Source organism: Rhipicephalus sanguineus, chromosome 6 (assembly GCF_013339695.2).
Source record: "Rhipicephalus sanguineus isolate Rsan-2018 chromosome 6, BIME_Rsan_1.4, whole genome shotgun sequence".
Classification (NCBI taxonomy): domain Eukaryota; kingdom Metazoa; phylum Arthropoda; class Arachnida; order Ixodida; family Ixodidae; genus Rhipicephalus; species Rhipicephalus sanguineus.
This window is the reverse complement of record NC_051181.1, coordinates 118,216,221-118,360,399: the sequence shown is the minus strand read 5'-3', so window position 1 is coordinate 118,360,399 and position 144,179 is coordinate 118,216,221. Positions and strand designations below refer to the sequence as shown.

General features: G+C 45.2%; 3 protein-coding genes across 5 annotated transcripts; 1 reads left to right on the top strand and 2 right to left on the bottom strand.

The window, feature by feature from the left end:
* Window positions 1–36,793: 36,793 nt before the first annotated feature.
* LOC119396256 (uncharacterized) lies at window positions 36,794–70,152 on the bottom strand. The gene is made up of 11 exons (XM_037663390.2): window positions 70,096–70,152; window positions 66,722–66,810; window positions 58,733–58,781; window positions 54,085–54,182; window positions 52,311–52,391; window positions 46,728–46,857; window positions 45,228–45,403; window positions 43,378–43,503; window positions 41,608–41,853; window positions 40,831–41,004; window positions 36,794–36,905 (listed from the first exon to the last, which is right to left on the bottom strand). The coding sequence occupies exons 2-11, from the start codon at window positions 66,806–66,808 to the stop codon at window positions 36,795–36,797; spliced, it is 1,278 nt and encodes a 425-aa protein (XP_037519318.1). The 5' UTR covers window positions 66,809–66,810; window positions 70,096–70,152; the 3' UTR covers window position 36,794.
* Window positions 70,153–70,509: 357 nt separating this feature from the next.
* On the top strand, window positions 70,510–115,225 carry LOC119396255 (uncharacterized). 3 transcript variants are annotated; one of them, XM_037663379.2, is made up of 28 exons: window positions 70,510–70,745; window positions 71,188–71,423; window positions 72,335–72,432; window positions 73,184–73,336; window positions 73,573–73,618; window positions 73,732–73,819; window positions 74,356–74,507; window positions 75,305–75,433; window positions 81,059–81,175; window positions 84,137–84,191; window positions 84,278–84,326; window positions 85,458–85,536; window positions 88,176–88,291; window positions 88,809–88,885; window positions 89,665–89,703; window positions 89,791–89,838; window positions 91,538–91,582; window positions 94,032–94,076; window positions 94,735–94,791; window positions 95,011–95,040; window positions 98,676–98,733; window positions 100,522–100,583; window positions 101,684–101,846; window positions 107,037–107,163; window positions 107,597–107,653; window positions 108,426–108,502; window positions 108,896–109,022; window positions 113,681–115,225. In XM_037663379.2, exons 2-28 carry the CDS (start codon window positions 71,196–71,198, stop codon window positions 113,720–113,722), a joined length of 2,364 nt encoding a protein of 787 aa, XP_037519307.1. In that variant the 5' UTR covers window positions 70,510–70,745; window positions 71,188–71,195; the 3' UTR covers window positions 113,723–115,225. The 3 variants fall into 3 exon arrangements, with proteins under 3 accessions (XP_037519307.1, XP_049272977.1, XP_049272978.1); XM_049417020.1 differs by lacking the exons at window positions 94,032–94,076; window positions 94,735–94,791; window positions 95,011–95,040 and having other exon boundaries at window positions 74,356–74,514; window positions 75,312–75,433; XM_049417021.1 differs by lacking the exons at window positions 91,538–91,582; window positions 94,032–94,076; window positions 94,735–94,791; window positions 95,011–95,040 and having other exon boundaries at window positions 74,356–74,514; window positions 75,312–75,433.
* A 9,567-nt stretch (window positions 115,226–124,792) lies between these two features.
* LOC119396254 (elongation of very long chain fatty acids protein 5) lies at window positions 124,793–125,679 on the bottom strand. Its single transcript, XM_037663378.2, has one exon. It carries the CDS (start codon window positions 125,627–125,629, stop codon window positions 124,796–124,798), a length of 834 nt encoding a protein of 277 aa, XP_037519306.1. The 5' UTR covers window positions 125,630–125,679; the 3' UTR covers window positions 124,793–124,795.
* Between the last annotated feature and the right edge of the window lie 18,500 nt (window positions 125,680–144,179).

Sequence of the window (144,179 nt, the reverse complement as noted above, 5' to 3'; positions counted from 1 at the left end):
AAATGTCTATTTCATCAATGCACTTTCATTTTCTTGAGCAATACGTAAATCCAGTCATTATTTTGCATACGAGCAGTGCAAAAACCGCAATTTACGTCATTTGCGACTTCGTCCACAATGTGAACGCGGCCCAAGACCCCGTGTCTTAAGCCGAAACATGATCTGAACCCACACCTTATTACGTACCAACAACGTGATTGTGGGTGGCGACCACGCCTTTCTGAAAGCCCGCGGACGTTTCGGCTGGCCTCGAACGCCGGTTTCGCTGCTTTGCGCGCATATTTGCGGCGCTTCGCGCTTGGCGCGCTCAGGATCGTCCTAATAACCGGGTTGCGGCCAAATATGACCGAAATAACACGAGTGTCAAACTTGTTTGTGCAAGGGATGTCTCTTGAGCCAACGTTCTGAAAAAGCAAGTTGTTTTCAACCTGACAAAAAGAAGTTCTCTTGCCTAAACATTGGTTCGAAAGGCATTCCTTGTCAGCACATCATTGAAAAGTATCTTCGAGGCCCATTAACGTAGAGGCGCTGCACACGCTATTGTACAGACTCGGCGTCATGATAGGCACAGGACTGGCACAGGACAAACACTGGACGTCCAGAATGGCGGTGTACCAGACGCTCTTGAAGTAATGAAAACTTCGCCTTCGGTGGGTAACGCTTTGCTAAGCGATTTCAAGGCGTTGTGTCGATGTGGGTAAGCTGACACGGCATCTCGGTCTTCGTGGCTAACATCTTGGAAGAACTACAGTTGATCACGTAGATGAACTCTGGCGATAGTGCCTGTGTGAGTTGCGAGCACGGTGGTTGATTAAAAAATGTGAATGATAGTGGAGCACCCAATAAATTTACTATACTTCTATAGATAAAACTCTGGTTAATGATGAGTAATATACGGACTTATCTAACTGTCGTTCGTGAGTCTTAGACACCTCTGTGGATTGATCACGCCACCTCATCTGCCTTTATTGGGCTGAATTTGAAAGCAACCTTGTACTTTCTATATGCTCACCGAGATAAGACTATCGGTCCCCTTGTTTGATTGTCTGTTGGGCTTATATGATTCCGCCTTCAAAAATTACACAAAAAATTGAGATCTTCAGTACAAAGATGACATTTCAAACTGTCCAGTGCACTCATATACTCCCATTCTTGCGAAACTGAGGTTTTCCTTTGAGTCTATTTTTTTCTCCATACTTTTTTCCCCATGGCCGTACGTACAATTATTTCTGTAGTTCACGGCTTTTAAAGAACTTTACACACTAAAAAGTATTACATTCTTAGCTGCGGTAAAAGGGTGTTCCGTCGTTCCGCAGCTATAATTGAATGTTTACGCAAGACGGAAGAATTAAATGCCGCATGTTTCTGTAACGACGGACTCGGTATACTGAAAGCATGGATTCAAAATCAAATTGTAAGTTTTCCTGATTAGGCTTTATAGCTGGGCGCGGATGCTATAGCAGTTGCACGATAAATCTCCGATAGGTTCTTTCGTTAATTATTAAAATTTAGTATTGTTAACTATCATTAATGCCCTTAGAGAATACGTTATAAGCCGGTACCGTAAGCTAGAAAACTTGTGTGGACCACTTTCGAGAAACGTGGATTCGGGATTTAAAAAAAGCAATTCTTCTGCAAGTTCTCGGAGTTGAATTGGCTACAGGACGAAACACATTAACTTAAATGGCTTCGCACCTGGCTGGAGATTTGGAGTTATATTTCGAAAGTGGCGCAATGGTCAAAGCTCCTATCAGAAACACTTATGATTAAAGTAACGGCTGATTTTAATTCTCGAATTAGATGTCCCATAAAAATGGTTCAAACATTAATTGTTGAAAACGCTGGTAATTAACTACAGTGTTAACAATAATCATCCAATTCGTGACGTATGTCTCCGCTATATGACTCTTGGTCTGCCAAAATGACCATATTGTTCTGAATAAGAAATTTCTCTAGCAGAACTCTACGACATGAAATCGCGTCGATAATTACAATGATTTGTTCGAACACGCACTCGTAGATAGTGCCTCTTGTATTTTTGCTTGCCGGCCTAAGTTGTCAAGGACAAGTAACTTATAATGGTAAGGGTGATCCCGATGCATGGTCGCCAAATTTTCTCATATGCATAGTCGTGAGCATTATGAGCTTTAACACTGAAATTACCCTTTAAAGATCATAGCAGCTAAACGCAGTTGGCAAGTGCAAAAGTTTTCACGACACTAAATGTTCAACCGGAAGGTACCTCTGACAGTTCAAAACGTCACATTCATATCAATACATTACAAGTAATCGTTTAATAAACACGAATTCGGTGTTCCAGCTCATATTGCTTCCGATAGTACAGCTCTGACTTCAAAGTGAACCTTTATTCGACGATTGGAATTTCATAGGACAATAACTAGGCACTCTGATCACCCATTATAACGGTCTGTTAAGATTCCAAAAACATAGGCTGCCAACGCAGCCAATTTCACATCGTACAACTTCAGAAGGTCCTTGCGACTCCATGCTTATTGTTGTGCGTGTACCCTTGCAATAAGCACTGTTCATGCTTAACACATTCAACATGACTGTAACAAGAGCATTGCAGAAGTGCGCTTTAAAAGCATTCAATTTTTTTCTTGAAGACAGCAACATTCTTGGAAATTATTAAGGCATTTATTATTAAGGTAAGTTATTATATGTATGTTCTAGTTACTACGACTTGCTGTCTTTTATGTTGCCCACATGTGAGGATTCATCTCCATGATGACTGGAGACATCATTAGGAACATTATTAATTGCATTTCGGGCATTTTCTTTTACATTGCCCTGGTTTCCTTAAGTTGTCTATTGTTTGTGCAACGCATCACTTATGTTACTGTGGAAACGTTGTTTGACATGTGTGTAAATGTGGTTTTAGAGCGCAGCACTTAGGCGGCCGTTCCTGCGTTGAGCGGTGTCGCCGTCGGTGGCGTAGCCAATAGACATGAAAAAAAAATGAGAAAGAAATACCCAAGATCGAATGGAATTTGAACCCGGGCCTTATGCGTGGCAGACGAGTATTCTACCGCAGAGCCACGCTGGTGCTTGGAACTCATTTGCAAAAAGACCCTATAAACGCGTCATGTCGGGCAAGAAATCGCGTTAAGCTATGTAATATAGCGTGGCAGAAGAGTAAAGTAACAACCAGTCATCGCACAATGCTAATGGGCAACGAGTACGGGGTTTAATGCTTCCCAGGCACTGCAAAGTGCTGATACATAATTATTCATCGTCATCAGCTACATGCAGCATCAACAAAGTGCACATAATACCTTGCAGATGTGTAGCGGGTACCTCGCTTATCCGCAGAAAGACGAATAATGGTGTAGTTTGTGCCGGCCTACTTCACAAGAATTATGATTTATGGCGTAGTCGATACCTTGCGGAAAGCCAGAGCTTAAAACACAGTTGACCTTGCCCCAACACGAAGCTGCACTCAGAGTTCGCATTAGGCAGTGCCGTATTCGTCCATGAATTTTTTGTCTTTCTTTTTTTCACGTCCTGGTTTTACTGTGAAAACTGGCAGTTTTCAATCGCCATATTCGGCATGTGTCAGTCTGAGAAAGTCGCCAGTTTTATATGCTCGATATCTGTAAGAGCTAAGGAGTAGCCGGCGCCTTGATTGTGACTCTAACATATCCTCATATCATATAAATAATAATAATAATAAAGATTGCCAGGATATAGTAAACCGAAGCGAACGCCAAAATACATTCTAAGAAAGAAACTTTATTTTCCCCGGTATCTTCGTACCTGCCTCACGACCACTGCTTTTGTTTTCCTCCGTCCGTTCAGCGCTCGCTGAACACAGTCAGCCGTGAATGGACCACGCCTGCAGCCTTCATATATGTATATACCTCGAGGCACGCACGTATACAATGCAGACAAGCACAGCGCATGCAAGGCACGGCGAGTCAGCTCGAAATGCCGACTCGAAATTGCGGCAAACTGGGTTTCGGGGACGCCTCGGCGTTTTCTTCGTAATACTATCCTTAACCCACTCGCTTCGAAATCGCCTCCCACATCTGTGGTAGCCTTGCTCTCCATAGTCAGCCAGCGTGCATTCGTTATTGGCCTCTCCGGCACTCTGCGGGAAAAACAAAACAAACAAACGCGTATTCTGAGAATGCAAAGCGCCTGTGCTTGCCGACGCGTGAATTAACTGTACAGTGTATATGCATAGACGGCAATGTTGTAGCACAGTTGCGTGCTTTTACTTCTACCCCGCAGGTTACGTGTAAATGGACACTGCTAAGAACTGCATTAAGTTAAGCTCTTTTAGTAAATTACGCTTCAGAAATAGTAAAATTGTCGTTGTTGCCATCCCCTGCAGGCATTGGTGAGCTCCGCTTGCCCGTTTTTATTGTCATCCTCATCCTTGTCGTGCTTTCACTATTACTAGACTATGCAGTACCAACTTAGTCCAACCAAGCACTTTTTTGAGCCTGGAAAGGCATCAAAACGAAGGATTAGTTGCCCTAATATTCATGCATTACCTCCAAGTGACGTCACCAATTGTGGTAGCATCTGTTATTTGGTCTACTCTATTGTTAAGTATTTGTCGGCAAATAAAAAACTACGCTGCATTCTGGAGGAGCCAAAGACAAAGCCTGACACGTGTTTACACTTCTTTCCTGCGTCAAAATCGACTGAAACCAAACAAGTTACCATCACAACATTCCATGGCATCACACCGTCACACTGCCTTAGGTTTCCGCACGAATTTAAAGGGCCCCTAAGCAACCACTGAAAAAAATACGAAGAACGAGCGCGTTATTCTCTTCTGGCGTTTCCCCGTCTATTCGGCACAATTCGTGACGCCACTAGTCGGTTCACTTGACGTCATCAAGAAATAAGCTCTCGATTGGTCCATATACGGTATAGCTATCAGTGGTCACTTGCCTCCTACCGTGCTTTGCCATGGAGTAGCACGCCCGTTCTGCCTCCTCTCGCATGACTATCGTGCGCGATCAACTGATTTCACTTCGTTTTGTGCATTTACGACTGCGCAAGCGGAGATAACAGCGTGATGCCGAAAAGCGCGAAGTCCTGATAGGTTCAACCCTTATTGCTGACATTGTCCACATGTTTTTAAATGCGAATGCATTTCTTAGTCGGGCTATGTAAGACATCCGGCGTTGTCCGCGCGCCGGCAGGTGTTATCTCTCCGCTCTCACACCCTCTCCCATAGCAACAGCTGCGGGCCCGCGCGCTTATCCTCGCCCCTAGCAACCGGAGCATGTGGTGCGAGAGAGTGTAGGAGAGGGTAGGTGCAGTGCTTCGCCGCTCCTTCTCTCGCCGTTCGCTCTCTCTCCTCCCTGCGCCCCACTCTCCCGTCCGCTCGCGCCTCACTCTCGACCGTTCGCTGGCTGGGCGCCTCTCAAGAACATCCGGAAATGTGTGCTCGAGACGCCGCTGTGAAACGCCAACGGCGACCACAAGGCTGAGATTATGGCCGTCAGGTACAATGACAACACAAACAGCTGCTGATGAATGTGTAAATAAATGGTTACGGTAGAAATCCTCGTCTCGTCGTTAATTTACGTCATTAAAATTACTACGCCGTGTATTCTCGGCGCAAGAAATGCATTCACATTTCCTCACGATTCCCTTCAGGGAGGTGGGGGCATTTTTTTTTTTTTTTGATGAAATGAGTGGCGAGGAGGAGATAGCACCTGTAGGAAGGGTAGGGAAGGAGTGAAAGAAACCACTTACTCGTCTTTGAACTCGGACTGGTTTAGGGGACCTTTAAATAAAAAAGGAAGTGAATGAAGAAGAGGCGGCAAAGCTCTGGAGTCTACTGATTACCTAGTTGGGAACACAAATGAACACAGAGAGCGGGAACAAACAAAAGGGTTGAACTCATTAAGTAAATCTTAAGCGAACTTTTGATTTGCCTTCATAAACACGAAACTTGACGACAGCTCGCCTACATGTGACGGACTGTCGGGCAGAAGCTATCTGTCCTTACAAAATATATGACTCAGCGAGGAATGCTGGGAACAGTTTAAGCATGTTGTATTGGTATTTGACCAGGTCTTTGGGTATACGAATAGTGGGAGCGTTTGCACGAGACATCGCGTTTTCCAAGTGGGTAACTTCAGCTTTTCAAAACAACTGCAATACGTGCATGTACTACGCTTCGTGCCTCTCTCATATTATAATGGTCTTTGGTTTATGTGTAGGTAAGTGAGTAAATTATAATAATTAATTAATGAGGAGAAGCAGTACGCGTGCGTCATCATGAAATAACAATGCCACGGAGGGAATCCTCTTGATCATACACCACCCACGTTTACCACTTACTACACATGACACCAGCGATCACTTCCGTTTCTAAATATGGCCAAAACTGTAACTTTCCCGATATCTCCGACATCAACAAGTGTTTGTATCGCTCACCGATCGTTACCTCGCTGAGCACGACTGTCAAGTAAGCCGTAACATTCCGACAAACAACGTAAATTCATTACGCGCCTTTCGTGAGAGTCTTAACAGCAGAGCGCTCGGCGCAGAGTGCTGAGGTTTTAAACTCCGTCTACACATACTTCTATTTTCTTTCTTTTAGGTTTAGAACTGTAGTAACAACTCCAAACATACAGTAAAGTGGAAAGTTGGGCTAGCCGGGGACAGATCATCTCAACGTATGAATCAATGCACAGAAGCACAGCATTAAAGGAAGAATACGATTCGACAGGACGACCGTAGTAGTTGTCCTGTCGAATCGCCTTCTTCCTGTTGTGTCGTATTTCTGTGCATTGCTTCGCACGCTATGACCCAAACACCCACTCTTGCAAAATCAAGGACGCATTTCTCGCCGTTATCCTGCAGACATTTCTTGCAGGACTCAAACTCCCTCTGCAAGGATATCTCCTAAAACCTCCAAGCTCTCAGCCACTCACTTTCCCAGAGGCTTGGCCTATATAGGAGCTGTTTCGGACGCAGCATCATAATGAGGCGATACCTCAAACTTCATGTTACATATGAATTAGCAAGCGTTATTTGCAGCTCGTTCATTTTCTTTCCCTCGCTTCTAGAAGAACAGAGCCCACAGACTCACCTCGTGGTTAACTCCCACGTGATGTTTAGTACATTGCGTGATTTCCTTATCATCAGTGACATGGGCTCGCTTCACTGAAACGATTATGACATAAATATTGCGTAAAGGAAGTTGTGCCATTTGTAGTTTTCTGTGATTTGCTCGTTTGCGCTACGTCGACAATGGGCATCGAAGGAATGATGCACTACTGACGTATACACAGATGTGACATGTAGCCCTTTGTTGTTGTACCTGCAGCGTCTGATAACATTAAGCGCACATAGTAGTCGGCAGCAGTCCTTGGTTGTGGAGCAATTGTTTAGTGATTTCCTTTGTGCCCATTATGGACATACATGTCGTCGCGCTGCAGTACACTTGCGCACTTGCCGAGGAAGCTTCATGTGTAAAGGATCGAACGGCGAGTGATTTAGGACGATGCGTCATTCCTTCTTCACCTGTCATGTTCTACTTTCTGCTGCTTATCTTTTATAACAAGTCACCCGCCACGGTGGTCTAGCGGTAATGGTGCTCAACTGCTGACCCGAAGGTTGCGGGATCAAATTCCGGCCGCGGCGACCGCACTTTCGATGGAGGCGAAAATGCTTCAGGCCCTGTGCTTAGATTTAGGTGCACGTTAACCCCAGGCAATTGAAATTACCGGAGCCCTCCACTACGGCGTCCCTCATAATCATATCGTGGTTTTGCGACTTTAAACCCCAGCAGTTTTTATTATTATTTTATACCCATTCAGGGAAAACAAGCGAGTGGAGCACTTCACCCGCATAGCTTTTTAACAGTTGCTATTTTATAACTCTTTTCTCTCTGCTGTCTTCATCGTCATTCCAAAGTTGGTTTCACTAGAAAGCTGTTTTTTTTTTTCTTCAGTTCACCTAGGATCTAGCAGTTGTAGTCTGAGCATCGGACCTGCAGAGGCAGCCTGACCTCCACTAAAGGCACGGAGTCAAATTTTAACTTATAGAAAGTCATTGTAGCATGAAGGTCGGCTAAGGCGTCTATCACAACATTCGCACGTATATATCTGGCAGTTGACGTCATAAATTAAATCTAATTGTGTTAAAATGCACTGGCGTACATCTTCTTGTAGAATCAGGCTAAAAGCTTGCAAAGTCAACGGGAACGAGTAAACCACGTAGCAGCTGATATAAGAAATCGCAGAGAGACACGCAATCATCTGTAAATTGTACGTTTATCGCATGGCGACTGCTATGTATTCCGGTAATACCACGAACATAAAGCTATGTGATTTATATGGAAGACCGCAATATCATCCTGGACGGCCTCAGCCCCTCACAACATATCTGGCTACACGGCCGCACTCCCGAAGCACGTACGTATCTGGAGAACTCGCCGCATGGTTGCCGTGCGCGCCTTCAACCGTCGGCTATATTAGATCTCTCGGACCCTGGCTAGCCAGCCGCGGCGTCGGTGGCATAGCGTGACTGCGCCTTCCGAAAGTCTTCCCCCGTCTCGCGCGCCAACTCTGCAGCGGATGTACGTGTCTCTGCAGTCCCCGCTGCCGAGAACGAAAGTTTCGCCAACTCAGCCCTCCCAACACCCTCCCATCCACAGTCCTGTCGCCACCTCTCCTCCACTCCTGGTAGTCCTCCTTTCTCGTTCCAGCACCATGCACGCTTTCCTCGGCGTTGGCCCGTCGGGACCTACGAAGACGACGTTCACCGAGGAGGAAAAACATCGCGTGATGGTTAATAACGATCTCCTAACTCTGCCCGCTGTGGGCAGTTCTGCAGAGTTTCCTGGGAGAACGGCGGCTGTGGCCGGCAGGTAGGCAGGATGTCCGTTCGGCCGAGTTTTCTTCTAAAGGAGCCAGCATGGCTATCGTTTTGTAGGTGGAAGTAAGACTCAACTATAAATGTATACGCGAGAGCGAAATCCGCACTGAGAAACTTTGTTTCCAAGTAGGCTGGCGCAGACTCGCCAAGGGCTGTGGGTAGCGCCACCCGAAACCCTCGCCTCGTCTACGCCGTTATAAGACAAAAAGAAGGCCTCGGCGCGCGCGCGATGTGCACCTGCAGCGACGTGGCTGGTGTTGAGAGTATACATATGATAGTACCAAAGAGAAAATGCAATCATAGAAAGTGGACACGCTAGTGAATTTTTTCTCCTTCGACACCTACATATCTCGGGCAGCTTATGTTTCAGTCACTGCCCCCGATACAGCGATATTAACCACATGTTGCGGGAGTGCTTCTCTTTACAGCACCACACGGATCAAGAGATCTCGCAAAGCACTCTTTATTCACTGACGAAGAGTCAACACTGGTTTTATCAAAACCAGGCAGTCCAGAAGGCCCATGATGCGACGGTGAGGCTTCGCCTTCCCGTTCCGAGATGATTTCTTTCAGGACCTTACCTTCTGTGTGGACCATCTATACATAGGCGTAAGAAATCGTGTGGATCTCATGTTCTGTGGGATTTCAGCTTTACAAGTGGAACGCTCTCTTTAGTGTTTGCAGGAAACGTTGTTCTCATTTAACGGTCATTTACGAGCGAGTATACAAGCATAGACCACAAAACGACGTTCAGTTAGCGTTTTTTCTTTCTTTTATTAGGAAACGTCTCGCTTACGGTAAACTTGTGGTCCTAGAACACCGAAGACACGGCCAACCGATATCAGCCTGTCACACGCACATATACGATATACAGGGTGCCCCAGCTATATTTAGCCAGAGTGTAAAAATATGCCGACACACTCAATGACGACGCGACCAAATGCATGTTGCTGACTGTCGCCTGGAGTATACGTCAGACTATTTTTTTGTTCTGATTAATTGCTTAATTAGGCCACTTTAATTAACTAACTTTCGAAGCAACGAAGTTGGGCAAAAAATACCGAAGAGAAATTTGTAGATCTGTTTGGAGAACGTCCGATTAGAAAGTTTCTCACTTTCTATCTATTAAGTATTAGCGTTTTTCTGATTACTGCATATGCCCGCGAAACACACACACAAAAAAAAGAATACCACGTGACGTGCCCGCTTGCCCGTCAATGTGCGCCGTGATGCTAGTGCTCAGCAACGTTTCGCGTACAAACGATATGCTTCCCTCGCGCCGATTCATGACAGCGATAAGCAGGCGCAGCGGTTATCGCTTGTGCTGCCGCTAGCAAAATGTGTTCGTTGCACAGCCACCACCGTCATCGCCGCCCTGTCGAGGCAGTACAACCGGGCAAATGCCATGATCGTTTGCATGCGGAACGTTAGGGAGCATTAGAATGGTCGCGCGCACTGGCGCGCAAACGGGCATGTCACGTGTTTTTTTTTTTTTTTTTGTATTTCGCGGGCATCTGTAGTAATCGGAAAAAACACTAATACTTAATAGATAGAAAGTCAGAAACTTTCTAATTGGACGTTTTGGAAATCGATCTACAACTTTCTCTTCGGAATTTTTCGCCCAGCTTTGTTGGTTCAAAAGTTAGTTAATGAAATTGGCATATTCAAGCAATTAATCAGAATACAAAAAATAGTCGGACTTACTCCAGGCAATAGTCAGCATCATGCATTTGGTCTCGTCGTCATTGAATGCATTGGCATATTTTTAGACTCTGGCTAAAGATAGCTGGAGCACCCTGTATACACATCCAGCTGAACTCGCCCTCTGTAATGTTTCTCTCAAGTACTTGTATTCATACGTAATAGACGCGATTCATTTCCACTGATGCTTCGTTACTCTGTATCCACGCCGACCTGCTTCGCGTTGAAGAGCATGTATGCAGTCGGATTTTAAGCCGCTCTTTCCGTTCTCCAGGCCCCGCAGGTGCGGCCATACATTGTGTGTCGACGCTGCTCATTTTCTCGTTTCTGGGCGATTGATTGTTCGACTGACTTTTCGGGTCCTATCGCCTCTGCCCGCAGCTCCTCTGCTTCGCGACGACGGGCCAGCGAGAATTCACATTCCAAACCCCGCTTATTTGCCTATACGTATTTCTAAAGCCTTTTTGCTCATCTTGATGTCTATTCCAAATTTGTCTCCTGCACATTCAGTGCACGCTCCGACCTGTTTACTTGTTAGCGTTTGAAGTCGCTTCTACTCGGCGGAAAATAATGCCCCAGATTGTCCTCGGTTCGCATTATGTTCGAAACAGGTTTGCACTCAGGGACAACAGGTTTGCACAGCAAGCAGGTTTGCACTCGAGAACGTCGGAGAACAGCAGGTTATATCGCAGGTTGCGTTATGTATTCAAGGTTTCCGCATGCGCACCCTTTCGTTGTTAAGAATAGGCTGTACGACAGGTGAGTCAGCATTTCTGAGGTAGCTGTTCTTAGCCAGGGGGCTTATTCCACGAATATCCATTCGCATATTCTCCATAACAACCGCAAGAAAAGGCGGGCCTTTCTCCTCGGTATTCGAGGCACAGCTCTGAAGAAACACAAGAGGGCAGTACGTTCGTATGTACTGCGACAGCACCAAATTATAATGTTGTTCTTTTGGCTTGTTATTTTATGGGGTGATGTACACAGACGTCTGGGGCGAAACCCTCGGCTTGATTTTACCGTCGACAGGAACATTGAGAAAGCTTCGTGATGTCGGCATTGAGTAATAAATTTTAGCTACAGTGTTTACACAGTGGCTAAGAGTTATGATCTGCTGTTGCACACAAGTGGGTATTTCGCTGAAAGATTCGGGTAAGGTAAAACTGTTTCCCTTGTCTAGTTCAGTGAAAATGGGCGGTTTCTTGGTTTTCTCAACAAGATTAACTGTTTGTGCAACTCGGAGAAAGAAAGGCTGCTTAATAGAAAAAACAGAGGTCAGACAGATTTCGTAATTAGTAGCGTTCGCAAAACACTCGCACATACCGAGAAATTGAGATGAAACCAGCTCCCTGTTTCCGCAATAACATGTTGTCATACAGTAATGACACGGTTCGTCGGTGATATGAATGAAGTACGTATTTTCGTGTGGTAACTTGTCTGGAGCGGCTTCGTTACCACGTTCATGGACATCTAATGTAGGCTACTGCTTACATCGACAAAACGTAACCTCCCCATTATAACGACGTGTTATGAGTGGGGAAAGTCGTCTCTGCGCATTCTGTGAAAAGTGCTCTACCCGTACAGGCCCGAAATTCGCGTTACAACTGCTGCATGTTCAGTTGGTCACATGAATTATAACCATTTCGTAAGGTTCCGCGTACTTCACAGTTCAACAACCAACAGAGTACAACAACTAACAACTATGATTAACGCACAGTTGTGATAGGACACACCAGATAGAGATAAACTGTCGCTTTTGTCTGGTAGGCTATCTTGTTTGCAGTAAACTGCTCAGCACATTAGAAGATAAACATAAAAAATAATATAACGTAGCGTGCCTTATGCTATTTCTTTCGTTCAAACAAAACTGAAAACTTGCAGGACGCTTGAGTTTCGCCTTCAAGAGTAGAACGCGATAGAGTAGTGAGTAGCTTGGTCCCGTTCGCATCCCCTTCTCAATAGCTAGCCTGGCTTCGCTATTCCATCTTAGCATGCCTACTGGAAGCACAGTTGTGAAGTGCCCACTGCGCCATAATTCTTCCTTCTGCGAATGGGAGGAAAGGGAAGAAAGACAGAGAAACAAATTGACGTGGCGTGAGAAAGAGATAGAAAGACACAGACTCAAAAAAAAAAAAAAAGGGGGACTTCAGTTGTCACGATGCGTTGCTTGTGGTGGCTTGAGGAATCTAAGAAACTTCCTGTGAAATTTTGTGAACATTTACTGCTATATAAGTGAGAGAAGCGAAGTTCAAGCGAGAAAAATGCGAGTGAGCATGCGCTAAGCGCTAAAATTGTGGCATGCGCAGCCGTGCCTCAGCGAGTGTTATAATCCAGCATAAAAGAAGAACGCAACGTGTACAGTGGCTTCAGAATGTCCCTTGACCAGCGTTCGAACGTAGCTCGCTATATGCCGTCCAATTGCGAAGCAATTCGTCATACTCCCGCTCTGTCTGACATGTCTCGGCTCCCGAACGACGCCTTTTGTTGTGGTCACTGAACTTTCCGTTCAGTCCACTTTCGCCACTTGCCTATTTCTATTCTTTCTTTCACTCTATATGACTTCGTTCCTTCTTTTTCTTATTTTTTTACAACGACACCATTGCAGTGCTTCTGTGCAATGCGGTAAAGCAGTGCATATAGCTTCCATTACTCTGGTGCTCAATCACTAAAGTCTGTCTCGCAATCACATCTCTCGAGATATAATACGTGTGCGTGCACGTCTATCTTGACAAGCAGGCTTCCCTGACAAACAGGTCTCCAATAGCGATGCCGTGACGACACGCGCTGAGCAGGCAGTGGCAAAAGCGTTAACTCTACTACAGGCACTGGTTTCTTGCGGGCTTCCAACTTTGAGTGTGTGCAATTACAGTTTCTATGCAATCATTACAAAGCTCCATTGTTTGTTTATTCTGGATCGTCTCTATCACTTTTGGCATTCTTATTGCGAAATGTGAGTCTTCAAGGTGCCTTCGCTTTCGATTTTTTTTTTTAAACAGAGCGACGAGGCTGCAGGAGCAGAGTTCCTCTAGAGCCTCATCGAGAGGATGTTATTTATTTGATCGTTTCCGCTTAATGCCTTCCCAAACCTGCATATTGCCTATACTATACCGCGAATTTTGAGTCACTCAGAGACAATCGTTCGCGGCCAAAAGTGATCGAAGAAGAAAGGCCTCAACCAGATGCCAACATTTCAACAAGAGGGCTTGTCTTTGTCAAGTTCGCGACGAAGGACCAAAGCGTTGTCTCCAGTCTGGGGATTCTCATGTACACGCCCACTGTTGCTCACGTCAGCTCACGAGTTCCCTGTGATTTCATTGTCTTGACTGCATATGCCAAACTCAGACCAATATGCATGGGCGTCGGCAGTGGGGGGGGGGGGGGGGGGGGGAGTTTCAAGAACTGCGATACAACGCGAACTTGCACCCCCCAAGGCATCCTGCCGACTTCCATGCCAAGATGTCACGTTGTTTTTTTTTTTTTATTAAATGTATTTAAGGGCAGGTTGGTGTCTCAGTGTGGCGCCTGCTACTCATTGCTCTCGCATGATAGTTGTCGTAAAGTGGTGGACAATCACAAAACGATACAAATAGGCGCACTGTAGCATCAGCATCTGCTTCCTCCCTCACACAACCTCGTTATTTTCTTCTGTCACTGACAACAGAACATTTTTCGTGCCTGCACAGCTATCTATCTCTGCTTTAAAAAAATAGCTTGTGCAGGCATTGTAGGTGCGACTTAGTAAAACTTTTTATTGGACGAGTTGATTCTTGACTTTTGAAGCACCAGTCCTGCGTTCTCGTGTCGTCCTTGCTCCTTTTGCGCTACGGTTTTTTTTTTCTCAAGAGTGCACGTGTCTTGACATCAGAGCAAAGAACGAGGTGAAGGGTCAAAAATTTGTGTACTGATGCAAGCATCAATACAAGCGCGCGATCAAATCGGGCAAACAAAATTAAAATGCCTCGGTTTTCAGTGTTCTGTAAATCGAGTGAACTTAATTTGTTAGCCATGGGTGAGCCGAGGCCACGCGAACATTTGCACACAGATACTGGTTTCGTACGTACTGCGCAAGCCGCACAAAATCCGAATTCTAGCTACTTAACACGACAATATTCTAAAGGGCGCTCTGTTTTGCGTGGGCGTGCGCATGTTTGCCAATCTCTTTTCCCGTCTTTTCCGATGTTGCCATACACAACAAATAGCTAGGATACTGATTTTACATAGCTTGTACAGCTTAGGTGAAAACAGCTGATACATAATGATTCACGTGATGTGCGGTCGCCCATGACTGCAAAAATAAGTTCGCTCAATTAACGAAACGCCGAAAGATGTTCACGTGAAACCTGCTAGTGTTATTCCTGCGTTAGATTCGGTTTCCCTGTTATATTGATGTCTGCTTGCATATGGCTATCGCTATATGTGTAGACACAATGTGCTGAACGAAGCTGTCTCCAGGTGCGATACTATGTATTAAAAGCGAAGCGGTTTAAGCTGTCGGTAACCTGTGCTCCGTCGTAAAAAACTATCATCGTCATGAACCGGCACGCGCTCTCTTCATTCTCGTCACAGTGAAGCTCACATGTGTGAAGGACATCATAATTGTGTCTTCCCAAAGACTGCAAGCGCCTTCCTTTACGAACAAGGCCGGCTAACTTACCGCGATGCAACATTCCCCTTTCTGTCCGTCGCGGTGGTACAGTGGTTACGGTGCTCGGCTGCTGACCCGAAGGTGGCGGGTTCGATCCCGGCCGCGGCGCTCACATTTCGATAGAGGCCAAATGCTACGGGCTCGCGTACTGTTCAGTGCGAGTGCACGTTATAGAACACCGTCGGAGATGGCCGTAATTTCCGGAGCCCTCCAGTACGGCACCCCTCATACTCATATCGTGGCTTTGGCGCGCAAGACCCCATGCAAACCTTATTATATTAACGTTTCCCTTTGTGGCTATATGAGCGAATGCTTGCCTTGAGCTGCACACATGAAAAATTAATGACCGTGGAAGCAGGCGCACTCCGACACCCCCGAGCGGTCTAACACCGCGCGCTCTCCGTATAGCCTCTGAAGTATAACGTAGAACCAGCTGCCGGGGGCGAGGCAGATCACGCGTTCGGGCATTCGGAACACTGCTAATGGCTGCGTCGCTTGCTTTTAATGAGCTCGCAAAACTGATTCACAAGGTACGGTCGTAGTAGATCAAGGCATAGACGCTCCTATGAATGTTCTCCGGACCAACCCCTCCTCTAAACCACATGCTAAACAAAATAAAAGTTCATAGCACTTGTACGACGTTCCGCTTCAGCTCCGTCTCCTTCGGATAGATAGATAGATAGATAGATAGATAGATAGATAGATAGATAGATAGATAGATAGATACTGTGTCTATGTATGTGCGTGTGTGTGTGGTATATAATATAATGTCAACAGTAAACATTTAACAACGACATAACTGCTACCGAAAATGTCTGGCCTGGCATTATAATTACCATATCCTCCTCTACATGCGCAAGCACCCGGTCAGTTTGTCTCATGCAGTAGCAGAACCATATGGTGTTGATTGCCTGAAGCGTGAGCTTATAAGCTATAGTATTCTCGCGCAAATTCTTAAGATGGTAAGCTGGTGACTCTTTCTCAAAGAGTCAAAGACATCACTTATGACGCTTGAGGATAATTTACCGATTCATGACAACAACGACAATCGGCAATGACCGTGCGGCTGCCGCAGATAACTGAGCTTTCTGCGTCAGCTGCGACGCTGCTGTGAGGATACCACGACGTACGACAGTGGTGCATGTATATATATATATATATATAGACTGCTTCTCCAACAGACACACCCTGCATCATGACATGGAACAAACAACCTGCAGTTTATTCGTGGTCTCTGCAAGCGCCTTGGAAATACAGCAAACTTATCCTGAGCAGTGCGCCACACCATTGATATGGTACGATGAAGAATCTTTTTTTTATTTATATATGAAAAAACATGGGAAGCTAGGCTACGTTAGGGCCGGCTTTTCCATCATCGTGTCTGCGCCTAGATCTATCGACAAAGTTCAGCTTGCGTTTTTTTTTATATATAAATAATAAATGCGCGATAAACAACATCGCTGCTTTGCGCTAGAAGTCTGCTGCATTCGGATTCTGTTATAGGTTGACAAAAGAGGCCAAGGAATTCGTTTTTCGTTTCATTCTTCCCATGACATCAAGCGTTAATGTTTACAGCAGCCTTAATCTACATTCAAACTCGGGAACCGCGAATTGCCGTAGGCGGGGCAAGGACGAGAAGGATACGCTAATGCTGGACGTATTTGTACACGTTATGTAAAAAAAGTAACCGACAACAAGTGTGATTAAAACGGGAAGCTGGGCGTGTTGATAGTATAGCGTGCTTAAATATACAGTGCAAAGCAAATCAGGAACAGCTATTCATACAACATGACCACGCAGCGACAATACGGCGCTCACGCTATCCGAATCGGTGCGCCTTGTTTGCTTTCGCGCTATTAATTCAAAGAACAACTTGAATTAGTTGGTTGAAAATTTTATGTAGTTACAGTTGCTAAGTACTGTCCCTCGAGAGTAATTGAGCGATTACTAGAGCGTATTAGATGCAGAAATTTAGCGCAAATACAGTGAAGATATTAAGCTGGACTTTTCATTTCAGTGCGTCGTCTGTAGTGGTTCACAAGTCGTTCAACTTCGCTAAAACTTGCGTTTTCTTTCCCTCTTATCGGTCACCGTCCCTCATTTTGTCGTGAAGGCGTCGGCAACGACAGAGAAAGATCGCTCGATGGTTGCGCTGGCGGTGAAGGATTATATATGATCACTAGACGGTACGATTAGCGAAGGTCGGGAACTATGTGATTATAATTGAAAAAAAAAATGTCTATGCTCATTGAACATCTTCTCTACGTAATCACAAATAATGGTGAGATGTAATATGCGATTTTTGACCATGCTGGTAGCGCGAGCGACCGCTAAGAAGAGCGAACAGTGGCTGCCGGCTCCGCCTGTCTGTATATGTGTGTTCGCGAGGCTGCTGCGGGGACCCGAGTTCTCTAAGCCACCTCTATGCACGATTATACGCTTTCTGCCGTATTTCTCACCAAATTCAAGCGTTCCAAATCACGTCACTTGTTACAGCTGTTCCCTTCCGTGTTCATGTTGCGTGTGTTGACACCAACTGTTCATTTCTTCTTACTCTTATTTTTTTTGTTCATGTCTTCTCTATCTTTTCTGTTATTCTCCCTTTCCCCCACCCCACGTGTAGGGTAGACGACCGAGCCAAAGCTGGGTTAACCTCCCCGTATTTTTCATTCACTTCTCTCTATCTTTCTCTTCCACAAACTGATAAATTACATTAATTGGTAACATAAAAAGTAATTAATTTACAGTGAGCGTCACCGAGCGAGAGCGAGTCATGACGAGTAACCAATTACCTGTTATTTGTTCGTATATGCGATGCTCGTCTGATGCATCTGATGCTCCAATGCGAATAGGATGATTGGTCCACTCCACCCTGAAGTCAAGGGACTTCGGAAGGCTGGTGACGTTCGACACATTCCGAAGCTAAGCATCTTGCCCCTCTTACCACTGGATATTGAGTAACACGCGACTGCAGGTTTCTGTCGCTTAGTAATGTGACGCCGCGGGAATGTTACGTTAGATGAACGTGGGTGATAAGAACGGGAACGTAAATCCCAAAGTTATCAAGGAGAAATGTCTCCTGGCATGCAGGCTGCAGCGCCACGTGGCTCTCGTATCATAATTTTGTGTAGCGGGAAGCTATTTGCCGCGGCTTGCGTGCGTTTTAACCAATTGTTCATCCTGGATCTGTAGCCAATAACGTCCATTCGCATGTCTCAAATCATGGGGTAATTAATTGTTGGGCTAGTTCGTATTGCATTATAGTAGAGGTAAATTAGCGTAAAATTAGAAACGACAAAAAGAAAGGGAGCAAGCACTTGTCTTTGTCTCATTTCTTGTGTCGTTGTTTATTTTTTGCGCTAATTTGCCTGTATACTGTTATCTCTTATCCTGGTTTGAATCTTTGTCGTTCCCTTAATTAAAAAAAAAATTCACCGACGATTACGATACTGCCTAATGCGATTTCTGAGCGCAGTTTCGTGTTGGGGCAACGCCAACTGTGTTTGAAGTTTTGGCTTTCCGCAGTCGTAGCAATGTAACGTTCGTTACATATTGCCACAAGAACTGCCAGCGCTCGAGTTCTACACGTTCGCTCTTTTTCGTCCTCGTTCGCTCTAGTGGTTGCGCCGACGCCTCTCTCTCTCTTTTTTTTTCTTTTCTTGCTCTCCTTTTTTTGTAACATCTCTCTTCTATCATCTTTTATCCCCCTTCCCCCAACACAGGGTAGCCAGCCAGTCCGAGAACTGGCTAAACTCCATGTCTTTCCGCTTGTTTCTGCGTTCCTTCCGACGCCAACGGCGACACCGCTCGACGCAGGAACGGGTGCCTAAGGGCTGTGTTTTAAAACACCAGGCCTGCGCGGAACGCGCAGCACATGTCCCATCGAAAGCTGGAAGAGCGGCCTTTCTAGAGCCCGTTCTAAACTCTCTTGGAGCAACTAATACAAGTACACATGCAAGGTATGCACTACACCATAAATCACAATTTTTGTGGAGTAGGAGCGCACCCACTACGCCATTATTCGTCTTTCTGTGGATAAGCGAGGTACCCGCTACACATCTGTAAGGTATTATGAGCACTTTGTCGATCGTGCATGTGGCTGATGACGATGAAGTATGGCTGAGCACCTTGCAGTGGGTGGAAAGCATTAAACCACGCACTCGTTGCGCAATTAGCATTGTGTGATGACTGCATGGTTGTTATTTTACTCTTCTGCCACGCTATATTACACAGGTTAACGTGATTCATTGCCCAACATGACGCCTGTATTGGGTCTTTTTGCAAATGAGCTTCAAGCACCAGCATGGCTCTGTAGTAGAACACTTCACTGCCACGCAGAGGGCCCGGATTGAAATCCTATTCGATCCTGGGTATTTTTTTCTCATTTTATTTTTTCACGTCTATCGGTTACGCCACCGACGGCGACGCCGCTCAACGCAGAAACGGACGCCTAAGAGCTACGCTCTAAAACTAATTATGTATAAAATCTCCACATATAGGCGACTTGCGGCTAGAACACCTTTTATGGCTCGGCCACAGGTCGTGTATCATCGAGTCCACATCTACTATAGCGGGTGCTTTGCGATACGTCCACGCAAGATATGCCCCCAAGATCTCCAGCTTGGAGCAACACATAGCATCTGAAATTTAGGAGGCAAGTAATGCTGAAGCTAACCATACCGATTTCCTTGCGGCGTTACAGATTACCATACAGTAGCTTCAAAACAGGATACCCATACGGCGGATCTAAGTTAGAGACCCGGCCAGCGAGGTATTAACGCGAAAGCGTTAAAGGGACAGTTAAGGCAAGTAACAATTTATGTCAGAGTGAAAGCTCAATGTATGACAACGTCTAAAACGGCAGTATTATCAACAGCAGTTCCCTACTTACCGAGAAATTAAGCTAAATGTATCACACGATGAGCGCCACGAGTGGGACACTTTGGAAGTGATTCCGATGACCTGGGAGAATCTGAATACAATTAATCACTAGTAATCAAACTAGCTGCAATAAGAAAAGAACCTTCATTGCATCAAGAGACGTAGTAAAATGCTGCTTGTTCGTTTCTGTTTGATACATGGAAAAAAGAAGCTCTTTGGCGTTGCCATGAGGAACGGCGCGCGTGGTTCAAAAGTTCCGTTTTCGCCGAACTGCGCTTCGTCCGGCGCCCTGCTTTGCTCACGCGGTCGCGTCTCAGTGGTAGTTTCGGTATCGCGTACTGCCGCGTGTGTTTTGCACGCTCGTGAAAGTCGTGAAAGTCACTCTGACAGAAAGTTCGACAAAATACCGCATGCATGTGATGTCGCCGGATGCCCGAATGGTACACGCCGCCAGTGCACGCCGCCGCGCAGTAAAGGCGGGCAACGTTGGGCACGGCAACAGTGACGTGCGAAATACCGCTTTGAGGCGGGCGATTTGAAGTGCGTTAACGCGATGCGGACCACTAAAACGTGATTTTATTTCAAAATAAGCACTTCCATGGCACAAAAGTAGCACTACGAGGTTTCTGGAGCGTTATTTCAACAATCAACGTCGACTTAATATTTGCCTTTAGTGTCCCTTTAAAGAGCTCGTTTCGTAGAAATGCCGGCGTCGGCATCTTTGGTCGTGAGCGAAAAATCAGCGTTTTCTGTGAGCGAAAATTCGAAATAGATGCAAATGAAGGAAAAAATCTTCGGTTGGAATGGGAATCGAACTCAGGACTTCTGCGCGGCAAGCAGTTGTTCTACCACAGAGCCACGCCGGTGCTCGGATTTGCTTCATGAGAAAACATTATATGAATGTTACATAGTGCGAGGAGTGTCATTAGCACATGTAATATTGCGGGGTAGAAGCGTAGAAACACACCAGACGTCAATACAAGTGAATTGCGCAACGAGTGGTTGGTTTAAAGGCCCACCAATTACAAAGCACAGAGTCATAAATAATTATCGTTATCAACAACAGCATCAACAACGTGTGCAGCTGCGCAGGTTCGCGTGCTGCCTTTCGGACGCATAGCGTGTAACTGACCAACTCGCGCAAGAAAGAATTATGTCGTAGTGGGCACTTCGAAACTGTCCTTGGACTAGACATTCCAGGATAGTTTGAAAGGGCCATTTTACAGGCGCAAAGACGTTCCTTTCCTAGTGGCACGGTTTAAGTGTCCACCGAAAAGCGAAGGTAGGCTAGCGATTGAGAAGGCGACGCCAACAGGGTCCGATTACGCTATCGCGTTCTACTCTTGAAGGCGAAGTTCAAGCGTCCTACAAGTTGTTGTTTTTTTTTTCTTTAATCTTGGCATTCTGTCACTATAGTTCCCGATATCCGAAGTGTGGCCATGCGCCCGAATTTTCATGCCCTATACATGACGTGCCGCAAGCCGTTTGCTGCAAAACAAAACTGTGGAGAAATGCGATTTTCGCATACATGAGCCTTATTACCTGGAACTTTCACGACAGCGCGTCAGGTCAGTGAAGTGTTGTTTAGGGCTCATCACAGCAATAAACCGCCTATGAATGCACGGTGAGATACAGGAGTACTGTTGTGATGAGACGTGAAAGATGGGCACTAGATATTAGAATCAAATCTAAATAAAGAAGAATCGAATGATCCTGAAGAGGTGAATCTACGTCGAATAGTCCGAGGCAGTTAGTGCTTCCGTCATGACGGTTTAAGTTCTAATTAGATCAGTCATAAAACTTCAACTGGAGAAGTAGCATAAACTTTGTGACCGATACAACCAGCACCATACTAGTCTTATCAAAATCGCACTCACGCTTATAATAAACTGACTGTGCTACGAGACACCAAACTGAGGGCTTCATATATCATGAATATGCCGATCCAGCCGATAACTTCTGAATTGGTAGTTATCGGAATATGTTAGCAGAACGTGACTGATGTTCGTCCGACAAAAAAAAAAAAAAATACCGACAGAGAATAATTCGACAAGCGAAACTCCACGACACCGTACTTGTCTGAACGGATGTCTACAAATTTATGTGCTGATTTTCAGTTCGCTAACGTTCTCCACGTTAACGAAAACTGTGCTCTTGTGCCTCATAGATTGCCTTGTTTTACCAAGTGCGTACTGACGACGAGCACACCGTAGAATCAAATCGTTGCAGCTAGGTTTTAGGTCATATGACGGGTAGAGGCGACCTTATGCGGCTACTGAATCCAGTCAATTCCAACGCAGAAAATAAAATGAAAGCATTTCCGAAGACTACAATAATAAAGGCAACATAACTTATTACACGAAACATTCGTAATACACCTCCTGAGCTATCCAACGCGGATCACGCCAGCATTGGATGCGGTATTGGTGAACACCACATTGTGCTTGAAGCTGACCACACAGTGTTTTTATATCTGGTGTTTACGCTTTCCATATCATCACGTAGGGCACTTTTCCACTGGCGTATCCGCCTTCGGCCAAGGCCCGTACTTGCATCCATCCACTCGTGCCGTTCTACTGGACCAAACGGCCACTGGCGCGGAACGCATTCACCGGAACGACCTTGTCGAACACGGATGTGGGGGGTACAAAGGAGTAATCCACAAGGCATAGCGTTCTTGCACGACATCCAGGGTAGACAAACAACGGTTTCGGCAGCTCCCCACGTGCGGTCAGCGTGTCTTTGCCGACGATGATGGACTGCAGTCCATCCATTCCATTCCGTGGAAGTCCTGGTGCACCGAGATGAGCGATGTTAGGAAACCGTTGCGGAGAGACGCGGCACGTATCTCGACATGCGTTGCAGTAGTAGATGCTGTTGTGTGGCTGCTGCCTCGAGCGCACGGACGATTCACGTTGCTTGTGAACCGCGGTCGAAGAGGGGACATCGAGGTGAAAAATTTTGTCGACGTCCACATTTCTGCACCTAAGATCTCCCGAAGTGAAAGGTGCTGCGTCTTCAACGATGTCTTTCCGGAGAATCGGAACACGCGCCTCGTATCCATCATCTGAGGACCGGACCGCAGTCGTCGGTGGCGGGATAGAGGCAGTCCGAGTCCCGGGAAGACCGTAGCCACGCAGCGACGTGGGCTGGCACGTCCTGTTCAGTCGGTCGACGCAGCCAGCTCTGGCTGACGACTGAGGGTGACCCGTCCGTGGCCACGTACCACTCGGATGCGTGAGTTATATTGACGCCGCTGCTCACAACGGCAACGGCTCACGTGTCCTCACGCAGAGGACGGCCCGCAGGTTCGCATGCCTGGCGCTATTCCTTTTATTTCTCCCCTCCATAATTTTTTTTTCGAACCTCTTCCTTTGCTCTTCCTCGCCCCTCTCTTTCTCATCATCTTGACTACCATGGCGGGCATCACGCACATGCACGAGTCCAAAGGCGTGCGCCGGCATAAACCAGCGGCGGCCGCGGATCACGCGACGACGGAGCCGGCCACGTTAGCTAGCATGTCCCCGGGCCGCCAGCACAGCAGCCTCGTGCACGCCACAGCCACACACGCGCGCGCGAGAGGACCTCACGGCGTGCCAAAAAGCTGCCGAGGAATTGTCCACGGCAACAGCGCAGACCCAACCCCCTCCTCCCTTCCACCACAGCCTGCTTCTGCCACTCTGCAAATCGCACCGTGTGGTGATGGTGTGCCCCTGCCATCTCCCACATATGCGCGCGCGTGCCTATACAGCGGTGTTCGCTCGCGCGCGTGTTGGCGACGCGAGTCGTGCGTGCTTCCTCGCAGGACCCTTCCGTGAGCCACGCGGACGAGAGCGTGCCAACGGGGACTCGCACGGCATGCGCCTGCCGGACGTGGAAGACCTGCCCGCTCGCACGTCGTTCGTGTGTATACGAGTCGCACATGCGAGCTGACGTTCAAAGTGTGCATAAAGCATGCGATGACAGCGGCAGCATGCAACCATCCTTCGCAAACCCGTCGACAGCTCCGATAAAATCATCCCCCCCCCTTCTCGCCTCTCGTGCGTTCTCGGTATTGCACGTCGTATAACTGGATGCATTAAACCAAAGTACAGTGTGATGTCACAGTCAATCTTAGAATACCTTAGGCACGCGAAGTAGCGCTAATAAAACGGCCTGCCTCACATTGAAATCGAAAAATTATTGCTGCGTGAAAAAGAGCGAGTAACTACAGGGTCCTCTGCAACGAAACCTTCCGAAGAGGACAAGCGGAAGGGCTTGGCTGTATTAGAGAGTGTGAGCGAAAGAACATGCGTGATCGTGTGCTATCTGTATTCGAGGATCGCATGATCTCGAGAAGTCCTCGGCGCACGCGCCATAATGTTTACAGTTTTGTTTTCCGCTCATTGAAATCTGAAATTCTATTTTCTTTTTCCTCCTTCCTCACGCTGCCGTGCGTGGGTGTAATTTTGGAATGCCCGCGCCCCCGCCGCAGAGAGAATTTTAGCGCGAGAGCAGTCAGTGTAACTGACTTACGCCCCCAACTTCTGCACTCACGTCATTCACCTCGATTTTTGGAGCCGCGCGCGTGAAGTTGCCAGTTCGCGTGAGTACCTGTCGACACGAGCGCAGCGGCACGCCTGCGTTCAAAGACATGCGTGTGTTCCTACAGGCACGAAAAACACTTGGTGCGCTCTGCGTTGGGTGTTGCGGAAACAAATGGACTGCTCGTGCCGTGGAAAGGAAGGGCTGTCAACTGCGTGGCGCGGGGGCGATCGTTCTTCGATAAAAATTGAACTCGGCACGCGATTTGCGAGAAATTGCACGTGTATTGACCAGCCTACACAGGCGCGCCCGTAATGAAGGGTACGCGGAAGCCGGCAATCCTGGTTGGTAGAGCTACAGCTTACGTATACGAAGCTGAAATCTCGTACCAGGAACTGGAGCTAAGACTTTCCGGTACTTGGGCGCGTACACTCGAGAAGCTAGCTATTCATTACGTATGTCGTACTTTATTGTTTCAAGGAAACGGCATGTAAATTGTAATGCATGTTTTCTTCTATTGCAGGCGGCCTCCAAGTGTTTCTTTCGGCAGAGCTCGGCGTCGCTCCAAGGAACGGTACATAAAAGTTTCACCCTATAACCAGCTGTATGTATTTATGCTTTCTTTCTTTCTTTCTTTCTTTCTTTCTTTCTTTCTTTCTTTCTTTCTTTCTTTCTTTCTTTCTTTCTTTCTTTCTTTCTTTCTTTCTTTCTTTCTTTCTTTCTTTCTTTCTTTCTTTCTTTCTTTCTTTCTTTCTTTATTTACTTTCTTTTTTCTTCCTTTATTTATTTATTTATTTATTTATTTATTTATTTTGTTTTTCTTTCTTTCTTTCTTTCTTTCTTTCTTTCTTTCTTTCTTTCTTTCTTTCTTTCTTTCTTTCTTTCTTTCTTTCTTTCTTTCTTTAGTGGGTGGTGTATCACACTTTGCAGATACAAATGAAACAAACAATCCAAGTTGGGCGCTTCACTAAAGTCAACAATCCACATCTATTTGACGTTGCATTTCATCTCCTTGAATGATGGCTATAGTTATTACAAGGTTGTCCAACGTATATCGGTGTAGCAGTGCCTGCGAGTCTCCTGGTAAATCTTTCGAAGCAGTCAGAATATATCAGAATCTCGCGCGGTAACCCGAAAGCTGGGCCCTGCGTATGTGCAAAGATCTTTCGTAGAAGCTGGCTCCGTCGCAATAAGACAATCGAAAAGGTGAAACAAACTTCTCAGGCTTTTCTTTCCGCTGTTAACTCTCTGTAGGACAGGAACCCTCCCGTGGGACTGGAACCGAGACAAGCTTTACCAGTTATGGTAAGCACACCATAAACGCAATATTCCCGCGCTGAACACGGTAAATTGGCGGCTACAGCATCCACTTGCGAAGTAGCTCCGGTGACAAATGCTGCATGTCAACATTCGGAACACATGTGAGAACTAATGCGGCTGTCGCCAGGAAGGCTTCTTCTGCAGCTTACAGCAAAGGGCTCAGCGGCTGATCTAAGGTAGCCTCTGCAACGGTGTTTTCAGGCTGCACATTCTCTTCAAATATATGAAACACTGTCCACAGAAACGAAGTCATTGTGAAATCTTTGTGGTAATCGATTGTTCGCTACAGTGAGAGGCATTCATAATTAAAAAAAAAAATGTCACACGTTCTCTTATTCATTCGCCTAAGACTACTCGAAGGCGAAAGCCATCTTCTTTTTCTTCTCGGTAGATTGTATTGGTTAGAATAAGATCAGGTGCAGTTTTATGTTATTTTGACTAGAAGATCATATGCAGTGGTTAGGTTAGGATGACTATGATGTTGATGATAATAATCGTCTTAATCCGAGTGTTATCTTGAATGAGCAATAATGACACTAATGAATAAAGAAAATGAATATACCTATAAAACTATGAGAGAATCGGCTTGCTTTATAACATTGAGTCAAACCATTCGTTTCTTGTTTCTTCGTTTCGTTTACCGCCACCTTATCTTGTGGTGCGCCTTGAATGAAGCGAGCGCAAGACGGAACGTAGAGAAGAAAAAAAAAACAAAGAAACCATAACTGTTGCTGTGCTTCGACAGGCAACGTTTCCAGGAGGAGGTCGCCGGGCATGCTACCGGCCAACCCGGCTTCTGCGGCCAGGCGATTCGATTGGCCGCTGCGGATATGCACGATTTGCGAATAGAGGTGTGGCAGGTCACCACCGGCGGGTGAAATAGCTTTCTTTTTCTCCCTCTCTCTCTCTTTCTTCAGCCGGGCTGTTTGCGAAGTCGCGAAAGCAAAACAAAACTCGGGCGCCAGAAAAGTCAGTTTGAGGTCGAACTCTTGTTTTCACGCGTTCATTCCCGGCTGCACCGCCGCCGGTCATTCGACGTCGATACTGCAAGGTCCTGCCGCTTGCTGTCACAATACGCGGCGTTCCTCTAAGCGAACTCGGAAATGCTAGGCGGTGATGTACGATGCTGTGTTGGAAGCTGCAGCATTCAAACCTTAGAGCCGCTTCATTCGCGTATTATAACAAAGTTATTCATAATAATAATAATATCTGGGCTTTAACGTCCCAAAACCACGATATGATTATGAGAGGCGCCGTAGTGGAGGGCTCCGGAAATTTCGACCACGTGGGGTTCTTAAATCTAAGTACACGGGCCTCAAATATTTTCGCCTCCATCGAAAATGTAGCCGCCGCGGCCGGGATTCGATACCGCGACCTTCGAGTCAGCAGTCGAGCGCCATAACCACTAGACCACCGTGGCGGGGCAACAAAGTTATTCAGGTCGCTCAACTTGTGTTTGTTTGAAACAGGGCATACGCCCTCCAGTAAAGATTTTCGGCCTGTAGCGTGAATATTTAAGACACATCGAGCCAGTTGTCACGATTAATAGTAATTGCTGCGACTTCACGTGCCAAAACAACGATATGATTATGAGGCTTGCCATATTGGAACACTACAGGCTAATTTCAACCACATGAACTTCTTTAAGGTGCACCCGAATCTAAACACGCAGGTGTTGTTTGCATTTCGCCCCCGCCGAAATGTGGCCGCCGTGAGCGGGAATCGAACCCGCGCCCTCGAGCTTAGCAACGCCACGCCTTACGTGCTAAGCTACACGGTGGCTATAGTCGTCATGATTGCTATACTAAAATGATTACGGATATTGAGCTTGTATATGTGATTGATTATATCATCAAATAAATAAAATAGTTGACGCAAGTGGAATGCTTTAGTTATATTTAGCTTAGGTCACTATGAGCCCAGGAAGAACGATAATTAGCAGCACTGATTGATGGACGCAAGTGAAGCTTCTCTTAATCTGTTAGTGCATCCATTGAAACAGCAAGTTTTCACAATGTTCTCCTTGCTAAGAAAAAAAAAATGCGATATTCTTTGCTGTTAGCCGGTGTTTACGTTTGCATTCATGCTATGTTCGAGATTCTTGCCTTATCATCACCAGTCGCAATACTCAAAAGTGTCGTGCGTCTCCTTATGGAGACATATTTACTTAAAAGAGACGTACGACGCAAACGACAGTTCGCGTGATCAAAAGAATACTGCCTTCCGAAAGCTAACCTGGAATGCAACGTAATGTATACGATGCAGGCGCACTTATAATGACCACGAATGGGAAAAATCACATCAACGTACAAGGTGATGCAGTCAATCCACAAAACGAGAACACACTATATTTCTATGCTTCAGAGTCACGGAACACCACCATCATCACTGACGTTCGTTAGGCCAGTTGAACAATAAAGGGAGAGGTGAATGCTATCTGCATATATATTGTCCACATGAAATGCATCTCACTGGCGTTCTCACCTATATTTCTATGCTTCACAGTCATGGAACACCGCCATCGTAACTGACGCTCATTGGGCTGAACAATAAAGCAATAAGAGCTGAATGTTATCTGCCTATATATTGTCCACATGGAATGTATCTCACTGACGTTCTCATCTATATTTCTATGCTTCACAGTCATGGAACAGCGCCGTCGTAGCTGACGCTCACTGAGCTGAACAATGAAGCAAGAGGTGAATGTTGTCTGCTTATGTATTGTCCACATGAAATGCATCTCACTGGCGTTCTCACCTATATTTCTGTGCTTCACAGTCATGGAACACCGCCATCGTAACTGACGCTCATTGGGCTGAACAATAAAGCAATAAGAGGTGAATGTTATCTGCCTATATATTGTCCATATGAAATGCATCTCACTGGCATTCTCACCTATATTTCTATGCTTCACAGTCATGGAACAGCGCCATCGTAGCTGACGCTCACTGGGCTGAACAGTGAAGCAAGATGTGAATGTTGTCTGCCTATATATTGTCCATATGAAATGTATCTCACTGGCGTTCTCATCTATATATTTCTGTGCTTCACAGTCATGGAACAGCGCCATCGTAGCTGACGCTCATTGGGCTGAACAGTGAAGCAAGAGGTAAATGTTGTCTGCTTATATATTGTCCATATGAAATGTAACTCACTGACGTTCTCATCTATATTTCAATGCTTCACAGTCATGGAACAGCGCCATTGTAGCTGACGCTCATTGGGCTGAACAGTGAAGCAAGAGGTGAATGTTGTCTGCGTATATATTGTCCATATGAAATGTATCTCACTGACGTTCTCATCTATATTTCAATGCTTCACAGTCATGGAACAGCGCCATCGTAGCTGACGCTCACTGGGCTGAACAGTGAAGCAAGAGGTGAATGTTGTCTGCTTATATATTGTCCATATGAAATGTATCTCACTGACGTTCTCATCTATATTTCAGTGCTTCACATTCACGGAACAGCGCCATTGTAGCTGACGCTCATTGGGCTGAACAATGAAGCAAGAGGAGAATGTTATCTGCATATATATTGTCCATATGAAATGTGTCTCACTGGCTTTCTCATATACTCATGATGTCACCCGGTATCGTCAGCCACTCTGTGGCACATAACTTTGGCTTGCATTTATCTTGAATATTATTGTAGTTTTGTTATTTCGTCTTGCACTTACGAAACGAGATTGTAGTACCGAATTGGCCATTGTATAGCGCTTTTGAAGCTACAGAATTAAAATGAAATACCGAGTTCCATACGATTTTGTTTTCAGAGAGATCTTTTACGACGTATCAGGTCAAACATATACGGACGCAACACATAGAGCGACGCGTCGCAAAAGAATTATACAACACATCTTTTCTCACTAATATAATCTGCGTTTAAACTTCCCTCTCCGCTGTTTTGTGTCTCACACACGAGACACAAAAGTTTGTGAATAAGAAGTTTAATTTCGAGATATTTTTGTTTATTTTTTCTTTCTTTCTTTTTTCCCTTCCGCGTCGTCGCCGCCGCCAAGTCGACAGGGTTGCGTGTGCGCACGACGCGCGACGCCGCAGTGTGACCGATGTGTCACGCAACTGTTATCAGGTGTTCGCACGCACCGCCAGTCACCCCTGTCTCTCTCACTTGTCTACCCCCCCCCCCCCCACCTCTTTTCTCATTGCTTTTAACCGAGTCCGCATATTCCGCCCTCTTTTGTTTCTCAGTCGTCGTCACAGTTTCGGGCGACGCCGAGCGAAGCTCGTCTGTCTTGTGGCTTTAAGGCTTTTGACAGTTTCTGTTCAACTTTAAAAAAAAAAAAAGCGAAACACCGACTCCCTCAACTCTGCCACCCACATTGAAACGTCCCCCTTTCTCTCATGCCGTCACCCTCCGAGGAGGCGAAGCCGCGCGAGAAAAGACAAAACTAGTGAAATCGAGCCACACCCTATACCTGTATGTCGCGTGGGTTTCGCTTTCGTGACCGCTGTTGGTTTAATACGACAGCACGCGCGCGGATCTGGCGAGCTTGTGCGTGCGACGTTTGTGTAATCGAGAGTGCATAACGGTGGCTGCCAGTCAACCCGCGGGAAAGTTGACATATGGTTTGAGAGTGGGAGAATGATGTATTTGCCGAGGCAGCTCGGATGAAAGAGAGAGAGAAAAAAAGCCGACTTTTGAAACAAGCATAAAATCGACGAAGCGCAGTAAAAGGCTGGCAGGGAAAGAGAAATAAATATTATAAGCTTGGTAGTGAAGTATATGAAGGGGCCAGCGTTTTATAATCAAAGGGAAAAGGCTTTTGCGGAGATTGCAGACCTGACAGGGCGTAGTTTGAAGCGCGATATTTATATCTGGACGAGGAAAACTTTTTGGGAAGTGAAAGAATGGGTAAGGAGGGCGCGTTATACGCATGGTCGAATTTTTTTTTTTTTTTTTAGGCAGTTCCTTTATCCAGTGTCGAAGGACGAGCGAACATTAGAACAGCGAGGCCACCTAGTCTGCGTCTCTGAATTTCGATGTTGTCGGTGGTTCGAATGCGCATCACACGCATGGATGGCCAACATAAATATGATTTTAATTTTTTTTTACATATTCGTTCGTGTGCAACATTAGAACTTCAGAAAGAGGCCAACATATTGGCTAGCCTAATCGCAATCTGCCCTAGACTTTCATGATTGACATGGCCAAAATTATAGTCCCGCTAGCTCCACCGAAGTTCTCGGTATGTAACTGTGTTAAAAGGATAGTTTTGTGTAAGTGAGTTATGAAACAACTCGTGTCAGTTAAAAAAAAAAAACTTTGTATCCATGTGTGCGCATGTGTGTGCATGTATGCGCATGCTGGTTCGGCTTTATAGCACTCCCTAGAACATCGGCATTCAGATTCTTAACGTCGGCTGTCCTCCTTCAACGCAGACATTTTGCCCTTGAATCGACGTAAATTATCTTGCAGCTGGCCCTCCTTGGTGCATGAGGTGAAGGAACACTCGAACCCTGCACTCTCTCATCTCCATATTACAGCGACCGTTAAGTACGTCCGCCCCGCGTTTGTCAATCCAAAACGTGACCCACCGCCCATCTCACAAATCGCGGAGCCGAATCTCGTATATCCGATCTATGAGGTCCGGCAGATGCGTGCATTGCAATCTCCGAAAAACCGTGAGCGTTGTTCGCATATACGCATAAAACGCATTTACATGCGCGGCCAACCGACAAATCTGCTCGCGTACATAAACTGAAACGCCGCACATGTATACTACCTGCCTCTCCTCCTCGCACTCCTGATCGCTATCGGCGTTTCCCTTTCTCCTCTACTACGCGCACACCCTCACTCTCTCCCCCTCACCTTCACCTCTCTTCTTTCGACGCAGCGTCATGTCGTGTGTATCGCGGCATGACAAATGGTCTTCTTTTCCCGGAGAAAACGGACCTCGGCGCGGCGGTACCACCTTTTGACCCGGCGACAGTTGGCATCCGCAGACGCATGCGCGAGAGCCGCGTAATACGTGGCGAGAGAAAGACAAAAGGGGGCCTTGTGGGAATGAATGGACTTGTCTTCGTTTCTTACTGTTCTTTTCTTTCGTTCGAATCAACGCTGCCCCAACTTTCTTCTCCTTTATCCGAAAGAACTGTGTTTTACAGTCAGCCCTTCGCCCCTCCGGTTTCGTTTGTTTTTTTGTTTCTTTCTTTCTCTCGTACCTGGACGATGCCTCCATCGTCGCTCCTTCTGCAGCGACAATCTACCGTCGCCATCGCCGTAATTGCGGTACGGTGTTTCTGCGTCTGTAGCCCGCGCGGTACATTGCCCCCAGTTTGCCCATTGTTCGCCAAGCGCCCTAGCTCGTTGCATAACTTTAATTTGGCTGTCCCGCTCGTAGATTCTAGATTCCCGCGGACAGTGAATTAGTCAGCCCTGATAACCAGAAAGCAAGAACAACGACTACAAAAACAACACAGTCTTCGGTGTTTTTTTTTTTTTTTCGCATGTAGTTCAGGCTTTGGAGGCACTTTCAAGTTCGAACACGCGTGAACCGCAAGATGATTATATAAGCAGCTTCATGGAAATCTTCTGTGACCAAGCACTGTGCTAACCTATGTACCAAGCGCTAAGTGACACACGAAGGGGTGTACAGAATTTAAGATAAGCTGAGGTGGCACTGAATGTGCACCTTAAGTTGCTCTATTGGTAGGAACGAATGAGACGACTTACATATATTTGAATAGATGAAAGGTCATGAAATGTAGCAATCATGTGAAGCCGTTAACTAAACTCCAACAGCCCCAAGACATGATGCAGCTAAATATTAGCTATATAGAATCGACTGACGCAAGCATTTTTAAATTATTTTTGTACTTATTTTCATTGACTTACGACTACGCCAAATGCAGAATACATTTTTTATGCTGCGTAGAACATGCTGACGGCGGAGTGGTCGCACGTTCCTAGGCCTGAAACAATGAAAGTGTCACCTATAGAACAGACGTTTCATCGCTTGTAGGGGGCAGTCATGTTTAACCGGAGTCTGCTCCGCCCAAACATGGTTGTGATAGCATCCTGCCTGTCCTGAACGCACGATTGCAGCCAGTTTTCCATAACGGTGGCTGTGACATAAGAAAACCCACAGTCTCTGCGCTCACAGCGCCGGCAGGGGATGACTGGGGTCAGGGTTAATTAATAATCAAGTATGCGAGTTCTAAACGTGGGTCCGAGGCTAAAATAATCTGCTCTATGTCGGCCAGCTTCCTTAGATGATCGACGAGTTTTTTTCAAGCAAACATGGTATGGTCGACATAACGCTTGGAACATTAGACATGGAATGACCGTATACCGGTGGATTTCCCATGGGGTGATGGTTCTTGGACCCGGTCCGCATCCATCGATGACCTCTACGGGTGCAGCCTTCTGCGTCCTATATATACCTTATGCGCGAAATTCTCACCCCCTCCCTAGTTCTTTCTATTCCGCAATCCCTTTCACCCAGTGTAGGTTAACAAATCGTACGCTCGTCTAGTTGACCTCCTTGCCGTTCCCTTCTCTCCGTTTCAGTCTCTTCCTCTTACGATATCAGGAGCAGCTATGGAGAGAACTTTGATATATCGTCATTCGTTTCTGTGTTCTTTCTGACCAATCAAGAATCCACAGAAAAAAGCTGGAACTCTCGTTATCCGAGAAGGGTAACTCACCAACAGAGCTTAACTTCGCAACCTTCTTTAGCGATCCTTTGAATTCACAAAGGAACAACTTATCTCTGTCTTTCCGACCATTAGTGCAACTCGCTCGGCCTGGCTCGTCCTGCGCCGTATGGGTAGATGAAACCTTTAGGCTTGCGCTGCGTGCGCCCCCTCACATTATTTCTCTCCATGCTTTTGTGCCCACGCGGAGATGTATCATCGCCCCGTGGCTCTGTATAGCATGACAGGACGGCGCTTATGCGCGCTATATTGGGAAAAAGCGTGCGATGCCGAGTAGCTGGCCACGTGGGGAAGAAGCCAGCGTGCGTGGGACGGTAAAGGCCCGATCGGCCATGGCCGCCGCTGAGTCAATTCATTACCTGCGAGCCACGGACTGCGGTCAGCTATAGCTGCGTCGCGTGACCGAGCCGACCGCCCCCCTCTGCCTAATGGACCGGCGAGCTACGCCGCCTCACTTCTATACACAGCTCTTCCCATGCACCCAGCGGGGCGCTCAGGTTCACGGCTATATTCTACACTATATGACGCTGCGGTTCCACGAGAGACACGGTTAGCGCTATGGTCCAGAGCCTCATGCAGACCGAGTCATACGTGGGCAGATGTGTAGTAAGCATAGAGCAATCGCTGGCTGTGTGGGAAAGAACAACTCGTGGTGTGGGATACATTTTAAGTGAACATAAAGTAATGAAAAGCTTTCTTTGTTCTTACAAAACTTTTGCCCCGGTGGAGTGCGCGTGCTCATTAATCTCGTGAAAATTCTCTTTTGCCTCAACTCTGGCCAAGCAAGCTCCCTCTTCTCAACTGCGTTCGTATACATTGAGTCATAAGAAGCCAACATGCAAGGAACGCAATGGAAGACTAGAACAAGGTAGCCGTACAATTATGTAAAGATGAAAGTTAATATTAAGCAACCGCTGGAGGACGCTCAAGCTTTGCTTCAAGAGTAGAAGGCGATAGTGTAATCGGGCCCAGTTCGCATCGCCTTCTCAATCGGCGGTCTCGCTTCGCTCCTCAGTGGACACCTCAACCGTGGCACACGGAAAGGAACGCCTGTACGAGTAACATTGGCCGTTTTAAACTATCCCAGAATGCCTACTGCAAGTATAGCTGCGAAGTGCCCACTACGCCATAATTCTTCCTTTTGCGAATCAGCGAGGTATACCACTACGCGTCCGTAAGGCAACACGCGAACCTACGCGGCTGCTCACTTTGGAGATACTTTTGCTGATCATGATGACTAAATATGTGTGATCGCTTTGTAATGGTTTGGCCTTTCAGCCACTCACTCGTTGTGCAATTCACAAGTCTTGACGCCAGCCACGATTCTACGCTTCTGCCACGCAACATTACATGCGCTAAGGAGACTGCTCGCATTACATGACATTCGTATAGGGTTATTTTTTTTCTTTCGGAAGCAGCTTCAAGCAACATCGTGGCGCTGTGATAGAACACCTGCTTGACACGCAGAATGCCTGGGTTCGTTTCCCACTCGAACCTAAGTTTTGTATTGTCTCTTTATTCGCATCTATCTCGAGTTTTCGCTCGCAACCAACGACGCCGACACCTATACACCGGAATTTCTGCGAAGCAAGCTCGTTAACGCTATCGCGTTAAAACTTAGCATTCCTAGTAAATAACGAGGGGTAACGGGTATGGACCCTATGCAGGAGCACATCTTTTTTCTTTCTTCTACTATATAAAATTTCATTCATTCATTCATTCATTCATTCATTCATTCATTCATTCATTCATTCATTCATTCATTCATTCATTCATTCATTCACAAAACTTTATTAGGAGTCCCGAAGCCCGGTCTTTTCAAACCGAGGCGGGCCGCGTCCACGTCGGCTCCGTTAGGCCGAGCCTTAAGGCGCCATCGTGAACCCTCTGGACAGCCCGTAGTTGATCCTGATACGAACAGCCGGAGATCACCTTCTGCCAGTGAAGCCATTTTTCTTCGGGGTTGGTGGTAGTCGCGGGACAGCCCGCCAGCATGTCTCTAAGTTTACGAAGTTTATCGCAAATCTAACCCTCTTCTATTACATTACACGTTAAATTTTACCCATGATTTCATGAGCTTTATTGTATTCTAGAGTTGCACGGATGTTATTAAAGAAATAGCATTTCTGCACGCTGTGCTCCTGTGCACCTTGCATTGTGGTGAAAACCGTCGTGGTAGCTTGGCTGCAAAGGTGTTGCCTTGCACTGCTAACGTTGGTTTGAGGAATACTTTGGTGCCGACTTTAAATAGACAATCTATACTGCCCATTCGCATGATCGCGTTTCGCATTAACTTGGTGAAATGCTTAGCTTACATTACGAATCCAATTAGTTTTAATTAGCGCATAACTTGCAAGGCGAATTAGTAGCTGTGGTCTTACGCCGGCTACGTCGCCTACCGCTGATGAGCGAGTATCCCACCTCGCTCATCATAAAGAAAAGATTTAATGATAAGTTGTGCAGAAAAAAAAAGTATCTTCAAGGTAGAACTTTGTGTGATACAGTGACAGAAGGGTGGCTTTTACATGCGTTTGCCCACCACTTCCTTTTCTTTTTACGTGATGTATGTAAGTCGACGCTTAGCTTAAGATGCGCAGCAACATGAAAAACACAAACCCAACCTCACGCGTCGGTTAAAATATTAGGAGCAGGGGCATGGTCAGAAGTTTTTCTCGGAGGGGAGGGGGGGGGGGAGTTTCAACCACCCATTATGTGTGTTCGTGAGTGTTTGTATTCCGTGCGTGTATGCAAAATTGAAAATTTCCGGCGGGGGGGGGGGGGGGTAGGAGCCCCTCCCCCTTCTACACTCCCCTTCCTGACTACGCCAGTGGATCACACGAAGCGGTCGGGACATGAGGTCCGTGCGTTCCTATAGAGCGCAGCTGTAGCCTGTGTGTCAAATTACTCAAACCATAGTATAACCTGCAGCTTTCAATTTTACGCATCCCGGTTCAATGCTCGCTGAAAAGAACCGGTTTCGACCATATGGATATGCATAAAGAGGCGAATCAATTTTCGTACGTAATCCCAATTTATTTTCTGACTTCATAACAAAAAAACGCATAAATGTAAAGAGGAAGCCAAGGGGGGCTTGCTCCTCGGTTCTGTTCGCATGTAGTACGATCGCTATCAAATTCAATTGAGTAGCGGGAGCGTACAACGTCTTGGGATTCAGAGTGCCGAATCCGTCGACACCACGTTGACCTTGTGGCACTCGAAGGCGACCACGCCGCACAGGGTAATCACGAGGCACGATAACAGGGCCACCACCACGATCAGTGCCTGGGGGTCGTTCATCATCTTAGTCAAGGAAATACGGTGTCTTGCTTTTTTGCGTGAGGAGTTTACGTAGGTGTATACGTGCAGGCGCTGCTGAATATGAATTCTTACAATGGTTAGATGCATAGACTAAAAGATTAAGACATATACAATAAGAGGAACATGAGGCCTCGAGTAACTTATCGCTTGATGCTACCTCACATGAGTAAGCGCCTCCTCTACGAGTGAGTCTTCATTTATACATACGGAAATAAAATACAGTTGTACATACAAAAACTATATAGCACCATATATGTACGATGACGTTTTAGGCAATCGCTCAGAATGAATGAATGAATGAAGCTGGCCCACCGCTGCTACACCGAAAATCAAGACAACATAATGACACATCATCTAAAAAAAAGCATAATATCACCAAAAAAGAAACAAAGAAATGTTCAGATTGACAGGCCAAAGATGAATGACATTAAGCAAGCGAACAATAAGGACACATATAAATTTTGTTAACAACGTACATTTTTAACATGCGTAAAACGTAACGCGGCGTCTGAGAATTGAATAGGAATGTGACATTAAAGAAAAATAAAAGGTTACGAAAAGGTGACCGAAAATCGTTCCGCATTATCTATGTGTCTTGCCGTAGTTTACTGGGCCCGTTATTTTATCCAACATTAACCCTTGGAGGGGCAAAGGAACGCGTTTCCACAGCGTCAAGTAACCTGCTTCAACCTCACGAACAACCGCCGCAGGTCACACAGGACGATCATTACCGAAAGTCTGTCTCTTAACGAATTCGAAAGGTAACATTGGTGATGCGAACGATATGGGCCTACGCTTAATTATAGGCCTCTACCCTCGGAGCCAGAACCACACCGTTCGTTTCTCCATTACCCCACAGGGGGGCGCAGCTCTACGGCACAGCAGCGCCAGCTGCTTCGTTGCGATCATTTTCCGGAACCATATGTCAAATCTGGACCCGCGGCCCCCATAACGAACTGCGTGAAATCACAGGTTCATTAAACCCTCCTCGCACCGAACCTTCTCTCTCGGTAGCCTCTTCTCTCATTTTTTTTTTTCTTTGTCTGGTTTCCACGCTTGTTGTCTTTCCATGTGCACAATTTGGCACCCAGATGGATGAGGAGGAAAGCAGGTCGTCTTGCCTGAACCCTCTTCCCTCTCCCACCAGGGACCCAAATATTGACGGAAGGATTAGAAAAATTAAAGAGAAATGAGCCACGGTTAACAGCAAGAATAACCGAAAGCGATAGAGCGAAACCTGCATGAGAACAAACACTGGTAGACAACTGAATCATTCCGTCAACAATGAACGAAGACGACTTTGCTCGTATAACAGAGGATGATGTCCTCTGTTAGGTGAATGATGTCCAGGAAAGTTCGCATTGCATTCAAAGACGTTGAGCGTCAAGGGATCGGCGGTTAATATACCGTCACCATTGTGAAGTGTGGTCAGCACTGTCATTGACTTATGTAGAACTTTGGTTGATTGCTGTAGGCGAAATGTCCGAAGTCCAAAGAAACTAAGAAATAAGTACGAACTATCTCGACAGCCATGACAAAAAAATGAGCGTAAGAACCACGAACGCTGCGCTCAATGATCAGAAAGTATGTGGAACAAGCTCGCCTGAAAAGAAAAATGGGAAACAAACGTAAAATTAAGTACTCCAGAGGATTGTACCAGCCACGAGTGCCCTAGGTTCCAAGTTAGGTCATAACTTGCCATTAGCGAATAGCAGAGCGTGTGAGGCAGAAAGAGAGAGAGAGAGTGAGAGAGGAAGCCGGAAATGTGGTTTGGAAGCAGACAGGACGATCGGAACACGACAGAGTGACCACGGCACTGACGGTGGCAGCACGGGCACAAAACGAGGATGACGGCGACGGTGCGACAACTCCTAGAAAGAGATTTCGGGGTGTGGATCGTTGTCTCCGGCTCGCGGTAAAAGTGACTGCGAAGCAAAAACGCACATAACGAGCAGGAACGAAGAGCGAGCGGGCAGGTAAAGGCCGGAACAATGGGACCGAGAAAAACATAATAAAGTAGGCTGACCCGCTCTCTCGCCATGCTGGTTGGGACCCCGTCCGCATGACTCACGTAATCGTTTTCAATTACGGCGCTACGCCCATTGGGGACCGTTGGAGAAGGACTAAATTATGCATTCCTGCAATCGCGGCGCGAGTGCGTCTGCGCTCGACCGCGTGCAGAGCGGAGCAGTGATCTACGCGGAGCAAGACAGCCCGAGGTATACGGAGGAGTGAAATGGCGCGGCTAGCTGGGGGAAGGCAGACGACCGCTGGAAACTTATATAAGAGGGAGGATGGTGGAGGAGAGGGAGGGACAAGAGGCGCCGCGGACCTCCATGCAGTTCGCGAAACTCCGATCGCCATTGGGTGCATCGTACATGCAGGAAATTCGCGTTATAACAAAATCGCTTTACTCGAAGTTCCGCGAGTTGCCTATACCGAAGTGCGAAGCGGGAAATCTACGCAAGACAGCTCGGTCTAGCAGTCCGCCTTTTTTTTTTCACGATGCCACGGCGCATGCGCCCTTCCCCTAGCGGAAAGGTCGCGGAACACCTCTTTATCTCGGAGGCTTTCTTTCTGGCGATACCCGCTTTCCTGGTCCCTACAAGAACCCTACCATAACGGCATAGGTCAGCACAGGAAAATGAAAAAAGGAGGATTCGATGAATCTCTTACTTTCTTCGTGTCAATCTGGACAGCCCAGTAGTGCCGCGAACTTGATTTCCTAACGTGACGGCAGTCCTCGGGATTCTGGCTGCACTGTACGATCGTTACTGACTGAACAGACGGTGTCTGGCATGGAAGGAAGGAGACGGGAAGGCGGAAAGCAGGGAACTTAACTAAAAACATCTCCAGTTACCTACCCTACGCTGGGGAAATGGGAAAGGGGAATATAAAGATGAGAAAGAGGGAAACATGATCGGGCCTGTGCGAACTCCTTTAACTTTGGTAGTGCAACTCACACGTATGCGTCAGCACATTTATCGTTGATTTCCTTCATTCCTTCTGACATGCGTCCTCGGAATCCTGCTGGGATCGCGGGCCTCTGGCATATTGTAGTGCATTTCATGTGTTACTACGGCTCCTTCGGCTCCACTTTTTAACGAAATTTTGCTTATAACGAACTTTCCATTCCCGATAATTTCGTTATATGGAGAAAGTTTGCTACGTGTATCTTCTAGCGTGTCAGTACGTTTCAATAACGTTTTCTGTGTGACCGCCTGGGTGCGTCTTCAGGTTGCTGTGGCGCGCCAACCATCTTTGCTTCTCGAGCAAGCTAACGACGCATTTAATCAAATGCACACACGCGAAGAGCAATTAACTCGCAGAACATGTATGTGCAAGACTAAACGGTGCTGTCGTTCGGATGACTCGAGCCATGCCGCGTTAGGCTGGATTCCAAAGTAGCCAAAAATGTGGAGCCCTCCCCCTGTCGGGAAAATGGGAGCAAGCGCAGCTTGGTGTCTGCGTTCCTGACTTACTGTTTATTTTTTTCTATCGCATTGCGTAATGCTCCCTCCTAACTACTTCCTTCCTCTATGACGGGAATCGGAACTACGCCCACATGCTTAGCAGCGGTACATTTGTGTTGCTACAGGCAACAACGACGGTAATGCGTGAAACAATGGAATGTAACAATGAAATGCAACAATGAAATGTGGCAACGTCAAATGACAAGTGACGTCGATAAAAGGTCACATTTTTATACGAGCCCACCTTCGAGAGAGCATCAGCTCTTTCAAAACGGCGCGTACGAATACGCATGTCACAGGCGCACCTTCGAAGGCCTGTTTGTGTACACCCGTGAACTATGCCGCCGGCGGCATAGTCCACAGATTATGCCGCCACCGAAATCTGTAACTCATAGAAGCTTCGCTTAAAAGGATACAGGTAGTACTACGTTCTTCATCTGCGCGTCGCTGACGTACGAGCTGTACCACGACGGGCCGCCTCCATCAGCTCCGGCGTCGCCAGATGCGGCGTCGTCATCGGCAGGCGAGTCAGCTGTCCCGCCGGTCACTCCGGACTTCCCTCGCAACATCAGCTTTGCTCCGCGTTCGAGCTGTGACGCCAACATTCGTGTAACTACATGATTATCACTGTAAACAGTGTAAAGCTAGGCGCTGTAAAATATGAGGATTAAAATTCAGGCACCTTGTTTACACGAGAGTACAGGGAACGCTTGGTGCGGTTGAAGTGTGGAAAAATATTTACGCCGCAGGAAATAATTTATGAAGAAAAGTTATATACGATGCACAGTGCAAGGCACAGAACTATAGTTGTTTGACATAAAATACGTTTCTAAGGCAATTTTTATATCTACGCAAACTTTTCTTCCTTCTGTTCGTGCAAAAGTTCCCAGGCTGAAGCGCAAGTATATTTGAAGTTTTACAGGCTATATAAAGGCTGCGCAGTGACCTGCGCATATACCTCTACATATACCTACATTCATTCCACATATACCTCTATACACTAGAATAGCTTTTCACACAAACTTCTATTGGAGCCATCGCATTAGAGACAACACACCCTGGCACGTACGTTCTGTTTGTATAGGAACAAGTTGCAGGGGGCATATGCATCAGGCTATGAAGCAGGCACGCGGCTGCCCAAGTCTATACATGCATAAAAAGCAGTGGACTCAACGGTTCGAACACCGCGTTACCTCTCCTCGGCGACGCTTCTTGGGGATGTAGGCGATGTGACCTTTCTTTCGGTGCCGGTGACGGTGGGCCGGTGAAGAGGAGTTGCCGGTAGCTGCCGTGGTGATGCCGACGTAGACGGTGCACATGTGGTACACCATCAAGTCCGGGTTGAAGCCTTGGTGCTCCAGCGGGTCGCTCTCCCAACCTGGGTCGCACAGGCACCAGCCGTTCCCGGGATCCGGACGCCCCTTGTGGCAGTTCACCTTCTGTGGTTTTGTTTTACATGCCATTATCCATCACCGGTAACTCTAAACAGCGGCAACATGCGTACGACGTATGTAGATTTCCTTTGCAGCGCATCGCAGCGGCGGCGGTGCGCTGCAAGCCTGGCGCTACGCAAATCTCGGCGTGCACAGCTTAGCCACTTTGGTCAGCATATAAAATCGTGCCAGGCTTGCACTGCACCGCTGGCGCTGCGGCGTACCATGGATCGGCTCAATGTCGAACGGAAGCACTAATCATGCTTCAAAACGCTCTCACCCTCACGCTATACCGCAAAGCAACCGCTTGCTTTCACTAGTGACCACGAGCAGCGCTGCTTTTATCAGCGGCCATACGCTTTCATTGTCGCGTTTCAATCCATCAGTACTGTACATGTGGCTTAGTGTGTTCGCATTACGTTGAGCAATAACAACGTTGTATAGTTCATATTGAAGTGGCCTTGCTATTAGGCAGTGAATGCTTGAAGCAAGTGTCCATTACACGCGCGTCGGCTATAGCTGTTGATGTGACAAGGATTTGCTGTGGCAAGTAACTAAGCACTTTCCGCGATGCAAAGATAAAATAATAATAATAGTAACCTAACGGGGGGAAAAATGGGGCAGGAGAGAGCGCTAGCACTACGTTCAGTGTTCTGTCTTATCTAAATTTTTCTTTTTCGTTATATCTTACAGCGAATGCGTCAGAACCTGCTGGTCCAACTCTTTTCTTTCATAAATAAGTGCATCGTGATGCAGTGTCAGGACATCGACACCCGTCAACGCTTGTATGCCTTTTGAAAATACGTAACATACGAAACCGAACATGCCGCCTGAACTGTTAGAATAAGTGATAGGTTTGAAGGCGGATACGTGTCCGTATCGCGTGGTGCATACTGCAAGTGCAACAAGGTGTTCTTAAGAGGGTTTGTTAAGTCAACGATGACGGTGTACTGGAGTTTGCGACCATTGGAAACGTGTTTATGTATCATCCCAGGAGGCATGGGTCTTCAAAGAGGGGTAGTGTACGTGGACGTTGTGAAGGAGCTAGAGAGGCTCTTAAGGAGGACGAGGAAGATGAGGCCGCTGGGAATAAAGAAGATGGCTGCCACCACAGCCTAGCCCGACTGTATATTATTGCATTTAACACTTTCAATCGGAGGTAATCCGGCCTTTTTCCGCTGTTTGCCCTATACGGTTACTTTTCTTGCTTCAGTCATGAAATGATGTTTTGGTTTGCATGCCTTTCAGATTGATCACCGTTAAAGTATCAGCTTCTATAGAGCTAGACAGTTACAGTGCATCCATCTGTGCAAATTTTCGTTTTCCTTCCCTCCGCTTACACCTTTTTCCCGAAATAAAGCATCACTTACTACTACTATACATGCGTCTGCTCCTTCCCGTCTTTATATTACTGCTCTTATTTGGTCACTTATTTTGTATTCCACTTATCTACTCTACCACAATTGTTGAGTCGTATACTTTTGCGAGTATTGAAGAGAAACTCGTCAGTGTAGAATGCGGATGTCTTACAATGGGGTACCCGTGCATGGATCGAAGCGGTGACTTTTTGTCCTGGAAGCTGTCAAAGTAGTCCAACTCTTCTTCCGACAACACCTCGCCCACGCGTCGGCACGTGTTGCTGCCAGCCAGGTACACCTGCGCCCGTGGTACTTCAATGTGTATTGCCGTCAAAAGAGCTACCGAGTCGCACCTCCAAATGAGTGTATAGCTATGCAACGGGACTGAGTATGAAGTAATGTTCTATACAGTGTATATTCAACTCAAACGTCGCTGCGGCCATTCACATAACTCGAATTCTTACCTTGTTACCACCTGTTTTATACTGCTCTCAAAGTGCAAACGACCTTTATTATATAGCTTCTAATTTCATAATATGATTTATCATATCGTGGTTGTGGGACGTTAAGCCCTAACAATTATTAAATTCATAATATGATAACGCAACGAGATTACCTGATACACCCGACTACCTTTGTGTACTAGATGGCCCAGTTGTTGCAACGATTACTATAAAGAGCAAATATTTGTCGACCCGTATCAATATCTGGGAAGCAGAGATGGAAAAGTTACGCCGAAGAAGTAATGAACTTAAGTTGCTGATTACTTTTCTGGAATATCTTTAAATTTAACCAAATTACATTGCAAACTAGAGCTGGCCGAAAGTAATGGCGTTACATTAATATTACTTTTGAAAATTAATTTGAAATTACTTTAACAAAAGTTCATCGTTCATACGCTAGCTCATGTGGCTTTATTCATAGTATATAGATAGAAATCTTTTCTGTGAACCTGCCTCAGTCCGAAGCTTGAAGTTTGGCAGGCACTAACTTGTCCGTTTCTACCCCCCCCCCCCAATTTTTTGGGCCATTTTTTTTATACCATAAGGCAAGCAAACATGCTATATTTTTTGTAATTTGGAAAGTAATGAGTAATTTTCTCGAAACTTACTCATTTGAAGCGGTTGACTACATTACTAAATCACCATTCCACGAAGTAATCCATTACATTACAATTTCAAAAAAAGTTGTACAAGTTCTCTACTTTTGTTATTGTAATTACATTACGGCCAAGTCTGCTGGGAAGTGCCAATGGGAAGTTAGATATATATAGTCCAAATTTGCTTGACTTCTAAGGTTGCTGCGGCAAATTTTGATAAATTACGTGAGCCAGTGCAATACGTCCTCTTTCAGTTTCTTTCTCTAAACAGCGAAGCTGCTCTAGCTCGGCACGAAATGTCTGTCGTGACCCAAAACTATCATCATCATGAACCGGCGCGCGCTCTCTTCATCCTCTTCTTCATCTAAGACGTGCGCCGATTTCTCCGGCGTGGCCTGCAATAACCCTGATGGTTGAGAGAGCGAGTACAGAGAGAGAGAAAAACAAAGAGAGGAAGAAGCATAGAGAAAGAAAGAAATATATAATGAAAGAGAAGGACAGAAATCCTTGCCGAACAAAACTGCCTCAAGAGCCGGGATTCGAAACCGCGTACCCTCGATTCGAAGGCGGATGTCCTAACCACTCGGCTATCCAGGCACGCTAGCGGAATGTAGCATAGTCTTGTATAGTATAGTGTAGAGAGACGGTGGGAAAGGGAAGTGAGCGTGGGGAGGAGAGACGTGATGGTGAGGAGTGAAAGTAGGAGGGGAGAGAGTAAAGCATAGCATAGAAAGAATGAGAAAGAGAGAAATGCAAACTTCCCGCATTTTTCTGGAGGTAAATGATGCATTCTTTCCTTCATTTGAAACAGTTCATTCTGACCGGGCTGAGTGTGTGAGCACGTGACCGAGCTCACCACGTGACAGGATTGAGCGTGCGAGCAATGGAAGTGATGTTTTCGAGGCAGTCAACGCTGTCCTCACCATCTCCTCTTCGGCATTGTCCCAGCAGTTGGCCGTGGGCTCGCAACGCTGGCTCGTCTCGTTGAAGAAGTTCCGCACGCCGCTGTACTTGATGTCGCACAGCACGGGCTGGCACGACCGCGTCGGGTCCATGTCGGGGCTGCGGCACGTCTTCAGCTCAGCCGGAGTGAAGAAGTCTGGTCGGAGAGCGCGAGTCAGACGTAGGAGCGCAGCAGTTAGAAATGTGCTTTGCGCTAAACGCTATGTTCAACCTCATATCCTCACTTATTTCCCAATAGGATGGTGTTATTAAAATTGTTGACGTACTTTCGACGTGTCGCTGCGTTTAATTTTTTTCCATGATACAGCAAGATCGTGCCGCAGTGACTTATATGAGCGTCCTGGATGCACGTCTGAGTTTGGTCATTACTTTTGTGTGCTAATTTGTGTTCATTATATTCATTATATTGCACAATTTGTGTGTGTAAGATTGTGTGTAAAATGCTTGCGCGTAAAATTTTTCTGGAAGAAACCACAGGTTGCCCGTGTTCCGAAAGAGATTCTGCAGTGTTAACGCAGTTGAACTGACCATATTGTTGAATTCTGCGTCAACAAAAAGAAATCACTGCATTTTAGGAGTACCTTGCAACTAACTACGTTTGAAATGCATAGTTTTGAAGTCATTCGGTGATGGTTTTACAGGGACAACTTTGCGGAATGGTTTCGCCAGGGTCCACGGAAACGCTGTATACGTTTAAGTCACAAAATAGCAATCTAAAAGTTCACTATTTAAGGCAACGCTAATTTTTGTTAGCTTGGGCTCAGAGTAGCAAAGGTAACCGCAAAGCCACACGGGACGCAGAAGGAGACAACACGAAGCGATACTGACTAGTGCTCGTTTAATGAAACAACGTCGAGCTCATGTAGATCAGAAACACTTGTGCGCCGTAAAACTACAACAAAACAAGGCGATAAAAAACACAGGAAAACCATCAACAAGAGTGTACAACAGGTGTTAGGCCTGTATTTTTTATCGCCTTATTTTGTTGTTGTTTTAAGGTGCACACGTGTTTCTGATCTATATAAGCTCGGCATTGTTTCATTAAACGAGTAGTTGTCGGTACCGCTTCGTGTTCTCTTTCTGTGTCCCGTGTGGCTTTGCAGTTACCTTTGCTATAGTCATGAATAGCCAACTGGCCTACACCCACGCTCTTCTATGTTAGGTTCCGAATTGATACGGTTCATTGGTATGCACATTTCGCTAGAGTACAGCTGTCTTGTGTTCAGTTGGACAGCAAGACGCTTGCGTGATCAGCACAGACTTAGGGGCGAAACCATAGATTTCATTCCTAAGAGCCGTTCTTCACTGACCTACTGCGCTTGGTAACGTGCGCATGACAGCTGACACAGCTGAACGCCGCTTGTTCTAACTACTTGAAGTGGGGACTTCAAGGTTTTTGCTGAGAAAGCTTGCTCATGCATCCCATAAAGCGCGCTCAATGTAAGTTCGTATTCACATACCACGAAGGAAAGGGGGCGCACTGGATCCTGCCCTGGGCACTGTCGTGTTGAAGGCAACCGTGTGAAGCAGCTTCTCGCCATCAGGTACTGCGATCTCTAACTCGCAGTAACCCACCCGGTCCACGAGGTACTGAAACGAAACAGCTTGCATGCGACTCACCGCTTAAAATTGTAGTTATTTTGACAAACGTCTTCTTACACTAAAGGCGTCCAGTTCACTGTGGATGCCTTGTAAAGCACTACGCGATACAGCCATGAAACTTAACGATAGCTAAACTTCTTACTTCGTGACCAGCGACCGCATTTCTAGATAGACACCATAATTGGGGTAACGCGGAGCCGCCTTGGTTGGCCGAGTACACCTCATACGTACGAGAAGCTTTGCGAGACGTGTTCCATTTCTTCAAAACTCGCCTTAATATATCTTTGCACCTTCGCACAGCTCACTGCGTAAGTACAGTCACGAGCAAAAGTTTGGGGACCATGGCGCCAGCAGAAAAAAAAAAGAAAGAAAGAAAGTTCCTGTATCACAGCTCTACAGCTTATAGAGTTGCTTCAGTACATTGCATTAGTCGAACGTGTGCACTTAGTCTGGATCACTCAGTTTCAACCAATAAAAGAAGAAAAAGACAGCGGCGCAAATTGGTCCCCAAACTTTTGCGCGTGACTGTACACACAGGGGTGACCGGTATTGGGGTGAGCATGGACGCCCAGTCCGTTAAAATGATGACTGCTTCCGCATATGCCGAGCAATCGCAAACGCAAACAGCGGTGTCCGATGATTAGAAAGATAAGGAGAGACGAATGCATCGGCATAGGCGCTTGAGCGTCACGGAAAGAGAGAGAAGAGAGACAGGTTCGTTAGAGTCGCGGTAAGCAACTGTCAAAATGGGTGTCAGAGTTCAGTTACACAAGGTACGTAATTACTGGCTACCGGCGCCCGCCCAGGTAGTTTTCCGGCAACCAACGTGCACGAGAAGGCGCTCCCGCGATCGGAGACCGCCGGGTGGTCTTCGCACCAATTGCGACGTAAATGTATAGACACTCAACGGAGACCGTTTAATTTCAGGGGCACCCATGTCAATTTCGGGGGCACCCTTCTTCAATTGAAGCGGGGCACCACAGCTTATTCGAACATCTCAACGGTTACAATAATCAGTGGGGCTGGCTGTGCCAGTTCTGTGCAACTGGGACCGAAGTTGGGTGCAGTGCAGGCCGTCGGATTTAAGAGTATATAGATCTATTACGCTGCTCTATTTAGACGACAAGACTTGAGCATCTCAGAGTGATATATTGCAGTGAGGTTCTCAGATCTGTGCGGTGAAAAACAAACCAATCATTATTTTACTGTTTTTCTCCTTGTGTAGCAGTTGTGTTTTTTTTTTCTTTTATGCATGACCACACAGTGTGGCCACCGAATTCCCGCACACAGGGCATACTCATTCACGAACAAGTCAATCTTTCTTTTTACAAATCGACGCACTTCTAATCCATCGAGTTCAGATCAGCCTTCGATACGTAACATCCATACAAGTGCACGGTAGCACATACCATGCTACCTAACTTCGATGCAGTGCCCCTCTAAGTTACACCAATGACTGGTCTGGTGCCACTACGGATATGAGGAATATTAAATGTGTGCATTATGCCTCTCTCTCGCAAATGTCTGCTCCAATGTTCATTTCTATATAGAGAAAACGTCACAAGTAGCGTGACGTGGTTTCGGGCAGTGGATAGCCACAGAACGCTTCTAAACGCTGTGTGTGCCCCCCCTCAAACATACACAGAAGGTCAACAGTTGTATAGCAATAGTAGAGAACAGCTGCACACCGCAGATCACTTTGCGGCGGCGGCTACTGCATGCTCAGCGAAAGACCTGGCGTAATTTATTGCGCCATGTTCAACAGAGCTTCGCCACGGCCCACCCGCCCAACTCCACTTACTTCTATGGTCTCGATTCCGGTGGTCGACACCACGCCACCTTGCGCCAACTCCAGGCCGCACCCTTGAGTACATTGTATAAAACAGCACCTTGCGGGTGCTGCCCCCGTAATTGAAGAATGAAATGCCCGAGCTACAGTAGCAACAGCGCACTGTGTAATTTCAACCGGGAGCAATTTGTTCAGTTATCGCCTTCCCCGTGCTGACTCCATACAAAGGAGCGAAGGACGCTTGAGCTGCGCTCCGGTAGCATACGCATCTCTTGAGTGTACAGCAGGCACGTACGACAGCGTTTCTTCATTTGTTCAAAGACCCTCGCAACTGGGTCCTTGTCCTTGATTTGCCATTTCCGGCTTCGGGATTGTTAGCCTTCTCTTCAAGCGAAATTGGGCCTCTGCCCGAAGGCTTGTTTCTCGAGGATTCGTTCCGCTTATAACTGCAGCGATTTGGGTCCTTCGTGTATGCGTAATTAGCGGGAAATTAGCCGCAATTACGGGGGTCTCGCACGTTAGTAAAGCAAGCAAACTTGCCGAAGCCTTCTCCAGTTCGTTGGATAAAAAGAAAATGAACAACGCAGGCTTGTTTTATTATAACAGATATTTTTGCACCGTTATACAGAGGTGCAGCCAATACAAGCCATTCTTGATCTTTTGCACGGACATCCGATTTTGCGTCTGGTGCTCGGCTCGCCAGACATAAATGTGGAATAAAAAAATAACTCTAGAGCATACGAATGCTTCTGCCCCAGGGGCGTTGCCAAAATTTTTTTGGGTGGAGGTTAGCAAAGTGGGGAGGGGGGGAGGGGGGGGGGGGTCAACCAGCCTTTATGTTTGTTCATGAGTGTGTTTGTATGTGTGCGTGTACGCATAGCATACAAAATTGAAAATTTTTGGTGAGGGGGGGTGGACTTTTCAACCCACTACCCCAATGGCTACGCCAATGCTCTGTGCATCACAGCAGGAAGCAGGCCTGCATGTTTAAATCATGCTAAACGTGCAGTAAGGAAGTCGTTACTGATGTGGCAGAAAAATAAAGTCACAAACAAGTTAGAATTGACGAAAGGACTATATGCCCAAGTTCTTGGTTTACTGTTTTTTGGTACACGGTTCCGCAAAAATTATACAGCCCGCATATCATTTATGCCGTGTTAGGCATCGTCATGATGCGCCATAGGTCACAACAAAGAGTTTTGTCACTTTTTTTTCTTTCTCTCTTTTTTTCTTAAGTTGGCTCCATAGATTGGCGTACGAGCTGCCTGTCCCTGTCCTTCGAAAGGATTACATCAACCCGGTACTATGCGCTTACCTACCGTGACGTCAGCAGGGCAGCAGCAGCGCTGGTGCCGACGTATGGCAAAGCTGACTTAAACTCTGCAGGGTGTACATTGAACGCATTTGCGATGAGCAACTGCGTTCAACGTACGCTACCTATAGCGTATAGGTTCCGGGAAGCGGCGTCTCTGTTAGAGTTCCGTGGAACGCACGAGGTCGCGAGTTCGAGTCCCTACCGCCGCGACCTCGTTTCTTTGAAGAGAAATGCCGAAATACTCGCGTATACCGTGTTTATTACGAGTTATAAAGAATCCCGAGTGGTCAAAATTATTTAGAAGCCCCCAAGCACGTGGTCTCTAACTACAGGCCTTGGTGACGTGAATTAAACCTCAAAGTGATATTTTCTTCGTTTCGCCAGCAATAACAATCTAACATTTATCACGTTATATGTTTGTTTTAAATTTGGGGCCAAAAAATTCGGCAGATCCCACGCGTTGTGGGAATCGGTTTCATTCGAAGCAGTCAGCGAGTACTTTTATGTTGTGTTAGTATGGCTTTGAGCCAAGAGTTATGAGGTGGATCGACGTGTTTTTGTAAGTGTAGTAGCTGTGTGCACATCGTGGGCTTACCAGGCACGTCGACAACACTGGCGTTTAAAGGGTAGCTTATATTGCGACGTTACGTCAGCCCTCACGTTAGACTACATACGTTAGTATTATTGAAACTAAGTGCACTTTATGGTGCATTCATGTAAATATCAGATGTAACTTTCGTTAATGTATTCCTCCGGGGTCGAGCAATGCTGCAATATAGCCTGCTGAATCATAGGAATACAAATATAATGTTTATTAGACTGCTATAAAAGCAGAGCCAACATTGGAACCGCAGACGTCAATATGATATGACGCGTTTATCGTAGGAGCACATATGCAGTGTTTATTGCTGTCGTGCAAAATTAGATAGCCAGCACCACAACCACAATTGACGTTGTACCGACATTACGCCTGCATAGGCTGTTTTTTCAAATCACTTTATATACCTAGCTGGCGTGGCTCTGTGGCAGAATACCTGATTGCCACGCAGAATGCTTGGGCTCGATTCCTGCTGGGATCCTCATTTTTATTCTTTCCATTCGTCGGGTCAACGCTGCCGATGTCGGTTTTTCTTAACGCTGTCGCATTTAAATTACCAGTTTCTGTTCTTGCCGTTCCTGGGTAGATATAAACTGTCATTCACCTGCGGCGCATACCCGTACACCGCAGCCCCTGGGAAACGGGTATGTGCCACAGGTGTCTGGAGGAAATGTTTTGACGAAGCACGACGTTATTTATCTCATGACCAGACAGTCATATTCGTCAACTCCTCTTACCTTCCCATGTCAATTTTGGTCTACACCAAGTTAAGGAGGCGATCATGAGAGCACCCAGGCGTAAGCGGCTAGACAGATAGATACGTAGATAGAAATGCTCAAAGTGCCAAAGGTTCGCTAAGAAATGCTTCGCATTTAAAAAAAAAAAAGCAGTGAGACGCGAGTACACCTTCAGAACTGGTGCGGTCGAAAACGTGGTCTATAAGTATATCGCTATATACATATATATACTACAGCCTTTGAAAGCGGTGCTTGTTCTATCGTTGCCATCATACTTCGCAAAGACTCAGGACTTCCAGATTCAGTTTCGCATTGACCAATTGACTCTGTCGATTTAAAAAAAAAGTCTGCATTTTATTCAAACAGAACTCTATGTACGACAGGGGTGCAGAGGAAACTTCAAAACGACCTCTCGACACAACATGAAAACTTACGCAGTTCGCATAGAACAACGCACAAAAGCAGCGATTCTTCTTCCTTTTTTTTTTTTTTAGCGATAGATAAGTTCCTAATGCGCATAAGAAAGAGATCGAGTACAAATAATTTCTCCGTCCGCAACTACAACTACGTAAGTACAGCTTCACCGCTAGGTAGTCACAACGCCAAATGCGACATGGTGTCAAAAACCAAGCCTATGGTGTGACTGCGATAACAGCTATTAATGAGAACTAACAGACAATAATTCCAAGGACAGTATAGGGGGTGTTATTTGTAGTAATTATGATATAAATGTGAAGAAAGTAAAGTGGATGAAAAGATAACCGATACGTCCCTGCCGGCGGCAAGTTATCTTTTCATCCACTTTACTTTCTTCATATTTATGTCCTAATTACTACAAATAACACCCCCTAAGCTGTCCTTGGAATTACTGTCTGTTAGTTCTCATTAATATTGTGTCTCACAAAGAAAAATGAGCCCTTAAAAGTAATCTTCTTTGCGATAACAGCTATACGATAAACGGTGTCAGTTGAAAAAAAGACCGTCCTTTGTGTGCTGACTCACCAAATTTGGGTAGTAGGCCGTAAGATTCTGGCTGTCGCCCGGATAAATGTCTCCCATGTCGCCCCCGATCAGCAACATAGACTGCAGCAAAGAGACGAGCCGAAAAGACAATCGCACCGTTAGTCCACACATGCGAGTAGCTTGTTGTTCTGCGTACACTATCAAAGAGAAGCGTTGTGCGTCGAGTGTTGCACGCTTCTACGAGCACTCGTGTGTTCATTTATATAAGAAGCAAAGCTGTAACTGGCTTATCTCGATGTCAGCAGCATCCTATACATGGTACCGCCACAAGAGTCACACATACTCTCGTACCGATACGTCAGCTCTAATAAATCGGAACATTTTTTTTAGGGGCGAAGCTCCTTAAGGCGGCACCCGTTCGTCCCTCGTAGTCGTAGTCGTAGTGCGTAACCAGTCTTACGCTTTGACCTCCAAGGTGGTGCCGGTGGGAGATTATTCCTGTGCGTTGTTGAACAATAAAAAATTCGCAGCGGTAGCTAAAAGCCGACTTCTTCTGTCTCTCATTCCCATTAGCAGCCATTCTTTACCTCCAAGTGCCTGGTGAGATTTCTCCTGTGCGTGATTAAACAATAAAAATTTTGTTCAAAACGCCGTTGATTGATGAAATAAACCAACGAAAGACGCCAGATGTTTTGTAAAAGCAAAACGGAAGAACGCCAGATGTTTCTAAAGCAAAACGAAAAGACGCCAGCTGCTTAACGAAAGACGCCATATGTTTTCTAAAGCAATGATTTTTTTAAACAATGAAAATTCACAGCGTACATGTAAAATTAAAGTGAGCTGCAAGTCGTCATAACTCATCGAACCTTTAGTATAAACGCGCCCGATCTCACGTCGGTGATGATGTACCGGGCAGAATTCACGGAAGATTCACGGAAGATTCACGGAAGATTCACGGTTTACCGATGAACCTCCGCAGCTTCGCCCACTCATCATCATTCACTCCGTGGATATGTTTCTTTTTATTTACGTTATGTCTATGCCTCTAAATCTGAGGACAAACGTCGATGCTACGTATAAAGAAACATTACATCATCCTGTTTATTGTCCATGATGCTCTCCCCAACACACACGTGCACTTTGAAAATTCAATTCACACTGACCGTAAGCATGGGAGATGCTTCCATCTGCCGTTATTCGGCTACAGATAAGCTGTCATCACCCCTTTATGTCCCTAACCCGATTATCGAACATCGTGCCAAGGTGTCTAATGGCATAATCGTAACTGTTCTAACGCATTGAGGAGGTGAATGAACTTACTGATATGCTCGTGCTGCACATAATCTAGACGGTTTATTACTTTCATACATGAGACCATCTTTCGCGATGCCTTTAACAGACGCCTGTGGTATATTTATTTTAAGGATATTATCTGTAGTGCTGAAACATTTTCTTTTTTCTTAACGCAATATTTCTTGCGAACATATGGCAGTTATATATGTGACATACCAGTGATGCTACGACATTTAATAAACTTATGCGATGAAGAAAATTTTGAGCATGATATCGTTACAAGGCGCATAAAGTACACATGGCTGTTACCCCGCTCAAGTGAGTGTGGGCATACCTTCGTATTTTCTTAGGTTCTCACAGGCTGCCGCGATTACTGCCAATCGCGGGAATCGCGGGAATCAAGTGTTTATAAGGTTAGGTTAGGTTAGGTTAGGTTAGGTTAGGTTAGCAACACGCATGATATTGATACAGAGTTTACAGTAAAGCGGTAGTATGCCCGCATAATGGCTGTTTCGCTTACGTCACAGTCGACGTCGCCGGGTGCTACTTGCTGGCAACACAAGCGGCTCACGAGTGACAGGGAGAGGGGGTCGTGGCCTAGGTTGGTCACCGTCACGTCTGCGCAAGCGCGCAATTGGGTGCAGTTACAAAGCTCGCTTTAAGTTAGTTCGGACATTCCAAAGCAAACGATAACCAAAGCGTGTCAAGCATTACTTCTAAAGGCAGTGTTTACGAGACATCGAGAAAGCTACTTCGTTCTTATGGCACCCTTATTCACTGAAGCACCTATAGGCACTGCCGTCATCGCAGAAATCAGCCACAGAGCTAACCGGATATTAAAATTAATTTAATTATGGCGTGTTACGTTCCAAAATCACGATATTATTGTGAGGCACACCATATATTCGGAGACTCCGGCTTAATTTCTAACCATCTGTGGTTCTTTGAAGCGCACGTAAAGCTAAATGCAAAGGTGTTTTCGCATTTCGCCCCTCCCCGAAATGCGGCTGCTGCATCCTGGAATCGAACCCGCGTCCCCTACCTTAGCAGCGAAACACCATAGCCGCTAAGCTGGTGCATCGCGTATATTAAGCGTATGCAGTTAATATTTGCTATCGAAGGCAAGGACATTTGCAGCAATATCACTTGAGAAAATACGTAGTCACATTTAGATGAACACAAGAACAGCAATAAATTTATTTCTTTAACATCGTATGGCGATGTTAACAGACTCGTGCGTCTGTTCAAACAATGTGCACCGCATCAATCCTCCGAATGTGCTATGTATGAAATTTAGGAGTCAATACTATAAATATGCTTGAATAAAAACAGGTCAGTGTGTTACCGCACCCATGGTTAGTTCGCTTCATGGAACCGCTAGGGAGGACGACTGATATTCCAAATTATCCGCCTTTCCTTCCCAGGGTTGAGCGCGGAGTAGATAAGCATTAGTTCATAAAATGGACTAAACGACACGAATGCAATGTCTAGATGCCCAGAAGTTATATTCAAAGCCATAATGCTAGTTTTGTCAATAAACGCTGCATTCATTCATTCATTCATTCATTCATTCATTCATTCATTCATTCATTCATTCATTCATTCATTCATTCATTCACTCACTCGCTCGCTCGTCGGTTTCCACATTAAAGTAATTAATTCAAGACTACGTATACAGCTCTCATATACTTCGCCCGAATCAAGATGTATTTTTCTTTTTCTTGGGATTGTGTCCCCTTCTCGAAACGAAAAACAAACGGTAATGTATATAGAAAATGATAAACGAATCATAAACTTTGAATAAAACTTCCGAATCTTGGTCTCTTTTTTCTTTTTTCTTTGTGTGTGTGTGTGTGCGTGTGTGTGTGTGTGCGTGTGTGTGTGTGTATGTGTGTGTGTGTGTGTGTGTGTGTGTGTTTTCATCTCTAAGCAAAGTGCGAAACGTCATGCATGGTAGCACGAGGTTGTACACGGAAGTGCAGATATGCTCCACCAATTTATACGGCTCATCACAGGAACCGGCTGCGTGTGTTAAAAAATAGTGGCTTATGCTGAACGTGCTTTAACAGAATCTTACAGAAGTGAAAACCAGGCTAGTTTGAGTTCATTGACGGTTAGACGCATTGAGTTTACAACAACCACAAAGCAGGCCCGTAGCCAAGGGGGGGGGGGGGCTAGGGGCCCGGGCAGCCCCCCCCCCCCGCAATTTTGGTGAAGTAGGGGTTTTTACCAAAAAAATAAAAATAAAAATAGGCGTTTTTCTCAAATAGTCAAGGTTTTCAGCAAGTGGGCCCCCCCTCCCGCACGAAAAAAATTCCTGGCTACGGGCCTGCCACAAAGAAAGAAAGAAAGAAAGAAAGAAAGAAAGAAAGAAAGAAAGAAAGAAAGAAAGAAAGAAAGAAAGAAAGAAAGAAAGAAAGAAAGAAAGAAAGAAAGAAAGAAAGAAAGAAAGAAAGAAAGAAAGGAAGAAAGAAAGAGCCCGCCTTTTGAGAAATTACTGAGCGGTCTGAGAGTCGGGCTCTTTGCTATCGGTTTGCAATTAGCTTGCATTGCGTAGTTGGAGGGAACGTTCGCGTGCCGGGAAAGGAGAAGGAGAAGGGAAGAGCGAACATGGCTGGTATCCGTCCGTCTACTTTGTTCATTTCAGTTTCATTCATTTGAGAGACATGAGACTGTGCATTCACTTCTCTGTCAACTGTCGCCCTGTCACGCTGCTTTAATTATGACGTATGTAACAGAACCGTCATAGTCGTGCGCAGGGTTTCCCATCACGGGGGAGGCGGGTGGCGTAGGTTCATCATAGCGCCACCCTTCCTTATCCCCCCCCCCCCCCCCCCCATTCCCTTCGTGCGCACGCCTATGAGAATCGTGCAAGAGCCTTGAAGTCTGAAACTCGGCCTACACTTCTGTCTACCTAAGCAATACTGATGTCAAATTGGGTGGTAGTTGTTGTTGATGATGGTGATGGTGGTAGTGCCGGTGGTGGGAGCAAAATCCTCGAGACATAACTTAGAAACGTTGCTTGTTGGGCGAGTTGGAACGAGTCAGTCATAATGTAGTTCAGCGCAAAAAACAGGCAACAGACGAGCGAGAGGACAAGGACACCTCGAGACGGATCCTCGTGGATCCTCGAGAAGGATCCTCGAGACGGACGGAGTGGAAGCAAAGGCCCCCAATTTCCTTCTTTTAACCTCTGCTGCATTCTAATATTCAAAAACGTCTTTACATCGCGGTCGAAAGGAAGTTTTGCTTCAGTACAAGTCATGATGTCATTGTCCACCCATACCTCCGCCGATGCCGATCATTGTTTCCCTTACTGTGCGTTGAAGCGGCTGTGTGGTGCTATCTACCGGCAAGCAATCACAACAGCAGAGGTACGACATGCAGCAGTACGGTTTTAGGCGGGATATTTAAAAGGGAAGGCAAGTTAAAGACTCGGAAGCTGTCTTACGGCAGGCTCATCGTGATAGAATTATTGATTTATCTGTAGGGTCACCGCGGGTGTGCTTCAGTGGAATCATCTGTATGGCTATGTTATTGCAAGTTTAAGTTTGAGTTATATTTCTGTTTATTCAGACGCTATTATATTTTGTTACCGTTTGGCTCCCACGCAATAATATCAGACTGGTCGATGTAAGTGTCCACCTCGGTGGTTTAGTGGTTACGATGCCGGGCTGCTGACCCGAAGGTCACGGGTTCGATCCCGGCCACGGCGGCCGCATTTCGATGGAGGCAAAATGCTAGAGGCCCGTGTACTGTGCGATGTCAGTGCACGTTAAAGAACACCAGGTGGTAGAAATTTCTGGAGCGCTCCACTACGGCGTGCCTCATAATCATATCGTGGTTTTGGCTCGTAAAACCCCAGATATTATTATTATCGATGTAGGTTTGCAATAAATAACTAAATAAACATTGCTCGGAAATTTTCTCTTATATTTCTACATTTTCAATTCATTCTTTTTTTGTGTGTTTTTATTTTATGCTCAGTTAAGAGAAACGCTATTCTAACCCGTCTTGGGAAAGGTTTTACTAGAGTCTACAAAAGTCATAACAGAGAATTTTAAAGGGACCGACAACCAACTTTTGTGGTACCCGTTTTCTTGAGTGCAATGGGAAGCTTACCGGTCAGAGCTTCTAATCACGGAGTGGTAACGCGGAGAACGCCGTAAAACATTTGTAATCAGAGTTTTTGGATCTGCAGCGTTTATGCAGTCTTAATATCACATGCTGCAAACAGTGAGAGGTGAGCGCGATAGCGATTATACGCCAGCAGTGGTGACAAGATATGCCCTAAGTATGGAAAGGCAATGTTATGTTTGCAAAGCCTGCGGTGCCGCGACTACTACTTTCTAGCCTATTAAATTATTTTACGATAGTTATAGCGTTTTTCTGGGGCTTCTTATAGAAGTACTTTGGCCGTACACAGGTCGCTTTATCACATTTTAGTCAAGCCAAGCCAAGCTAAGCCTTCGAAAACAAAACAAGCGGTAGGATACACCAGCAGTGCTGTTCATGAAGTGGTAGTAATCGTCCACAGGACAGTAAGTCGATGGCATTTTGCGAGCAGCAGCGCAAACTCGCGTGCTACTCTTCAAAAGTCCGATACGACGAGAGCAGACGAGAGTCGAGCTACGCGGGAAACGCCGCCGGACGCCGCGCGCATGCGCCGCAGCCTCCGTTTCACTGGAAGCCACGAAAGCAGCGCCGCATCTCATGCTTTACTTTTTTTACCTTATAAACAAACGGGAATTGACAATAACATACATATTCAAATTTTCAGCCCTCGTTTTGGTGCGTGTAAAAGCATTAGACTACGTACAACAAAGTGCTTAAGACTCATACGTCTGGTTCATGGCGCTCGCGCTAGGCGGCGCGACATACCGGTTTTTGTTACTTTTAAACGCGATTTAAAAATATAAATCCTATTCAGATCGCGAAAAGTATTCCGGAGTCTGTCACTATAATTCACGGCCTTTTCATTTCCACCAGGATCTAATCACCCGTTCTGGCCAGTTGTCGGTCCCTTTAACCTTCCAAAGGAAGCGACAGCAACGGCGCTGGCTAGCGCGGGCAGGCCGAGATGCGACGTGTGAATTCGGAACATGCAGTGACACGCTTGCACAACGCATTCCTGCCGCTGACCAGTCGTTTGTGGCTGAGGTACTCACAGAATACAAGAGCAGTGTCTCCTTTGTGCAGGTCCATGATTCCGTGTCCCTAGATGTGCAACAGAGGGTGCGACGCTTATTTTGCAGTGTAAGCCCCTCTCATTCATTCATTCATTCATTCATTCATTCATTCATTCATTCATTCATTCATTCATTCATTCATTCATTCATTCATTCATTTTGAGCAAAACATGAATGTCAATCAAACAGATGAAATTGAATGCTTATTAGTCAGATTAACTATATCCAACCATATGAAGCGAGGAAGAGCATTCGAGGGTAATTTCTAAATCGCGTGTAGTAAGTACAAAAAGAAAAATTAATGGAACGATGCAAAAGCTTGCTGCATTCGCATTACGCGTGCTGTGCACTACCAGTAGTACTACGGCGCCGCGGCCGTTCACTTTGTTGGTTATTTCTGCATTTGTAACTATATATAGTGCCTAGAATATATATATATATATATATATATATATATATATATATATATATATATATATATATATATATATATATATATATATATATAATATATATATATATATATATATATATATATATATATATATTGCAACAGGCGGGTTCTTCTAAAGAGGTTCGGCACGGCGCCTTGCACAAGGGTCACAAATGCGAGACAGCGTCAGCACAGAAAACAGACCGAGCGCGCAACACACGAACGTCATCGTCTTCACTCTCGCTGGCACAGAGCGGGCGCCGATGCGCACCGGTACAATCTCTCCTCGCACAAAAAGGAGCCAACCTGGCGACCTAGGGAGAAGATGCTACAGGCGGGTCGTAGCAGGGTTTGAGCCGCGCCACGTGAACTGTTTCGCGGCCGCGGCAGCGATGATCGGCCGTTGAGTCGATTGGCTCGACGACGTAGTTCACGGGAGATGTCTGCTCCAAGACGCGGTAAGGGCCTTGGTACCTTGACAAGAGTTTGGTGGAGAGGCCTGGAGTTGTGGACGGGACCCAGAGCCAAACGAGCGCTCCCCGGGAGTAATGGGCACTAGACGCAGCAGCGTCGTGGCGTGATTTCTGGCGACACTGGTCTTGCGCAGTAAACGAACGAGCCAGTTGACGGCATTCTTCTGCGTAAGCAGCAGCTTCAGAAATCGGTTTGGCTTCAGAAATGTCCGGTTGGTAGGGCAGAATGGTGTCCATGGAGCATGAAGGTTCACGTCCGTACAGGAGAAAGAAGGGAGAGAAGCCGGTGGTAGTTTGGGCCGCAGAGTTATAAGCATATGTGACGAAAGGAAGTACTCGGTCCCAGTTGGTATGATCGTCCGACGCGTACATCGCAAGCATGTCGGCAAGGGTACGATTGAAGCGTTCCGTCATGCCGTTAGTTTGGGGATGGTATGCGGAAGCGGTGCGGTGTACAATGTGGCATTCTTTTAGAAGGGCCTCAATTGCGTTTGAGAGGAAGACGCGGCCACGGTCGCTTAGCAATTCACGTGGTGCACCATGTCGCAGAATGAGGTGACGAAGAAGGAACCAGGCGACATCTTTCGCGGTGGCAGCTGGTAGCGCAGATGTTTCGGCGTACCGTGTGAGGTGGTCTACGGCGACTATGATCCAGCGGTTGCCGTCAGGAGTGTTCGGGAGTGGGCCGAAAAGATCAATTCCGACGCGGTCGAATGGTCGGGCAGGGCAGGGCAATGGTTGTAGAGGACCAGTGGTGCTGCGAGTAGGTAGCTTACGGCGTTGACACGCAGGGCATGACTGAACATACCGGCGAACGTATCGATACATGCCTCGCCAGTAGTACCTCAGGCGCAGACGGGAGTACGTCTTGAATGTGCCAGCATGACCGCATTGGGGGTCGTCGTGGAAGGCGCTGCAAATGTCCGTACGCAAATGACGAGGAATAACGAGGAGCCACCTGCGGCCATCGGTTAGGTAATTGCGACGATACAGCAAGCCTTCACGAACGGCGAAGTGTTGAGCTTGACGACGAAGGGTGCGTGAAACGGAGGCAGGGGGATGGTAAGACAAAATGTCAAGAAGGGAAGCGATCCAAGGATCTTTGCGCTGTTCGGCCGGCATGTCGGTGATGGTCAGAGATGACGAATCACATGTAGAAGCTGATGAGCAGGCAGTGTCAGAAGGCAGTGGCGATCGAGATAGGGCGTCAGCGTCCGAATGTTTTCGCCCGGAGCGATAAATGACACGTATGTCATACTCTTGTAGGCGTAAAGCCCACCGAGCGAGGCGTCCAGTCGGGTCTTTCAAAGACGACAGCCAGCATAAGGCATGGTGGTCGGTGACAACGTCAAACTGACGCCCGTAAAGGTAGGTGCGAAATTTACCGATTGCCCAAACAATTGCCAGACACTCCTTTTCTGTTACGGAGTAATTTGACTCTGCCTTTGTGAGGGTACGGCTGGCATATGCTACAACATACTCGCCAAAGCCGTGTTTGCGTTGGGCGAGGACAGCGCCAAGTCCGACGCCACTAGCGTCCGTGTGTATTTCTGTAGGCGCGTTGGGATCGTAGTGACGCAGGATTGGTGGGGACGTGAGAAGTCGGCGGAGCGTCGTAAATGACTCATCACAATCGGTATTCCATGCCGAGAGGTCGGTGCTGCCGGCGAGAAGCTGTGTCAAGGGGGAAATAATGGAGGCGAAATTGCGAATGAAGCGCCGAAAATATGAAGACAAGCCGATGAAGCTTCGGAGCTCCTTTAGAGTGCTGGGCTTGGGGTATTCGGCAACCGCTCGAAGTTTGGCAGGATCTGGTGAAATACCGTCTTTCGAGACGACGTGGCCTAGAATGGTAAGTTGACGGGCGCCAAAATGACATTTCTTTAAGTTTAACTGCAAGCCAGCAGTAGTGAGGCACTCGAGAACTTGTTCAAGGCGAGCGATATGAGATGGAAAATCTGCAGAAAAGACCACTATATCATCTAAATAGCATAGACAGGTCTGCCATTTGAGTCCTCTGAGAATAGTGTCCATCATCCTCTCGAAGGTTGCAGGCGCGTTGCAAAGCCCGAAGGGCATTACATTAAATTCGTATAAACCGTCAGGGGTGACAAAAGCTGTTTTTGGACGGTCGGCTTCAGCCATCGGCACTTGCCAGTAGCCTGAACGCAGATCCAGAGAAGAAAAATATTCGGCTCCTTGAAGGCAATCCAGGGCGTCGTCGATTCGTGGTAGGGGATAAACATCCTTTCTCGTAATGTTGTTTAGCCGGCGGTAGTCAACGCAAAATCTGATCGAACCATCCTTTTTTCGCACCAGCACGACAGGAGAAGCCCAGGGACTGTTGGATTCCTGAATCACGCCGCGTTGCAGCATATCATTTACGTGATCGCTAATAACGCGACGTTCGGCTTGCGATACTCGGAAGGGACGCTGTCGCAGTGGAGCATGGTGACCAGTGTCGATGCGATGAACAACCGCAGACGTGCGCCCCAATGATAATTGGCCGACGTCGAATGAACCACGAAAGCGTTCAAGCAGTTGAACAACCTTTGTGCGCTGAGCTTGCGTAAGCGCGTTATCGATGCTACGCAAGAAGGCGTCTTGGTCAGGTGAGGCAGATGCGGTGGCGGAAGTGACGGCATTTATCGGTAGTGCTGCCATATCGTAGGGTGCATCCAACGGGAAGATGGCATCAAAAGTGTCCAGACGACCGATGCATTCGCCTTGTAACAGAGTTGATGAGCAGGGGAATGGATTGCAAGCGTAGACTGCACCGGCACCATTCGCAAGTGTAACGACAGCAAAAGGGAGTACAAGGTTTCGTCGGCGCGCACAGTCTTCAGACGGTGTAAACAGGGCACTGGAATCACAGACAGAGTCACAGGAAACGGACACTAAGGCGGCGGAGAACGGCGAAATGACGACCTCAGCAGCGACGACCAATTTAGGCGACGGGCTTGGGGAGTCCGGGACAGTGGTACCCAAAGGGGACAGAGCGAGTTGAGCACGAGCGCAGTCAACGACAGCATGGTGTGCGGAAAGGAAGTCCCAGCCGAGGATGACGTCATGCGACGCATGCGAGAGGACAACAAATTCGACAATATAGAATGCGTCGTTGATGAAAACACGTGCTGTGCACGCGGCCGAAGGCTTAACGTGCTGTGAGCTCGCCGTCCGTAATAGAAGGTCAGAAACCTATATATATATATATATATATATATATATATATATATATATATATATATATATATATATATATATATATATATATATCCCGTAAGCACTATAGCATAACCTTGGGAGTGTTGGCCAGGGTCACACGTGTAGCCATAGCGAGGGATGTTAACCACTCTTTGCGCCGAATGTATTGAACATACTTAGGACCTAAACATCATGACACTGGCGACCATAGCTACATGCTGAAGCTTATAGCGCTCGAAAAAACACGGACAAAGAAAGGCGTGACACACACACAGGCTCTAACTTGCAGCAATGTTTATTTCGAAAACAGAAACTACATATATAGGCAACATCGTTTTGCAACCATCATCACTGCACGCGCGCTTTGCTCTTTACAGGAGAGGGCATAAAGCCATCGATTGCCCTCTCCTCGAAGGAGTTAGCCTATCTACGTAAAGATTGTTGAGTTTGCACAGCGCACCCTTGCTCCTGCCGTGTTGCATTGTTTTTGTACAGGGTCGACCACATCTAAGCTGAACACCTCATTAGTATTCAAACCGGTAAAACTAGAACATTTCTTATACTTCACGGGTGCAATGCCCGTTATAGAACGTCTAATCATGGTGTCGACAAACACAGTAATGATTTTCCGAATTATGTATTAAACAACAGCTTCAATGAGGTCTTGAATACTAATGAGGTGTTCAGCTTAGATGTGGTCGACCCTGTACATTGTTATTTTGCATTGTTTTGCTACAATAGTCCTTTTGTAGGATCTCGTCAAAATCCCATTTTCGCGCAATTCGCAAAAGGTGGTTCTGGCTCGTGGAGGTTTTCGAATTTTTTCGACTAAGGTAAAAAAAATTTTTTTTCGCGAAACTAAGATTGGTTTCGTGGCCCTGGGGACTCGGACAGCAAAATATACAATTTTGGGGGGGGAAATTGTAGTAGGTTCGCGGACATGCACCGACGTTCTTATCTGAACACACCCTACAGTTAGAATAAATACTACAAAAAGCGCCTCCATGTTTTCCTAGGCTTCTTCAACCATTGGTTTCACACGGGCGTGTGTACAACGACAAAAAAAAAAAAACATGACATCGCTTCTTGTGTTAGTTAACTATATCAAACACTGCAATAAGCTCAATCGTTAGCTGGCACACAGGCTCAGAGGCGTCAGTGACGGAGGAGCAAGGGTGCACTGGCATTGCTATTTTAATTTTTTTTTTTAAAGAAGCGATTAGTTATTGGTCTGTGGAGGGACCAACAACGATAAGTGATGGGTGACGGAGCCTCGACGCACCGCCTATCTCGTATTCTGTCTTTTATCTCAAGACGCTTGTTACTTGTACCCACCAGCACTGTGCGCGCTGCTATGGAAGGAACCGAAAACGACTATTTCGCACGGGCTGGATTTCTCTCTGCTTTAAGGAAAATTTGGAATGCTAAGGTCATTCATCAGCCGTCATGGACGACCTTCAAGGATCCGAGGTGGGCTTGAATACTGATTTATCTTCTAAAAAATGGAAACATCGCTGCAGCAACACACATTGTTAGATTATTTCTCTTTTGTTCGTGAAGTCATTTGCACTCTCTTAGCTTGACATGCCAGTCGCATTTCGTGGATGTAGAAAGGTGCTCACTTTTCAAAAGTCTGTTTCTTGCGGCTCTAGCTAGCTAGCTGGTTGGTTAGCTCGCTTGTTTATTTGTTAACAAAATATTAGCTAGTTAGTTAACGAGTCATTAAATTGTTTCATGACTAGTTAGTATTTGGCTAATTAGTACATTGGCCAACTGCATTACTTGCGTGTTAATGAAGCCATGCTTGCTATAACATGTCAGTTAAATATACCATCTGCGGTGGCGTAGGTTGCCCGTTTGCACAGGTTTGGAGAAAGGGGTGAGGCGATCATGGGAGGGGGGGAGGTTGTGACACAGTGCCGCCGGTGTGTGGGGTTCAATAGTGTGAGCGCGGATTTTAGCGCCCATTTGAGATCACTCGACGCATATGTTGTTCCGCTCGATCGTCTGAGGGCACGCAGCAACATATCGCAACACTCCAACACTCCAAAGGCACTGCCTTCGAATATTCTGTCATTCGTGAAATCCAAACAAGGCAGAAACTCAGGAGAGGGCGGTATCTTGAAGTGGCGAGAAATAGTTAACAGCGAACGTCGCTGGGCATCGTTTCCTGTTCACTGATTTCAAATTATCGCTTGTGAAGTTGCATCTCTAGCGGAAATGAAATGCGTGCGCATACTTTTTAAGCGCGCTTCGCTATATCATGATAAAGCCCTGCTGCCAAGGGCGTAGCCAAGGGGGGGGGGGGGGATTGGGGGGGGAATTTTTTGAATTTTGCTTGCGTATATATGCACGCACACATACAAACGCACGCACGAACGTACATAAAGTATGGCTGGACACCCCCCCCCCGAAAAAAATTTCTGGCTACGCCTCAGCCTATTGCTACACAGAATTAACCCTACCTACATTTATTTTTCGCTGTACTTATACGATTGCGTTCCATTATAACACAAGTGTGAGATGCGGAGACACATAAAAGTTTTAATGTGGGAGGCCACACTGAAAAGACTTTCTTGCAGAACATCTTCTTTTATTTACCATGTATGCCCAAACATTCAAAAGTATGTTGCAAAAGGGATTATTTATCACCAAGACCACATTGCGTTGGTTCTAAAAATAAGCGACTTTTTCTGTACATAAATAATATTCAATACACAATTTTTAAATGTTGATGGTAACACTGACGGGCACTTTTGTACTTAGTTGTACAATAGTAGTTATTTTAAAATATCTAAAAACGGCCACAAGGAGGGCGCCCGATGCTCGAAGAATGTATGTTGTTTTTCTCAAAACATGATTTTGATGCACCTTACGTTACGCAAACTTCGATAACTTTCTTGTTTATGTAGTGTTGTAATATTTAATAATGTAATATTTTTTTTTAATTCAAAGCTCATTTTACAGATGAATTTGGTCCAAATGGGCTATTTTTCACTTTATTTTAAAAATACTTCCTTAATACTTTATTTCATTACATTTATCCTAGTTAACTGCATAGCCACTGCACTTGCCTAAATAAAAGTTAAAGCTTTACTCAATTCGACAATCCATTGGCTACTTATCATTGCTAAAATGACTGGCACTTTTAAACCATTTTATGACAAAAATCTTCCAAAAAATAAATTAACGTTTTTTTTCCTTTATATATATTTGGGAAGGTAAATATTACATGCTTGCTCAGGGAAAAAAGTTATTTGAATCCTGACTTTTCTTTAAAAATATTTTTTGAGTGTGGCCTGCCACCTTAATTGGCTCAAGGGCATCTCAGGCAATAAAAACAGAAAGAAAGAAAGTAAAACGCAAAGAGAATTAATGCACTTTGAGTTTTTCTTTCTTTCTTTCTTTCTTTCTTTCTTTCTTTCTTTCTTTCTTTCTTTCTTTCTTTCTTTCTTTCTTTCTTTCTTTCTTTCTTTCTCTCTTTCTTCTTTTCTTTCTTTCTTTGTTTCTTTGAAGGGTCCTGTTATAATATAATAGGACCCCTCAAAAGTGTCTCATATATGCTTCTCTGGCGTTTTGAATACCGGAGGCACAGACATTTCTATGGTGCATTAAATCTATTTGATGGTATATACATTCTTTACGACCGCATTTTTATGCCGACAATCGCCAGACATAACCTTGCTCTCTGGCATGTGAATGCATACGCAGTAATTATTCTGAGAAACTATATGTGCAAGTATGTATTGAAAGCTCGCAAATTAACGCCTTAGCAAGGTGAACATTGCTCAATAAGCTTTCTTTCGCTTTTTCACCTTTCTTTTCTCGCTTGCACATCTTTCGTCCAAGTCTGCTCACCTTGATGCCTAGCGGCAGCTGGTCGGGTTCTCTCTCGGACTGCGCACATGCGGCGAGCAGAACCAGAATTCCGGGTACCAGAAGCATTTCTTTCCAGTCAAGACATGCAGATATGTCGAGAAGAGGGAAAGCATATTGATTACAAATATCAGACGAAATGGGATTGCGCTAATGAATGTTAATTACCAATGCGTTTCAACAAGCGCCGCGCCGTGCAAGTGATTGCGGAGTGTGTCTCAAAAAGAACAGTTAACAGGCCAGGCACAGGCGTTCGCAGGGTTCCCCCTTGGGGGGAGGGGGCAAAGCTAAGGTCCCTCCTTATAGCTAATATACAGGGACCTTAGGCTGGATGGATGGATGGATGCTATGAGCGTCCCCTTTAAAACGGGGCGGTGACATGTCTGCCACCAGGCTCGAAGAAAAAAAAAAAAGCTTCCTTGTTTCATGTTGGCCTAATACCTTATCTACATTGATTAAATCTATGTTATTATACCAAAAAATATAAATTCACGGTCCATCTCTCTGCCTCTTAAGGCAGAATGACCTTATTTTTCCGCCATTATTTATTTTTGTTCTTTATCTCTACTTTTCTGCCACCAATACTCTAACCGTCTCTTACTTATTTCTATCGCGGACGTGTTCAGCTTTCCATTGTTGTCCCTAAAACCCAAGGCTTCATGTAGACTCGTGCCCACACGTATACCTGGGTGAATATCGCCACATTCAATCAGTACATGTTCCATCGTTTCCTTAGTTCCCCCGCAGCATGTACATTGTTCTTCTTCGTTACTAAATCTCGCTTTATAACTACGCGTTCTAAGGCAGCCCGACCTTGCTTCAAACAGTAAAGCGCTTCCCCTTGAATTATCATAAAACCTTTCCCTCCTTATTTCGTTTTTTCCTTTTCGGTAGTTACTCAGAGCCGGCTTCTTTTCCATCGCTGTCATCCAATAAGTCCTCTCCGCCTCTCTGACCTTCCGCTTAATGCTCCTTGTTGCCATATCGCCCGCACTGCCAGCCGTATATTTACTGGTGAGCCTCCTAGTTCTTTTTCTCCACTGCGTGTCCACGCTTTTTCTATACAAATACCTGAAAACCTTCTCTGCCCATCTACTCTCCTTCATTTTCCTCAGCCTCTCCTCGAATCTCATTTTGCTCTGCGCTTCCCTCACTTCAAAGCCTGTCCATCCCATATCACCCTTTACCGCCTCATTTGTCGTCTTCCCGTGAGCGCCCAACGCGAGGCGGCCCACCGTCCTTTGATTTACATCCATTCCTGATTGCACCTCTGACTTCATGCACACCACTGAGTTCCCAAATGTAAGCCCCGGAACCATCACACCCTTCCACAGCCCTCGAAGCACCTCGTACCTATTGTATCCCCATAAAGCTCTGTGCTTCATAATTGCAGCATTCCTCTTTCCCTTTGCTACCGATGCTTTCTCTTGTACCTCCATATATCTATCCCCCTCATTTACCCATACTCCGAGGTACTTGTACTCGCTTACCCTCGGTATTTTTTGGCCCTGTATTAATACCGTATGGTCTCCGTGATCATTGAATACCATCAATCCACATTTTGTTGCACTAAATCCTAGTCCTAGAGCCTCACACTCCCTTCCGCATATATCTGCCAGTCGCTGTATATCATCTTGACTGTCCGCAAATAAGACAATATCATCAGCATAAAATAGACCTGGAAGCTTCTGCTCAACCATCGCTCCGACCTGTTTGTGTGACAAATTAAATCCAATGTTGCTACCTTCTAGCGCTTTTTCCATCCTCGCCATGTACAGCATGAATAACAGCGGGGACAAAGGGCATCCCTGTCTCAGCCCCTTGCTAATTTCAACGCTGTTTCAAGGCAAAGCTTCGTCGCAGCGCCACCTACCCTCCCGTTGGGCAAGTCCAAAGGACAGCATGCTTCACAGTGGATGAAAAAAAAAAAAGAAAGAAAATGAAGCGATGACGTGCTTTTCACAGTGACCTGCCTTTGGTCCCAGGCTTTTCTGAAGTAAAGACGGGAAGCAAGCAGTTCTTGGAATGCAATATCTGGGGCCTTCGACCGCCATTACCGTCAAAATCTTGCGTGGCCACGACTAAGTAAACGTATGGGGCAGACTTAGCGCCCCCCTCCTAGCTGATTAAGAGCCCCCCCCCCTCCCCTGCCCTCTCGTGCGCACGCCTGTGGGGCAAGGGGTACTATTATGGACACCGTCAAATTTCACCATATTGTAGAATTGAGGAACGTCGACATTTTCGGCCAATCAGAGAGACCATAGCAGCCCATCTTCGCCATCTTGGCCGCTCTGGGCCATCAGAGCCGACAAGATGGCAATTTGGACAACATATGACGCAGTTCGACATCCCCAGGAAAGAGTATTTTATTACACCACAATAGGTGTGAACCAACTAACGGGTTTGTTACACGAGTCCGATTTAGTAGCACGCACGTAGTCTGCTTGAGAGGGTCTAGGTCAAATTATCGAGACCACATCAAATTTTCTTGACTAGCTAGCTCAATCGAACTCATGCAGTAGCGTAGCCAGAAATGTTTTTAGTGGTGGTGGTGGCGGGGGATGGGGGAGCGAACATTTATATATGCTAGCGCGTGTGTTTGTATGTATGAGTGTATATCACATGCAAATTAAAAAAAAAATTCGTGGAGGGTTTGAGTCCGCTGGCTACCCTCCACGATATTGTCAAAATTTCGCCTACGCCAGCGGACTCATGTGCAACTTTGATCATAACGCAATAACCTGATTGTTGAATACTGAATATTTTCCCGAAATATTGGTTCCCGGAGCGTGGGCAAAGCCGACCGAATTAAAGCTACCTGATTCATGCTTTTTTTTGTGTGTGTGTGCTTCTGGAACAGCGCTTCATCACTAGAAGCACCCTCGGCCCGTTTCATTAAGACATTTCAAACCAGCGGGTCACAAAGAACCGTTGAACTTTGTTGGATGCAACATTGGATCTTGTTTTGCATATTCATTCTCTTTCTCCACCCCTACTGACGTGAGACGATTGTCCAAGAAAGCACAACTAAAAGCTGGAATACCAGTTTTACGCATTTATAACTATATATATATGTCTCACAAAGGGAAGTTTAACATCTTGAGTATTATTTTCATGTAAATTTTAGGCGCAATAATTTATGCTTGTGGCTGAAACGTTGCTGGTCGTCATCTGATGAGATAACCAAGACATCCGAAAGTTCATGTAGTGGAATTCGGAACACTTTCAAGTTACGCCATATTGCCAAATTCAGAGCTCTGGTAGGTCCACGTGCAGGGCGTCTTCGCCCATATGTCGGAGTGCCAGAGAGAAACTGACGTTGATGGGACGCACACAGAGGAGAACCGCCGGCTTACCGTTGACGCTGGTGCGATACTCATGCTTCTCTTTCCGTAAACCCTGGTGTAAGCTCGTCTTCGCAAGAATACGCGGTAATTTGCGTTTACACGCCTTCAGATAAGGCCCGACATTCGCATAAAACGAAACATCTGGAAAGCCAGAAATACCTTGCCATCTTCTACCTCGTGTCCGCTTACCCAGCGCGTGCAATGTCGCGCGTTGAAGGCTTTCGTTCTTGAAGTGGCAGAACCGGTCAGTGATTATGGAACAGGTTGAGGTCCTTGGTGACATCGTTTCCCGAAGTTATCCCAAATCTTCTTACGTTGCTGCGTTACTGCAGGAAGAAACAGCGCACAGTGATGCCTGTTCACCAATTTAAGCCGATTTCACGGGGCAGTCTGGCAACGCCACACATCACATGTCTCCGATTCGCAGTTTTTGTTTAGTGAGCGTTCGAAGGGAAGCCCGATAACTTTCCCCTGCTTGAGTGTAACTAAATAATGAATTACCTCGTGTACCGTGCATTATGTAAGGGTGCGCGATAACGAAAAACTGGTCGCAAGTACAGAAACACAGTCTGAGCATGAATTTCGCCTCCGTAGGAGCAGCGCCACGGTAGCGACGACTACCCGTAGCACCTGACTCGAAGAGGGATTTCGCGCAATCCGTGAGAATTTTCTCCGTTATCGCTACAGTGGGGCACTCTCGCACTTTATCTTCAGTTAGATTTGCGCGCCACTTTGCTGGGAGGAAATAATTGCTTTAGGTGTGGTTTTTATTCTTCTTCGTCGTCTCCTTTCGCGGGGTTGTGGTAGTACAGTGTTTGTGACTCGCTGTGGCTGTGTGCTAGGGTAGCAGTGTGCTGTCTGAATGCCTTGAGCGGGGAGCTGCCATGCGTTAAAACGTCGGACGGGTTTGACAAGCGCCTTCGTTCCTCGGCAGTACCGCGAGGTGTAAACACAGTGCGAGCGCGATCACAGGTCCGACATGTTTGACAGCTGATAGCCTCCGGTGGTAATATACATCGGGTAGCGCGAAAGCAGAGACCGCGGAGAGGCGTGTGAAGTGCCCAGCTGCTCGACAAGTCCTCCCCCGTGTTACTGTCTCAGGTCCTGGCATGCTGGGGCACCGCTCGGAGGCCCGGGCCTACGTCAATCGAGACGAGGAGGCGCAACAGCACGCCGATGTGTTCCTCGACTTCGATGACGATCCCGTCAGCAAGCAGGCCATACAGCACGACTGGAGCGGAATGCTCTTCTCGCAGGAAGAGAACCCTTTCGTGGACGAAGACAACGATTTTATTCTCATCGCCGAGTGCAACGAAGTCCACGGACCGATGCCACTCGTGAGTGAGCGCCTCTGTCACTTTGTGTTTGTCTTTGCGCACATGCAAAATAAGCACGATCATACCAAATTCAGCCTCTCACTATGCGCAGTGTGAGCTAAGCCCGTGCCTTGCGCGAACGACGTGAAGTTTGAGCGGTTTGTGGTAGCGAAGTGGTTTCGAAAGCAAAGCATCGTCACTAGCGCTGCCGGTTGGTGTGAGGGGTACTATAACTGTGATATTCGGGCATACCTGTCTTAGTATGCCTCAGCTTATTTGAAATGTTGCACTACATGAGACTAATGCAGTTTCAAGTATGAAAGCAAAATAGTGCTTTACTGTTTGCATATATGTGTGGTAGCTGAATATTTGTGTTCAAACTGAACACACATATTGCTACGTGGTTGTGTGATAGTATTCAGCTACAAGGAAACAAAATATATTTTGGTTTACCATGTAATAATATTGCACTTGTGTGAAACTTGTAATCAGGTTCTTCTTACTTGTGCCTTTCAGATGCACTGAAAATGGGAACCAACCATTTTCAGTGGTGATAGGCACATGGCCTGTGTGGCAATTTCTCGTATGGTACACACCTTTGAATGTGTTTGCCGAGTCATGGAGCATAGTGAAAACAAGCGATATAAATCTTTTGATGGCATCCCGTTCAGCAAAGCACCATTGCAGCGTCGTCCATCCACTTAATTACTACCTCAAGGCTGCACTTATTTCACTAACCTTATTAAAAATGGCCCTCAGGGCCGTGAAAACTGGATTAATAAAGGCGTTGTAACATGCCGTGTGCGGACATGGAGTGACAGCGTCAGCAACATTATGTTTTGTAATTACTCTGCACATCCGTTAAAGGAATGTGTTATTTCCTTATCACATAGTGCGTGCTATGTATGCTCACTATTTGTTTTTTCCAACAGGTAACCATACCTCACAACATAGGAGACAGGGTGGAGAACATAGACATCAATTCATTAGTAATCAGCATACTCTCTGTTGACTATCAGCAAGTAGGAGCGTGAGTATCAATTCAGAAAAATAAGATGCAAATACTACATGCTAGATCAGACAGAACTTGCCGGGTACACTTCTGAACTTCGTACACTTTTAGTCTACTGCAGTTGGATGTAGTGATATATGTACACGAGTGACACGATACCCAGCATTGAGTGTATATAAATGAGCAGTGGGTGTCAGCAGTGGCAGTGGTAGACCTAGTACTGTGATAAGCTCTGGCAGTGCTTTTCCGTAACACCATACTTGTGTTTACTTCTCAGACTTATCGTCTTGAGTGAGTGTCATGCCACATTTACTCATCCTGTTGCCTTTACTCAGTGTTAGGCTAATCCCTGTGGCAATCTCCTGCTCGTCATGAGGTCATGTCTGTCACTGACTGCAGCATGCCTGTCACTGACTGCAACTTTTCCTAATGTTTCTGAACTTACCTAGCCTCATTTGGCAATTTTACAAGCATTGTTACATATCAATGTTTGTGAAAAATTAAAATCTGTTCACCGAAACATTTAGCTCATTGATTTTCTGCTCTTTAATTCAGCCTTCTGATGGGTAAATTAAACAAGCGGGCACGAATTATGACCGGGTTGAAGCTGATAAACCCCTGAAGCATGCGATATTGCCAATATGTAGCAATTTCACTGTGTTCTTATAGCAATGTGATAGCTTCTGCTTTTCCGAGTTTATTGCTGCTTATATGTCACGCCTAAGGGTGAATAATGTATCGGCTTTCTTACAATTTTTCATTCTTTCAGTTCATCAACATTCCCCAAGCTGGACAGCCAAATCTTGATGCCTAGTATACGAGATGATCTGCACATACTTGTCAACTACTCTGTCATGTTGGATCCCAAAGCAAGGGGCTTTGTTCGTCCCATGTGTATTGCCTATGCATCATCTGACAAAGGGTAAGATATTGTGAAATTGTGTGCTTTATGATGTGACCTGGGAGTGTAGTGTTAAAATTAACATAATGTTTTGGCAACTCAAAGTACATATCCTAACCTTATGCGGAGGGTATCATTTGAATTGTTTATCAGCAAAGCGAGTGCTTTGAAGCTTGTGTTGTGATAACAATCGTAACTTTTACAGTCATTCATAAACCTTGCATGCATTCTAAAAGGAAATTCATTCCAACTTTCAGGAAATTGGTGAAACACGCACGCTACATTCGATCCGCACTGATTGAGGTAATGTAATATTTACCTTGTTTCATCTTTTGGAATTTTCGTGTTTCATCACTGTTCATGACACTTCTATCCTTTTTTTCTTTGTTACCCTTTCCTGGACATTCCCATTCAAGGCATCTTTAGCACTGAAGCTATACAACATCAAATATTTTGTTCAAGGAATCAGAAACCTTCTCAAGGACGTCAAATATACTAGAAGATGTATGTGCTATACTTTCATTTCTTCATGCTGTTAAAACTATGCATGTTACCTGCGAAAGTCTTTGTGAATGCTTGCTGTAGGCCATAAATTTTAATGTTGTCCCTTAAGCTGATTAATAAGCTCATAGCATCAGAATAGCGTTATTTCTTGTGATGTATAAATAATTCTTGTACGTATGTCTCAACTTATCTGGCTTTTCATAATCCAGTCACAATTTATGGGCCCTCAGTTTAATCAAGTCAGGTACTAATATAGCGATAACAGATCTAACAAATTATTGTAAATAAGTAAATCTAAAATGTTTTCTTTGTCAGTGTGTCATGAAAACTTGCTTGTAATAAAGTTTTCTCAGGCAGTAAACATAAGATAGCCTGATAATGATAATTAAACTATATTTGTGTGTTTGTTGCAACCTTATTTTTGAGGACATTTAACTGCACAACTTTTCTGTGAAAGGTCTACTTACACTATTAATGAGGCTTCTTTACATGACGATTGGTTTAACACCTTGTTTCTTTTCTTCTTGTGCCACCAGTAAACGTCGGGTGCGGGCAACGCCTGGATAAATTGAATGGATCGTCCATCTCCGAGGCAAGCTTTCACGAGTCGCTCAACAAGTACGAAGACATGCTCGAATCTGCACTTCAGGAGATAGAAGACTCTCTGGCGGCTGGCTGCCCATTTGATGCAAGTGCTGTGCTTTGCCTTACTTTTTAAAGATTTAATTTTTCTTAACAAGCACTGTTCGTATTGTTACGAAATGCATGATAAAATAGTAAACAAGGCAAGAAAAGGAATCATGCAGACGCCTTTGTTGCCTCATGTCCTGTCTTATCGCACAGTTTGTGTCAATTAATCTATAACAACTAGCATGGCTATCAACCCTATTGTTAAGTGTGTCAGCAGCTGCGAAAGCACGTGAGTAGTTAACATTCTGTTTTTAACCCTGGAAAACCTGAACACCATTCCGCAGTATGTAAAATTAGAATGAGTTGTTCCTACTTGTATCTGGCCGTAAGGAGTGCATTTGTACAAAAAAGAATAAATGTTAAAGGAAAAGGTATGTATTTAGTATACCGTAAAATCCAGAGTATACCGTAAAATCCTACCTCTCTTTTTTTGGGAGGTTTGAAATATGCACCCCCTTCTCTACTCCCGCCATTTTCACTGTTTCATTATCTGTTTTATTCGCCCGAAATGTGTGGATAAAAACAGTGAATGCATGCACATTCAATGAAGCATTTCATTAGAACCAGGCTGTGCATTCTTGATCCGTGACCGAGCAAGCACCCCCCCCCCCCTCCAAATCATCTCAGATTATCCATCACCGTAGAGGGGGGGGGGGTGCTTGCTCGGGATTTTACGGTATATGAATAAATCAGTCGCTGGGGCGGTTACCTAGCAGAGACCCTAAGACGTAAGAAATGATAGCTATGAGCCTTGAGTACCATGTTGACCTTGTTGCCTTGTTTGCCGATCTTTAGACTGAACATGCTCGCCGCATCAAGTGCCAAGCTAAGGACTTGGTGCGTCATCTGCTGAATCTACCAAGGCTCAGCCCTGAACTGGAGCGCTTCCTACAGTTTGCCACTGAGAAGGAGCCGCCTCACGAGGTCTGGGCTTTGTGCTTCTTTTAAAACATTCTTAGGGCATGTGACCATCCTTCACAGAACTGCCAAGGGGTCAAGTTCTCATGTTTGTACAGTGCCATCCGTGAGGTTTGATACCTGAATTTGAAGCAGTACAATCTTACATTCAACTGGCTCCCATTGGCACATGATGTTCTTTGCACCAGTGTTGAGGTTTTCAGCTTTGCTACCAGAGAAAGCATACTTGTGCAAAGCCTTCAGCTGCTCTCAGAGCATCTGCCTGGCATCTCTCTGCAGTCTAAAATTTAACAAAGATAAAGATAGCACCAGAAATTTTATTTCTTGTATATCTTTTTTTGTTTGTTTGTTTGTTTGTGCATCTTGGGAGAACCAGAGTTCACTGTATTATGTTCTCACTTTGAAAAACTACATTTGTGGTACTGGCACGTAAAACCCCCTAAATTATTAAAGCTAGGTTTAAATGAGCAGATATACCCAGTAAAGTGGCCATGACAATGACCACCGCCACTGTAGCTCAACTGGTAGAGCATCGGACCCATTATTGGAAGGTTGCAGTTTCGGTCCCTGCCGGCGGCAAGTTATCTTTTCATCCACTTTAATTTCTTCACATTTATATCCTAATTACTACAAATAACATCCCCTATACTTTCTTTGGCTTGATTGTCTGTCAGTTCTCATTATTAATGTTGCGTCTAACAAAGAAAAACAAGCCCCTAAAATTCCCCTTCTTTCGTTTATATTTGGTCATGTGACACGCTGTGGAACTTAGGCCACTGTGATGGACAGTTGAGACTGCCTGTGATTTGTATGAACTGTTGAGGAAACGAATTTTTGCCCATTTGCAGTTGCCCACAGCTGCCAGTATTGCGGTTTTATTAAGCCGACAAAAACTATTAAAGCAAGTTTGGTTAATGTAGCGGTTATATGGTAGAAAGCGTGCATTTGTAGACACATGCAGAAATGCCTCTTTACAGCCAATTCTCTTCCAATAATATAATCGATGCTTAGGATAGTCTAGTGTGGCAGCATGATGCTGCAGAAGGTGGAACAAAGCTACGTAAAGAGGCTTATTGCTTTTTTTGAGCGTCTGAACAGTGGGTGTGTTTGCAGACACTGTCTGCTTTCCTAACAGGCAGCTTATCAGTGGAGCTGGAGACGTGATAACAAGTCCTTTTGTCTTTTTGTCTGATAGTACTACCTGCTCTCCCTGTACCTCTCTTATCCGGAAAAGCTCACATACTAGTGCCCTTGTGTGTGTACGCAGTTACATAGTAGCAGCTGTTTGTTTAGGAACTGCCCTTCATGGCATGTTTGCTAAGCTAGCTTTGAGATAATAACACCGCAGCGGACTATTTTGCAGAGGTACAAAGAAATCGTGGGCTTTTGGTGCAGGGAGAATGTGTCATTCAGTTTTTGCTGTCATGATCCTTTTGGTCAAGTTGCATTGCTATTACAATTATTGCCTTTAGAAACTTCTGAACATTGTGGTATAATCTTCTGAATGTTCTTCAAAGCTATGTGAAGGAAAGACATTCTAGAGAAGAATGCGTTTCTACCTAAGCACTTCTACCAGCGTAGCCAGGGGGTTGGTTTTGAGGATTTACCCCCTCCTCCCCCTTGAAGTACTTACGTTTTGCAGCTGTACACCAACGCCCACTCATACAAACACATGCAAGAACACACATGAATGGAGGGTGACTCCCCCTCCTTAAAAAAAAAATTTCGGGCTGTGTTACTGACAGCTACTAGAAGGTTAACCCTTTGAGACGCTATGTACACAATTGTGTACACCACTTGTTTTTGCTATTTGTATTGACTAGGGGCTAAGAAAGAGCAAGATTCCTTGAGCGTTCAATGAATTGAACCTCCTGCATAATAAATCTCTCTTCATTTAACTTAATTTTGCAGTGTACTGTTGCATATGATCACTTTGCTGAAGGCACTACCATATTCGACGAGTCGTTCGACGTGCCGCTTCCCGTGACCCACGTTAAAAGTATAATTTTTCTTTACTCAGCATGGACGTAACCAAAAACGAATTTGCATGATATTTCTAGCCTGAGATTTCATTCTATTTATGCAAAAACACAGCATGAATTACTTCAGAATAAATAGATATTTAATTACAAAGTGATTAGGAATGATTACTATAACGCATATAAATCAATCAAAGTATTCCAACATTATTTTTGTTGCAATATAATATTGAGTGCCCTGAAATAACATTGTATCGATTTGACGCATTTACAGACAGTTTTTCATGGGTGGCGTCTGAAAGGGTTAATAAAAAGGAGATGATGTAAAGTCTTCAGCTAATATTACTAGTGGGAAACCTAGAATATCAGATAGTTTAGACACCACATGAAAAATGGATAGTGCTCAACTTGCACAGCTTTTTTTGCGCTTTTACGTGGCCATATTCAAAGAAAAAAATTTAAGCTTCTTTTATGGTTGTTGTTGTCTAGTTGTGCTATTTACAAGTCACACAACATTGCTTTGAAGCACTGGAACATTTTTCGTTGACAGCTATACATTGATTTTCTGTTAGGTCATTACAGGTGGATAAATAAGCACTGATACTTCTGAGTCTGTGTTTTGGTAGATGTGGATGACTTCTGACTATCTTGGTAGCTATAGACCTTATGCAAAATTGCTGCCATCTGTCGGAGGTTTGATGAAACTACCGATTCGGCGCCATGTTGGAGGCTTGTGTCTGAATCGCTGCTATAACTTCTTGCTTGTATCTGCGTTGATAGTCGGCAGTCGGGGCATAAGAATGTCAGACGAGCCTGTACACGTTACCAGCATTTCCTAGTTTTTACCTTGGCTGCTGACCCGAAGGTCGCGGGATCGAATCCCGGCCGCGGCGGCTGCATTTTCGATGGAGGCGAAAATGTCTGAGGCCCGTGTACTTAGATTTAGGTGCACGTTAAAGAACCCCAGGTGGTCAAAATTTCCGGAGCCCTCCACTACGGCGTCTCTCATAATCATATCGTGGTTTTGGGACGTTAAACCCCAGATATTATTATTATTATATTAGTTTTTACCTTGGCAATTATTACGTGTGAAGAACTGCCTCGCAACGAGAAGAAGGTACATGTTTGTCACCGAGTCACATGTAAGCCGGTCGTCGCTCAGACTGAAGCTTTGCGCTTGGTTGTAAATTTTGTCTGCGTTGTTATATAGCTATCGGAATATCATGCGTGTGGTTTAGCGCGCGACGCGGCTGAGCACAGCGATGACGGTAAGAAAGTGCTGTTGACCCATTTCAAAGTGTATTTCATAAGGGACAGCTATGTCGACCTAATGCATTGTGCATCTTATTTAAAAAAAAAAAAACGTTATCCTGTTTCAGTAAGGTAAAAAGTTGGGCGAGTTGGTGTTGGTTCATGATAAACGGAAGGGTGCGATACTACAGTACACAAGGAAGAAGATGGACGCCTCGTCCCGTGTCCATCTTCTTCCTTGTGTACCATAGTATCGCGCCCTTCCGTTTATCGTTATCCTGTTTGTTGTTTTTGAAACAATGTAATCACTGATGTGTTTTGCATAGCGGTACCGCACGATCAAAATGTAAAAAAGGTCCGCTTCTCACGCACGTGGAAAGTGAACACGAAACGCGTTAGTTACTCCAAGAAGTAGGCGCCGATTAGCTAGTATTTTATTGAATAGCCTTCCGACATGTACTCGTAAATAACACGATCCGCCAAGAGTATTCGCGTTCACATCGTCGCTTTTGGGGCCTACTCGCGCCTTACAATTTCAACCCGTTGCAGCAAGGCAGTTTTGCGTCGCCGACTGAACGCTTGCGAAACCACCTCAGCGTGTAACCAACGGTAGCACACTGATGGTCGAATGTAATACATCTGTGGGAACAGCATTTTTTTTTTCAGTTTCATACGAAAAGTGCCCCACAAAAGCATCTGTTAATATTTCATAGAACACAGGGGTGGATACAGGATTTTTTTCCAAAGGGCGATCAGCGTCAGCTGGGAGAACCTGACATGTGCTCTTCTTGGGGTATAAATAAAAAAAAAGTAGGGGGGAGGGGGTGTCAGGCCATCTGGGCCGCCTCTCTGAATTCGGCAGTGATAGCACATGAAATGCTTGAAAAATACGCACAGTTAAGCAATTCGCGCGCAAAGCACGCCGCCAGACGCTACCTTTTTAAACTACACAATCGAAAACAAACTGCAAACAACACGTTCCGGCACAATCGGTTCGTTCGCTGAGAATCGATGACACGCACTAGCTACCTGTCTAACATGTAATTGTTATCGAAATGAAATAAACAAACTAATGCTGTCAACAGCAGCGCAGGCATGCGCGATCGAGTAGCCGTGATGTAGCTTTGGAGCTTGTACACGAAGTCGGCTTGTCTGTGCCTGCAAAAGTACACGGCGCGAAAACTGTCTCGTTCTGGCATGACACGAAAGGGTGTTCTCCGATGAGTGCCGATGCCGTCACATACCGCGTCTATTAAGAACGGCGAACGTAAACACGCCGTTAATCGTAAGGCCGGAGCAACGGAACGATCTGCCGCTTCCCGTCAGCCGCAAGGAAATCTAATAACACATGGAGGCTAGTTTCCTGCTAACCTTTCTTCAGCATCCCATTTTCCTCAATCTCAGCAACACATCACACGAAAATATGTCGGCATTGCCGTTCCTATCAGCCGCCACACGTCGATAAGTACGCTCCGTGTGTGCACATGCGGAGCGCGCTTAGCCTTCAACATGGCGGAAATGCACACTGCGGCCGCTAGATGGCAGCAGATTTTGCATAAGGTCTATATGAAGTCTTTTTTTTATAGTGGTCTTCTGGAAACAATGCAGTGGCTAAAATTAGGAGCAAACAAACTGTAATCATTGTTATAGTTAAGCAAATCTCAGATCAGAGTGTAAGTAGGTTAAAGACAAGATGATTGATGCTAGTATGATAAAGTTTGGACAGATAATTTAACATTCGTCTCCTTCACATTAAATTCTGTGAGCGCTAGTTCTTAGAGGCATTTCTAAAGAAATGGTAGACCTTTTCGAGTATATTCAAATTTACACGTCCTCAGAAGCACACTTCCTAGCCCTCACTCACTGATTTGAAGTTGCCAGTTATATGTTCAGCTTCATTGCTTTTTAAACTTTCATTTTTCTGTTACTTATAAACATTGTTTTATCATCAAACTAGCTGAATGTTGCTAACTGAAGGGTTTGTGTCTACTGCTTTATAAGGCATGTGCTGAAACTTGTTTAAAACGCACTGCCAAAGAGCAGCCTTCACAAAGTAACAAATGCTGACAACACAGACATTTGCAAACGATCAAATCTAGTGATTGATTGCAATATATATAGAGCTTGCCAGTTTGCTAAAAATCAGTTGTTAGTAATGCTTTAGTACTAGTTTATTGAGCCCTGTCATCATTTTATCCTTAGTGAAGTGATTCAGCACTACTTTTCAATGACTTGTATAGCGATATACTTTGTGGCGGTTAAGCACAATTATTGCACGTCTTGAACAGTGTTTAGATTCCTTGTGAATGAAATGTCCTGTAGATGCGGTAGTTGACACATATATATAGAAATTACATATGAATGGCAAAAACAGCAAGTAACCTTGTTTCAACATATCCAGCCCAGGGAGCTGAAGATCCCGTTTCAGAGGGACTACGAACATGGCCTGGTGCCGTTGAGAGACATCTGGAAGAAAGGCTTCATCCTCTGCATCTACTGGCTATACGTCTCATACAAGGTGATTAGCTTTACAAGCACTGGCATCCTATTCTGGAGCCGCCACGGGGGTCTAGTGGTTATGCTGCTTGACTGCTGACCCGCAGGTCGCGGTATCGAATCTCGGCCATGGCGCCGCATTTTCATTTTGGGCGAAAATGCTTGAGGCCGGTGTACTTAAATTTAGGTGCACGTTAAAGAACCCCAGAGGGTCGAAATTTCCTGAGCCCTCCATTACTGTGTCTCTCATAATCATATCGTGGTTTTGGGACGTTAAACCCCAACGATTATTATTCCTGTTCTGGATATGTGCATTGGTAGCTTAGCAGGTAGTGTGTTGTGCTGCTAAGGTCGAGGATGCAGGTTTCATTTCCATCCATGGCGGACGCTGCGTTTTGATGGGGTTGAAATGCAAAAGCGCCCATGTACTTGAGATTTAGGTGCGCTTTAAAGAGGTCTAGGTGGTCAAAATTTATGTGGAATTGCCCACTACAGCATGCCTCATAATCATACTGTGGTATTGGCATGCAAAACCCCAGAATTTGAAATGAACCAAACTGTCCTGGATATCTCTGTGTTATTTGTGCCCAAATTTACTGCCATTAGAGAAGTCTGGGAAGGCCCTCTGGTGGTTTGAACTACATGTGGGAAGAGAGAGAATGAAAATGTATTTTGAAAATGTAGCTTTGGAGAGGCTTGTTTAATCCAGAATGCCTCAAGCTCGGGCCTGGCAGTTTTGTCTGTCATCTGTGTCCGCTGTTTTAGAAGCAGCACTTCTTGTGGTGAGATCCTGTGTTTGCGAAATTGGTCGGAAAATGCTGAAACCATTCCTAAAATGATTGTGCTTTAGAGGGAAGATTTGTAATGTGCTACTGCTCTAAGAAAGGATAACAATTAATCGGTATTTGTGACTCGGGGAGCTTGATTACGGTGTGAAACTGTCTGTTTTGCCTTTGCTATCTAGCTATGTTTTGACTTTCATTTCATGTATTGTTATTTGCGCTGATGTACTGGGCAGCTGTGTTCAGCTGTTCTACCTGTACATTTATAATGCATGCTTTCCTTACGTAATACAGAAAACAGTTTATGAAGAGTTTTGTTTGAAATGACATTCTTTAAACTTAGCAGGGATTAAAAAAGAAAAGTCACCAACGAGTACAGTACTTTGTTATGTGGAACTTTAGTGCAGCTGCTCAGGTGCTTTGGTCTTGCGATACATGAAGCGAAGATTTAAAGAAATAGTTCGAATATGAGCAACTTTGCCTTCTTGACATTAGAAAAAATCTTATCAAGTTTATGTCTTCACAGAATGTCAACAGCATGTTGCTTAACTATGGATGGCTTGAGTTTCGTAGTCACAAAATTCTTTCTAATTGCTGACAAAGCTTTTCTTTTAAGAGATGTGCATGCATGTCTTAGCGGTGGCGATGACTTTCTGCTTCGGCGGTGCGAGCCTGTGGATTGTACCATTGGTGTCGTGGAGCCTTTGCACAGGCAGCTCATTTATCCTCAGTGCCAAATGAAGCACTTTCACTGGTTGTGTCACTCACTGTTCAGTAGTATGGCTGACGCAGACAATGTGTTGTGCGGCACATTGCACTGGTGTGTGGGTGCATTTCATAGCAGCCTCCAATAATGTTAGCCTCCACTAACAGACCACCAGTGCACCGCTTTATGTCCAGTTACGGTGTCGGCGGACATGCTCTACACACTGCTTACTAATGGAGTCATCGGCGAATAGACAGTAGCGCACTAGTACTGTGGCGCAACCTCTTGTCCACCGCAGATCGACCTCTGCTAATGCAACGTTGTGTTTTCTTAGTAGCAACTTTCCTCCTCCACTTTCGTATTCTACGCCATGACTGATTTATTATCCGCTGTGCTCTGCATTCACTCTCATACATCTCTGTGCTAATTGTTCACTTGGTTATGCCGACTGTGTGAAACATTCATACGGGTGTTTATGAGTAACACTTTAAAGGGGTCATGAAGCACCCCTTGGGCTGATTGAAAAAACACATCCTGCGGAAAGCTGACACGGCTATGAACTGCTCTGCCAAATATTACAGTCGTGCGCGCCGCGTAATGGCCACAAGCGGAGCGCGAAGTTGCCGTTTCCCCAGGCACCCTCTTTTCAAACAGAGGCCGGTTCTCACTCTCGTCGGTGGGCGGGGCGTCTGTCCGCTGTACGTCGCAAGAGACATAGCATGCTTATTGGCCAATAGCCGACGTAAATCGAGAGCGGCGTTCGGATCAGATGCGCTTCTTGCCGCGGGGTGCCGCCACTTGCCGGCGCCGCACTCCTCAGTACACGGTAGCCGCACTCGCGCAAGCGAATCACAGCGGGAGAGCGATCGCGTTTCATGACGCGCGCTGGCGTAACTTCTTTCCCCCATGCCATCCCTCCCTGTCTAGCTTCCAGTGCGCTCGCCGGCACGAGAAAAGAGAGAAAGCGCTGGGAGCGTGCGCCAAACCCCCGTAACTCCGCTGATTCTTGACGGATTCGAGAAATTTTTGCGGCAATCGATTCGGGAGGCAGTACACTCCGATACCGAGGCCATTAGATCATTACTTAGAAAAGTGGTTCATGACCCCTTTAATAGTCGTACGGTTGAAACTACTATATAAAACGAATACGGAGATAACAAAGGGATTAAGAAATTGCCCGCAGCTTTAGCAATGAAACAGGTACAAATAGGGTGAAAATATTCCAGAGTAAACAATTCTTGCAGCATAATTTGTTCGTTTGAGCAGTACTACTAGCAATAGTAAACTGCATTGTTTATAGAACTCGGTTTGCATTTTACCTTTATTCTGTAACAACATATCAATCTTTACTAAAAGTGCTATCCAAGAAAGTGTAATGAAGATTTCTTCGTGAAATTACCTTTGTGAATTTAAAGCTCAGTTCACCTAGTTTGTCATCAAGTCTGAAAATGCGCATAACCGCACTGATTTTGTGATGGCTGTCTCTGTCTTCTAGTTCTTCAGGAGGAGAGCAGAGAGTGTGGCCGTGTGTCTCCAGCAAGAAAAGCCATGTAGGTACACTACTTTTTTAGTAGGATCACTTTTATTAGAAGCTGGCATTCTGAAGTGTTTTGACTTCTGACATCTGCACTTGCAGTGTCTTCATTACGTTATGGTGCCTGTCTGAGGTCAACAGACTCAACAAGGTGGGTACCAGAAGCCTTGGTTTCCTTTACTTTTTCTACTCTCTCTTATGAAGGATGGTAATTCTTACCGTTTTTTTCTTATGTAACTCTTTTTAAGCTCCTAATGTTCAGGTTATAGGAATCTCTTCATAATTTATACTGGGCTTTATCATTTTTTACTGTCTTACGCCACACATTTTAAGAATATCGCCATAAAGCGGTCCTGAACCACTTTTCCAAGTAATCATCAATGGACCTTTTCCGGGTACGTAGTGTGCGCATGCGCGCCGGCGTCTACGAGGCAGGCGCCATGGTTTTTGGTGGCTAAAACGCGATGACAGGTGCGGACCAAGCGACATCTGGTGTCACTACCTTGCAATTTTTTTCCCCAAAGAAAGGCACGAATGCTGTCCTCCGAGATTGTCTACCGGCGCGCGTTGGACAATTTCGGAGACCAAGGGCCACCAGTTTCGATTTCGGAGATCTCCACTGGAGGTGCTGTTCGGACCCGGAAAAGGCCCATTGACTTCAGTATCGGTGTCTATTGCTTCACGAAGTGATTGTCGCAAAAATTTTTCATATCCATCAAGAAAAAGTGTAGTTTACAGAGATTTGTTGCACGCTTTAAGTGCTTTCTCTTGTACCAATGAGCGTGTTTGTTGGAAGCTGCACAGGGAGGGATGACACAGTAAAGAAGCTACACCATGTGTGCATCATGACCTTGAGTGCAGGTCATGAAACACGACATAAAGCCACCACGTATAAAGCCCCATTACCAGGCTTTACCTTGGGGGCGTTTGGCATAATCCAAAGCTCCAATGACCAGTATGTATCGTATGTCTATGCCCCTTCTGTGCCCACCAAGGAGGCATGGTTGTGGAGATGGCAAATAAATGACTTACTGTCTTTTCTTCTCTTGAGAAAGCTGATTAGACTTAGCAAAAAATGTAAACATTGATTTTAACATGAACACTGATGCTGGCATGCATTCTTTCGGCTAGGTTAAGAATTGGCCGAAGTTGGTGTGCTTGCTCTGTGGACTCCGCTTACTTAGTGCATCCCGTTAGGCCAGTTGCTTTCTCAAAGTGAAATCACTGAACCTTCGTTGATTTTATGAGTTCTATTTTTTATTCCTCGGTTTTTCTTTTCCAGGGCATCAGCCTCTAGTCTCGTTTCAAATGGCCACGTGTCATCTCATGACAAGTGCTCAAGGTCTAGTCAACCAATGTGTGTAAGTGCAGCCTTTTATCAAGAGGGTGGACCTGCGTGTACTTTTGGAAATGCTTTAAACAACTCTTTCATTGATTATTTTAAAAGAAGTGCAGGTAGAGGACGTTTTAGTTCAGAGGAAATTTTTTGATAAGGGGACTAGTAGTCCCCCCTTTACCTCCCTTATCTCTTTGACAGAAAAGATTCTGGGAAAACAGTGTGACGATTTGGATGACTGAAAGCAATGTAAAAAGGGCTGTACTGATTATTGAAATTAGACTTGTTCCTCCAAAAGAAGTTCTTGGGTTATAATTTTTCAGCTTCACTGAAATGGAGAAAATGGGCATAGCACATGAGCAATAGTGAGAGCAGATTGTTCAGACACATGATTGAGACAAGCTACTTTTGAGACTGCATGTAAGCACTCAGATAAATAAATAAACAAATAAATAGATAAATAAATAAAATGTTTTATGAGCAAAAATTAATTTGTGATGTGGAACTTAATATAACGAAGAGAAATAGATAATGAGAGAAACCAAGAGAACTGATACTGAAAGGGAGACTAAGCTTGTTTGATTACAAGCTAAAACGTTGGAGTTAGCAGTGTAACCAATAGGAAAGCATGTTTTTAATACAGGGGGGCCCGGCCTGCAATGTTACTACAGCATTTAATTAGTATTACACGCAGTATTGATTGTCTCTGTGCCTTGTAACTAATTTTCAACAAAAGCGAAATACTGCTAACAGGAGCAAAAACAAGTTACAAAAGTGTCACCAGCTATGCTAAATCTGCCTAATCATAGATTAACAATAGCAGCAGCAGGATGAGACACTATATCAATATTTAATAAATGCACTTCTATTGCAGTTTTCATATTGGCATCCTGCAATATTTTGCACAACAGATTTGGCGACTATAGAAAAAAGGAAATGCACTTTACATAGATTACCTGAAGGTGCTTTCACTCACAAAGATTTATTACATTTGACAGTAGTTTTTTCTAGAGCTGTGTGAATAGCAAAATTTTGGGTGCAAAGCGAATTCGAATATTGAAGTGGGAGTGCGAATCGAATAGAATATTTTTCAAATATTTCTTGAATATTTTTCTAATACTTCAAAGCGAAATTGCAGAAAAAAAATTAGAGAGGATTCCTCAGTATATTCTTATGAGATAGCAACATGAAAGTGTTTCTTTTCGCTAGGTTGATGAAGGGCTGGCGGGGTGGTGTTTCATAGTTGTGGAATTGTATTTATGTACATGATTTGGTGCAACCAAAGTGTTGCCGACAACACTTTACACGTGATAGGCAAAGATGCCATTTCCTCAGCTTCTCATCCTCTTTCAACTTCTGTGGAAGCCCAACTGATGTGGCGGACAAGGGTGTGCTCCCTTCAAGTCCGGAGTTCCAAATCTGCCTTGTAGACGTCGATATATAACATCTGAAATTTTGGATGCTAAAAAGCTTCGGCGTCCGATTTTTCGGACTTTCTGCCCAAATTTTAGGTCCAAAACAGCATTATTGAGCCACCAACCTCTGCCACATCTTTCATCTCCATGTTGGAACCAGCGTTTTCTTGAGTTAATACATTTGCGACCGTAGCGGAGCTTGAAAGGCAGCTTTGCCGCAATGCGGTGGTGAGATGAGGTGAAGCATATTGAAAAATCTAGGGACCACTTCCAATCGGACGTTGACTGTCTCTTGGCTGAGTTGGACCGTAGACCGTAACGGAGCTTGAAAGGCAGCTTTGCCGCAATACCGGGGTGTGATGAGGTGAAGCATATTGAAAATCTAAGGACCACTTTCAACTGGACGTTGATGTGTCTTGGCTAAGTTCGACCATAACGGAGCTTGAAAGGCAGCTTTGCCGCAATAAGAGAGTGTAATGGGGTGAACTGTATTGAAAATCTGAAGGGGTCACTTTCAATCGGACGTTGACTGTATTTGTCTTTGGGAAGTTCGAATTGTTCGAATAGTAAAATTCCAGTGCGAATCGAATAGCAAACACTATTAAAAAGATATTCGAACTTTCGAATATTCGCACACCCCTAGTTCTGTCTTCTGCAAACTGTTAACATTCTTTGTTGAAAGATGATGTGAGGAACATAAAAGTTGATGATGTGGCAAGAAGAACTCAGTCCAGTCTCCATTCTTATCAAGTTTATCTGCCATCATAACATTTGTCTGCCATAATTTAATGAATATGAAGCGCTGAAGCGAGAGACGCTGTTTTTTCAGTGCTTTTTTGTCAAACAAGCAAAAGGTTGCTTGTGTACTGATCAACCATTGTAGCACTCAGTAGCTGGAGCATTCTGCGACTCTGTACAAGGTTTTGGTTTTGATTCATCACCACAGCAAAAGCATTCCTCTAGAGAAATACTGCTGAGTGTCCATATACTAATGTTTAGCATTACAATAAAGAACACAGTTTGGAAGCTGTAATGCCTCAGGGCTGGCTTTATCTTATGCCATTCGTGCCTAGAGTTGGGCTCACTGCAGTTTGAAGAGAGGGACAGAGTTGTCTAATATATTCATAATGCGAATATAATGTAGAGTGGGAATCGACAGCAGAAATTGTGAGAAAAATAATATAAGCATTTTCTCGCACTTGTAGTTCACGTCGTTCTAGTAGTCTCCTGTACGCTGTTCTTTTTCCAGATCTACTATCGCCTTGCTCACCCCGAGTGCCTGCCGTTCGAAAAGGCGGCCAGCGGCAAGTGGGACGTGGACAGTGGGTTTCTCGACTGCTTCTCTCATCTTCACCTGGAGAAAGGGTAACAGGAGCTTGTTTCAATGCACCTCTCATATCTCTCATGTACACTGAAGTGTCTGTATGTGCATCATGCACAATTAGTGGCACTTATTCCTTGTCTCTTTGGAGAGGCCCAAGTGTTAAACCACAACTCTCAAGATGCGAAAAACCCTTAAAGCACATAAGTCTTTTAAAATATGTCAGGAATTATGTCTTCCCTTAAACTTAACAGAGTCTGTTGGCAGAACTGGCTAAACATGTGTTGCAGTTTAAAAAGTCACTACTGTACTAATGACCAAGAGGACAGATGAGTTAGATGCATTTCATTATCAGAAGAAAGACTAAAATGCAAAGATGATGCAACACGTTTATCTGCGTCTTCATCATGTCTCGTCATTCCTGAACTTTAGTGGTTCCTTCCCTTGCCAAGTTGTTTTAAAAAAAAGACACTAAAATTTGCAGAATTTATTTAATGTCTTCTTGAAGTGTTGTATGGCAGAATCACCTCTTCTTGCTTTTCATGTGCACTTGATTTGCAGCGCAGTTGAAAGAGAAAAGGAGAACGGAAGCATTAACCACTCGATAGCAAGCATGCCACTGCCCGAGGAACTATGCAGTAAGTTGCAGTTTTAGTCTTTGTGATTTTTAAGGGGTCTCGAGAGCTTACATGCAAATGGCTTTATGTGCGCCTTATGTCTCATTTGTAAATGTGCAAGAGCTGGATGCCTGTGCTGGTATTTCCTCGCATAATGTGAGGTCGCGGGATCGAATCCCGGCCGTGGCAGATGCATTTTCGATGGAGGCAAAAATGTTTGAGGCCCGTGTGCCCAGATTTAGGTGCACGTCAAAGAACCCCAGGTGGTCAAAATTTCCGGAGCTCTTCACTGCGGCGTCCCTCATAATCATATCGGGGTTTTGGGACTTTAAACCCCAGATATTATTATTATTATTATCACATAATGTGCATTAAGCATCGAATGAGGTATCGACATTTGCTCTACCTTATGTCAACGTTCACTAAACTTATCGAAGACATTAAATTAGTGTAAATGGGCAAAGGAAAGAGCATGCAGCAAGTGATTTGCACTGTGCACTTGTTACACCTTTTGCCACATTCAGTGGGGCTAGGTAATCTAATGATTGTATTCCAATTCTTTTCCTTTTTGGGCTTAATCTGCGGTCTGAGCAGTGCTTTGCCTGTGTTCCTCTCTGCCTTGTGTTCTCGTTTTTATGCTACTCTATCAAGATGTTTGACAACCATTGTCATTACAATATTACTGTTCTTGTTTTTGTTTTTTGTTCATGTGCGCAGCATTTTCATTCAAGGCATATACAAGTTTTTCTGTTGCTTGCTTGAAAGTCTGAAAATTTATTGCGTTGCTTTTTCACTTCCAGGCAGGTTTGAAGCTGAAAGCAGGAGAATTAGTGAGTCTGGTAAGTTGCTTGATTGTACTGTTTCTCCATCAAAGAATTCTGTGCGTAAGTGACTAAACTGCTTCCTCCGATAAACTTAACACGCAGAGAAAGGCAGCTCTGTTATGGAGACTCATTGCAAGACAAAAGGAGCAGGTATGCTTTGGATTTATACATTCAATTGCTAACTATTTAAAGGCTTTAGGCCAGCTATGTTTGTATCCGACAGAGACTACTTTTTCGACTCTTGACAAATTGAATGCGTACAACGTTTTTGTGCAGTAGATGGCGGTACTGTGCAGGTTCTGATGAATACATATACCTGCGGAACTTAGCTTATGATTAAGGTGCTAAATCTCGGGACTGTTTTGATGCTGTCTTCGGTCCGAAGCATTGGCGCAAGTACGACGAGATTTTGGACTGTGCAAGAAGCCTAGTTTGTGTCATCTTCTTCGATGCTATTTAATGGCTGTTAGTGAGAAAGTTACTAGTCAGCTTTACCAACATTGATTCAGTAATAATGTACTAATCATTTAAAATCAATTTAGCCAAAGGTAAATGTTCATGGCAGTTCACTTCTAAGATTTACTATATGCTTTTGGTAGAATGCTTGCTGCCTGTGTAATCGTTACAGCTTTTAGGCAGAGAGCACGCAACAGGTTTGTTGATTATCTTTTTTTGGTGCTCATAAAGCAGATAGGGCTAGTGCACTGGGAACGTTAATGTGGATTCCACTGCTGCGATTGTCAGAAGGTACGCTGGTTAAATAAAGCAGCAAAATAATGTCTTGCATTATGTCATTTTTATTGTAAAACCATTGTTTCAGATAATTTCGAATTGTTTATCACTGTTTACCCTACGGACAGGAGTGATAACCAGTATTTCTTTTTTACAGTACTATTTCTTTGGCTCTGCACATTGTAATTCTACCTTCAGCATAACCTCTCACACAAAGAAGCTATATATATGTTTTATCTTCACAATGTACTGGATGTGCCACGTTATTTAATGTCGCTAGATACATAGCATGAGCATGTTCATGAAATGCATGGCTGTGTCAGTGCTGTGCATGTGGTGAAATACGTCTTCAAGGCTGTGCAATGTCATATGCACTGTGCTTGTCGTGTGCTCATTGATTGTTGACAATGCTGCTTTTGTTTTCTTTCATTTGTGCCACTCCTTGGGAGAAGCTGGATGCCCTAAAGCTAGCATTTTGCTGCTATATTGACTCTATCATGTTTCTCACCTCTATCACGTCAGCTTTATCACCGCTATCATGTTCATGATGATAATGTCGGCTCTGTCATGTTCGTAGGCTTTTTGCATGATTCCATACATACTCTTCCCAGTTATTGCAATCAGTATATCACCAAAGCAGTACGGTGACGTATTCACATAAGTAGAACTCTTGTATTTTTACTGATGATCAAAGTTAACTCGGGCACAGGTTTGGGCATGCATGATCTATGACTGTAGGAGTGAAGGAGAGTGGAAAGAGTGCAGATTTACTTTTAAGCACATCGTCTCTAAAACTTGCGCACTGCTTGCACGAGACTTGTGTGCATCAATGGAGTTATGACACTGAATATTGAATAAAAGTTTTTTATTCTTTCATCATGATCAAGTAGCCTTGCTTTATTTCACTTGAAGCACTTAGAAAATTTGCAGCCTCCCATAATTATGGGGCTTACATGAATTAGTGGAGGCTGCAAAAGGAGGAAAATGTATGCTGCTTTCGAAATAAGGTGCTCCTGTGTTTATAGGGTAGTCCCTAGATCTGATTAAGAATTGGAAGACAAATCTGTTGTTACATAAGGTGGGCTAACTTTGTTGCTGTCACTGTCTTTCCTTCTAGCAACTTCGTGGAGGTTTTGGCATATCAGACAAACAAGCCCGAAAGGTAGATAGAAAACTGTAGTGTTGCTGCCGTTGTTTTTTACCGCATATTGATCCTAGCACTGCCTCCAGTACTCCCTAAACTTACACATTCATGTACCATGACCAAAAAGTAAAAATGTGTTTTTTTTTTGCATCTTGGTTTTAATCTGCTTTAAATCTTGCTTTATTCTGCTTTACACTTGCTGTAAGCAAGTGTAATTTGTGAAACCAGAGTTTATTTTTGTGCTGATGCAATATTATAAGAGTAATGCTACGGTTTATTTAGACTGTTAAGACATTCTTTTGAAACATTACTTTCATTTTAGTGGCTGAGAAATTTTAGTAGTGAAAAAAAATTCTATGGCAGAGCTTTCCTACAGAAATATGCATTTAGGCTATGGCTTTGATAACCAAAGATCACCATACCAAATTACAAACACATTTCTGTATGCTTCAGCAATTTTTTTTATTCTGGAAGAGTTTCCAGAAGTTAACAGAAATCCAACTGATTTGCATAACCTTGCTGTTCTGGTAAAATAGTACTTGGTGAATGCTAGCAAGGTATACGCAGTATTCATTTGGCAGATTTGCATGTGCTGAACTCATATAATGGCATTGAAAAAAGTGGAAAGAGCAGCTTTGTGCAACTGTAACTTCACTGTAACTGTGGTCTTGTAACCTCACTGATTTTATACAGCTTCAATATGTGACTTAGTGGGCAGTGCCCATTATTGAACTGGTAGATGTTGTCAGTGGGATCATTATAAGCAGCTTGCACTGAGCATGTGCCAGTAAAGAGTTGATAATGTATTGAAGCAATTTAGCCCTACACTAGCTATACAGTAGAACCCCGCTGTTACGTTCCTCACTGCTGCGTTTTCTCGGCTGTTACGTCGTTTTCCGCCGGTCCCGGCATAGCTCCCATAGGATACATTGTATTGGGAACCCCGCTGTTACGTCGTAACTGTCGGACCGTTCCTGTATAATACGTCGCGAAGTGCGCTCGGAGCCGACCGAGTGACTACCGAAGAGAGCGGCCATGGTGCATTTTCACGCAGCTTGGCCTGGTTTGACCGTAATATTAGCCGCATGAGAAGCGCAAGCAACAGGATCTTTCAATTGATGCAAACAAAAGCATGGCCTTCGAGATTTTTATTGCAAAGATGGCGTCTATGACGTAATTGCTCGCGAAAGCAAGGCCTTCGACAAAAGCATAGCCTTTGAGATTTGCACTGCACAAACATGGCGTTTATGACGTAATTGCTTGCGAAAGCAAGGCCTTCGAGATTGGCATTTATTCTGCCATCGCGTTGGCGTAGACTCATCATCATCGTTATTTGCCGGAGGATGGGAGGAGTTCAAGCTGGTTGGAGCTCGCATGGTCGTGCGCGCGGTTCGCGGTCGGACTCGCCGCGCTGGTCGTGATTGCGTGTGCTTAGTTCTTTCATGCCTACAGCTGTTGGTGTTAAAAAAAATCACATACGTTGATTACATTTCTGTGGATGAGGCCCGTCCCCAGCTCCGCGTTTCTATCCATCGACTAGATCGCGTGTGAGCGCGCCAATTTTCGTGCTGCTCGTAAGCATTGAAATAAAATTCTGTGCCACTAAATATTTTGTCGTCTTTCCTGTTTTTCGGCTCTTACGTTTCCAGTCTCTTACGTTTATTTCCTACGGTCCCTTCAAAAACGTATCAGCGGGGTTCTACTGTATTATGCTGTCTGACATAACCTAAAGGTTTGTTAAGAAATGTCTAGTATGCTCTTTATAGTGGCTTTTGTAACTACTCTGGCAATGGCAATTTTCTTAAAGCTACGCAAGTTTCATGAAGTTGCGGATGGCAGCAAACACGCGTCGTACAAAACGGATTATTTAATTAAGTAGAACATTATTTGCAATGCAAATTATAATGTTCATATAGCTTATTCTCAACATTTCTCGGATTAAATATTCAGTTGTTGATTTAGACCACACATTGAAATTGTCGAACAGAAGCTGCTAGCCAGCGCTTGAAAGATACTTGGAACACGGGTGTCGCTGGAGCCAGTGACAGCAACGCCTCGTGTTCCAAGGATTTTTCATTGCTTCAAGCTTCCATCGTCCCCTGAACTTCTACCTTATTTAGTCAGCATTTGAATCCTAGGTGGAATTACTCAAAGTGTGCAGTTAGTGGAGTACTGAAATTAGTATCAGCTTTCAAGAGAAGCTGTGCAACCCTAAATTTTGCCTGCATTGGAGTTCATACATATTACATTTCCATCAAATTTTAGAGATATAGTTGATACGAGATGTAACTGAGAAGATGTGAAGGGAGTAAACCTGGAAAACAAAAAGCAAGAAATGCAATCTTGGGCTTCTGGTTGGGTACTCTCTAAATAAAGTTTTGGATAGTTTTGCATGCTATCATTGTGTCTTTATGCATTGCACGCTGTCCTTACTGTTGTGCTGCTCGTGCTGCTGCTTTGCATGTAGATTCAGCAGGGCAAAGGTCACCCAGGATACGGACTACATGGAAAGGTGAGGCAGTGTTAACTGTTTAGCACGGCTGTACGCTAAGCATGCTCGGGAGCTGGCTTGCTTGCTTTGAACACACTAACTCGCATCTCTCGTTGAAAACCGTCATGGTGTGACGTCTACTAGTCGCATGGGTCACTGTGATGTACTCTGAACTAGCTCATTTTTTCATTCTGGTAGCTCATTCTTTTAGGGCTTCCTTGACTCAAAATCACGCAAGCATCTCGCTTTCAGAATGCTCACCTGTTCTCTCTCAATTCGCCGGGCAACATGTCCAGCCCTTCTGCGCTTATATCCACTCATGAAAGCGTAGCGCTTTACAAATTGTGAGGGCACGAATGGACATTTGGAAAGCAAGATGACTGCTTACGCTTGCCCCAGAATAGCAGAATGCTCAAATGAACAGAAGTCATCACTTCACCTTTGTGGCTTCAATATTCAATTGAGACACTTAAGCATGGCAGCTGCGGCTTGAGATAAGTTTGGATTTGTAATTGAAGTCGAGAGCTGTTGCTTTCCAACTGTTAATTTAACAAATTGACAAATTACTGTGGTATATTTTTTTAACTGACAAAGTATGCAATGGAAATAATCACTGTCTGTGCAAATGCTTGACAAGGTGTAAGGTTTCTGTTGCGCTCTGTTTTCCTTTTCTCTTCAGAGCAGCTACTATGGCAAAGGAGAAGCAGTGGAAATGGGAATAGCATCGAAGAGCCTGGTAAATGTTTCAACTTTTCTTTGTGCCTTTCTTAGGTAACTGTAACTGCCTGGCTTATAACTGCTGTGTCGCTCTAGCCAGTTAATTTGCTTTTAATTTTGTTTCCCCATTTCCAAGCTACTGCATTCTCTGCCAGTATGTGCATGTGTGACTAATAATGATTTCTTCTTTGTTTCACTCTTGTCTCTTTTATTCTTTCTTACCAACTGTTGCTCTTAGAGAAGGTGCAAGCGCCAAAAGTGTGCATGTGTAAGTTGGCATAAGCTTTTGATACTTCACGAGCCCTGTTACATTGCATAACGTAATCCTGTGACATAGAGTACTCACTCAGCAATTGCTAACTTGGTTCTTATGTTTTAGAGACATTAAAGGCAAATAACAATCTACATTGAAGAAATAGATTAATACAATACTTGAGAAAGCTTGTAATGACATTAGTATACAGAAGTTGTCAAGTAATTGAGAAACCAAGGTATATGTAGCGCATGACCTTAAGCTGCAGCGGAACATTCTAGTACTAGTCTATAGTAGACTCTCAGTAAATGGAAATCTGTTAAACAGAACTGCTGCTTAAATGGAACAACTGCCTCCAATATGATTGGTTTCGTACATGAATAATGCAACCCTGTTCTTCTCTCAGTAAATGGAACTCCTGTTAAATGGAACATATTTTCTTGGTCCCCTCAGGTTCCGTTTAACGAGAGTCTACTGTATTTTTCTTTATTCTTTATTCAATTATTACCCCGCTTAGCCCGAAGGCGCTGCAGCAGAGAGGATACAATGACAAGAAAAACACATCTTCATTGATACAGAACACTTGTTCACTTGATAAGCGGTTCCATTCACTGATGGATCGAACAAAAAATGAATTAGCAAACAAATTAGATCTAGTACAATATTCTAAAATCTTAAAACAATGATCATTGCGCGAAGAGACGTAATGAGGACTGTGAAGGTACATTTCTTTTCGAATGCTGGTTTTACCATGAAATATTTGATATAGGAGCTTTAACCGCAGTTTCCTTCGACGGGGTGAGAGTAATTCCTATACCAGCTCACTTTTCATGTTAGTGCAACTGTCATTTCTCGAGTACCGGTTTGGGGCAAACCTTGCAGCTCTATTCTGTATTTTTTTCGAGTTTTTCACTTAAAGTAATTTGCAAAGGTCCCACACGGCACAAGCGTAGGGCGAATGTATGTTAAATACGGCGTTGATTTTAAACATGCTGGCGCATGTCTGAGGCATGTCTGAGGTTTCGCTGTATAAAGTTGACTTGGTGGCCTTCGCAACAACTGAATCAACATGAGCATTCCATGAACAGTTGGCCGAAAACGTGGCATCTCAGGGTAATTCTGTCACTAAAAGGTACTGTGATTTATAATAAAAACATCATTGCAGCATGTTGTAAGGCATAATAAAAAGCTACTTATATATTTCTGTATGATTCTTTGGAAGAAGAACTTTTGAAAGTTACCCTTGACACTGACAGTGGTGACTAAAGAGTTTAATTTTTATCAAGCTCTGCACCATTGGCAGAACCGCATTTCAGTAGTCATTTTTATTAAATAGTGTTGTACTGAATTTGCTCACTCGCTTAATTCATTCTAATGGCAAGTACGTGAAAATGCCACATCTGTGATGCCGTTGGCATGGTTCTCTGTCGTGCTTTTGTGTTTTATGTAAGAAAATGCATTGCGGCTGTAGGACAGTGGAAAGCAGTGACAGCGTCGCAACTCCCCATATGGAAGCGGGCCAGTAGTACACAGACCCCTGACATGTGATTTTTTTTTTCTTATACTAAACATTGTCTGGGCACAAAACAAATGTAACAGGATTTCTGGGTTAGTATTTTAACAGCCCTTGTCTACTTGATATGTTAGATGCGAAGTATCTTAAAGGGGTGGTGCCATCAAATTTCGAGGCTAATACAAGCCTGTTGTTGGTTTCCTCTGTATGCAAGGACATTCCACACGAAGGGTCGGACACAGCAAACGTTTAGAATATATTTTAATTCACTGCCAAAGTGTACCTAAATGCCCATTCTCTCGATCGAAATCCATCGTGAGCGCGCCAACACTGACGTAGATCTGTAGGATAGGCAACGAAAGTTGTAATGACGTCACACCAAATCTGCTGTATTAACGTGAGTGGCCTCCGCACCTCCGCCACCTCCGCAACGTACGTACCGGCTGTAGTGAACTAGAATACATTCTAGTTCACTATAGTACCGGCAAAGCATCGGTTGCTACATCACTCGCCGAGTTTCGATCGCTTCCTGGCTATGTGCGTCACAGCCTTGTGTGGTCACGTGACCACGCCTCCTACACTTCTACGTCACTGCCCAACCTTGGCGCCCAGAAACCGAAACCGAAAGTTGTCCACATCAAAAGGCGATATTAAATTATTTAGCGAGAATACATGCATCTTGGTGCGTGCATCATGCTTCCTGGAGCTATAGGAAACACCTACAGCAAAGAACGCGCAAGCCACAAATTTGGTGGCACCACCCCTTTAAGGCGGAGCTCAATCCGGTGGTGGTGGTGGTGTGCGGCGTGACCACCCCTACTGCGCATGCGCATACCCTCTCCACACACCTCCTCTCACTTTCCCTCTCCCCTACCTCTCTCACTTTCCCTCTCCCATACCCCTCTCCCCTCCCCCTTTCCACTCATCCTCTGAAGCGCGGGCTAGACATGCCGAAATTCTCTCCTGCGCAACGCCGCGATGAGCTCGAGTGCATGCGCGTCCCCTCCCCTTCTCTCTCCTCTCCTACGCTGCCCCCCTCTCGCCCGCCTGTCGACCGCGTTCCCCGCTCGCCCTGTGAGAATTAACGGCGAGGCTAGATGGAAGATACAACGCGCGTAGCGTCCCTCTTCGCGTTCCACGACGCGAGGTCGGTAGCATGCCCAACAAACGCCAACGGAACGTGATAGTGCAAGTGCTCCGGCTTCGCATCGCCTCATGGTCCCCTTTAGCGGGAGATGGTGTAATTTTTTCTTTAGTGTCCCTTTAAAACTCTTTAAAGGGACACTAAACGCAAATATTGAGTCGATGTTGATTGTTGAAATAGCGGTCCAGAAACCTCGTAGTGTTACTTTTATGCCAAGGAAGTGCTTATTTTGAAATAAAATCACGTTTTAGTGGCCCGCATCGCATTAGCGCACTTCAAATCATCCGCCTGAAATCAGTCTTTCACACGTCTGGGTACTGCTGCCGTGCCCAACGTTGCCCGCCTTTACTGCGCGGTGGCGTGCACTGGTGGCGTGCGCCATTCGGGCATCCGACAACATCACGTTCATGCGGCATTTTGTCGAACTTTCTGTCAGAGCGACTTTCACGAGCACGCAAAACTAACGCGGCAGTACCCGATAACAAAACTATCACTGAGACGCGACTGCGTGAGCGAAGCAGGTCGCCGGGTGAAGCGCAGTTCGGCGAAAATGGAACCTTTGAACCACGCGCACCGTTCCCCATGGCAACGCCAAAGAGGTTCTTTTTTCCATGAATCAAACAGAAACGAACAAGCAGCATTTTATTACGTCTCTTGTTGCACGGAAGGTTCTTTTTTTATTGCTGCTAGTTTGATTTCTAGTGATTAATTGTAGGCAGACTCTCATACGTCATCGGGATCATTTTCAAAATGTGCCGCTCGTGGTACTCATCGTGTGATACATTTAGGTTAATTTCTCGGTAAGTAGGGTACTGCTGTTGATAATATTGCCGTTTTAGACGTTGTCATACATTGAGCTTTCACTCTGACATAAATTGTTATTTGCCTTTAGTGTATTAAAGCTGTTGTATGCCTTCAAGCTAATGTGTTTCACATTAGTGTTCACATACCACGTTGGCTTGCCTTATGGATGTTCTTTGTCTGTTTTAACAGGGGAAAGGAGCTACTGGAGCAGGGATGAAGAATGTGCTGACCCTGCGGACTGCTCCAAGTTAGTAAACTGCATTTGTTTCTCATTTATCTTACTGTTTTTTTTAATGCCTTACATTTGCATTTTCCGACACTTTCCTTTCGTCATGTATGCTGTCACGTAAAAGTAAAACGTGAACAAGCTTAAGGTGCGAAACTGTACTCATTTATAGCCAAGGAGTTTGGTACAAGCTTCACTCGCAAAAGTGTTCTGAATGGTAACCTCTGTGCTTCTGCATTCCAACATGTAGTTTCTGATAGAAGCCGATATACTGAGAAAAAGTTCGCCTCGGCTTTGACATCATGAAAACAGGCAACGATAGATTGGCAGGTATACATCTGTACGAATTCTTCAATTTGGACAGCAATGCATTTGCCACTGCATTGTTCGGTTGTGTGTGATAAAAAGGCTGCTCTTTCATTTACACTTAGACTGTTTCTCGTTAAGTTGGCATAACTTCATCTTGTACGCTTAAGTTCAATGCTTCGGCCATCTTTGATGACTGTATACGTAGTGTTGAGGAATTACACTATCGAGCCATTGCTTCTAGAAGATTCCCTGTTTTTTAACATTTCCTTTTAGACTTCCTTTGTCAGTGGCCGCGCACCTGCCTGTCAATGAAATTTTCGGGCTAGTCGCACTGTGCGCAGATTGTTCTGACAACTGACGTAATGAATACATGGTTTTTAGTTTTTCTTTACAAATTGTAGCTGCAACATCTGACTTAGGTGCTTATGCATCAGTTGGCTTTCTTTGCAGAGTTGCTTATGGAAGCATTATCTGCCAGCTTATGCACGGTGCAGCGACAGATTTTAATTTTATACTCATTTTGCATGCTGATTCTTCAGATTTGCTGGCCATTTTTTTAACCTGATCTAATTCCGTTGATAATTATAGAAATGAGATGATGCATATCCCCACTTTTTCTTTTGTGGATTGTTTTATTAGTGGAACAACTATAAGTGAACTTATGATAGTTGCCAATAAACTGCATAATTAATTGATCACAAGTTTGTTTAAATAATACGTTGGGACACCACTTTGCAGTTGCAGAATTGCAGTTGTGTAGTAGCTCAAAGCACGCCTAGGCTGGCCGCTATTTTAAGGCAGTCATCTCGAAAATCTATTGCCTAGTGAAATGATGTTCTGCATATGTTATTGTTCAGAGCACTTCAATGTATTTTTGGGAAAATGTTGTAAAAACACAAATGCATTTCTTCATAAGCTTGATGAGTGATATCTCAAAAGTGCCTTGACTCTGTATTATTATTACATGTTCCGTAAGCATGGACCAGATTCTATTGCTCAGCTCTAACTTGTGTTCTAACTGCTTAAAGTGTAATTTGATAATTAATTTGTTTGTAAGCCATTGTTACACATTTGCCATCATCCACTGGTGGAAATCTTGAGCTGCCAGAAAAAGAAGAAGAACCAGATTGTTATCTATTCTGAACTGGTGGTATGGTGGTAGTATGTACTAGTCATATGAGCACCATACAGTACAAAAATACCCGTTCAAAAGTGTTAATGACACTTTTTGAACGTCTGTTCAGATTTGCTTATTCCCTCTCGCTCACACTGTGAGTATTTGGAAGAATACAACAAATTGTGACGACGGTTATTGGACCAAAAGCATCCGCCAAATTCCTTGCCATTGGGGATTCAGTACGCAATATGATCATTATTGATATGCTTAGTAGTTGGACATTATGCAGAATGGATTAGTCTCAGATTTTGTAGCTTAATTGAATAAAAAAAGTTGCACTATTTATCATTTATCATTCTCGTTTTTCGTTTCCCGACTCGCAGGCATGGGCTAACGCTGGAAAAACAGTGGGATGCCATGCAGACATGCGTCCACGATGGGTCTGGTTAGTATGAACTCGTCACTTTTTAACAGAAATAGTTGCTGACATGAGAAGACCAAGAAATTACCTCTTTTTTTTCAAATCATTAAATTTGGCCTTATTGATGTGAACCGGAACTTCCAGCAAGAACATCTATATATATAATTTACTTTTCTCTCATATGTGCTTACCAAGACCTTGGTTTTTATAATAGCTGCTAGAAGATACCCACTAGCTCTGTGGAGAGCCTATTCAAGCACACTTGCAGAGAGATACTGAAAGGAAAAATCTCCTTGTTTCTGTACCCTCTTTATCGCCCTTTGTGCGCTGCCTTTTTTTTTTTTGCCTTATGTCACACGTTTCCAGTAAGGAAAAAAAGACAATAAAATGTTGCCTGCATATTTGACATTTTAGGGCAATAACTGGCACGGATTCTTTCCGATTTCAAGATGTCCATGCATTCATAGGTGGGAAGATATAAACCATCCTGCTTCCACATCTTCCACAGTTGTTTTGGGTTTCATGCGTGGAAGTTGTCGAACTGCTTCTTTGACTATTATATGGTGACTATGTAAGTAGTACTAGTATGTATATCAGTGCACTGTATATCAATAACAAAGTGTAGTGGGAGCAGATCTATTGTAATCTACCTAATACCACTGTTATACCACAAAGCAGGGTTTCCTGTTTGTGAGCAGTCTCGTCATAGTAAAAATGGCGTAGTCATTGTAAACACAGGCATTCATCCTGTGAGCAATTTTATCATTCTGCAATGAACTGTACAACATAAACAAAATAACAATTCATACACTGTTTGAAGCCAGTATGTTACGTAATGGGCACCAATAGCAGACAGTTGCCTTAACGGCACAAGCTGTTTCTCGACAGGACTTCAAACGAGCATTGCACGAGGTCTGCGGAAATTAACCTTATACCATAGTAGCTAACAACTTATGGCAAGGAGCCACAACAACTTGTTTTGGTGAACTGGAGGGTGGAAACGGCAACCACCACGTAGTGTGGCACCTAGGTACTGCCTAAATGGTCTGTCCTTTTCCCGTCTCACTACCGCTCTGTTTTGGGGTCAGAGATTTATGTGTGACTGTTATGTTCTGCCTTCGCAGAAGCAATATTCCTTCAAGTGCTGAACAGGCGAGTGAAAGTGGAGGACATCCTCTACTCATTGCTGATTGGCCGGCCGATTGTCGTGGTGGGCAGGCCTCTCAGTGCGCACGAGGTTGCTGCCAGCGCCAAGGTTCTGGCCCTCTTTGCACCCCGGCGGTTCGGGTTAGTCGACGATTCACTTCTTCCTTCAATAGAGGGCAATGTTTCACAGTGTCAATTACAGAGGAAGCTAGAGCTAACACTCAAGCCCAAGATGATATGACAGATTGGTGCCTAAATTATTTGCAATATCAATTTTGCCGACAACAGGACCCTCATAACCTAAGGAATTATTTCAACGTAAGATGAATTCGGTACCATGACTGTCAAAACACAAAACCAGTTCTTCATTATGTCCTTTGCCATTATGTAGCATTGGCAATACCAAACCTTCAATAATAGAAACAACTGGTAATAATTATACATTGTCTATTAAGATGAAAGAAAATACTATCCTGCCAGTTTTCTTTGAATTTCTTTTTTGTAAGCGAATGCGTTGGTCTTTCTGATTTTTCTGCAGACATTACTTGCTGATCCTACTGCTGTACATTTCTCTGTTGGTGCTATATTTTTGCACCCTCTGTACTAACTGACGGATGTAATTTTTGACAGTAATCAGCCAATAAATATTTAAATATTTGGCAGCACACTTTGTTGGACTTTAGGATTGTCATTGAACACGATCTTACAGACTGACTTTTCATGCTGTATGCGCTCTCAGACACTGGGCCGTAAATGATACACGCTTCGCAGCAGGGCTAGGGAGCCAACTGCTTTTACGAAGTGTAATGGTACAAAGGGCGAGCTCTTTTGGGGACACAAATTGCAGAGGCTTTTATGTTTCACTCATTTTGTCACTCACTGTTCACTTTTTTTGACGTTAAACTCCTTCAGTCAACCAAAGATGAAAAAAGACTTGGTGGCACTAAGCAAACAGGTTTCTCAGGGTGTCTACCGACCGGGAAAACCGGGAAAACCGGGAATTCTCAGGGATTTTGGGTAGTCTGGAAATTCTCAGGGAAAACTCAGGGAAATTGTGCTCCCATCAGGGAAAATCCACAGTATCTTTATTGAAAGGCGACGAAAGTCGCGGTAGCGCATGCTCAATATTTTGTGATCGCATTTTTCAAATCAAACGGCCGCTGCGGCTGCAGGGAAGTGGCGCACCTTGATGCTGTCATCGCCTTCGGAGCGGTGAAGTGGGAGAGAATCCGGCTAATGCGTAGCATGCGGGAACCGCGAACCACGACACATCGTTTCGCGCAATGTTGTCAGGATGTTCTGGGAGTACGCGGTGTAGTTCTGTAATCTTTCTCGCGCGTGCTGTGCGTTAGCGCCCGATATGGTGTTTTTGTTATCGCCACGTGTCAAGTAACAAGCATGATTAGTTGTAGAAGCGGTAGCAGTAGATGTAACGAGCTTGAGTTATCTTGCAAGCGATCGCGATCGCGCAGGAAGCGGATGTCTTCGACAAGGCTCGTATCTGGCAAGCCATCCCGATCGGCGAGAAAAAAGACGCTTGTTGGCGGTTATCGGAGAGCTCACTCGCTCTGATCCCGAGCTTCAAAGATGCTATTTAGGACTCCGTGAAGAATATAATAAATTTCCAGGCGAGAGCTAGCGTAACTAACGGGCCCATTCACAGCAAGTGAAAGCTTTTTTTATTTCTTTTTTTCCCGATGAGGGAACTGCTGAAACAAGTTTTAGGCAGTCGACTGAAATTTTGGGGGGCTGCAGCTGGCAATTACCAGCCACACCACGTGGGTGTTTGCTACAAAGCCGAATTACAAAATTTTTAGAGCCATAGCGGCGACCGAAATTCGCGACACCGGCACGGGTCCCACATGCTCGATTCGGCGCGCGATGTCGGAAAACAGTAACTTTTCCACCATAATCGGATGTGCCGTAATTCAGGATGTTGCCGTGCTTTCATGCGATCTTAGCCCGCAGCCATGTTGCTTTTTTTTTGCGATAGCAATTATATAGACACTCCGACGCGAATTTTTTGCCTTCGCCATGATCTTCCCTATCAAGTCCAAATCGCGATTACATCACCCCGCGCGTCGCATGCTCCATGTGCGAGTGAAAGTGCGCGAGCGCTGCCGACGAACGGGGCTTAAGCAGAGATGAAACGAGCCGACAGTCTCATTCGCGCGATGGGCACATGGATAGGAGCCGGCGCGTTGAGAGGGGGGGGGGGGGGGCTGGCTGCGTGAGTCCGACAGGAAGTGCGTACTTTGTACCAGCGGGCGTGGTCACGTGCGCCGCGGTATCTTTAGTGGGGATCAGCATACGGCTCATACCTTTGTAGGTGTTGTGCTCTAATTGCAAAACTTCCGTTGAAGCCATAGCAGTGGCAGATCCCGGCGGGGGGGGGGGGGGAGGCGGTAGCGGCGATCGCCCCCCCCCCCCCCAAGCCAGCCCCCGCCCCCTCCCTTCAGTGCCTGTCGTCCACCTCCTTTGTTAGGCTTGGTTGTCCAGTTTGCCCCCTTTATCAGGTTGCTTTGCCTGCCATTGTCCAAAAGGGGTAAAGAGAATTTTGTCCCTGCTCTCTACCTCTCATTGCTCTACCCTTTCCTGCTTCCCTATGCACATTTCCAACGAAGGCTTCTTAGGCACCGCCATAATCCCCTCTGGGCTGTTGTAAATATGCGTGACCCACCAAGAGAGAGAGAGAGAGAAAAACTTTATTTGCAAGTGTGTTTGGACCCCCCGGGTCCCTGGACCACTGCGCGGTCCTACGCCACGTCTACACGGTCATGCCTCTCACCGCGATGACATCGGCAGCCCGAGTCACCGCAGCAAGTTGCAACGCCGGGTCCCCAGACGAGAGTAGGACCTCCCAGTCCTCCCAGCTGGAGATGGCAGGCTGTCCCTCAAAATGCACTGCTGAGCGTTGGCTTCAGCCTTTGTACCCCCCCCCCCCCCATTATGTACCTGAATCCGCCCCTGAGCCATAGATCATAGATAGGGCACTTCTCTTAGTGCAGCGGCTGGGTTTCCTGAAGGAGCGAGCTGCTAGCCTATATTCATATAAAATTCCTCTTTGTTGCTATCGGATTTACTATATTGCTCTCGCGGTGAAACTGACTCTTTTTTTCTAACGTGGGATGGTTTTCGATGTTGTGCGTTCGTGGAGAGCAAATAGTTCGGTTGGGCAACATGATAGCAAAGGCGTTGCATTACTCTGGGCAACGCACGAGGATTTGACAACAACCCGCAGCAGCAGAACAAGCGCCATTCCACAGTGCATTAAACCCGCATTTGTTTCGTCTTTACATGTGACACTCTGGCAAGGCATCTAACTGTGATTGCTGCATCTCAGGCTCAACAAAATTGATTTTTTTACGCAAAAAAATAAAAAAAGGTTTTTTCATGTTGCCATATTAGTCAAGCATTCTTGTGGCCTTTTCAGTTTAAGATTAATCCTTCAGTAACTATGCCTTGCATGAAAGGTCGAATTTCAGTTTAACGAAGTTTCGATATAACGAAGTGAGTTGCCGCTTTTACCAACTTCGCTATATTGAGGTTTATCTGTTCTATGTACTATTCAAATGAGATTAAGTCGTTTTCATTTTCTAAAATGCGTATTAGAGAGTGACATCACCGAGCGATATGGTCTCTACCCCTCTTCACATAAAACAAAGTTCTGTTTCACTCAGGGAATTTCAGCAAAGACACTCAGGGAAAACCTGGAAAACTCAGGGAATTTAGAAATGTCAACTCGGTAGACACCCTGTTTCTTTGTGAATGTTGCAGAAGTTGCTTGCTAGCACCAGATTCGAAGTAATGTTCTACCATAGGTGGGCACAGGGTTCTCCATTAGGGGGAGCCAAGTTTCACTGCAATGCCCCCCCCCCCCCAATTGGACGAGTCTGAAAGAACACAAGCTTTGCAGTGGATGCAAAACGAAATTGAAATGACGTCCTTCTCATGACAGCCCAACTTTGGTGTCCAGTTTTCCAGGAATAAAGGTTGGAAGTAAGCAGCTCTTGGAATGCGACATCAGGGGTCCTCGACTTCCATTATCACCAAAACCTACAGCCTAGACCATAACCCTACACATTAAAGGGACACTAAAGGCAAATAACAATTTATGTCAGAGTGAAAGCCCAATGTATGACAACTTCTAAAACGGCAATATTATCAACAGCAGTGCCCTACTTACCGAGAAATTAAGCTAAATGTATCACATGATGAGCGCCACGAGTGGGACATTTTCGAAGTGATCCCGATGACGTATGGAAGTCGGCCTACAATAAATCACTAGTAATCAAACTAGCAGCAGTAAAAAAAGAACATTCTGAGCATCAAAAGACGTAATAAAATGCTGTTGTTCGTTTCCGCTTGATTCATGGAAAACAAAACCTCCGTGGCGTTGCCATGGGGAACGGCGCGCGTGGTTCAAAGGTTCCGTTTTCGCTGAACTGCGCCTCGCCCACCTCAGTAATAGTTTCGGGATCGCGTACTGCCGTGCGTGTTTTGCGCGCTCGTGAAAGTCGCTCTGACAGAAAGTTCGACAAAATGCCGCATGCGTGTGATATTGCCGGATGCTCGAATGGTGCACTACGCCAGTGCTGCAGTAAGGAAACCGGTGTGTCTTTTCACTGGGTGCCACGGAATGAACCCTTACGCTCGAAGTGGCTTAGTGTCATGCCATTGCGCCAGTGTGCTAAACAGTCAAAACCTCTGCGTGTGTGCTCGCTGTACTTTCGTACTGAGGATTACGAGACCAATCGCAACTTGGTGAAGGCTTTGAATGTGCCCATCCGAGCAAGACTTTGCCGCAACGCCGTTGTTGCTACTGTAGGTCCCGCTACTTCTGTTCGGCTGCTACTAGTGTCGGCGGCCGCGCAGTAAAAGCGGGCAACGTTGGGAACGGCAGCAGTGACGTATGAAAGTCGTATTTTGAGGCGGCAGATTTGAAGCGCGCTAACGCGATGCGGACCACTAAAAACGTGATTTTATTTCAAAATAAGCATTCCTTGGCACAAAAGCAGCACTACGGGGCTTCTGGACCGCTATTTCAACAATCAACGTCGACTTAATATTTGCCTTTAGTGTCCCTTTAAACAAGCACAGGGCAGGTCCCAATGAGTAACGGTATGGGGCTGACTTGCTGCCCCTCTTGCATGACAAGAAGAGAGGGGGGGGGGGGAGACTCCCTCCTGTGTGCACACCTGTGTGTTCTGTAGATTTGTCAGACAAAAAAAGAAGTTTATGGAAGAGGATAAAATATTTTTGTGTTTGTGCTACCTTCTGGTTGATAATTTCTCCTATCATTTGATGCTCCTTTGGGTGGTTGTTGTGCAGTGATTTCCTGTGGTTTGAGGACCAGAGGTTTGACTCCCTAGACAGCTCGTGCCTCAACTCGGCAGCAGTGATAGGGTATGTTGATGAGCATCAGACCAAGGACTTTGGCCTGCCGTCTTCAGTAAGGGTGAGCGGACCACACTTGTTGCAAGAGCTATCACTTTGATAAAGTAGGCAATTAGTGACAATGCTAGAAAGGCGTTGCTCAAAAGTACTGTTTAAGCTGTAAGTATAGGAGTTGCTCTCATTAATATTTTTCGTAAGCATTATATTGAAATAACCCTGTCAGATTCACAAGCCTCTTTCTTATTTGGACAATACTGATGTTTCTCAGTGCAAGGGAATACTTGTTTTAGCATTTACTGTCGGAAATGGTGTGTGTGAGCGTGCAATGTTGCTTGTGTTCCAAAACTTGTCTGTGCTTTGTGACATGGATTTTTCATTTTTAAGATACTTTAAATGCAGTAAAGGTTCGAACAGTAATTCCTCTGCGCTCAAATGGCCTATGATTATAGTATCGACATGCTTTTCCTTCCTTCCTTTATTTTTCTCATTTTCAGAAGAAAGCTTCTGTGCTCAATGTTGAAACGAGTGACTTCACTGGCCCTTGTTATGGTGTGAGTGGACTTCCGATCTTCCAAGCATGCAGTTTGGATCTAATTCTTCCCTGACAGATTTCGGACAGTTTTGCAGGGAAAAAAAAAACAAAAACAGAAAAGCTTGAAGCAGCAATTGTCTGCATTAGCCAAAGTTCAGGATTGCTTTTTGTTCCTCTGAATGTTAACCCACAAAAACCTGAATGTTCACTATTCTGACCATTCGCTGCAAAAGTGTGAGCTGCTGGGAAATCGGCTGTCTAAACCGAGATGTTCGTAAGCCTGTGCTGATATCAAGCCTTTTGAAGAAAGGGTCATCATAATAGATGCATGTACATTCAGACTTCGATATAACGGACACGGATATAACAAATTATCAGTTATAACGAAGGAAATGAATAATAGTCTTGTCATAGAGTGTTACAAATATATGTTTATAACGAATTTTCTGATATAACGAAGTTATTTTCGTGGCAGATGTGATTGGTATAATGAGGTTTGAGTGTAATTGGGGCTTGTGTCATCGATGCAGTAAGCAGTGGTTATTGATTGTGCCTCGTACTGTGCTGTTTTATTATTTATTTATTTATTGATGTGATCATACTGCAGACCAACATTTTGGTCTCACGTACGTACAACTGTGCATACAACTGTAATAATTTAGTAATAAAGTCTAGCGAATCAACGGTAGTTCTGAATTGATGTTTAGCTTGATATACATAGGGTCGAGTATGCTACATATACCAAAAGATTTGGTATATGTAACAAAATATTCATGCTTTTGGTGTTGTAGGGTGTACTCCTTAAGCAGACAAGCCAGAGGATACGACTGCTTGAAGAAAATGAAGCTCTGCTGGCTGTGATCTCAAGGTACTTGCTCTGCACATCATTGAAGTTGCAAACACCTTTCATGTTGTTTGTGTTGAGCTTACAAGTTGACAAATTGGCATTTTTGGTATTTTAGAAGGGTAATTTACTGATACAGCTGAACCTAATATTTTTTCCTTTGATTCTTTTCTACAAAAAGAATACATAAAGTGCAGGCAGAATAAAAATGTGCCCTTGTACTGGGTTTTCGATGCACATTAAAGAATACCAGATAGCCAAGGTTAATCTGCTGTAGTTAAGTCCAACTTCCTTTGTAGCCCACAGTCCTACTGCTTTCAGACACTAAACCACATATACTAATTTGTTTACTGGTGGGAATACAATGTGAAAAATGAATGTGCTCTTTTTATTTTTGAAATTTTTGTTCGCATCCAGCGTGCTGGCAGACGTTGAGTATGTGGCTCACACGTGGGTCCAGTTGACGACCAGTGCCCGGAAAACGGAGTCCAAGGCGTTTGCCAAGCAGAAGCAGCTCACAACCTGTGACATGACCATACTCAAGGTTTGTAGAAAATTGTACAGAATGGTCCATTAGTGTATCTGGAAACTCATGCAGACTGTTAGAGTGAGGGATGAGTAGAATCATGTCAGAACATTGAAACCTGCACATTATTGGCAGGTGTCAGTGTCTCCATTGCGCACAAAGAGGACTGGTTCCTTTCGGACTATTGTAAAAATGAGGACACGAGCTCGATTCCCAGCCATGGCGGCTGCACTTTGATGGGAGTGAAATGCAAAAGTGCCCGTGTACTTAGACTGAGGTGCACATTAAACAACCCGAAGTGGTAAACATTAATCGTGAGTCCACTACAGTTTACCCATAATCATTTTTATAGTTTTGGCACATAAAACCTCAGAATTTCATTTTGTCAGTTTTTGCACCTTATACCATTCCACCATTAACCAACTCGTTACAAGTTCTGCTTGTAGTTTACCCTTTCTGTTTTAATTAAGATCAATCTCGTATACGAGCGGTGGCATATTATTATCTAGACTTAGGGTGAACTGTAGTTGACATACATGCATGAGTGCATGAGTAGCCCAAGCCACACACCCACACTACAGGCTGTATTTTAATGGTAGTTTCTAAACTAACACTCTAGGATGTTGTCTAAGTAACCAAGCCAAGCCACTTTTAAATCTTTGCTTGTGTTGCTTAGGGGGACTGCAGCGTCGCTGTGTCACCTGTAGCAGTGCCAGTTTTCTTGTCTCCTTGGTGGTCGCATCAGAGTGTTTGCCTTAGTAACGGCACGGAAGTAGTACACAAAGTTAACTGACGTGTAGGCTCCTGCATGCCTGACCTTGAACCGTAGTGGCTTTTTCAAAGCATAAATGCATATTCGTTTGTCATCTACTACTAAATGTCAACAGGCTTTTGGGAAATGAAAACATAAGATCTGCAAGCTTCAGCTAGAATTTCTCTGACTCTCTTTTATGTTTTGTCTTCTAATGTTTTGCAACATATTGCTGTTGACCATTTGCCACTTTGTTTATTAACGCTTTGCGGTGTATACATTGGTTACTGACATACCTTACTGAGCGATTTCATGGCACGCTATATTTTCTGTTTACACAATTGCTTTTGCCTGTGTGAAAGCAATTGTAAAAGCTCCTGTAAAAGCAATGTAAAGGCTTCTACAATTGTGTAGTAGCTCGTGTTTATATCTCGTGTGCATAGCGTTTTGTAAACATGATTGTAGTGACGCATCATTACAAGAGCACAGCTAAATACCACGTGTGTTTGCTTGCTTCGTGACATGCAGTGGTTTCCACGCAGCATGAGTTAATGCATGGGGTTTGCATAAGTAACATTGAAGCGTTAGTGTGTCCATGAGTAGTAGTGTCTTCATAACGCAGCTATTCTGTTCTGTCTTGACATTAGCTGTTGAGCTCTACCAGCTGAGCTACTACCTCACTAAGCTGTTAATTTTAATTGCCATTTTATATACATTTTATGTAACTGCTGAAATTGAATTAAGCTTTCTATGTGACTGTAGCAGATTTATATGGCTAGGGTGTGTCTGTGTGTGTGCAAAAACTCCTAGTGCTGGTGTGTGCCACAGAAATTGGGCAAACCGCACTACTGACTGCAGGTCTACTAAAAATTACGAAGTCATTCATAGGCAAAAACATACTATGTGCCACAGAAAGTGACCAAACTCCGCTACTCGCCACTGGTCCACTGAAAAGGAAGGGAACACACGGGCAGCAAACGGCAGTTAAGATTGGGCATGAAACATTAATAACATGCAGCGAACTGGATAAGGTGACTCATGTCACGAGACAGAGAATGCAGAAAAAATGCACTTGCTGCTCAAATGGCTCCTGTAGATGTGCATGAAATACCAAGTGCATGCAGCAAGAAGACGCATGCTGTTCAAATGCAAAACTTTAAAGGAGTACATGTATGCTAAATTCAATAAGGACTTTCTGGACAGGCATTTCGGATTTTGTGCAGTGTATGTGATCGGCTAAGGATCCAAATTTTGTGTCACCTCTGTGTTGTGTGCTAAACAGCTTCGCTGGTCATTCACCATCACTGAGGGGAATGGCTGCTCAATTTCAGTTTATATTTTAGTTTATGGTAACTTAATTCAGTTCATAGGCTCATATGATACATTACTGTGACATTAAATAAAGTACTCAACTATGCTAATGTTCATTTAAGTAAAACTATGGCATTCTGAACATTTTGATTGGGTGTTAAATGGGTTCATTTTGTGTTTTTAGTAATTGTTCAGTGTGTTACGTGATAAACAACAAAAGCAAGTATTTTTTTTTTAAGTATGGAGGTTTATCTGTCATAATAAGCACATGCAGAGTTTGCTGCCTTGCATCTACAGCGTGTGTGAGCAAGGAGTTTTTGCTCCCAGCTATGTTTTCTTTATTTAAAGGGACACTCAAGGCAAATAACATTTCATGTGGAAGTCAAAGGTCAATGTATAAAAAATGTTAAAACGTCAATATTATGCACAGCAGTGCTTTAGTAATCCAGATATTAAAATAAATGGAGGACATGATTTGCGCCACCAGTGAGACGTTCTGGAACACAAGCCCGATGACGTAGTAGGCCCTCAGTACAGTTAATCACAATTGCTCAACCCACCCATGATAAAAAAAAGAACATTTCAGTGCATTACAAGGTTAAATAAAACACAACTTCTGCATTTTGGTCTGATTCACGGAAGAAAGGATTTCTTGATGTTACCCTTGAGAATGACGGAAGTTCCATTTTTGTCGGGCTGTGCTTCGCAGCATCGCAGCGCTAGTTTTGGGGCACTTAAAGGCTGGCAGGCATGGCAAAGGCTAGGTCAGAAGGCCTCTCTGAGAGGTGGGCAGTTTGAATTGGGCTAACAATGTGTGGACTGCTCGAATGTGGTTTACTTTGAAACTAAGCATTTCTTTTGCACAAAACGAGCACTGCGAGGTTTGTGGAATGCTATTTCAACAATCCAGGTCAACTTAATATTTGCTTTTAGTGTCCCTTTAAAATTTGAAACACTAGAATTTAGCGCTGTTGTCTGTATTCCTCTTTTACTGGTTCCTGTCTCTTGCACTGTTTCGAAGTTCTGGTATGTCGCACCAACCTGTCCAAGCACCCACTTTAGCTTCGTTTAAAATCGAAAGGTTTCCTGTTCCATAAGCTGCTCGAAAGTACTAAAGTCCTCCTCCATCACTCACAAGTACTGCAGATTGGGCAAGTTGCTGCATTATAATGTTGTTTTGGTTAGTGCTCATCTTGTTGCCTGTCATTTTCTTCTTTGCTATATTCTCTTTCCTTCATGCTCAAACTGAGCTGTGCTATAGCAAAACAAAATTTCATCACTCACATCAGGTACGATTGGACATATATGCCTAGTCAAATATTCTTTATTCTGTTTTTGTTCCGATAAATGCACAATACAAATCTGGACACTAATGCTGAATTACAAGGGCAAATTTAGAGCAGCCAACCAACTCTGCAACAGGATAGAAAGTTGGGCTAGTTGGTACAAATGCATTCTCGAAACAGTGCAAAAAGATCTAGACTCGGAAGGTATGAACGCACAGGACGAGCGCTGACTCGCAACTTGAAAATTTATTTGAAAAGAACGTCCAAGAAAACAAGCAGAATAAAGCAAAAACAAGACAAAAGTACGCAAAAGCAAAACGGGTAATCTAGTCAATAATGTAAGCACCACCTCACAGAACCCGTGCCAAACAGAATAGCAAACTGTTTGTCCGTCAGTGACAACGATGCCTGACTGATTCATGCGTCTCCCATTCTTTTGATGTGTAAAGCTTCAATCACCTCTCGAGTAATCTTGCATTTGTGTGATGACCAGACCTTCGCATCTACGAACACTGGAGAACAACCGCACGTGCCGCAGTACGTTGCGAGATGCGAAGCATCCGATTTGTTCAGTGACTGACTATGCTCCTTTAAATGTACATTTGGGCATCTGCTGGTTTGCTTCACGTACGAATTCCCCTGTGTAAGAGGGATCTGGTAGACAACCCCACACTTACAAGGCACATACGTAGACTTTACATGGTTTGTTCCACAGCCTTCACTTTTTACACCATTCGGCTCTGATTTCCGGAATTGGCCCTCTCGTTAGAAGAAAATCAAAGCAGAATGGTGCAGTCAGGTAGCAGAACCAATACTGTTCATTGTACTAAGTCATTTATATTGTCAGCCATTACCACAAAAAAATCACATCAACCACTATGCTACCATGCGGGTCAATGTGTCAGAGGACGGCTAAAGGAAATGAGTCGCGCAGAGTTCTGGCACACTTTGCCAATTTTCGTGGAACAACTTTTCTTGCTCCACGGAATGACTCCTGCTCTGAATCTGCTCCAACTCTCTCTTCAGAACGTGCGATTCTTGCCATCTTTTTGCCATTAGAACGAACTTGTTCCAAAAAGAGCAGAAAAAGTTGGTCCGCATCTGCGATTGGAATTCAGCGTAAGCCAAGAACACTTCAAGGACTCACTGCCCAAAAACGAATTGTGTGCTATTGTTTCTTCATTGTTTCCCGTGAATTTTGGAAGCCTTGTTTAAGGAAGGGACTTCATTTGAAATCATTGCCTATTGTGTTTTGACTCGCTGTCAACTCTCGTGAGTGCAATCCGAGTTTTAACATGACTGTGCAACCTTATTTCTTCCTTTTGCAGCATTACGAGAAGCTGATGAGCGAAGTTCACTCGAAGAAATGATTGTCACATGTTCCACATTCCGCCAAAGAGCACCTGTGTATAGTATAGACGAGCAATACAGACTGTGATACTAGCAACTGACAAAAACAAAAGTAAAAAAAAATTTTGTGCCGACCCTTGTACAAGACACCACGAGACGCCTCATTAAAACCACTGCAGGGACATCTCGTGTGGTTCTGAAACCACCATCACTACTAACAACTTTTGCTGACCGAAATGGAATAAATATGTATGCGCAATTGTTCTAACACATACGAGAGCTAGAGATAAAAGGAATCTCGCCTTTAGTAATTACTTGAAGGCAACTTGAAAGCTCTGCCAGCTTTTCTGGAACGAATGTCACAAATTCCGGCCGAGCTCTCTTCATAATGGAGAGACTGGTCTATGCTTTCTAAATTTTCATGTCGTACACTGTTCTGATTAACATTGCTGTAATGGGTGGGAATAGTTAAAGGATGATGCATGATTAACACTACATTGAATTAACCCTTCTCATTATTCTGCATGTTGTGCAGACGTTTGGACTGGTTCAATGCAGTTGTTGTACATGCTCAATGAGCAGTTAAAGGACAGTATGCTGTTGCTGTCAGGAGCGCAGTGTGCTTCCTAAGCAGTGAGATGTACTGCATGGCTTGAATGCTGTGCACTCAAACATTGTTGTATCTTTTGTTCTATAGTTTTTCTTTTAGCAAACAAAACAAAAAACGACTTCGCATACCAGTGGAGCGTGCATGAAGCATTCTTTAGTTCTGTAGCTATGCTTTTTGTTTGTACCCGCATTATCTTTATTTATTATGGTTTTCAGAAGACCTGTGTCCACCTGGCATTGAAAAATTCTTTGATTTTATTTGCTTTGATTTTATTATGCCTGTTCTCAAGAATAATTTTTGAAGGTATATGATCCTGGCTCCCAATTGATATACCATATGTACAGCCAGTACAGCCACATTTGCAATGCTTAACTGAACACCTAAGCATTATGTCACAACTCATTACAGCTCGGTTCTTACAGGAAGGCCTTGGCAGTATATATTTTTTTGCCTATGCAAAGAAGCCTGATGCATCAAATCAAGCACTTTCTTTCTATGCACTTGATGATGTGCTCAAGGGATGATGGTTTAAATACAAATTGCCAAGTGTTTTTTTAATAGTTCCTCTACCACGCACATATACGTTTGTCTACTTCTATGTCAACAAAGAAAAGAAATGGGAAGCAAAGTGCTTCTGTCTTGTGGGTCTTTCAACAGGCAGAGCAGTCGCATACATCTTTCGTTCTTTGCAGCCGCTGTAGCACAACTTACGTTTTTACTCATCAGTTATCTTGGGCCTCTGTTGGAGATGTCCTTATGGCACCAGCAGTTGGAGCAGCTTATTGAGCGCACTGTTTCTACGCACAGCACTGCCGCACATTTTTGTTACAACAAATGTTCTTATATGCACGGTTTAGCTTGTGAATAGTGCTTATGTGTGAGCTTCACTGAATAAATAATTGTTTTAGCTTTTTACTTTACCTCTTCAATTACTTAGCCACCTGTTCTTACAGATGAGCAAGAAGCATAGTTCTTTTCAGTCAACAGTGATGTGACGTTCTTGTGACTGTAATGACGTTCCCTGATGTCCATCGGACAGCAGTGTTGCGGAGTTGCCACTCCGGAATTGGAATGACTCCGGAATCATTCCACATTTTCGCGACCGCGGAATGGAATGGAGACAGCGCTTGGAGGAATGGAATGGGAGCGGAATGAAGTGCCTTTTGCACGGAAGGGAATGGGAATGGAATTACGTCTTTTTCCGAAAATAGAGCGCGTTTTCGTCTACGCGCTGTTTTTCATACATCAAACATTAGTAAGTCAGAGCCTCAAATTTAACGATAAAGCAGTATTTTTAAAACGGCTTGGCTGATTACAAGCACGGTGCATTTATAAACAACGCGCCTACTACAATTCTGTCCTTATATAGACTTTGCTGCTCAAAAGTTTCTCTATTCTTCGCGTAACCGCGGCTCTGTGCCGTTGGTATCCGTCGTGCGGAACTACGGCGTCGGCATACAACCCCCCCCCCCCCTTACGCCTTGTGATTTGTCTTTTCCCTCGGCGGCGCCCCAGCCGCCTGCTGTATCCCCACCCTTCACTTTGGTTTTGCTTCTGTCGCCGACGGCGACAGAAGCAAAAAAAAAAAAAATGCACCCACCTCCCCGAAGGGAATCGTGAGGAAATGCGAATGCATTTCTTGCACCGAGAGTACATGCCGTAGTAATTTTAATGGCGTAAATTAATGACGAGACGAGGATTTGTACCGTAACCATTTATTTACACATTCATCAGCACCTGTTTGTGTTGCCATTGCACCTGACGGCCATAATCTCAGCCTTGTGGTCGCCGTTGGCGTTTCACAGCGGCGTCTCGAGCACATTTCCGGACGTTCTTGAGAGGCGCCCAGCCAGCGAACGGTCGAGAGTGAGGCGCGAGAGGACGGGAGAGTGGGGCGCAGGGAGGAGTGAGAGCGAACGGCGAGAGGAGCGGCGAAGCACTGCACCTACCCTCTCCTACACTCTCTCGCACCACATGCTCCAGTTGCTAGGGGCGAGGATAAGCGCGCGCGCACGCAGCTGTTGCTATGGGAGAGGGAGTGAGAGCGGAGAGATAACACCTGCCGGCGCGCGGACAACGCCGGACGCCTGACGTAGCCCGACTAAGAAATACATTCGCATTTAAAACGAGATATGTCACCAAGCTACTATCCCTCGACCTTGGTAACGTGTTTGGCGTACTTTTGCAGTTCTTAATGCATCTGATGACATCAGCTTTATGGGGCGTTCATTCTTAACTCGATAAAACTATCAAGATGCCTTTCCTATGTTGAGGAATTACAGGAATGGAATTGAACTGCCCGGCCATTCCCGGAGTGGGAATGGGCTAAGTTTTTTCGTTCTGAGGAATTGAAAGGAATGGAGTTGCGGCAAGTTCTAATTCCCCGGAATGGAATTGGAATGGAATGGAGGCGCCCATTCCGCAACACTGGTCCACATGAAGGATACTGTATAATCATTTTACCGCACTTTCCACATTCTACAGATGGCGCTTCCTTGCATATGGCATACATCACAGGCATGTTGTATGTGCAACATGTAGATAACTTGGCATCAGCGCGTGTGTGTTTGATGGAACACCAGCAGGGAATGTTATCTTCGCAGCATATGCTATTAGATATACTTTACCTTACATATTCAGTTACTAGAATTATGGCAACACAGCAAGATCAGATAACTTGAACATGTACACATGCGCAGCAAGATTAAGCTTCTTCAATATTTTCGGGCCTCCTGCCTGCACAAGTGATTCATTGAACTTTTAGAAAGTGCAGAGTACAGCTGTACACATTTTAGGTATTAGATAAAGGCTGCAAATCAACCACGTGAACATCTTGCAAAATGGTGAGTAAACCTAACATTAGCGTACATATCGATATTCCCTTATTATATATGCATTATAATATGCGAAGCTTTTATGTGCTCCGAGGGCACATACAAGGCAATATGCTTATGGCATAATCTTTCTAATTGCCAGAGTTGTGTAAATCCATCTGTTCCGCAGAATAAAAGATGTCTTCATAAAACTTGAAAAACATTATGTCAACACCTAGGCATCTTCAAAGCATGCCTTGGATTTGCCTGATTTTCTTTTATTTTCTCAATCGCTATGTACCACGCTGTGCCCGCTCTTGTAAAAACCTCCAGCAAGTATAAATGCCGCAATGTCACAGTGACCTAGAAGATCGAGTGTGGCCTTCTAGAACTATATATAGAGGAGCTCGATCACAAGAGGGCACGTGGCTTTAGGTGTGGCCCTCGGTGGCTATAACATGGTGCCTTGTGTACAGTAATTTGTCATGGTGTCCCCGCACTTTTAATATGTGCAGTTAGACGGGGATATATCGCGCGATAACCGGTAGTTTTATGAATTTATGCGTCATGATGGCCCAGTTTTAGAGGTTAGATTTCTCAGTGATGCTATTCCTTTATTAAGCCGTCAGATACAGACTTCAGTGTTTGTAGACCAGAGAACTAGAATAAACGGGCCGAAGAGTAATGACGCTTGTTTCCTCGGATCTATCGTTGATCTCTGGGCGCACAGGCGTCGATGATAAATGCGTTTCGCACTCCGCAGGGTCATTCGTCATCTCCATCTTATGTGACACTCTTTCCTGCAGCGTGCCGTTATACCCCGCAGAGATGACGTGTGGAGCGTCGGGTCTTGTGAGGATTATGCGCGAGCCGTTACGAAGCTCGTGGCTGCATTGAGAAACAGCTTTCTTTCTGTAGGCTTCTTTTCCTTGCTTGACTGTCGTTTCTGTTTTTGTGGACGCATCTGTGGATACGGAGAATACTGCTCTGCAAATTTATAGCTACCGTATCCAAATCAGTTGCAGCAATATTGCACGGGGGACCGGAGAATCCCAGACACGTGGGAGCTGGGTACCGCTTTTACGGGCTAGAAACCTGTGAATCCGCAGATTCTTAGGTCTCTGCAGATTCACGCCCTTTAGGAGAGCTTTCGGGAGATGCACCGCGAAATTGTGCGTGTGGGAGTGTTCTCGAGGGTTGTTTTATGTTAGGTAGTCCACGCTAAACAAAAAGTTCGGGAGGGGCACGTGACCGGTTTGCCACCAAGATGGCTGCAACCCCCCCCCCCCCCTGCTGTGCACCACGTACGAGGAGTGCAGCCTGCTAGTGACGTTCTGCTGGGCATGCAGATTGGAAGAGGGGAGATACGCTACCATCTTCCCGGCCACTTTACTCTTACAAAGCCTTGTGCAGGGGCGTGGCCAGAAGTTTTTTTCGGAAGGAGCGGGGTCGACCCCCCGTTATGTCTGTTCGTGTGTATGTGCGCGCGTATGTAACAAAAAAGTTAGATGGGAGGGGGGAGGTTCAGAACCAACAAGTTCGATAAACGTTGGTCAGAAACTCCCAAAACACCTCCCTGCCCCCACCCCTCTCACCATAACCTAAACAGGAGACAAGTATGGGACAGCGCCGCCGGCAACTGAACACTTGCCCACATTTACATAGGTTACACAGGATGTACCTTCACAGTTACAGCAACAAACGCCCGTGGTGCGAAGCAACACCGACATTGGAGCACATCAAATATCAGTGCACTACACCTGGAGGCTGCCATCTCGCCTCTGGTAGACAACATTCCACTGGGCTGGTCGTGGGAGGTGCGGCTCGCGGAACTGAAATTTGGAAGCCATCTGGCGACCCTTGATCAGGCCCGGCGAGTTGCTGTAGCCAGTAGGGGCACCACCCACCATAACCACAAAACCTAAAATAAACATTTATTCTCTCTCTCTCTGTCTCCTCATTTCTAGTCGTACAGGAAATGGGTTAAAGGCTTCCGGAGTTGCGCGCGCGCGCGCGCGCGCTCTCTCTCTCTCTCTCTCTCTCTCTCTCTCTCTCTCTCTCTCTCTCTCTCTCTCTCTCACACACACACACACACACACACACACACACACACACACACACACACACACACACACACACACGTTTAGGAGCCCTACCCCTATCGGGAAAATGGGGGCAAGCGAAGCTTGGCGTGTGCGTGCCTGACATACTATTTTTCGTTCTTTCCTTCTTTCATTCTTTCTTATTGCGCAATACTCTCTCCTAACTTTTTTCCTTCCTCCATGCCGGGAAATGGGCCTTAGCGTGCTTAGCGGCGCAACACTTGTGTTGGCACAGGCAACAACGACGGTCATGCGTGGCAACAATGAAATGTGGCAGCGTAAAATGACAAGCGACCTCGATAAGAGACCAGGTTGCCATATCAGAAGCAGCTGATTGCGGACAAGCCCGCGATAGAGAGAGCATCACTTATTGGAAAACGGCGCACACAGATATGCATGTGGCCGGCGCACCTGCGGGGGCCGCATTTGTGTACACACGCATTTCTGTACACTCGCCGGCGCCAGGTTTTTCGCGAACTATGCCACTGCCGCCACCGAAATCTGTAAATGACAAAAGCTTCGCTTAAAAACTCGACCTACTAGACGGCTTGGCCATTATGTAATCTCCTGACCTGCCCGCAAAATCATTTCTCTCTCTCTCTCTCTCTCTCTCTCTCCTGAGCTCGAGAAGCTCCCGCAGGCCCCTTTATTTTTAGGTTCATTATAATGATGAAGCGTATGGAGGTGCCAAAGTCACAAGTCCCGCAACGAGCAATGGAGAGACGTCATCCCGAAGCACCGAACAATTGACGCCCGGCCTTGACGCGAGAAAAAGAAGCCCGGGAGGCAACGCCGCCTCGTAGGCGTTGTCGTGCATTCCATGCCAAATTTAGCTTTCCTTTTCGCGGCGAGGAAAAAGACTGATTGAAGTTCCAAGTGCAACTTCCTTGAAGTTTTCGAGCGACGGCACTTCATACTGTCACTCTTCGTGAAACCAGATACGAGATCAGTTTGCGTTCTCTCGGGCGGCAGTACGATATATGTATTGCCTGAAGCAATTCTTTAAACTTTGAAAGAAACATTTCGAATGAGCAAATGTGCAGCCACTCCTACTGACGGGAGACGGACCTTCTTCTTATCGCCGAAAACACGAAGCAAGTGTTCATCTGCCTAATAAGTACGTAAGAAACTTGGAGGACGCTTGAGCTTCGGCTTCAAGAGTAGAACGCGACATCATAATCGGGCCCCGTGCGCATCGTCTTCTCAATTGCTAGCCTAGCTTCGGTTCTCGGTGCATACCCCAACCGTGCCGAAAGGAAACGAACGAACGACTGTGCGCGTAACATTGGCCCTTTCAAGGTATCCTAGAATGCCTACTCTAAGTACAGTTGTTAAGTGCCCACTACGCCATAATGATTACTTTTGCGAATCGGCGAAGGGCCCACTACGCGTCCGTCAGGCAATACTCGCACCTACGCAGCTGCTCACTTGTTGATGCTTTTGCTGCTGATGATGATTAAATATGTCCGAGTGGTTTGTGATGGGTGGGCCTTTCAAACACCCAATCGTTGCGCAAATCACATTCGTTAAGGAGACTCCTTCAACTATAGATGACATTCATATAGCGTTTTTTTCCCCGAGCAGTTTCAAGAAGTAACATAGGTAGAACACCTGTTTGCCATGCAGACGGCTTTGGTTCGATTCTTCCTCGAGCCCGAATATTTTTATTATTATTTAATTTTTTAGTATGTTTCTCAATTTTTCGTTCACGGACAAGATTATTTTTCGCTCACAACCAACGACGCCGTCACCGACGCTGACGCCGGATTTCTGCGAAACGAGCTCCTTAACTTTATCGCGTTGAAACAGAGATAGGGAGAAGCAGAAAAAAACCTGGTGCTACATACACCAACGAAAGTATAGATTTAACAGAAAAAGATGCTTCAACGTTTTCATTAAAAAGAAAGCCGAAGCTTTTTATTTCTATTAAATTTATGCTTTGGTAGGTGTGTTGGGCTCCGCGGGTTTTTTTAATGCATTTCATAATGTTTCACCCCGGCCAGAAGGGCTTCAGCAAAACCTGAAACTTCAAAGGCAGAGGTTGTGACAGATATGAAGGCTAAACATATTGGCATTCTGCTTGGCGGCGATATTCGAGTGCTGCTGCTGAGAAAGCATCCTTATACAAAGAAATCCTTAATTGTGAAAACAGGAAGTGAAGGGGTGAGTGGGCGTGACCAAAAAAAACTTAGGGTCTTAAATGCCGAATGACCTTAGCCTATACGCCTCCTTTACCACGCAAGGGCGACGTATGGCAGGACTGTAAACGACCGTGTGACAAGGATGACGTCAATGACAACGACGCCTCAAACGTCGTGGCCTCAGAATTTAATGATGTAAAGGTCTACAGTTCTGGTAAGTGTTCACAGTGGAGTCCATGAATCAGGTGTAAGAGATAACACGAACAAACAAGTACTCCAAAAAGGTAAACAAAAAAAGTTAGAAATGAAAGAATGTGAGAATCAAGAACCCGGAAAGGAAAAGAAGAAGTGTTGAAATGTGTCGGCGCTAGGTCGTCGGATGAGGCACCGCCGGTTTCTAGCAACAGAAAATATGAGAATGTGCCTTTTCTACCTTCCTGCGCTACTCTTTGCCGTTTTAGTTGGGTTTGGTGGGGGCCGGGGCAACCGCTATCTCCAGAACGAAAGCCTTCGTGATCAAGAGGCGTTTCGCGACATGTCCGCTAGGGGAGGGGCGCATGCGCCTTGGAATCGGGAAAAAGGAAGTTTGGACGGGAGGTGATAAAGCGAGGAGCGTGGCGTCCGTAGCCCAGGACGTGGCGGGAGGCCTCTATACACGATGGATCAACAGCGTCGCCACATAGTGGTGCAGACCTCGCACCTCGATAGTGTTACGCACTAGATGAGACCGACGGCAAAACCGTAAGCGTTGTGAAAACACGCTGAAAAGACGTGCTTTCTTCTTTCCTATGGCATGTCGGCATCACAATGAACGTCTCTTATTGGGCTTTCATTGACTTTCATTGCCATTGTTTGGCACCTTCGCTTTCTGTTATATCGGTAGTCCCTTCGACAGTGCGTCGTTAAACTTGCGCAAAGCTTTTGCACACTAGTGGCAACAAGTCGCAACGCTTCACAGCCGTGGAATGAAGGATCTCGTGCAGTCGATGTACCTTCGCGCAGATGACGCCGCGAGGTTTGACAAGACTCAAGAGCATGCGATGGTATCGCTTGCCTTCGCCACTTAGAAGCAAACAAAAATTGAATGCGTGTCCTTGGGGCATCAAAGGGAGAAATAAACTATACATGAGTAGAAATCAGGTGAAACATTTTTATGAAGTGCAAGACGTAGAACGAAAGACAGTTGGCCACGACACTGTGAAATTGCAGCACCAGCTTTCCACTTAATATCACACATTTCGCTATCCTCGTCTGGTGGACGGATGGCATTGCATTCACAAATATACGATACGCGTAAAAGCTTGCAGGTTTCACTTGCACACTGAAGTGTCAAAGAGACGAAAGTGGGTCGAATGTGCGACGTAACGGCGGTGTCGCTGTCACTAATTTACCGCGAAACTAATTAAGGAGATGTACCACTTTTATATTGACCATTAAAAAATAACGTTATTCCATCAAAAAGAAGAAAAAAAAATAAGAGGGAGAGCTCTATCAGGAGTAATGCACCGTATTACATGACCACAGCGCTTCCCTTTGGTGTTCATTTTAAAAGTTATGAACGTTTAATATGTAGTTTTAGAAATACTTGCCCTTGGTTGGAGCTTCCGCAGTATGCGTAGGGGTGTAATATTTAAAGAAGTTGTACATTTGAGACATAACGTGGGTGAAGTGTTCACAATTTATTTTACGTCGAATGTATGACACGATCAAAGCTCGCTGGCGCATGAATGAAGTGCCGACGCGCGTCGTCACTTCGATAATAATAAGGTTGTTTGGACAATATGCCGGTTTCTCTTCGTCTAGGCGTAAGCGAAAGAAGGCATGCTTACTTTAAATCTATGTATAGTTGCCCAAATCGACCAGAAACGATCCTAGCGCACATAGTTTGAAAAGGCATCAAAATAATAGACCCTGGGTCGAAAATAGGGGGACATGCAGAGCGTTAGCGTGTTTGTGCCAGCTGATTATTATGAGTAATCTGAACAGCAAGATCAGCCCAAGGTACAGGACTTGCGGAAGGTCCGGCGCCGTTATAGTCAGTGGTACTTCCTTCAATAGCGTAAGACAATAGTACTAACAACCAAAAGTTGTTAGCGCGATCATCTGCCCTTTCCTCTTTTTTTTGTTCATTGCGCGGTTTATTTTTTCTCCCGCTCTATAAGGATAATCCTCCCTCTCCCTATAAAGCAGGAGCATGATAACGTCTAGAGCGACGTTATCGTTCTGCCAACCTTCTTATACACTCCCCCAATCTGTTCAAAGCACACAGGTGGCTATTTTTTAAATTTATTTTTCCCCTTTACGAATTCATTTATGACTTCGAGCAAACCTCCTGACGCTAATTTCTCACGAACTTCGAGAAGAAAAACTCACAGTTTCGCCACAAGGGTGCAGGAGTGAATGCGATAGCAACAAAAAGTGCTATACGTAGTAAGGCTAGCAGCTAACTCGCAGATAATTATTTTAGCATCCAACCTAGCGTAACTCAACAAAACGCCAGCGTAAGTAAATTTGGCTGCTGCGGCGAGCAAAGGGACCTTCATGCTGTCTGCAGCACGCACGTAGGTATGGGCCGTCTTCTGATCCCTGTCAAGATGGGGGCGCGTGCGACCGCGCCCGGTTGATCAAAGTACGGAGTTCCTACCGGTGCGACGCATCACCCCCCGGTTCACCCCGCCTCTCCCCACCTCCTAGTTGGCCTATCGCGCGACGAAAGAAATGTGTTTCCATTGTGCTTGAGCCGTGATCGTCGGCTGGCCTTGCACGTTTCCATTCGTCCATAGAACATATGGCACGCGCGAGGATGTTATTGAGACGGACTTTATACGGAACATCACGGCAGCGCCGACGGTAAAAATGCACCGGGAGTGTCCATACAATTCCTATCGCAGTAACAGTAATAGGAACGAGATAAGCGAGGAAGCTTCATGGCACAGCACATACTCCGGCTTCAACGCCGATCAAAAAGAGAAAACAAAGAAATAGCAACGCTCGCTCCAATGATATCACAAATATTGTCTTAACGATGGTGTCTCTACGTTAGATGAGGGCACGGGCCGTATTCCAGAGCGCTGAGCAAGATCTCAACTCGGAAATCTGTCGCCGTTTCTTGATGATGTATAGAGAGCGGATGGGAGATGATGAAGGCGCACTTTTAACTAAAAAAGTTCGTGCGCAGTTCGTGCGTGTCTGTTTGCGTTAACCGTCTGATAGTCCCTTCCTTATTACAGCTGGCATCGCAGTCAAGACCCCAAGATATAGTTTCCGATGAATTCCTCCGCAATACCGAATGGTCTAGGACAATGCGGCTGGGCTCATCAGGAACAAATATCAGCAAAACGAATAATAATAATATCTGGGGTTTAACGTCCCAAAACTCAGCAAAGCGAAAACTTGTAAGACAGACTAGTTAGACCTCCACATTTTCTCAGCCTTGTTTGTCTTTACCATTGGCCAACGACGTGTCCTTATTGGCCCCCTTTTTCCGGATGTACGTCTGGACGTAGAAATTGATGAACAACGCGAGTCCGAGCAGGAGCTGCGCGACGCCAAAGGCTGCCAGTGGCTTTGGATAGCCGCAGTCGTAGAAAATCGGAATAGTAAAGTGCACAACGACGAACACGAACTGCGCAATCTGGAGGCTGGTCAGGTACTTCTTCCACCACAGGTAAGGTCGCACCGCCGGTCCGAGGGCCGCCAAGAAGTAGTACGTGTACATAATCACGTGCACAGCCTGGTTTATGAGCAGTCCCAGCAGTGCTTGGCCCTCGTTGCCGAAGTTCAGCCACACCCAACCGCTGAGCACCACGAGGAAGTGATGGATGACGTGGAGCGCCGATATCTGCGAGAACTTCTTGCGGGCCACGAAGAAGAAGGTGTCGAGGAAGTCGGCAATACGGACGTACACGTACCACCAGTTCAGCTCCAATACCTCCATAGAGTACCCGCCCTTGTTGATGCCTTGGCAGAAGAAGCTGTAGCCGCCGCCGAAGTACGTTACTCTCGCGTACCGGTAGAAGAAGTAGGCGTTTACCAACGCCGTCGCAACGTTGTACGTCAGGATCGCGCGCCGAAGTTTGTACGGCTCGCGGTTCTTCATCCATCGGGGGCCTCCGATCTTGGCCAGGTACACGTAGGCAAACAGGAGCGGGATGATGAGGCGCCCCTCGGTCACCACGCCCCATCCTTCTATCCTGGGGTCGCGGAAGGACCACACGTGCCGGTACAGGTCGCGCAGAGATGCTAATGCGGACGCCGCCATGTAGATTTGCGTGTGACTGCAGCTTGGCGAGACGGCACGTGAGGTCTTCCGCGAAGCCTGTTGGGGACTGCGGTCGCTGCGAGGCGTGTGAAGGTCCGCGGGCCGTTGCTTCACAGAGTCGCCTTCTAGTGAGAAGTCTTTGCGGAATGTCGAGCCGACCTGCTGTTCCTGCACGTGCAGGGCCCGGAGTAGGTGTCCGGATCAAGGAGCCACTCTCCCCGCAGGGAAACTCACTGCATTGTATGCACTTCCTCACGGGGCTGCTTTTATGACGCGATTCCTCGACGCAGAAGCCATGCGGACGGCGTGCGACCAGAGAATGATGTGCGTGATTCGCGTTCGTATCTTTATACTGACGCGCGACCTTCGTTTTTATTTTTTCAGTATCTCGGTTATTTATTTCCTTTTATTTTCTTTTTCTCTCTCCTAGTTGGGGGTGTTCGGCCTGACACAACAGGCGCTCGTGTCAGGGCTTTACCATCCCACGAAGAGAGCGTTGTAGTAGACATTAATATAATACCTCTGGCGAGAGGGAAATGAACGCGATCGACACGCTTTGGGTGGATCCGTGAGGCACATGCAGTAAACACGCGACGAGTTCGCGATGGGAAAAAAAAGAATGAAGAGGTCGACGTCCAGGAAAAAAGCAGGAAAGAAAAGAAAGCCTTGCAATGCAAACGTCTATAGTTCGCTTTCCTGCGTCTCTTCGCTCTAGCTTTCTCGTGAATGTCTTCCCCGAACGTGCGTCGTATTGGTTATTGACTGTATGCTATGCTAGCTGTAATGATATTATGTACTTGCTTCGTAATGGGTCACACTACGTCTTCTCTTCGAACAATACATATAATGAGGAATGTCTGAAGTCGCCTGTGAAGAAGCTGCAGTCGCTTAACAAACATACCCCTCATGAAAGTACACACTGGAACTGAATGTTAAACAGGAAAATTATACTTGTTACGCGTTAACCTTCGCAGTAAAACAGCGCCGCCGAGAACAACAGACGGCGCTGTCTTATTGCGAATGTGAACCAACTAGCTCAAATGCACATTTTGACGCGTTAACATTGTGTCAAATTTGAAGCCGCACACTGCGAGGAATCGCACCCTAAATATGTGTTCGATGTTCTATTCCATGTTGCTAAACGACTGTACTCATTTAATCTCTTTCTGATTAGATTCCACGATGTGGAATATTTCTTTTATCCAAGTATGCCCCCGTTTTTTAATGAAGCCTATATTAAACGAGATTAATGGCTTATAAGTATCATTCAAAGGATAGTTACTCCCTTTGCGGCAAATAATTTCCACAGAGAGCCCTGAAGGTGTAGAAGGTTTCGCGGAAGGAAAACTGTGAAAACCTATAAATTGATCTAAGCTCCGCCCACAGCCGTGGCTGTACCACCCAGAGAACACTTGCATAGACGCCCCATCCAATGACAATTTGTCACTCCCGTGACGTCAAGCACCGTTCACGTATTTCCAGGGGTTAATTTTCCCATACAGATGCATGTTGGTGTCGCAGGTTTTCGATCGAAAAAACTTGAACTTCCTCACAAACTTCAGCAATGATTCCAACATCACTGCGCGGAGAAACGTAATTTTAAGTAGGAGTGACGAACTTTTAATGACTAATATGGGTAGTATTTACGTTAGCAGTGAAAACTACTTGCGTTTACAAAGGAAACCGCATAGCACGACCCTGTAGAACAAATGATTGGCAGGAGCACCGCAGTTCTTGGGGCGGAGCTTGTATTTATTCTTGGGTTCTAAGCGACTATAGAGTTTTCGGTCTATTCAAGCTTAGCCTGCAGGTCAACTCAGTTGAGCAGAGTTTCCATTTGGGCTTGTTGGTACAACATCGTCGACGAAAATATCGCAGGGTGAACGGGAACACGAGAGAAAAACACACAACACAGGCGCTAACCTTCAACACAATGTTTATTTTGCATGTGCACAGGCGTCATAACACGGGCGGGTCACAACTGCGTTAGCTGCCCACCCCATGAGTGAAAAAGAGCTGAGTTTTCTAGATTGACATGCCAGGGCGATAGCAACACGAGTAGGATCTGTGCGCATGTGTGATCTTGTTTTTTGTAAGATGTCCAGTATAAGTATAGCTGTGCACATGCAAAATAAACATTTTGTTGGATGTTAGCGCCTGTGTTGTATGTCTTCTTCTCGTGTTCCGGTTCGTCCTGAGCCATTTTCTTCCACGTTCTCAGTTGGTAAAGCAACTTCCCCGAAAGCCATTGGTCCTGGGTTGTCCGCCTCGGTGGTACACAGTGGTCACGGTGCCCGGCTGCTGACCCAAAGGGCGCGGGTTCTAACCCGGCCGTGGCGGTCGCATTTCGGTGGAGGCGAAATGGTGGAGGCCCTTGTTCTGTGCGATGTCGGTGCACGTTAAAGAACACCAGATGGTCGAAATTTCCGGAGCCCTCCACTACGGCGTCCCTCATAATCATATCTAGGTTTCGGGACGTAAAACCCCAGATGATGATGATGATGATGATGATAATAATAATAATAATATTATTATTATTATTATTATTATTATTACTACTAAACCCAGAACTTAGTTTCAGTTAATATTGGAGGCTCGCAAGCAATTAATGACGCAAGGGAACAAGAGAGGAAGTCTTCAAGATGGGCGAAGGGCAGGAATGGACAATGATGTTCGTCGTGAATGCACCCGTGTGTTTCTGTATAACTTAAAGGGCGACGCATACATGCACGATCAGCCGTAGAGTCGCTCACTGTACTAGGGGGGGGGGGGGGTTCTGGCCCATAACGCCACATAACTTACACAGTGGCGAGAAACTGTAGCACCGCGTCTCTTACGCCGGATCAAAAGGCAAGGGTCTTCATACAATCCCCGGCGAGCGAAATCCGATAATTCTAAATCGTGTGGCCGTCCACGCAGTAAGCGCCGCTTCCTCGTCTTTTTCAGGGCAATGCCTCGTTCATGGTGGTGGTTATATCAAAGTGAACTACGAGTCCTTGGCTGCGTGATTCAAATCTATATTTCTTTTTATCCGCTGTCTTCCAGAAGCACCTGCGTTTTACGGACCGCGCGCATAACACACTGAAGAGCCCCCCCCCCCTCCCCCATTGTGCGCGCTATGTTATCTTGTGCTTTATCCACTGCACAGTATGTAGCGTAAATGCAAAGGACGCAGCCTTCACGGATCCCACCGACGGAAAGGGTGAATTTTGTCCTCTTTAATTCCTTTCAATTTAGGTAAAAATCATTACACTAGAGTTAAATAAAAGAACTAATGCTCCCTATGCTTTCCCTGGCTTAATCGTCTGTTAATTCAATCAGTTGTGTCTAACAGAAGAAACGAGCCCCTTGAACAATTCCCGTTCTTTCGTACTTTGCAGATACTATGCACAATATACATTCTGATATGAAGTATATATGCACAGTGAATTGTACCGCAGGAATTTCACCGTTTTCTTAAGTAAAGGTTTGCGAATGTTGACGGTTGTTTCGCTCTATATCAGTGTGTCGTCACAAACACTCATAGAGTACAGGTTAAGTGCGTTTTGAATATGCAGAAATGTAGACGTACATGAGGAATGTGGCATGAACCCGGGCAACACCATCCGGTGTTATGTATATAGGTGAGGAAAAATTATTAATCGTTAATCGGCCCCTTGAGCAAAACACGGAAGGTGAATGACGTATGACATGACGTCACGTGATGACGTCATCGCGTGGCATCGTCGCTTGGTTAGAGGTAGCCGATCCCGGAGGTCGTGCGACACTGCGTGAGGTGCAGGAAGCTTGAGGTGGGTAGGAACCATGCAATTGACTGAGAATGCCAAGGTAATTTAATTCGTGTCTGCGGCTCTTTATGTCATGCAATAAGTCTGCAGTCTACGATTGTATAGACCTACTCCATGTTTGTAAACAGCGGTAGGCGCCGTCGACATATTTAGGCACCTGTATCGACGTCGCGGCGCGTAGGCTCCGTCCAGTCCGAAAGCTCACCACCGCCCTCTATGATCACGTGACATTGACGCAGCAGCTGCAAAGCTGCCTCCAAGCACCGCGCCCGCGACAGAGGAAGTTTTAGTGGCCCCAAGAAGGACTCTGAAGTGAACTTATAAAAATTACGTTGACGTGCAACTCTACCTCTGAGAACCACATCAAAACATCAGATATCTCAACGCCACGAATGTGTCTGATTCGCGAAGTGTCATCGGCGTTGCTGCGGTCTCGGCCACACATGTACATTTTAATTTGTTAACTAATGCAAGAACGAACAGAACAGCAAGGCGCTCTTATAGGTACGATATAAAAATGCGCGGAGTAAAATTACGAACGAGTCCGTAATCGTTACGGTAAATCCTCGCGCATAAATAAATGTGCCGGGTTAGTTACCCATGCAAACGTGAAGGGTGATATGTCGGTGACAATTTCATCGGCGATACGGCGGCGATAACATATAACGGCGATAACGTAGATGCCGTGGTAAAGGCTGCTACATATCTGTTAGGTTCGCCAACCGCGGCTCTGTCCGTACGCTCAAGTCGAGACCGCTGAGGCGTACAACCCTTCAGAGTCGGAAGATTTCGCGCGTGCAGTTTGGCTGAGGAGTCTGATATTCATGGAAATCTCGTAAATAGAAGCCAGAACATCCGTGTCCAATGCATTGTGCCAGGTGTGTCATAGTAGCTGCATACAATCAGGAAAAGCGTAGCCGCATTTTCTTGAGAGCGCATGGCTGGACACCAGACTCTATCGAAACCACTGTGTTGCGTGGTTTTAGTATATATACGCATAACTCTTTCCTCTCCCCCCCCACCACCCCCATCACCCCTTTTTTTTCCATTTCCCTTTTCCCGTGTGCAGAGTAGCCGGCTAGAGCAGCGCACTAGCTCAGGCCGACCTATCTGCCTTGAAACAAATTCTCTCTCTATCTCATAGCCGAAGTCGTCCTTCTTTCGTTCGCTGCTGCGTTAATGAATCGAGCCACACATTTAGTTCGGGCGAATACTACAAGATCCCTCTGACCCGTCTGACTTGCGCAGTTTATAACCGTGATGAATGAAGCTATGCACACCGTTCACGTATTTCTACTCTCAGGTAAGCATACTCACTATGGCCTCACACAAGGCTTATCCCAAAATTGAGGTACGGGACATTACAATGACCCAATTTTTTTGACAATGCTAATCGGTTTTCTTAGATAAGACGATCCGCGCGAGTCGTCCAGTTTTTGCCACGTAACCGATGAGTCGTCGTTGCAGAGGAATTCTCATGTTTTACGACTGCGGCCAGACGGTCTTCGTAAGAAAAAAAAAAAAAACCGACAAAATCAGTTTTTGTGCCTTCCTGCGTGAGGAACCGAAGCACAGTTCGTCGGTACATCGTTTTTTCTTCTTTGCACAGCGGCAAACGGCACACACACCAGCGAAAACACAGCAGCAACTGCGGTAGGCGCAGCGGCTTTTGCCAACCGCGCGAAACTAAGCGCCAGGCGACAGCGTCACCGCATTTTCGTGAAGTAGGGGTGGTGGAATACGCCTATACCTTAAAGGGGCCCTGCAACACTTTTCGAGCATGCTCAAAAAGCGCTGCCGATCGGTAGTCGAGGCTCCCGAGAACACGCGAACCAAATATTATAGCGATGCGCACGGCCTGGAATTTACAATAAATTCTCAAAGTCAGCTCAAAATCGCTCCCCCTTCTCTCGACAAATGATGTATTAGTCCGCAAAATATGACGCGATTGTCGGCAGTTCCACCATTGGCTGATGTTATAATCACGATAACACCCTCATTGTTACTTTCGTTGTTAATTTTGAGTTCAATAAGTAGATAATATGTATGTTTATATTCTGTTATCGCGTTAAAAACACCGAACAAACATTAATATTAGCACTTCCGGTCTCACCGACAGCTTGTCTGCTCGTAGTTGCGTGGTTCCGTTTTCTTCGCCATGCGCAGTGCCGAAAACGTGAATATTTCTGTGCTTTTGACCATCGCCGGTTGCCGTTGAGAGTGGCAGCCGTTCGAGTGTTAGCTGAGAACTGCATCGTCGGCACGTTCTCACGACCGACCGAGGCACGGGCGCAGCGTGTCTCCGATAACAATGCTGGCGTCCGGTAATGGCGGCGCTTCGGGGTCGTCTGCCAGTGCCGTCTTACGAGGCGGTGTATCGGAGTATGGGCCGAAACCGATCTCAGCTGTCATTCGTTCCAAACGAGCGCGCAGGTTTGCTTCCATGGTTGGCAGAGCGATGAAAACACTACGGCGTTCGAGGTGCACACCCAACATTACCAAACCGACGCGCAGTTTTCAAGCACGCGCGATACACATCGGCTCCGCTCGACGAGAACGACGCAAGCCGACCGGAAGTGGCGGCACAGACCACGTGGTTGTGCCCAGACGTCAGAGAGAAAAAAATGAAGAAAAAATTTCCGCCGGCGCTCTTGGGCGGAGCCTCGCTCGTCTGCGCTCCCTCCCTCGAGTCGCTGCCTAGCTCTCCGCGCGCTCGCGGCGTTGAGTTGAGGGAGAAAGCTGCGGAACGTGATCTCTATAATTTGGTAACACCACTTAGACTTGACGGATTCGAAAATTTTTTGCGGCAAATGACTCGTGAAGAGTCATACGTCAATAATGAGACTATTCCAATATAACTAAGAAAGGTGTTGCAGGGCCCCTTTAAAGGCCACTAAACAGAAAAACGATTTTCTCATAAGTAAATGGCACACGTTCACAATTCCGAAATCACCACGTTCGCAGCGAGAAGAGGCTTGGTAAGTGAGAAAACGAGCAAAAAGGAAATGCCGGTGGCGACGCCTCCTTGAAATTCGCGTACAAAACGTCGTGACGTCATAGATATGACGGCGTCATATAGCGCCTACGTGACTTCTAATAGGTAAAAATGAAGTACATTGTCCTCTGATGGGGCGACAAACTTAACATGCCAAGTTTCAGGATATTTCGATCAGCCAATTCCGCCAAAATACGAAAAATACACTTTGAAATCCGTGACGTTACGAGCGGGGCTGTCTGCGCGAAATTAAAAACTGGAACTGTGACCTTAATTTTATCCCGTGTTAGTAAACCTATGATGGTGAATTGAACGACCTTCGAGCTCTCAGTGTGCAGTTTATCAGTTTAAACCGATTCATTGTTTCACTTTAGTGTCCCGTTAATGAATTACCCAATGTGCAGCGGGCCTTCGAGTGTTACATAGTGTAACATGTTGCCCGACTTTTTTCGTGTTCTTTAACGGCAATCAGCAATAGGGGACAATAACCTTGTTTGTTTAGAAAGAGTTCCTGTTTTCACCATTCAACGCGGTATTTAACGAAAGAGATAATAGCAGTAACATTAATTTATGGGGTTTAAGATCCAAGGCCCCGATACGTTATGAGACACGCCGTACTGGGGGCAAACGACCGCAGCTGCTGGCCTTCACGCATCTGCGACATATTGTACGAGAGGACGCAAACTCAATGGCGCGATGCTGCTGCAGATTTTTTTTTTTTTTTTTTTGCTGACACATGTTGTGTACTCTACTCACAATGTTGCTCTCGCGTGCAGGTTGTATACGGCTCATGTGTTTTCAACGACTCGATCGCTTTGGCTCTGGTACCTGACGATGCAGCTCAGCGCGGAGTGGTAAGTTGCTTTTCTTTATTTTATTGCGATAGCAATTACACGGACACTCTCGGCTGGTTTTTGCCGTTGCTGTCGTCCGTCGCCGTCATGTCCCGTATATGTATATGTATGTGTTATATATAAAAGACACAATGAAAAATAATTCAGAGAAAATTTTTTCGCAGCGCGGAATCGAACGGGTGGCCTCTCGCTCTGCAGCGCACGGCGTTAGACGGCTAGGCCACGAGTCGTACGTTTTTCAGCATGCTAACGGCGAGCTATTTATAAACACCATTTATTTCAGCGTGCTTTCTTGGTCACCAGCGAGATGGCGCGAAGGGTGCGAGGGGCGTAGAGTTACTGTATATGCTACCTGTAGATAGTAGAGTTGCGCATCTGGCTTCCAAACGCCGCTAGCAACCATGCATTGCGGGGAAGCTGACGCTCGGGCCAGTTTTTGTATTTTTCGACGCCGCCGCTGCAGCGAACTGAATTAACACTAGACATCGATAGCCAATGTTTATCGCCTTTCTTCGCCAGACATTTTAATTGGCGACAAGGTAGGCATGTCGCCTGCACAAACTGACTGCGACTTCACCGCATAGCTGTGGTTGCTAGCCAGACCTGTGCGCAACTCTGCTACCTAAAGGTAGCAAATAGAGTAACTCTAGAGGGGCTTAGAAGGATTGATTGTTGGGCGAGTTGGTAATTCATGATGAAAGCAAATAGCGCGAAAAAAACGTAGGACAAGACGAAGAAGGCTACAGCGCAAGCGCATTGTTGTATATCAGGTGCCTTTCACGTGCGGTAAATACTATATAGGACAAACAGGCCGCTGTCTGAATGCGCGCCTGCAAGATCACCGTCGATCTTTGAATGGGCAGCCGTCGTCTAATTTGGCCCTGCACTGCCGTGAGTGTAGGTGTACTCCTCGCTTGTCTGATGCGAAAGTGCTCGCACGTCATAGGGACCAGACGGCACGTGAGCTCGTTGAGGCTTTTTTCATTTTGAAAGCTGGAGATGACTGTGTGGCAAAGCCTTCCCTTGCGTTAAATAAGGCAGAGATAACGTACCTGGATGCGCACATCTAAGGTTTTCGGCTGTGTTCGTGGTGAACATGTGGTTTGGGCTTCCTATATATTTTCGTCTTTCTAATAAACGTTCAGTTGTTAGTATGCGCTTGTGCTGCAGCCTTCTTCGTCTTGTCCTATGTTTTTTCGCGCTATTTGCTTTCATTTAGAGGGGCGCGCTTTAAAGGTCGTCGCCCCGCTCATTGCGATGCGAGCGCTCCTCGTGCGTCGCAAGGTGAACTTCACCCTACAGGGCGTGGTCACCTGCGCGCGCGCTTATCTCGTGAGGGGGTGTTTTGCATGTCTTGTGCTTTCACCGCGATGTCCGCGCTGGAGTTACAGAGCGTACGAAGGTCACTTCGCTGGCTGCAGCGGCCGCGTTTTCGAAAGGAGCGCGCTGTTCAAACAGAAAGAAGTAACAACTGCGACGGTCGTTAGTTCGCGCTCGTCCTGCGTATACCTGTGCGTTAGTTTCGTGCGTCTTTCCTTAAGTTTGAGCAGCGCGCTTTAAGTGTCGAGCTGTGGCACTTGATAGTTCGCGCTCGTATTGTGTGTGTTCTTTTCGTGCGTCCTTTGCGCTTGAGCGACGCGCTGGAAATTTCGAGCTGCTTTCCGTTCTTCGCGTTACATTCCAATTTGTTGCTATCGCATTCATTGCTTCGCAGTTGCGGCGAAACTGTGACTTTTTTATTTTTTTGTTCTTTTGTAATGAAGCATATTACGCCTGTGACACCAGTGACTTCCGATCACACGGGTGTCACAGTGACTGCCGATCACACATGCGCCGGCGCACTTGCTGGATATGTGGTAAAAAAGAGAGAGAGAGAGAAGAAAAGGGGCGGAGCTTGCTCTAAGTCGCGCAAAGCTTATTTTTGAAGCACAGCGAATCTGGACGATTCCGAATTCTTGTGTCATTGGTACTAGGTTGTTGTTACTTGTTCATTAGAGTTCGCTTCAAAGAGGGGAACTCACGCTGGAAACGAGCGTTTGCACCTCCTACTTCGTCGTTCGCGTTCGGCTTCTCTAACGTTGGGGGTCTACTCACTGTCGTCGCTGTCTCCCGATCCCTGGCTCTCTCTCACTGGACATACTCGGGGTCTTCTACTCGTCGTCGCCTCTTCGCAGCATTTTCCTCGGCTAACCGTGCTGGATTGATTCGCCGTCGACGCTATCGTTCTCGTTCGGTAGCACGCTGCGCTGCTCGGTAAGCGGCATCCTCCTCGGCAGTTCGAACGTTTCTCGACCATCCCATGGCTAGAACTGGTGTGCCGCCGCCAGTGCACAGGGTCTTCCTGCTCCTCCTACGAAACGGAGAGCACGCGCAGTAGCGCTCGACGACAGTTGAAGGCGCAGCTTCAAGGTCGTTGGGTTGGAGTCGGAGTAGGTAACGCGGAGTAGAGACGGCTGCGTGCAGTGTCTAGGAAGGTGGCCGGAGCTAGAGTGTACTAGAACTTTTGAGTGGCGCGACCGAAACGCTCTCCCCTTGCTTTCCCATCCCCAACTTGCGGCGAAAGTAGCGGCGGCGCTGCCATCGCCCAATCTTCCCACTTGGCTTGCTCGGCGGCATGGCCGGCATCTCTCTTTTGGCCGCGAAATGTAAAAAAGCAGCGTTTAAACATTGTTACGCGCCAGGTTGCACAAATGGACATCCGCGTGTGCAACAAAGTCTCAAGTTATCCCTTTTTAAGGCCCCGAATAACGAAGAACAACGACTCCTTTGGGAGCGGAACCTCCATCGGCCTGACAAACCGCTTGACGCCGATTGTGCTGTGTGCGAATTACATTTCGAACCGCATTTCATTGTGAGAGACTACGTGCATATTATCAATTTTGCTGAAGCTACTTACATGCAGAGATTGCCTATGCATACCTTATTACAAGCCGCTTAAACGAAGATAAAATTGAAAACCTCTTCGGTATTGTCAGGCTGTCATCTGAATGCAATGCTCATCCCACTCCGCAACAATTTCTCACGACCATTAATTGTCTAAGCTGTTATAATCTTGCCAAGAGTGTTGCTGGATCACACGTTTCAGAGAGGGTTGTAAGCTCGCTTTTCACTGTCGCAGACAAGCCTGCTAACTTGTATAAGCAGCAGCAACTGATTGACTTGTTGCTTGATGAAGGATACTTGGAAGGTGCTGAAGGTTCACTTCATAGCAGCTCTTTGACTTCACCAGACCACCCATACGTCAATCAGCATAGCGACTCCAGGCTTACGTACTATGTGGCAGGCTATGTTGCTAGAACATGTGTGCTCCAAAGTGCAGTGCATGCATGAATGAGCTTCTGCTGCCTTCATGAGATGGCCAGTCCCTAAATGGTGCTGTTTTCACAAAATCTTGTGATTTCGGTGTTCTTCTGTACCCTTCACAGAAAGCTTTTGTTTTTATTAGTGAACTTGAAGAAATTTTCACTGGTTGTTTTAGTAAGAGTGACTTACACAAAGACAGCATCTTGGATGTCTTGGCAGTAATCAACAGGAGATAGCATTTTGGGGGTGTTGGCTGCAACGAACATTGCAAGCCATTGACTGCTCAGCTGATCCGTTTTTATGTGGTCACACGTATGCATGTTTATGTGAAGGGTTTAACACGTCGCGGGATGAGAAACAAAGCGCACAGCAGTACCTGAAATTGAGTAGGTTATAAATTGCTACAGTGGCGTAAAAAGGATGTCATTTTTCGTGCATATTTTATTGCACTCCTAATTTTTTTAAGGTACACCAAGAAGAAAAACAATTTTTCCGAGAAGAGGCTTGTAAGTGAGAGAACGTGCAAATTCTGACGCGATATCTCAAAATAAAACTTTGATTTTGAATCTTTTTGTATTAATAAGCCTGTGATGGTAAATTTAGCAGCATTATGGGTGTCGGAGCACAATTAATCGATCTAAGCCGATTCATGGTTCCACTTTAGTGTGCCTTCAAACGACTATGCAACCATAACATATTTTTTTATTTAAATGTATTTTGGAAAAACAACCTAAACACTGCCTTTGTGTTTTCTTTGTTTTATGTTATTTTTGTATCCTGGCTCTATAATTTTGTTTTTTACAATTTGCTAATTCGCAAATGTATTGTTTCATAAATATGCAAACCTTGTATTTTTGTGTTATCAATGATTATTATCATTACAGTTACGACTCTGCTTTGCAGTGGTGCTGCGTTTTTTAAACTCTCAAAATCTTCCATGACTATGTTTCACTGAAAGCCTTCTTCTGCAGTATTACGTATTTGAATTTTTGTGGGTCCTACAACAATGAATCTAATCCCATATTTCAAAATCAAAGGGAGGTTTGGAAAAACTCTGCTGTTCTTCAAACAATGTCAATAAAGCCTGCTTTTTTGTCGTGTGTGCACGCAGCCACAAGCAACGCGCCCTTTGATTCCAGCTTTAGTGTTTTACATGGAACGGGCCAAGAGTTCTTCGTTTTGTGGGCAGCATACTCATTTTTTTTTTTCGGGGAGGTGGGGGGGGGGCTTCCGTTGTGTACCAGCCAGCTGGTTTCTCATTTAATTGTACACTGTAAAACATGGGGAAAAAAAAACGCGCTCCTTACACTGTATAATGTACTATGCTGCTTCAGTGCGGTCAGCAGCAACTTCAATAACAATAATGTCAAATAATCTTTATTTGCATTAATATTTATGAAAGAGAGGAAGTATAAGAATAAGAAAAAAGCGGGAGATCATCTTGGCCGGCACACTATAGACGCGACGGAGAGGCACCAACACGTACGCGGAACGCCTGCCAGCCATCCGCCCGGGAAGATTGGTCGACGCCAGCGCCACCGCATCATTCCACGCTGAAACGCCCGCTCCCAAGCAGCCACTCGCGCCACTCAAAAGCTTCTAGTACACTCTACCGGAGCTAAGCGCAGCGTGGCGCGGCGGTGCACGGCGCATGCTCGGCAAGGTTTCGCGGAGCAGGTGCTGCGCCAGTTGTGGCATCGCTGGTTGCTAGGCAACATTAGGTGTTTTTGCAACGCCGGAGGAATCTCGCCGAGCCACAACAGCTTCGCTGTTAAGATGCCGCTTACGAAGTTTGAATAGAAGTCGCTTAATTGGTTCCCTTGTTTATCGCATGTGCCAATTAATCGAAATTTCCTTAACGCATGCGACTTATCCTTCTTTTCAGTGTGGTCGCTTGAACAGCTTGCGTATATGCTATAGCGGCGCAGGCGAGGAAAGTACGTACATGTAAGCTGTGACCTTCGCTGCATATAAATGATCCACATTGCGTAAGATTATTGCACGCTACCCGCTGCACACAAATAAGAACAATATTATGCACCGCACATAGTTTTACAGCATTCGATTAACGTATTGTGCATGAGCTTCGTTTCACACAGATCCAATATTTGCAATGTAGTAGCATATAATGCCTTAATGCGAAGAAGCGTTTAATAGAAAGTAAGTTGGGATATTAGAGGGTGTTTATGGTCTCACCTAAAAAAGAAACACCATTTCCGGGGTAGAAATCGGGGTACGTGATGGCACCATCGCGGTAATCAGAGCAATAATAATATCTTCATACGAAAACTAATAAACTCTCCAGCCACTTTGCTAAAGTTAAACTTTAAAAGCTATAAAACTGACCCGACGTTTCGGGACCGATTCGGTCCCTTCCTCAGGGGTGACTGTTCGGCCGGCTCCGAAGCTAGCGAGTTTCTTTGGTGGTGTCCCCCTCTCCCTCGTCCTTCTTCCCGCCGTTCATGTTGCCGCGGTGTTTCTTCGTCGAAACGTCGAAACGACGTGCGTAGCTTCAACGCTGCGCGAAACGCCCTCGCTGAACACAGCGAAAAGATGGACCACCGCATCAATTTTGACGACGCCCGGGTCATCGACACGGAAGGCAACCACACAAAAAGGCAGTTCTTGGAATCCTGGCATATCCAAACAACACCGGGAAATGTCAACCGCTCAACTGAAACCTTGCCGAGTGTGTACGTGCACGGTCTACGGAACCAGTGGAAGAAACACCGCGGCAACAAGACCGGCGGGAAGAAGGACGATGGAGAGGGGGACACCACCAAAGAAACTCGCTAGCTTCGGAGCCGGCCGAACAGTCACCCCTGAGGAAGGGACCGAATCGGTCCCGAAACGTCGGGTCAGTTTTATAGCTTTTAAAGTTTAACTTTAGCAAAGTGGCTGGAGAGTTTATTATTTTTCGTATGAATTTTTCACCCAGCCAGACAGATCTCTGTCCAATATGTTCAAATTTAAATAATAATATCTGTGGTTCTACGAGCCATAACCACAATATGATTATGAGGCACGCCGTAGCGGCGGGCTCCGCAAATTTGGACCACCGGGTGTTCTTTAACGTGCATTGGAATCGCACAGTACGATGGCCTCTAGAATTTCACCTCCATCGAAATGCGACTGCGGCCGGGATCGAACCCGCGACTTTCGGGTCAGCAACTGAGCAATGTGAACAGCTGGGCCACCGCAGCAGGTTATTCATTCTGAAATTCACACATGCATTCGGTCACTTGTTATACGAGCAGCGTATCCTTCCTCCAACACATCTCAGTAAGAACTGTCGCTGTACGTACCATTGCAGGTTATATGTCTAATGGGGTTCGCCAAGCCGAAAAAAAAAAAAGAAGCCAACTATCATATAAACAGACCTTCGTGTGTTAGCTGGCCTCACATGTATATACACCTAAAACGCTCCCGCAAGGACAACGATAACCACGACGCAAATAAACATACGTAGCGTCTAAGAAGGCCTAATCCCACGGTCATCGTCGCTAACCTATCTATGGTGCGGCGGCCAGAAAAGAGCTAGCGTTTACGAAGCAACTACAGGAACAGCGAGATACCGATACCTTTCTGTGCAAGCATTTCTCAGCATCTAAAAGTATAGTTCAATGACTGTGGCATGTCCTCAACTGTTATCAAAACGCTTCCCTGTGGGGGTTTTTTTTTTTGCACGTTTCTAGTATATTTCTTTTTTGTTGTTGTTTTGAGTTGCTGCGTCGAAATAGTAGGGCTCGTATGAGTTTTAATGCATATCGAAACAAGAATCTTTACGTCCTCAAGCCGGTTTTATAAAGTCACCAGACGAGTGGGCAGAGGTCGCGGCCAATTGGAGAGGAGGATGCACACTATAAAGCGTCGGCAGTGAACAGACATCAGAGATAACGATCCTTTGGCTTTGCTTCGCTGGCCTGCTGTGTTATACAACTGGGAGACGGATTGCGAGCGCAAGAAAATATAACTTTTACAGGGACTCGGAAACAAAAGCTGAGCCATTCAAGATTTTGATTTGCAGCGTATGCCCTTCGCGGCGATGACAGATGTACTGATATTGCCAGGGACAAAAACTCGGGGAGCGAGAATTCGGTGACATCGGAGGCAGGCACTGAATATTGACAAAGGGCCATAAAACCGAGGCTGTTGTCAGTACCTACCATATGGCTCTGAATTGGATGGGCGGCCGCATTTTCGATGGAGGCGAAAATACTTGAGGCCCGTGCACTTGGTGCACGTTAAGGAAGCCCAGGTGGTCGAAATTTCCGGAGTCCTCCACTACGGCGTCCCTCGTTATCATATCGTGGTTTTGGGGCGTTAAACTCCAACAATTATTGTTATTATTATAAGAATGCAGTAAAATGTAGTGCATGGCACGAGAAGTTTTGACAGCATATACAGTGTCATAGAATGTAAGCCGAAGCACAATACGAATAAAAAGTGAAAATAAAGAGAAACATTGTTGGGAAAAACACGCTGATGATGACTCGTCCTTGAAAAGGCATCGTGCCCCCCCCCCCCCCCCCCCCGATTTAGGGTCGAATATTTTTCGTGTCGATGAAATAAAACTAAAGTTTAGAGAAACCAACTAACCTGCCATGTTTCAAGCGTGCAGTGTACGGAATTGTGTCCCGCCGTGACTCTCACTATTCTGCTAGCAATTTTTGGTGAAGTAGTTAAAAACCGTGCTAGTTGAACGTCATGTAAATGTCGTCGCTTTTGGAATGGACACATACTCTGAGGGAGTAAATGACTGCTATTTAACCACTGGTTGGTAACGCAGCACTCGGGGGCAGGGCGCACAGTTACTATATACGGCACACAGCTTAGCACAGCGTGAAGTTTACTTATCCGGTTATATCTTGATGCCTGGAGCAGCGCCGTACCCAGCGAGTGGGGAGATTGTCGAACAGAACGTAACAGTACATATGTAGAGCGTCTGAAGCTATAATCGCTCTGTAGAACTGATAGCTGGGCCAGTTGGTGATAATACATAAACATGTTTAACTTAGCGCAACGACGACGAGGACACAAGAGGAGACAAACCACAGCGCTGACTCGCAACTGAATATTTTATTAGAATACAAGAACGAAAAAAAAAAAAGAAATTCAGTTGCGATTCAGCGCTGTGGTTTGTCTCCTCTTCTCTTGTGTCCTCGTCGTCGTTGCGCTTAGTTAAACATGTTCAAAGTATAATCACTCTCTTCAAGGCGGCGACATTCTGGAGCGGGTATTCTTTATCAGCGCTTTGATAGGGTGATTCTTTTAGAACATGACCTATTTCACTGGGATGTGGTTTTGTTACAAGTTATCTTACTTTAATGCGTTTTGCGTCAAAATATTCTAGAATGATGTAAATGTAGTGGCCCGTCCCGATTTTTGATGTGCAGCGTAGAAGCAAAATAATAAATAAGAAATAACGAAAACCGCGAGATGCCATGCATACAAAGAGGATGGCCTGCGCCTATAAAACGTTGATAAAAACTCTGATTGCCGTGCAGCATACCAAACGTGACTAGTAAATGTTTGTAAAGGTTATAAGGGTTTTTAAGCAATTACTCTACAGCGGGTGTTGAAATTATGATCCTCCTGACCTATAGGCATAACCAAACTCACTGCTTCATGTTGGCTGCAACACTCCGCAATGTGCCGACAGTAATGATTGCATTTTCCCTGATACCGTTTCTTTCGGCGTTGCGCGTCAAGAAACGGGAAGGGCCATTAAATTTTCATCCTTCCTTAATCTTTCGGCGCAAACTACACTAAAATAAAATAATTTATAACAAAACTGCAGCCCAATAAAGTGGGTCAGTTCTAAAAGAATCACCCTGTATATGGATCAGGAGTTCTTCGTCCCCATGCCGGGTTCGGCGGAACTGCTTCTGCTTCTGTTAGCCGACAATGGGCCGATCCTTATCTCGGGTGTACATTTGTGGATATAGTGTATAAACGAAGGTTGTATGTATGGGAATGGAAAGGGGCTTGCATAACGCCTGTGTACTGAATGACAAGATAGTGTCGATAAGTAGACCTCTGTTCTGTGTAACAAAAACAGTCCTACATAAGGCATGAACGTATAAAGTCAGCTCGTAGACAATTCCAAAGCATATCTGTGTCCTAATGGGATAACGTAATACATTAGACGGAAACTCTGACTTATTTTGTTTTCTACGATTTGGTTTCTGCGATTTATTTTGTTTTCTCTGTGTCATTGGGTGGGTGCTACTTCCTGGTTACTCGTACAGGATGACTACGAGTTCTCACCATTTTTTCTCGACAACCTTTACTTACAACCGAAACACGAAAACGCCTATGTATTTGCGACGCAGTTAGTAGCCAGCAGTTATATATGAGGAGTCAAGAGCGCCGCGGGTCATATTGTGAGTGAATGGGCTTTATAAGCTTTTAAGGATCTCACAAAAGCACACAACCACGGACATTAGTTCTGTGCATATTTAAATGACGAGAACTTATAGGATATACAGACGAAGAATTTTATGATATTTGTACTGTTTATTAAATAGTTAACTAGTCATACAGTTACACACAACATTGGAAAATCACGGTAGCGAAGTACATGTGAAGAAACAATAGTCAAACACGCAGTCATTTGTATAATTTTCTGATGACAAGATACGGTCTCGTCGTTTACGTTAATATGGTGATTACTTCTATAACACGGAGAACTTCAGTGTTCCTCTCTTTCTTTCTCTTGCAGTTTACCTGAACTTCGGAACGACGCTCAAAGCACACACAAGATATCTTTTTCTTGCGCCTGCACGAGCAAATTCATTTTTCCTGGAAAAGTATTTGTCAAACATTTCGTTTTTTCATGACTTAGCTATTTCTATCAACGTACCTCGCGTCAGAGGCGTGCAAGAGGAGATCCAGTTACTTGTTTTTTCTCTTGTTTTCTTTAAATGAAAGTTGACATTTCAATGAGTTACATGTGACAGTGCACGACTGGCAATGGGGATCCTACTTCAACTATTAGGATAAGGTATTGTCAATTGGCCGTTCCACAAATAAGAGGTAACACACCAAGAGAGATAGGAATAAGGGTGACTAATGAACTATTGAAAATAAGAGACGACACTATATACGAATAAATAAAATACTGCATACAAAACATACAGAACACATTGCACATTCCCAAGTAACGCATACAAACAATGAAAAAAGTCTGAGCACGAACAACTGATCTTGAAATATGCAACTACAGCGTGTATGAAAGAATATATTCAGCAAGCACTAACATGTACACAGGTTGGAAGATGTGAACATAACGCGTGCAAACATTGTGCGCGTCTGGGCACTGCCCATACTAAACATACCAGGTATACATGCAAACATGATTAGCGAATTGCAAATGTTTGCGATAATGTATTTTCTTTTTTTTTTCATTTTATTTCGTACCCTCCTGGTCCAAAGTCCTTTCTGTCCTCAGTACCTTTCTCGATACAGAGTAGCCTGCATGTGCCTAAAATGTATATGCCGGTAGAATTCGCTATAGTTCTCTAAATATATCTCTTTGTGGATATTTCAGTTACTTTGTAAAGCATCCTTTCCTTCACAGCTATATTATACGCGAGCTGTGGCCAGCT

What these genes read in the sequence shown, in the direction of transcription:
- LOC119396256 (XM_037663390.2), bottom strand. Translation starts at nt 66,808, where the DNA reads ATGCTTCTGGTACCCGGAATTCTGGTTCTGCTCGCCGCATGTGCGCAG. An exon ending in AGACACTGCTCTTGTATTCT is followed by an intron (nt 54,183 to 58,732) that starts GTGAGTACCTCA and finishes GCGCTTGCGCAG; the next exon opens with ACGTGACGGTGACCAACCTA. An exon ending in CCATGCACGGGTACCCCATT is followed by an intron (nt 41,854 to 43,377) that starts GTAAGACATCCG and finishes ACAAAACCACAG; the next exon opens with AAGGTGAACTGCCACAAGGG.
- LOC119396254 (XM_037663378.2), bottom strand. Translation starts at nt 125,629, where the DNA reads ATGGCGGCGTCCGCATTAGCATCTCTGCGCGACCTGTACCGGCACGTG.
- LOC119396255 (XM_037663379.2), top strand. Translation starts at nt 71,196, where the DNA reads ATGCTGGGGCACCGCTCGGAGGCCCGGGCCTACGTCAATCGAGACGAG. An exon ending in GGTCTAGTCAACCAATGTGT is followed by an intron (nt 85,537 to 88,175) that starts GTAAGTGCAGCC and finishes TTCTTTTTCCAG; the next exon opens with ATCTACTATCGCCTTGCTCA. An exon ending in AGCGCCAAAAGTGTGCATGT is followed by an intron (nt 95,041 to 98,675) that starts GTAAGTTGGCAT and finishes CTGTTTTAACAG; the next exon opens with GGGAAAGGAGCTACTGGAGC.